This window comes from Elgaria multicarinata, chromosome 10 (genome assembly GCF_023053635.1).
Source record: "Elgaria multicarinata webbii isolate HBS135686 ecotype San Diego chromosome 10, rElgMul1.1.pri, whole genome shotgun sequence".
Taxonomy (NCBI): Eukaryota; Metazoa; Chordata; class Lepidosauria; order Squamata; family Anguidae; genus Elgaria; species Elgaria multicarinata.
Window position 1 is genome coordinate 3,849,797 of NC_086180.1, and position 144,179 is coordinate 3,993,975.

At 45.6% G+C, this 144,179-nt stretch overlaps 1 protein-coding gene across 2 annotated transcripts; it reads left to right on the forward strand.

Annotated features, from left to right (window-relative positions):
- Nucleotides 1-51,201: 51,201 nt before the first annotated feature.
- Nucleotides 51,202-92,917, forward strand: LOC134404860 (C-type lectin domain family 4 member F-like). Of its 2 annotated transcripts, XM_063135810.1 has the most exons (8): nt 51,202-51,240; nt 76,692-76,811; nt 80,147-80,251; nt 80,782-80,895; nt 82,648-82,761; nt 84,457-84,608; nt 86,488-86,600; nt 92,664-92,917. In XM_063135810.1, exons 1-8 carry the CDS (start codon nt 51,228-51,230, stop codon nt 92,815-92,817), a joined length of 885 nt encoding a protein of 294 aa, XP_062991880.1. In that variant the 5' UTR covers nt 51,202-51,227; the 3' UTR covers nt 92,818-92,917. The 2 variants fall into 2 exon arrangements, with proteins under 2 accessions (XP_062991880.1, XP_062991881.1); XM_063135811.1 differs by lacking the exon at nt 86,488-86,600 and having other exon boundaries at nt 92,664-92,760.
- Nucleotides 92,918-144,179: the final 51,262 nt, after the last annotated feature.

Below are 144,179 nucleotides of genomic sequence, written 5' to 3' on the forward strand. Positions count from 1 at the left end.
TATCTTTTCGGCGCCAGGTCAAGACTTTTCTCTTCTCCCAAGCATTTTTAACAGCATTTTAACAGCATTTAACAACGTTAAGTTTGTTTTTAATGGACCCCACAATTGTTGTTTTTAAATGGATACTGTTGTTTTTATACTGTTTTTATGTGTGTGTGTGTGTGTGTGTGTGTGTGTGTGTGTGTGGTTTTAAATTGTATACTTTTAATGTTTACTATTTTTAAATGTTGTAAACCGCCCAGAGAGCTTCGGCTGTGGGGCGGTATATAAATGTAATTAAATAAATAAATAAATAAATTAAAGCCCTAAACAGCTTGGGGCCAGGCTATCTGAAGGAACGCCTCCTCCCATATGTACCTGCACGGACCCTAAGGTTATCCTCAGGGGTTCTTCTCTGCGAGCCCCTGCCAAAGGAAGTGAGGCAGGTGGCTACCAGGAGCAGGGCCTTCTCTGCTATGGCACCCTGGCTGTGGAATGAGCTCCCTAAGAAGGTTCGCTTGGCACCTACATTATATGCTTTTAGATGCCAGGTGAAGACCTTTTTATCCTCCCAGCATTTTAACAATCTATACATAAATTTTAACTTGGTGTTTTAAATTTGTAACTTTGCATTGCTGCTGTTTTTATCTGGTTGAGCTTTTATATTGTGTTTTATATTATGGTTTTATACTGTTGTTTTATACTTTGAATATTTTTAATTTTTGTGAACCGCCCAGAGAGCTCCGGCTCTTGGGCAGTATAGAAATGTAATAAATAAAATAAATAAATAAATAAATACCAACCTGTATTTCTGATAACTATATTTTAGAAAAACTGATGAAACAGTTCTAATATTCTGAAGCTTAGAACACACACACAAACATTACCATTTTACATGGGGAAATCCCCCTCTCCCCAAGGACTTAACAAACAACACATTACTGTGTGTTCTTTAAAATAAAGAGATGTTTTGTTCACATACTCACTGTTTTCCAGGAAATGGTTTACCATCAAAACAATTCCAAGTCCGAGAAGCGTCTTTATAACACAGTCCAGTCCAGTAGTCTTGACCAGCGTCCTTTGTGCTTCTTTCTATGAATTTCTGCAAAAGAACAACAGACAAAACCATAAGCCTTTCCTGGGAATGAGAGGCCAATTTCTCCCCTTGAAAAATTTCTAGACCATGTAACTTGCCTGGGGAAACAGATCCCTTACAGATGTTCTTCCAGAGCAAAAATTAAATGAGACAGAGGACTCACTAGATACAATGGCTACCTCCAGAATGAGGTAAGTATTCAAATTAACTAAAGGCACTAGGCAAAGATGCCCATGATCTGCATTACCTTTGGTATTAGCCTTAGAACATTTAGCAATAAAAATCTGTGAAAATTCCAACAACTTTGTGAAGGAAGTACAGGTTCCATATAGTCCAGCATTCTGTTCACAAAGGTCCAACCAACTGTTGATGGGAAACCCACAAGAAGCACAACAGCGACCCCACTCTCTGCCCATGTTCCCCAACTTCTGGTCCACACAGGCATCCTGCCTCTGATACTGGAGATAGCATCCGGCCCTCAGAACTAGTAGCCACTGATCATGTTCTCCTCTAAGGACTTGTCTAACCCCCTTTTAAAGCCATGCAAATTGGTGGCCATCACTACTGTCTTGCGTTAGTTGAACTATGCACTGCATGGAGAAGTACTTCATTTCATCTGTCCTCAATGTCCCACCAATGAGCTTCATGGGATGAACCTGGGTTCTAGTATTATGAGAGAGAGAAATGTCTCCCTATTCATATTTTCCACTCCATGCATAATTTTGTTCACCTCTGGCATATCTTGACTTGCCTTACTGCCAAGCTAAACAATACCAGCTATTGTAACTAGGGCTATGCACCGCCTCGGATCATAATCCTGAATCTGAAGCGGATCGGGGTTATTTGGACCTCCGAATTGATTTGGATCAATTCAAAGATTCGGACGCTGTTTTAGGTCAAACTGCATTTTTTCCCCATAGGGTTTCATTGTGATGTATAAATGCGTATAACTTTTTTAATTTTAAAGATAAAAACATGAAACTTGGGGAACTTTGTGTATGTCATGTGTAAATTTTCAGACATTTATGTTCAGCAGTTTTGTCATAATTATTTTTTTAATAAATCTTTAAATAGGGAGGGGGGAGAAGGAGTTTGCAGGGCAGGTGGGTGATTGACAGCTTTATCTCCCAATTGTGCTGATTAGTGATCACACCACCACTGTATCCCCCCAATCCTGCTCAAGTTTCCAGCAGCCACCAATTGCAATGGTGGAGGAGGGCTTAAAGAGGGAGAGATCAGAAGAGATCTTTCTCATTCTCTCACTGTGGTGTTGGTGAGACAGAGTGTGGGTTTGCAGCTCTGTGGTGGGTGGTAGATTTTGGTGGAGTTTTGCTTTGGTCTTCCTTTCCCAGTTCTCTGTGTGTGTGTGTGTGTGTGTTTCACCCTTCTCCCTTGTTCCAGCCAGGTGTCCTTTCCTTCCTTTGTAAAACCGTCTCTTTCTTTGTCAGTGTTTTGATTCTTTCTTTCTGTTCATCTCTCCAACACACACACACACACACACAACAACAACAACAGCAACAGGAACAAACAAAAGAGAACTGGGAAAGGAAGACCAAAGTGACCTTGATGACACCTTACTAGAGCCGTCTTATGGGGAAAAACTAGCCTTGCCCACTGGACTCTCCCTTGAAGCTGAGGAAGAATCTTTTGAGGTGCTCTCCTCCCCAAATTCTGTAGTATAGGGACTACATTCACAGAATGCGGCAAGTGTTTGTGTGTTGGCATCTCTTCAGGGTATTTTTGTAAAGCAAACTTTAAAACAGCACAAATGCCCGGTCAGACACATACACACACCCTCGCACATGATGGCCAACATGTACACCCTGTCTTTGTAGATGGCCTCCATCCTGCGTGACAGGCCATCCCTCAGCCTTGTCACCACTTCCCGCACATCTGGCAGGAAGTGCCTGCATCTGCCCCGAGCAAGATGGACTGGTGCTGCCTTGTTAGATGCAGGCACAGGCTGCTGGTGTTGAAGGGCCCTGGCACCAGCCAGCCTGCCTGCCTGCAAGCCCAACTGTCCGGTTTTTCTCCTGAAAGCATCGTTTTCCATCATCATCATATGACTTTCTGACCTTGCTCTGTCAGTTTGCTTTTTTGGCTGCACGACTGAAAATTGAGACAATCTTGGGCTCACTGACTGCTGCTCTCATCATCACTGAATGCTGCTTCTGATTGCATCTCTGGGTGGCTGCCTCACTGCACTGTGCAGTGACCTTGCCCAGTTGTCCAATGTTACATTTGCGCATTGCTTCCTTAGTTAGAGCCACTTTAGTGACTGGTCTACTAGTCCCTAACTTGCATTCCTTCACTGCTAATTGGAGTCTGAATGGAAACACCCTCAGGCTCAGGCTCTGCTAATTGGAGTCTGAATGGGAACACCCTCAGGATCCCCCTCCCCAGATCCCTTTTTAAAAAAGGTGATACATTGGCCATCTTCCAGTCCTCTGGTACGGAGGCTGAGCTTAGGGACATGTTGCATATTTTTGGTTAGAAGATCAGCAATTTCATATTTGGGAACTCTAGAACAGATCACAAAAACTACGCATTCTTTACATGAAATAGAACAATTAATAAAGGAATTTCAACCATTAGTGGGATATAAATTAAAGAAAGGGAAACAGAAATTATTGGGACTATTGTAACATTAGAAAAAAATGGTATGAGATCACTATAATTATAACTAGAACAATAAACCAGTGAGTTGTCATGCAATTACCCTGACAGCGGAATTAAATAATTTATATAAAAATAATTATGGGTGTTTATATAATGACATTTACTTTACAATTTATATAATGAATGTACTTTACTAATAAAACAATGGGGGAAATTATACCTGTCATTTTTGGGAAGGATTGCTACAATAAAGATGATGATATCACCCACAGTTTAATTTCGTGCTTCAATATCTCCCATTTGGAATTTCAGTGGGGAAAAATTACAGAAACAAATTTGTTTCAGTGAAAAATAATTATTATTTTTATTGTACTGAGAAATAAAAATCTAGAGGTGTATTGTCGTCCCCCCAGGTGAGGTACTGTGTGTGTGTGTGTGTGTGTGTGTGTGTGTGTGTATATATTCTGCAAATTATACCTGAATATTTTAAACCGAACCAAGAACGAAGAAGTATGCCAGAATTTCAGTAAATGCTAATGTGACATAAAGAACGTTTAGCGGGGGGCGGAGCTTGGCAGCCATGAAGCTGGTAAGAGTTTCTTAGAGTTCTCACTGGCCATGCCAGAAAAGTCAATTATCTCTTTTAAAAGGGCATAAATATTAAATGAGTATGTTGGAAAAAGACTATGAATACTAACTGTTGGTGTTGTTGACATTTGCGAAGCTGGAAATGAGATAAGAAGTGTTGAAATCGGTCTTGGCTGTGGGACAGCGTCTCACGCACTGGAAAGTGAAAGTAACTGTCTGTGTGCCGGGACTGTGAAAGCTGTTTGTTATAGAGATTACACAGCGAAAGTTGATTTATGGTGAATCTCACTCTTTACTGGAGAAGAATAAGTTTGTTAATAAAAGCACCTGGGCAGGATTGATAGACTGTGTTGATTACTGAGAGATAGGGGGGAGGGGAAGTGGACTGCAGCATTTGGAGCACTTGCAGCATTTGGAGGGGATACGACTGTTTGATACTGTCGGGACTGTGTTTATGGTTGTTTTGATCTCCCCCAGTGAATGCTGTCTTCATATATGGTGAAATTTTCCCCCTCCTAGAGAAGAGAGGAGAGAAGAAAAAGTTATTAAGTATTGAAAAGCACAGAGAGATAAAAATAGCATGGGCAAGAAGGGGAGCCGGGATTTAAGAAGGAGATTTATGCCCTATGTCGAATATAAAAAGAAAGTTTAAAAAGGAAATTACAAAAGTTACGTGGTCAAGGAAACGACCCAGTAACCACAACCTCCCCCATTTGGAAAAATTGGCTTCGGAAGAAGAGCAGGGAGATACAGACACAGCAGTAGAAGCTACTAAGATGGCGGAAGGTGGAAAATCAGCTGGCAGCCAGCCAGCCACCTTAGCTGAAATTAAGAGTGTTATTGCAGAAAACAACGTAATCATTTTTTTAAAAAATGGACCAGCAAACGGAAAAATTGGATAAGCAGATGGTTGTGTTGGCGGATAAGATAGCACAGAACGTTAAGAGTATAAAGGATTTGGAGGCAGGAGCAGACCTGATCGAGAAGAGACAGGAGACTTTTGAAAAATCGTCTAATGTGCAATTCCAGGACCACGAATTAAGGCTGATAGCCTTAGAAGATCAAAATCGTCATTCATCACTTCGTATAAAACATTTAATTCAAGTACAAGGAGAAAAATTGCAAGATATAATTCTGCAGTGGTTTAAAGAGATGATGCCTGATTTGGAATTAGAGGACTATGAATTGGACCGAGTCCACAGAGTGGGGCGGGGCAAAATTACAATGGAGCTACTAGAGATATTTTGGTGAAATTTGGCAATTATTATAAAAAAGAGCAAGTTATGAAGAAACTGAGATCCATGGCCCTGCTACAGTATAAAGGCAAATCAGTGCAAATTTATAATGATCTTTGTCAGCACACATTGAATTGGAGACGCAGTGTCAAGCCAATAACTGAAATATTAGTGGAAAAAAACATTAGATATGCTTGGGGTTATCCTGTTTTTTTAAGATTTACATATGGTAGGGGAGAGCACAGAGTAACTTCTTTGGATCAGGGTAAGGAGTTGCTGAAGAGCTTGGGTCTGTATGAGGAAGCAAGTGTGACTGAAACAGGCGGGGGGAGATGAGGCTGGGGCATCTGGGGTGTAATAGAATTGTTAACTGTATTATGAGATAATTGTAGATTGAAATGTTAAACATAGAGACCTTGCCGGCCAGGCGCAGCACTGCCTCCCCCCATCCCCCTAAAGTAGATGGCTGGAGTGTTAGACTTATGGGGATTGGGGGGGAAGAGGTGGGGAGGGGTGGGGGAAGGGGGGATGGTATGGGTTAGAGTAAGGGGATTGAGGGTTTTGTTATGGTGTTTGTGTTTTTATGTATGTGAATTTGAGTTACAGAGCACAAGGGATTGGAAGAGACATCAAAAGGGTGAATATGGATAAAAAAATAAAAGTATCAGCACTCAATGTTAAAGGTTTGGGGGCAGTCGTGAAAAGGAGGAGAATAGAACAAATGTTTAATAAGGAAGGATCTGACATTATCATGATGCAAGAAACACATCAAGGCTTCGAGAATGCAAATATGATAAAGACAAAGTGGTTAGCTTATTATGAAAAGTCATTGGGGACTTCAAAAAAAATGGAGTGGCCACTTTGATTTCAAAAAAAAGTGTGTTAAGGCTGTCAGTAATCTGAGCATTCCACCATGTTATTTTGCTATTGGTAGGGGGATGGTAAACCTAGGACTCTAAAATGAAAAATATTTCAGGAATCTTTCTGAAACGCTGTACTGTCAGAAAGAAATGCTGGCTTTACATTCCCTGCGCATTTCAGGGAGATTCCTGAAATATTGAGGTCTTGGTGGGAGTTTAAAGGAGAAAAAGGGAGAGAAAGTCTGTCCGTCACAATCTGCTTTGTTTTTTCCGGGGGTGGCGACTTTTTTTTTGCGCACTCGCAGCGCAAAAGGGGAAGCCTCCCGGTGGAATCCATAAACAGGATTAAATTCCCCTATCCATCTGATTGATGGAATGGCCTTTCTTTTTTCGAAAGACCGTTCCATCAATTTTTAATTAATTTTTAAAATCCCCATGTTTCTCAATGGGGAATCTGATAAGCTCACGCATGCGTGTGAGCTTCAGAATCCCCAGAGGGAAACGGAGAGCAGGGAGAGCGCGGCCGGTGCTCATCCCCGACGGGCCAGGTAAGTGGGGTTAGGGGAGCTTGCCTGGGACCAGGCGTAGCGGCGGGGGAAGCCGGGGGGGAAGTCGCCCCCCACCCCCTGGCTTCACCTTGTCCATCGGTGGCTGGCCCGGGTTTCAATCAATTGAGCGCCCGGTTCCACCCGAAAACAAGGCCGCAATTGCGGCCTTGCTTTCGGGTGGAACCGGGGGCTCAATTGATTGAAACCCGGGCCTGTCTCCGAAGGTTTCAATTGAGCCCCGGCTTCGGATGGAGCCGGGCGCTCAATTGAAACCCAGACCTGCCGTGGGGGGAGGGAACGGAGAGGACCGCGCTGGGGTGGGGAGATCCCTAGGCCCCGGCCTGCTGGTGCCGTAGGAACTACGACGATGGCAGGCCGGGGACCAGGGACCAGGACGAGGCGCGCTGGGGGGGGGGGAGTGGGGGTTGCCCTAGTCGGGGGTGGGTGGGGGAGAGAGGAGAGTCTTACCTTCTCCTTCGTCCTACGTCTGGCGGGAAATGGAGGTCTTTGCCGTAAATGGAAGTGACGCAATAGGCCTTTGCAACACTACCACTTAAGACCTCCATTTCCCGCCAAACCTAGGACGAAGGAGAAGATAAGACTCTCCTCTCTCCCCCCCCGTGTGTGTGTGTGTTCCTCCTGGCCTTCGCCGCAGCCGCCGTTCGAGCGGCAGCGACGACAGGTCAGGGTGAACCGGGCCGCGCCGGTGCGGTGCGGCTACCGTGGCCCCGCCGCCGCTGCCGCCGCCTTAGATCCAGCAGGGGTGGCGGCAGGGCCACGGTAGGCCACGCCGCGCCGGTGGGGTGGGGTGGGGTGGGGAGGGGTGGGGATACCCTAGCCCGCCGCTGCCGCCACCTTGGATCCAGCGGCGGCGGCAGGGCCATGGTAGGGTAAAAGAGGCAAGGCTCCTGCGACTTTAAATGTTGTGATGAAGAGAGAATTTCACCAGGTGCTACATGCATACAAATGACAGGCCTCCTGTATCTTTAATAGTTGCATAGAAAAGGGAATTTCAACAGGTGTCATTTGTATGCATGTAGCACCTGGTAAAATTCTCTCTTCATCACAACATTTAAAGTCGCAGGAGCCTTGTATCTGGTCAAGATGGCAGGGTTTCTGCAGCTTTAACTGTTGTGACGAAGAGGGAATTTCACCAGGTGCTGCATGAATACAAGTGACACCTGCTGAAATTCCCTTTTTATGCAATTTTTAAAAATGCAGGAGCCCTGTTTTCCTTTCCATGTGGCTAGGGAGACCATATGCAAAAGAGTACAGGCCTCCTGTATCTTTAATAGTTGCATAGAAAAGGGAATTTCAGCAGGTGTCATTTGTATGCATGTAGCACCTGGTGAAATTCTCTCTTCATCACAACATTTAAAGTCGCAGGAGCCTTGCCTCTTTTGTATCTGGTCAAGATGGCAGGGTTCCTGCAGCTTTAACTGTTGTGACGAAGAGGGAATTTCACCAGGTTCTCCATATATACAAATGACACCTGCTGAAATTCCCTTTTCTAGGCAACTATTAAAAATGCAGGAGCCCTGTCTTCCTTTCCATGTGGCTAGGGAGACCATATGCAAAAGAGTACAGGGCTCCTGTATCTTTAATAGTTGCATAGAAAAGGGAATTTCAGCAGGTGTCATTTGTATATATGGAGAACCTGGTGAAATCTCCTCTTCATCACAACAGTGAAAGCTGCAGGAGCCATACTACAGTGACTGCATTTTAAAGAGGGCAGGGCTTTCGTCATCTTTTACAAAAAGCCATGAAATTCAATGAACAAAAAACCTACGGTTTATAAAACAACGTTAAGGCCCTACACTTTTCCACCAAGCACCAAAAAGCGGGGAAATTGGGAGTTAAGGCTCGCCAGCCTTAACGCCACATCCTCCCTAAGGTGGCAGAAAGTACCAGTGAAATTCTCATTCTGCCAAAGCAGATAAACCATGAGGACAGGATGGAGAATAGGATATGCAGAGGTGACTGTGGGGTTGTGGAAAACTGATGACGAACAACTTAGAGCCACCTACTTCTTTTTTTGTTTAGAGCAGCCCTTCCCCAACCTGGTGCCCTCCAAAGGTGTTGGACTGCGACGACGGAGCAGGTAAGAAACCCCACCCCCTCCTGCCTGGCCCTGCTGCCAGGTAAGCCCCAACCCACTTACATCGTCACTAGGCCTGGGCTTGAACTGAGCACCCTGGTCCATCCGGAAGCTCAATTCAAGCCTGGGCCCGGGGACGACGGGGCAGGTAAGCACCCCCCTCCCGCCTGGGCCCTTACCTGGACCCGCTGCCGCTGCTGTGCAAACTGTGGCACCTGCTCCAGGCAAGCCCCCACCCCTGCCCACCCCACTTACCTGCTCTGTCGTTGCTGGGACCCGGCTTGAATCGAGTGCCCTGGTCCACCCGGAAGCAAGTCCGCACCTGCAGCCTTGCTTCTGGGTGGACTCAGGGGCTCGATTCAAGCACGGGTCAGGCCATGACGGAGAAGGTAAGTAGGGTGGGCTGGGGTGGGGGCTTGCCTGGAGCTGCCACCGCAACAGTTTGTGCAGTGGCAGCTCCAGGTAAGGGGCCAGGCAGGAGGGGGGCTGGCTGGAGCTGCCGTACTTTGTGCAGCGGTGGCAGCAGGTCCAGGTAAGGGGCCAGATATGTGTGGGGGGTGTTCTTACCTGCTACGTCGTCGCCTGGCCCAGGCTTGAATTGAGCCCCTGGGTCTACCCAGAAGCAAGGCTGCAAGTGTGGCTTTGCTTCCAGGTGCACCAGGGCACTCAGTTCAAGCCCGGGCCCAATGACGACAGAGCAGGTAAGCGGGGTGGGGTAGGGGGGGCTTGCCTGGAGGCGCCACTCTACGTTCCCCATCCTGCTGTCCCAGCATTCCTGACCATGGGACATACTGACTTGCAATGATGGATCGTCGCAGTCCAACACCTTTGGAGGGCACCAGGTTGGGGAAGGGCTGCTCTAAACAAAAAAAGAAGTAGGTGGCTCTAAGTTGTTCGTCATCAGTTTTCCATAACCCCACAGTCACCTCTGCATATCCTATTCTCCATCCTGTCCTCATGGTTTATCTGCTTTGGCAGAATGAGAATTTCACTGGTACTTTCTGCCTCCTTAGGGAGGATGTGGCGTTAAGGCTGGCGAGCCTTAACTCCCAATTTCCCCGCTTTTTGGTGCTTGGTGGAAAAGTGTAGGGCCTTAACGTTGTTTTATAAACCGTAGGTTTTTTGTTCATTGAATTTATATTAGAAACCATTAAAAAGGATGATAGTGGTAGATGTCTTATGATAAAAGATAAAATTGAAGGAAAGGTATATACATTAATTAATGTTTATGCTCCAAATGAGAGACATAGAGAGTTTTTTATAAAATTATTTAAAGAAATAGAAGAATTCAAGGAGGGGTATGTTATCTTAGCTGGGGATTTTAATATGGTTATGGATAATAGATGGGACAGGTCAAACCCCACTAATGTTGAAAAGAGGAATGATATTACTATATTGAATAAATTAGTAAAAGAAAATGATTATGTGGATTCTTGCCACCTACTTAATGGGGCTAAGCCTGGGTTTTCATATTATTCCCCAGTTCATCATACATACTCTAGGATAGATTATATATTTGTCTCAAAAGATTTTGCAACTAAGATTTGTAAAATGGAAATGGAGATAATAAAGGTAACAGACCATGCATTGTTAAGTTTAGAATTTGCAATTAAGAAGAATTACAAAGAAGCGTACAGGTGGAAAATGAACACAGAATGGTATAGAGAAGTTTGGGATATAGCTATTAATGATAAATTGACTTGTAATATTAAGTGGAGGAAAGGTATAACTAAAATAAATGAGTTTGAAGGAATTTGGAAACAGTTCCTAATATTTGTGTTTTTTAAGGGAAGTGGGAAACCGCCAGCGGAAGAAAGTATGAGATTTTGGAAGCAGGAATAGATCCCGAGGTGGAGGGTGCACTTATATGTTAAGAATGACTATATTGTATGATAGGATAGGTTATAGTTAATATTTACTCAATATATATGTATTCAACATTTATTCAAAATGTATGTAGTATGTTGTGTTGTTGTTTCTTTTTTGTAAGATGTTTATTTTGTGTTTTAAAATAAAAAAATAAATAAAAAAATAAAGAACATTTAGCGTGCAATCATTTTGATTGTGCCTTTGCCACTCACAAGCCCTGAACTTCTATGCTTCCATGCTTCCTGCGCCCTGCCAGGCTGAAGTCAGAAGGACAAGAGAAGCAGGGGAGGCAAGCTCCAGGTACCCACCCACCATCTTTAGGGAATCTCACTAGCAGGGGCATTGCTAGATTCTTTAAAAATCCAGGGCACAGGCCCAAAATATGAATTTGCATCTGCTCATCAAATCAAAGGGGGGGGGTCTGTGCACACCTTTAATCTGTGTGTGTGTGTGGAGAGTGAGAGAGAGAGAGAGAGAGAGATAGAGAGAGAGAGAGAGAGAGATGGATGGATAGATACATACATTAGATTTGTGTACTGACTCCCTGCCCCCTTCAACTCAGACAGGGCTGTGTACCACTCTGGATCCGAATTCCAAATCTGAAGCAGGTCAGGGTGATTTGAACCTCTCTAAAACAGATCCAAAGTGGATCAAGGGAGCTCCGAATCGATCCGAGGCAGATCAGGGGAGCTCCGAATCGATCCGAGGCAGATCAGGGGAGGTCCGAATCGATTCAGATCGATTTGGAAATTCGTAGGAAGTGAGAGGGAATGCATTGGTAGCATCATAGGGGGGCTGCCCCTTACCCTCCTGATTTGATGTGCCTGAGAAGGGGAACACAATGCAACCTCCAGTGACAGGTGATAGGAGTTTTAGTTCATTAATCAATAGAACTAATTGATTTTTAAATAGAAATTAAACAAATGCTTACATCTGCGTACGTGTTAAAGATAAAGAGATCCAAATCAGCACAGTAATAGCTATTAAGGAGTGCTTTCAGCATACCAAATTTGAATCCAATTGGGCTGTCCATTTTTTATGATTTTTAAAATTTCCTTCCTCAAGCCCTTTGGAGCTTATATTCCACTAGTTCAAAGGAGCGATGGAACTTAGGAGCACAGGAACGCATTTGCGCTCATTCATTCTTTTGATCATGCATTGGTTCCCTTTCCTCTAAAGTAAATCCCATTGATTTCAACATGCAGTTCATACAAGGGGGAGGGAGGTTTTCTGGTAGGATGAATGGGACGCTCCTCCATTCCTTTGAGGAAACAGAACGGCTGGGAAAGACAGGGAAACAGGAGCGACTAAATCTTACTGCTCTTTCGTTTCTTCCCATTTGCGAAGATCATGACCTGCAAGCAGTGGAAAGGGCTTCCGCGGGGTCCTAAAGCCCTGACAGCTTCTTCCTCCCCTCCTCCTGCTTCCTCCACACCAGATGCAAAGTCCCCTGCTCCCCCACCCCCGGCAGGGAAACAGGTGCAGCTAATATCTCCCTTTCAACAGCACCGAGTTGCCAACAATAGACCCGCAAAGCCAGGGGGGATTAGGCAACCAAAGAACCCCACGTCCTGTAAAGAATAGGGCTGTGCACCCCCTACCCGAACCGCTTCGGAACCCGATCCGCACCTTCCAGATCAGAACCAAACTGGTTTGGGTCGATCTGAACCTCCCCCGATCTGCTCCGGAACCAGATGCAGAGTGAGATCCAGAAGTCCAGATCGATATTCGGTCCCCATTTTGCCCCCACTTCCCCACTTACTTGCCTCCACGGTGGATGGCAGACGCAGGTAAGTGGGGAAGGAGGGACAAAATGGGGGCCGAATAAGCCCCCCACAAACCACAGGGGTGGTGGATGGTGGAGCCAGGTAAACCTCTCTCCCCCACCCCCCACTTACCTGGTTCCATCGTCCATTGCAGTCCCGCCGGCAGCTTCAACTGGAGCATGTGGGCTCCTCCTAGACTATAGTTCACTGAGTCAGTCCTGTGTATTTTCAGTCATCCAACTCAGTTTATAAGGATCTTAGGGAAAGTGTTGTGTGTTCCTTTTCTCCCCACGCCCCCACACCCACCCCTGCCCCTGCCCCTGCCCCTAAGTTTTACAGTGCAACAATACTTTGTGGAAACAAGGATAGGTCAGTCCATGGACATGCAAGAGGTTGACTTTCCCCAATCCCTTAATTCCTTAAGTACACCATTGCATCATTACGCCATTTCAGCCTACCAGAATTGCATTCTATTGCATTTGTCAAAATGGGGTTTAATGGGGGTTTACTCAAAGGTAAGCATGCATGGGATTTTATTATGACTTGGATGTAAATGCAGTTAAAATCAATGGGACTTTCTCTTGAGTGAGGGAACCAGCAGATCTCTATTTTTATGAACTGGAGATGCAAAGCTTCACATGATCAAAGTAAAGGAAAATAGATGCTTCACAATTGCAAACAGGTAGACTTTCACATTGGTGGACTTCCGCACTGGTGAATTATCAGGAAAAGGGTTTAAGAGGGGGAAATGTAAAAAATCCTTAAAAAAAAATCAAGGGATGAACCGATCTGATTCAAACTTGGCATACCTAAAGCTCTACATAAGAGCTCTCAAAGTCCCAAGTTTGATCTCTTTATCTTTTAAAATTACACAAATGTAAGCATTTTGGTTATGTTGGAGCAAAGGAGGGGACCTGACCATCTTTACAAAAGAAATTACTTAAAATGATTGCTCATCTGGCCAGTCTTTGAAACGAGCAAAACAAACCTTTGCTCCTCCTCCCCGGTAAAACTTTCCCAAGCCAAGAGGCAGCAACAGTCTTGGCCCAGGCGCTCCCTCTTGCTTCCTGCAAACAGCCCCTTCCCTTGGAGTTTGTTCAATATGATCTTAGGGGAAAGTATAGTATGCAGACTTCTACTGTTACTTTCTACTGTTAGTTTTTCCCTACCCTGTGCCTGCTTACCCTACCCTGTACCTGTTTGCATTCTCTTCCCCTCCTTATTGTTTTACTATGATCTTATTAGATTGTAAGCCTATGCGGCAGGGTCTTGCTATTTACTGTTTTACTCTGTACAGCACCATGTACATTGATGGTGCTATATAAATAAATAAATAATAATAATAATAATAATAATAATAATAATAATAATAATAAGTTGTTTTACTAGGTTCCTTACTAGAGGGGGAGCCTGGCTGCGATCCTGCACATGCTTACTTGGGAGTAAGCCACATCAGAGTCTTGGATTGAGGGTGACTTGCAGCTCCCTTTTCTTTTGTTCAACCCAGCAGCCAGGAAGCAGCAGGAGGAAAGGATTTGAATTTGAATTTAAAAATACCTGCTAGAGAAAAGGCATGCCCCTCTCTTTCGTCATCAATACCGCCCCTTGAACACACTTTTGTCAGCAATACCGCCCCCTGAAAACACGCCCACAGAATATTGGATTGAAAACGATGGATGAAAATACACGTTGAAATTTGAACAATGTATTTTTGCATTACTGGAAGAACTGGACTTTCCATGTGCCAAAAAACATCGCTAAGGGGGTGGGGGGGAGAACAGCGATAACAGCAGGACATGGACGACGTCATCTGAGTCCTTTTCATACAATGCAGGAAGATAGCGGGCTATAACTCTGGTATGATGGAGTCATGAAACAGACCTCTGTGGGAACCCAAAAAGGGGGATTAAAATTATCATAATTCCATGAACAGGTACTCATGCCATTTCTCTATTGCAGTGTTCTGCTTACCTCCTCTTCTGAATTGTCAATACAAGACATTAATGCTCTCTGCTTTTCACAATATTCTTTTGCACCTTCCCAAGTTAATGCGCCCTTCATAAATAAAAAGATGAAGCCGTTAAACTGTACCCAGTCTAGACGGAGCCTTTTAGAAATGTCCCCTATGACAGAAATCAGAATAGTGCAAGAGAGAGAGAAAGAGACAAAGAATAAGACAGGGCAATACAGTAGAAAGCAGCTTGTAGGTGTTTGTGTACGTGTGTGCGTGTGTATGTGTGTGCGTGTGCATGTGTATGCTCCTTTAAGACCAAAGTTATGGTAATCTCATGTTAGCTCAAGCACCACAAAGCCAGGAAATGCAAAACTGAGCTGGTGCCTTCACAGACGTGCCCCAAGATCAGTAATGATGCTGTGCAACCTCACAAATTGTGTGGGGTTGGAACCGGCCTTCCGTGCACCCACACTTTTCCTGGGTCTTTCAGGCCCATATGCAGATGGGGAGGATGCAGCAGCTGAGACCAGCAAGCTGCCCAACGTTGCCCTGGCCCTGTATTGTCTTATGAAGCACCTGAGCCTACTACATTGCTAGTGGGATCCCCCTATGAGTTGACCAACGCCTCTTTGTCACAGAGTCTGTGACATCACACAACCTCTTCATTACTGTACATAGGGCACATCTGTTATGGCATCTATGTAAGCTTAACAGAAAATTATTATTACGGTGTTCTGAAAAAACAAAAGTAAAACAGAAACTGTTTTATGATCCAGTCTAATGATCCACAAACAAGTCAAGAACTGAGTAGATGTTCTTGTTGACTGTATCCCTGTCTGTTTAAAAATGCAGCTCCGAGCAAGGTTGTGGCGGTGCTTGTTCCCAGTGAGGAAGAAGGGAGTAGTGGGAGAAGGTGGCCATGTTGCCCTGGGTGAGCAGAGTGCTCAGCTGTGTGGTAGGCCTGGAAGTCTGGCTCGTGGCAGGAGGGGGAGTTTCACTGCCAGACTGGAATGGAAAACTGCCCCCTCCTGGTCCACCAAGGGCCTGTAAGAGCCAGGCTTCCTAAACCTAGATGATGATGATGATGATGATGATGATGATGATGATGATGATGATGTGACCTACAATGGAGGGATCAGATCGGACAGCAGATAGGCATTTCAGTTGATGGATTCAGGCCCAACCAATTTCTGAGCTGAAATCAATGAAATTTGTGGCCAAATATCCCTGCACATGCCTGGAAACTAGAAGCAAGCCTTAAATGCTGAAACCTACTGACACCTTCCACGTGGGGCTTCACCTGGTGTGGTAGAGGCCTCCAAGAGTGTCTACCGTCCAGCTTTCTTAGCCACAAACTGGCTGTGCTGTTCCCAGAGATTCCGTCCCATGTCAGTGGGCAAGTTGTTGTTGTCCAGTGGGCAAGTTGTGGCAGGTCCTGAGCCAAGCTTCGGATATTGAGCAGGGTAGAAATGTGAGCAACCGACCGACCGACTGCAAGGCAGGGCAGCAGGCGTCTCAGCCCCTCACACAGCACATTCTCCCCCATCTCTCAGACTTAGCTGTTGCTCGAGGTGGAGCCCGTGACACCCTGGGCTTTTTAACACCTATATCTGTAGACATTGGCAGAGCTCCTCCAGAGATATGGAGAGGGCCTTTCATCAATATGCAGCTGATGCCCAGCTCTGCATCTCCACGTTCGGGTCCTCTCACCCAGGGGAGGCTGCTCAGAAGTGGTGGGTCTGGAGTCAGTGATGTGTTTACCCTGGTGGGGTAAACACACCCAGATGAAATCCAGTCGGGACTGAGGTGATACTGGTCAAGAAACCTTCTGGGCTAGGGATAGGATTTTAGCCTGTTCTGTGTGGGGTTGCATGTCTTTTGAAACATCAGGCTCACCATTTGGGGAGGGGTGCTCTTGGGCCTGGCGGTTTGTAGGGTGAGTGAATGCTTAGGTGGTGGGTGCCACATCTGAGAAGCAGCTTGAGCTTCCGCTAGAATCCCAGATGCCCAGGACAGCAGGGACCCGTCAAAAAGTCCTTTTCAGGATTGGTTCCCCCTTCCCTCTGATTCTCAAGCAACACAGTCTCTTAACTTACGAATTGCAAGATTCAGTTCAGAGATTTTTGTGGTCCATGATGCCAATTCATCGGCTGACTTCTGAACTTCCTTTAGTATATCTTCATCTGAAAGATTTGCAACAGATTATTTCAGTGGGATCTTAAACAGCCATCCAAATATATATTTTTAAAATCCACTTACAACATCCTAGCCCACTGTAGAATGAAACCAGAAGAACAACTAAGATATGGTGTCATGCAAAAAGGCACAGTCCTGGTTCTCAATGGCTTGGATCTTTGGAGTGCGGGGGGGGGGGGAAGCAGGCTTAGTTCCCACCTAGAGGGGTTCTCCCTTGATTTCTATCAGGAAATATGATTGCAGTGAAGGGAAACTGTGTCCTTCTCCCCCTGACACTCTATGGCTTTTGCCTCATAGCATCTTGAAAAGATGGTGGGGTATGTATCTCTTTGAAGAGTACACAGGGATACACTGCACACCTACAAAGGGCCCTTGCAATGTACCTGACCAGCGTTCCATATGGTCCTTTGTAATTTATTTGCCTTGCTAGGTCTCCCAAAAGGACCTTTTGTACTTAATGACAATGATTTTTCCACCCTGTTGCTCTTCTGGAACCCTGGAATTCCTTAGTTGACCTGGGCCTAATCCACACCAAGCAAGATATAACCCTATGAAAGCGGTATGAAAGTGGTATATAAAAGGCAGGAGCCACACCAAGTAGGATATAGCACTATGAAAGTGGTATGAATAGGGTGACCATATGACCGGATTTGCCCAGATTTGCCCGGGTTTTTGGTGACAAATCTGGGAGGGGGAGGGGAAATCTGGATTTTTCCCATCTTCCCCAGTCAAAGAGCAGCTCTAATGGGAATTAACAAAAATGGTTATAACACTGTCATTTTTAAAGATAAAGACATGAAACTTAGAACTATGGTAGCTCTTAGGTAGGGCTTTAGTCATACCAAATTTGAAATAGTTCATCCATTGATTTTTTAGGAATTTTTTTTGAATGGAGGTTTCAAAATTGTTTTTTTTTTATTTGTCATTTTTAAAGATAAAGAGATGAAACTTGGCACTGTGATACCTTTTTGGTAGAGCTTCAGCCATACCAAATTTGAAACAGATCCGTTCATCCATTGATTTTTTAGGATTTTTTAAATATTTGAGGTTTTAAAATTTGAGGATATAATTTTTTAAAAAAAATATATTATTTTTAAAGATAAAGAGATGAAACTTGGCACCATGATTGCTCTTAACAAGGACTTTAGCTATGCCAATTTTGAAACAGATCTGTCTATCCATTGAGTTTTAGGATTTTTTAAAGTTTTAGGTTTTAAAATTATTTTTAAAAAATGACATTTTTAAAAGATAAAGGGCTGAAAGTTGGCACCATGATAGCTCTTAAGGAGAGATTTAGCCATGCCAGGTTTGAATCAGATCTGTTCATCCATAGTTTTTAAAGGATTTTTTACTTTGTTCCCACCTAGAGGGGTTCTCCCTTGATTTCTATCAGGAAATATGATTGCAGTGAAGGGAAACTGTGTCCTTCTCCCCCTGACACTCTATGGCTTTTGCCTCATAGCATCTTGAAAAGATGGTGGGGTATGTATCTCTTTGAAGAGTACACAGGGATACACTGCACACCTACAAAGGGCCCTTGCAATGTACCTGGCCAGCGTTCCATATTATTATTATTATTATTATTATTATTATTATTATTATTATTTATTTATTTATTTATTTATTTATATAGCACCATCAATGTACATGGTGCTGTACAGAGTAAAACAGTAAATAGCAAGACCCTGCCGCATAGGCTTACAATCTAATAAAATCATAGTAAAACAATAAGGAGGGGAAGAGAATGCAAACAGGTACAGGGTAGGGTAAGCAGGCACAGGGTAGGGTAAAACTAACAGTTGAAAGTAACAGTAGAAGTCTGCACAACATCAAGTTTTAAAAGCTTTAGGAAAAAGAAAAGTTTTTAGTTGAGCTTTAAAAGCTGCAGTTGAACTTGTAGTTCTCAAATGTTCTGGAAGAGCGTTCCAGGCGTAAGGGACAGCAGACGAAAATGGACGAAGCCGATCAAGGGAAGTAGAGGCCCTTGGGCAGGCGAGAAACATGGCATCAGAGGAGCGAAGAGCACGAGCGGGGCAATAGTGTGAGATGAGAGAGGAGAGATAGGAAGGAGCTAGACCGTGAAAAGCTTTGAAGGTTAACAGGAGAAGTTTATATTGGATTCTGAAGTGAATTGGAAGCCAATGAAGAGATTTCAGAAGCGGAGTAACATGGTCAGAGCGGCGAGCCAAGAAGATGATCTTTGCGGCAGAGTGGTGAACAGAAACCAACGGACTGATGTGAGAAGAAGGAAGGCCAGAGAGAAGAAGGTTGCAGTAGTCCAACCGTGAAATAACCAGTGCATGAACAAGCGTCTTGGCAGAAGAGACAGACAAAAATGATTGAATCCTGGCAATATTATACAGGAAAAATCGACAAGATTTAGCTACTGCCTCAATATGAGGAATAAAGGAGAGCGAGGAGTCGAATATAAAGCCAAGGCTACGAGCTTCCTTGACTGGAGTAAGCGTAACATCATTGACAGTAAGCTACTTGTTCGTTGCTACTTGTTCGTTGCTACTTGTTCGTTATACAGATTCCTCAGGAGGCAGACAAGATGACTTGGTATCCCCATACCACCAAGAACTTGCCACAGTTTGTCATGATCCACACAGTCAATGGCTTTAGAATAGTCAATAAAACAGAAATAGATGTTTTTCTGGAACTCCCTGGCTTTCTCCATTATCCAGCGGATATTGGCAATTTGGTCTCTAGTTCCTCTGTCTTTTCTAAACCCAGCTTGTACATCTGGCAATTCTGGCTCCATGAATTGCTGGAGTCTACCTTGCAGGATCTTGAGCATTACCTTGCTGGCATGTGAAATAAGTGCCACTGTACGATAGTTGGAACATTCTTTAGTGTTTCCCTTTTTTGGTATGGGGATATAAGTTGATTTTTTCCAGTCTGACAGCCATTCTTGTGTTTTCCAAATTTGCTGGCATATGGCATGCATCACCTTGACAGCATCATCTTGCAATATTTTAAACAGTACAGCTGGGATACTGTCGTCTCCTGCTGCCTTGTTATTAGCAATGCTTCTTAAGACCCATTCAACCTCACTCTTCAGGATGTCTGGCTCTAACTCACTGACCACACCGTCTGAGCTATCCCCGATATTATTATCCTTCCTATACAGCTCTTCCGTATATTCTTGCCACCTTTTCTTGATCTCTTCTGTTTCTGTTAGGTCCTTGCCATCTTTGTTTTTGATCATACCCATTTTTGCCTAGAATTTACCTCCGATGTTTCTAATTTTCTGGAAGAGGTCTCTTGTCCTTGTATCATATTGTCTTCTTCCACTTCTGCACATTGCTTGTTTAAAAATAATTCCTTATCTCTTCTGGCTAACCTCTGGAATTTTGCATTTAATTGGGCATATCTCCACCTATCACTGTTGCCTTTTGCTTTCCTTCTTTCTTGGGTTACTTCCAGTGTCTCAGCAGACAGCCATCTTGCCTTCTTGGTTTTCTTTTTCTTTGGGACGTTTTTTGTTGCCACCTCTTGGACAATGTTGCGAACTTCTGTCCATAGTTCTTCCGGGACCCTATTTACTAACTCTAGTCCCTTAAATCTATTCTTCACTTCCACTGCATATTCATTAGGAATATTAGTGAGCTCATATCTAACTGATCTGTGGGTCTTCCCTATTCTCTTTAGTTTGATTCTAAATTGTGCAATAAGAAGTTCGTGATCTGAATTACAGTCAGCTCCAGGTCTTGTTTTTACTGTCTGTATAGATGTCCGCCACCTTTGGCTGCAAAGGATGTAGTCAATCTGATTTCGGTGTCGGCCATCTGGTGAAGTCCATGTATAAAGCCGTCTTTTAGGTTGTTGGAAGAGAGTGTTTGTTACGCACAGTGAGTTGTCCTGGCAGAATTCTATCAGCCTATGTCCCGCTTCATTTTGTTCTCCTAGACCATGCTTACCTGTAATTCCAGATGCCATTTGACTACCTACCTTGGCGTTCCAGTCTCCTGTAACGAAAATAACATCTCTTTTTGGTGTATTATCCAGTAGGTGCTGCAGATCCTCATAGAACTGATCTACTTCTACTTCTTCAGCATCTGTGGTTGGGGCATATATTTGGATCACTGTGATGTTAAATGGCTTACCCTGAATTCGAATTGAGATCATTCTATCATTTTTTGGATTGTATCCAAGCACTGCTTTAGCCACTTTATTATTAGTTATGAAGGCTAATCCATTTCTTCTGTGATCCTCTTGTCCACAGTAGTAGATCTGGTGGTGATCTGATGTGAAGTGGCCCATTCCAGTCCATTTTTGTGAACCGCCCAGAGAGCTCTGGCTATTGGGCGGTACAGAAATGTAATAAATAAATAAATAAATAAATAAATAAATAAATAAATAAATAAATTTCAGTTCACTGACATCCAATATATCTATATTTAATCTTGACATCTCACCAATAACCACATCCAATTTGCCCTGGCTCATAGATCTTACATTCCAGGTTCCTATGGTGTGTTGATCTTTAGAACATCGGATTCGTCGTTCACCACCAGCACCGTCGGCCGCTAGCCATCCTTTTGGCTTTGAGCTAGCTGCGTCATCACATCTGGGGCTAGTTGAACTTATCCTCTGGGGCTAGTTGAACTTATCAAATGGGTTATTTGATAATTATCACCTTTTATTGGTGTTTGGAGTAGTTGTATGCATTTTTGGCACTTTATATAGTGTGTTTTAATTGAGACTCTGGCCTTAGCTAGACCGACCTCTTAGGCCACAGCTAGACCTAAGGTTTATCCTGGGATCATCCAGGGTTCGCCCCTGCCTGAGCACTGGATCCTCTGTGTGTCACCTAGATGAACAGGTTTGACCCCTGGATGATCCAGGGATAAACCTTAGGTCTAGCTATGGCCTTAGTCCACGACGGAGGGGTGAAGATCAGGTGGGAGGAGAGTGGTAGAATTTTTAGAAATGGCAGATGAACTCTTTTTCTTTCCACCCCACCCCTCCAGGGCTATTCCAAAGCAACCCACTTTCTGAGAGTTTTTATTCCAGTTAAGTTCCATGAAACAAGAAATAAGTTCTGCTGCAGTGAAATGTACCTGGACGGGGCGGGAAGAAGTTTTTTCCTGGACATAGTAACTCATTGCTTACCAGTTGCACTTGCTAGCATTGGTTCCTTTTTGACTATAAACGTCCTGATCTTATCAACTGCTCTCTGCAGTACGGTTGTTTTTTGGTGTGCTTCAATATCTAAAAGACAAGTGTGTGTGTGTGAATCAGTGGCATTCTGCTAGACTCATATGATGCCAGGAGTGGGGCGGGGAGGCGTATCTCTATTCCCACCCCCACCAAAGAAGTGCTGGACATGCTTTTGAATCAAGGTTCTGCATGCCTTATTCATGGGGCCTCTTTTAAATGCCATGGCTCACCCCCAGTGCATTAGTCTTATTTATTTAGGGCCCTTCACATCCAGGTGTGGAACTACACATAGACACTTTCTGAGATGATTCCATTTAAAACTGGATTCTCATCACTTCAGATGTGCTCCCGTTAGCATAAGTGCCTCCATTTTCTAAAGGAAGCTGTGAAGTAGCCATTATATAGCAGGCGGAATGTCATGTACCCGAGGGCATTTTCAAGGGTGTCTTCTTGTATCTGTCTTATCTAACAATTGTATTGTTACAATTGTATTGTTATCTAACAATTGTATTGTTACAATTGGAAACAAAAGGATTTACTTCCAAGTAGACCTGCTTATCTGGCATTTTCAGCTCATTCCTCTGACCAGAGCCATGTATGAGATGTATACGTTGTTCACACATCCCCAAGTACAATGCAGGGAATGAGCAGAAGGGTTTGTCTTTGTTGGTTTGCTGTTTTAAAGTTACCCCTTAAGCAATTTCTCAGCCCTCTCTCCCAACTCCAGTGCAATTGAAGACAATGTGATTTACTTCCGAGTAGAGGAGAACAGACTGAACAAGGAAGGGCTTAACTTCTCTCCTCAGAAGGGTCCAGCCTTCATTGGATTCAATTTCCCTCCTTCCAGTTCCACTCTACCAGCTAGCACTGAATTGCAAGTGTAGGACACACTGAGTCCCCAAATGCCATACATTTGGGGATTCAGTAAATTGTGCTAATGTTAGAAGCCAAGATGGGGGAAAATATGGCCTCCAAACTTGGGTGGAAGATCCTGTTTGTCCTATTTGAATTGTGGCTGCACAGGCATCATGGGCAACGATTGGATAATGTCGGTGACTTCCCAACTGACCGGCGATTCAACACCTCCCTTCCAATGATAGTGGGTGAAGGGCACTCCCGGTAGCTGCCATCACCTGAGCAGAAAGGCGCAACGCAGGGCCCCAAACCACTCCTAGACCTGTATGTTCCAGCCCAAACAGAGTCACTGCGCCCCCTTCATCTAAAGTGAGCTATAAAATCATGCTGGATCAGACCGAGGGTCCATCTAGTCCAGCACTCTCTTCACACAGCGGCCAACCAGCTGGCAACCAGGAACCTCCCATCCATATTCCCCAGCAACTGGTGGGTATACAGGCTTACTGCCTCTGATACTGGAGGCAGCACATAGCTATCAGGAATAGTAGCCATTAATAGCCTTCTCCTCCAGGAATTTACCCAACTCCCAAAGCCATCCAAATTGGTGGCCGTCACTACATCTTCTGGTAGTCAATTCCGTAGTGTAACTTTGTGCTGTGTGAAGAACTCTTTCCTTTTGTCTGTCCTGGACCTCCCACCAATGGGCTTCGTGGGGTGACCCCAGGTTCTAGCATTAGGAGACAGGGAGAAAAACCCACAGAGAGATCAAAGTGTGTCTGACACTTCAAGAGAGCAAAGCTCTTGCAGTCCAGAGCTTGGCACAGGCAGGATGATCATGCTCTTATTCATTTCCCCCCATTCTTCACATCGAGGTAAAGCCAGCCAGGATAATTTTGTGTCCTTATCTTTGCTAGATGAGTTGAACTTACAAAATGAAAAGGCCACATATATAGCGACCAACATCAATATGCATATGATTATTGCAATAGCCAGTGCAGCGCCAGTTCGCGTGAAATCTTTTATCTGCTGGAGAAATGAAAGTCCTTGAGGGACAGAAAGAAAGAAAAAGCTGTTTAAGTCTTTGGGAGCTGTCATCACACTCATAAATGTCCATCTACAGAAATATACTTTACAAGAATGAGCAGGTCTATCAACCATGAGGGATTACCTGACTTAAAACAACACCATTAAATAAACAGCTGAGATATGCAAAATATCAGAGAACACATGTTAGCCTTCTGTGAGTAAACTAAAAAGTTAGACTCAAATTTATTCCTACTGACTGTTTTCTGTTCTTTAACCAATTCCTGGTCTGTAAGAGGGCTTCTCCTCTTATTCCATGACTGCTAAGTTGGCTCAGGGCTTTTCTTGGGCTTACAGGAGTTGCTGAGCACAGATCGGGTAGCAGCCGGTCCCCCTCCCTCCCTCCCCCCAACCCCAATCATGGTTCTAGACTCTTCCTGTCTTTCCATCAGCATCTTCTTACTGTGCATTCCTCATCTATGCCGTGAACAACTTAAGCAAGTGCACTATACAGACCCAGCTCTTGGGGCGATAGTTCTTCTGGTTTCGGTTCGGGTTTAGGGGCCATTTTTGATCCAGAGCTGATTTCCTTTCTCACATATTGTTGCCCTGTAAGATCACAACATATATTTGCAACAAACACCACAATCAATATAAAGCCATAATCAATAATACTTGGCCTACATAAAATGAGATATGTACATAGTGAAATACTTTCTAAATATTATTTTTTTAAAAATTCCCAGAGGTTGGTTGTAGGACAATTTGATTATTTATTTTATTTATTTATTTATTTGTTTATTTATTTATTTATTACGTTTTTATACTGCCCAATAGCCGAAGCTCTCTGGGCGGTTCACAAAAATTAAAACCATAATAAAACAACCAACGGGTTAAAAGCACAAATACAAAATACAGTATAAAAAGCACAACCAGGATAAAAACCACACAGCAAAATTGATATAAAATTAAAATACAATGTTAAAACAGTAAAATTTAAATTTAAGTTAAAATTAAGTGTTAAAATACTGAGAGAATAAAAAGGTCTTCAGCTGGCGATGAAAGCAGTACAGTGTAGGCGCCAGGTGGACCTCTCTGGGGAGCTCGTTCCACAGCCAGGGTGCCACAGTGGAGAAGGCCCTCCTCCTAGTAGCCACCTGCCTCACTTCCTTTGGCAGGGGCTCACGGAGAAGGACCCCTGAGGATGATCTTAAGGTCCGGGCAGGTACATATGGGAGGAGGCGTTCCTTCAAACAACCTGTCCCCAAACCGTTTAGGACTTTAAATGTCAATACCAGCACTTTGAATCGGGCCTGGACCTGGACTGGCAGCCAATGAAGTTGTAAAAGGACTGGCGTAATGTGATCTCGCCGATTATTATGAATAGAGAACGTTCAGTTTGAGATGGGTGTTGTTTGTTTATTCATTCCATTCCATCTCTGTACAGCCAAATAGCCAAAGCTCTCCGGAAAGTTCACAACAAGTTGCAAACAACAACAACAATCCACAACAGTATGCAACGTTAGATGATACTACATTATAATAAAACATAGTCTAAAATGTTTTAAAGTACAAAACATGAAATAAATTAAACAGCTTAAAACAACTTCAATAAACAATTTCAATAATATACCTGTTCAAAACAGCTGATATAAGCATCCTGTTAAATGCCTGGAAGTAGCAGGCATATTTAACCTGGCCCTGAAAAGATGATACTATTGGCCCCAGGCAGGCCTCCATGTGGAGCTTATTCTCATTCCATAGATGGGGGGCCACCACTCAGAAGGCCCTCTCCCTTGTTGCCCCCTGGTGAGCCTCCCTCAGAGGAGGCACTCTTAGCAAGGCTTCAGATATTGGTCATAGTGTCCAGTTGGGTTATTTTTGGGAGAAGCATTCCTACACGTATTGCAATCCCAAACTACTTAAGGCTTTATAGGTTAAAACCAGCACCTTGAATTCGGCTCAGAAATATACAGGCAGCCAATGCAAGCAGGATAGAATTGCACTTTTATGCTAAGACCTTCTGCACCCAGGTATTAATTTGACAGCTTCATTTTGCACAAACTTCAGCTTCAAGGGCAGCTCCACATGGAGTGCATTGTAATAAACTAATTTGGAGATTACTTTTATTTATTTATTTATTTATTTATTTATTACATTTCTATACCGCCCAATAGCCGGAGCTCTCTGGGCGGTTCACAAAAATAGAAAACATTCAAAGTATAAAACAACAGTATAAAATCATAATATAAAATACAATATAAAAGCTCAACCAGATAAAAACAGCAGCAATGCAAAATTACAAATTTAAAACCATGTTATTTAAAATTTATAGATTGTTAAAATGTTGGGAGAATAAAAAGGTCTTCACCTGGCATCTAAAAGCATATAATGTAGGTGCCAAGCGAACCTCCTTAGGGAGCTCATTCCACAGCCGGGGAGCCACAGCAGAGAAGGCCCTCCTCCTGGTAGCCACCTGCCTCACTTCCTTTGGATACTAGACGATGGATTAGTGAACCCAGAGTATCCTTGTCCAGATAGGGGCATAGCTGGGCCACCAAGCAAAGCTGGTAGAAGGTACTCCATGCCCACAGAGGTCACCTGAGCCTCAAGTGATAGAGATGACTCCAGGAGATCCCCCAAGCTACGTACCTGATCCTTCAAGGGGAGTGCAACCCCATCCACAACAGACGGAGCACTCTCCATCTGGTTAGAAGAACCACCCACTAACAGCATCTCAGTGTTGTCTGGATGAGCTTCAGTTGATTGGACTGAAGTCCATTGTCATAGCCAGGCACTGATTTAGCTCTTCCCCTGCTTCACCGGATGAGGATGGAAAGGAGCTGTGTGTCATCAGTGTCCTGATGATAGTGCACTCCAAACCTCCACATGGCCCCACTCAGCAGTTTCGTGTAGAATAGATGATAAATAGCATGGGGAACCTCATGCAGGAGAATCCATGGGGCCGAGCAAAATTCCCCAAATACACCTTCTGGAGCCAGAAGGAGGAAACATCGGGGCCTGCTCCAGTTGGAGTCTCCCCACCCCCACCCCCACAGGGAAAACTGTCATCTTGGCCCTGTGGGGAAGAAGAAACAGCAAGGAGACAGGGGCAGGCAGAGGAAACGTTGGGCCTGCTCCAGTTGGACTCCCCTCCTTCGGGTGCAGAACAATCCCATCAGCCCTGTTGCCGGTCCACTTACTTTCTCTCTCTCTCTTTTCCCTCTTCCCTCCTGAACTCCTTTTCCTTGTGTGTCATGTCTTTATTAGACTGTAAACCTGAGGGCAGGGACTGTCTTTTTGCTTACTGATTGTAAGCCACTCTGGATGCAAGAGCCAGAGTAACGCCATTAGCTCTAAGCGAGGAAGACACGTAGCAGGGAAGACACATACATAGAATAGAGCTATTTTTCTTCTGAGGAAGGACAAGTCAGCAGCATAGACTAGAAACAAGGCATGTAGAGAAAAAGAAACATGTTGAGCTAGATAACAGAGGGACAGGCGCAGTGTAAAGGGAGAAAATACTGACCACCAGAGTTTTGTTTACTCCGAGGTATAAAAGGTGACCACACCCTGCACCTATTGTGTGGTCTGCTACATGCTTCTGCATCCTGTCTTGCAAGCAGCTGAATAAATCTATGTTTTGCCTCCACTTTTCCCTGCTGGCTGATTCCTTGGGGCTTCAATCGGCTTTGCCCACAGGAGAAAGAACATGTTTTCTAACATGGAGAGCCTTTTTTGGCTGAGGAGCGGGGTATAAATATGATAAATAAATAATAAATATGAATGAGCAAAACCACTCCTATGTACACACACACACACACACAAACACACACACACACACACACCAATCCCATGTCAGACAGTCTCCAAAGAAGGATACCCTTGTCATTGGTATCAAAAGCTGTCAGTAGATCCAGCAGTACCAAGAGGTTCACATGCCTGTAGAACATTTGGAGGTTATTTAAAACCACCACAACAGAGGCACAACTGGAATGCATGCCTACGAATTAGCAAATTAGGAAAGTTATTATTAGGTCCATGAGGATGCCTGGTAGAGTTAGAAAAAAGAGTCAAGGAAGCCATTACGATATCTCACCCCATGGGAGTGAGAGGTTGATGGCTGATATTACCAGCACACTGCCACTTCTTGAAGAATTTCCTTCCATTACTCCTGTGCCCTCAAGAATAGCAGGTAAGTTGGCTGTGATGCTAAGAAACCTCTCAGCCTTGCAAATAAACACATGGCAATGGAATTTGTCCAAATCATGGGTACATAGCAACATATTTAAATCTTTTTTGAAATAACGGTAAGAATTTTATATCATTCTGCGCAAAGTCAAACAAGCCAGGGAAAGTATCAAAGCAAAACAGGCAAAACATTACCCTCTCATTCACGGTAGGTAAGATCCCTATTTGCCCCTCCCCCTCCCTTAAAGTAAAAGTCACAGACCTTGGAGTCAATTACACTCATACACACACACCATAACTTGCCTCACTTTCCTGGAATGTCCTCCTTTCTCTTCAACACCCGCTTCCAACAGTTCCCCTCCAACTGTTCAACTGCTCTCAGAATGTCACTAGCCAATCCCATTTCAGAATAGAAGCCCAATCATATTGAAGTTCTATCATCTCCATGGCCAATCAGGACAGTATGTGGCTTCCCTTCTTCTTTCCTAATACTCAAGACACAGCTTGCAATACATTTTATCCTGTAGACATGACTATAAGAGACCAGGAGACCGGGCTAGGGGATGCATGGTGTGATATTCCCAGGCCACTTCAAGGTACTGGTTCTAAGCTTTCATGGCTCAGGACCACAACACTTGATGGAACACCTTTCCTGACATGAACCTAGCCATACACCACACTCAACATCCAAGGTCTTCCTCCGGGTGCCTACTCTGAGGGAGGCTCAGAAGATGGCAACAAAGGGGACGGCTTTCTCTGTGGTGGCCCCCCAATTATGGAATGATTTTTCTGACAAGGCCTGCCTGGCACCAACATTGCTATTTTTTCAGCACCGGGTCAAGATTTTTCTCTTTTCCCAGGCATTTACCAATACGTGATATGCTTAACTGATCCCAGATCTGTTTTTAGGTTCAGATGGATTTAAGAGGGGGTAATTTGTGTATTTATTGCGGTTCTACACAGCCTTCCTGGAGACAACGAAGGTGGTTTGCAACCATTCAAAAAGCAAGAATGAGAAGCAAGTAGAAACATAGTAACTTTATTAAAAACAACCTTAAAACCACTGTACTCTTAAACTCTAAATTAAAGAAATGTGTCTTGACCTCCTTCCTGGATATTGCACTATGAATGTGGCATATAAAAGGCATGAGTCACACCAAGCAGGATATAGCGGCATGAAAGCGGACTATGCTAGGTGTCAATGGGCCCCAACCATTGTCAGTGGCAATACCGGACTCCAAAACTAATGTAGTGCTAGGAACGTGCTGTTGTCCGCAGACCAGAATGCCCAGGGTGACTTTGAGATGGAAAAGAAAATCACAGAGGCCTCCAAACAGGGGAGTGTTGTAATGATGGGTGAGCTCAATTATCCCCAGATTGACTGGAGAAAAGCATATTCCAGTCACAACAAAGAGGCTCATTATTTTGATGCCCTAAATGACTGTTCCGTAGAACACTTGGTCATGGAATTGGACAGGGGGAAGGCAACCCTGAACTTAATCCCAAATGGTGTGGCCCAGGACCTAGTATGAGATGTAAATATTGTTGAGCCCAATTAAAAGTGACCACAGTGCTATTGCATTTAATATATATTTAAGTGGCTGTGACTTCAGAAGAAGAAACTTCTCCAAAATGAGGGAACTGGTGAAAGGAAGTTGAAAGGGAGAGTCAAGACGATTAAATCCCTTCAAAATGCTTGGAGGTTACTCAAAACCAACATAATAGAAGCTCAGCTAAAATGTATACCACAGGTTAGGAAAGGTAGCACCAAGTCCAAGAGCTGATTGGCGTGATTAACGAGCAGGGTCAAGGAAGCTATTAGAGAAAAGAGGGCTTCTTTCAAAAAATGGAAGTCTTGCCCAAGTGAGGAAAACAAATGGGAGCACAAGCTTCACGGAATCATAGGCCGTAGCTAGACCTAAGGTTTATCCCAGGATCATCCCGGGTTCATCCCTGCCTGAGCACTGGATGCCCTGTGTGGCACTTAGATGAATAGGTTTGACCCCAGGACAATCCTGGGATAAACCTTAGGTCTAGCTATGGCCCCATAATCACTTCCAGATCCGTGATTTTTGGATCGGGCCGCTTCGCCCCGCCCCCGCTCCGCCCATGTCCGCTCCGCTCGGAGCTCCGGATCCGGATCGGAGCTCCGTTTTTTCCCCCCCATAGGGTTGCATTGAAAGCTAAAAAAAGTAAACAACTTTTTTTTGGTTCAAGTTAGAAACCCCACGTTTGGCACCATGACACCTCATGGGGGTATACACATGCACGCCAAGTTTCAAGGGAATCCCATCATCCCCTGATTTTTGGGGAATTTATGAAAATCGGGCACCCCATTCGCACCCCTTTCCATAGCTCCGTCAATTTGCACGCTAAAAATCTCAAACTCGCCACCATGAGAGCTTATCCAGGGACACACACGCATGCCCAGACTCAAGGCAGTCCCATCATCCCCTGATTTTTGGCGCAGCTCTAACCTCTAACGCACCACCCATAACCCTAATTCACACCCCTTTCGATAGCTCCGTCTATTTGCACGTTAGAAACCTCAAACTTGGCACCATGATAGCTTATCCACGTGTCCACATGGACGCCAAGTTTCAAGGCAATCCCATCATCCCCTGATTTTTGGGGAATTTTTGAAAATCGGGCACCCCATTCAGACCCCTTGGGATAGCTCCATCAATTTGCATGTTAGAAACCTCAAACTCGGCACCATGAAAGCTTATCCATGTGTCCACATGGACGCCCAGACTCAAGGCAATCCCATCATCCCCTGATTTTTGGCGCGGCTTAACTCACCCCAAATTGTCCCATTCTACAACTACATCAATTTGCAGGTTAGAAACCTCAAACTCGGCACCATGATATCTTATCCACGTGTCCACATGGATGCCAAGTTTCAAGGGAATCCCATCATCCCCTGATTTTGGGGGAATTTATGAAAATCGGGCACCCCATTCACACCCCTTTCCATAGCTCTGTCATTTTGCATGTTAGAAACCTCAAACTTGGCACCATGAAAGCTAATCCATGTGTCTAATCCTACTGTATGTAGGGAAATGGGACAAGAAGTGTGTGTATGCTTTGCCCAAACAGGATTTGAAATGCTCAATCAGTGCACTTCACAAACTGCACTGCACACACAGCACGCTCACACAATCACACAGTCACACACACAATCCAAGTAATAGAGAGAAGAAATAGAGAATAATATTTTTTTTTGGTATTTTTTTGTATTTTTTGGTATATAGAAGGAAGGAAGATGAAACACAGTCAGGCTTTAAGAGAGGGGAGGGGGGGCTACAACCAACCAACCCACCAAACAAACACACACTCCAAAGTTTAAAAATAAAGTTTATATTAAATCAAAGTAAGGGAAAAACACAGAGCAAACTAAGCTAAAAGTCAGAAAGAAGCAAACAAACACACACACACGCACCAAGCTAAATCCTAATGTATCTCCAAAGTCCAAACACAGCAGCAGCACCTATAACTAACTCCTCTCTCCACGAACGACAACCCACAAAGACGCTGAAAGCTGAAAGCTCTGAGGGTGACTCTGGCTTAGTCCCCCCCCTCCAACGCTGGGATTGGAGGATGCTTCATGAGGTGATCAATTCTCATCAGGATTGGGAGTTGAATGTGCCTGTCATCGCTTCAAATAAACCCCGCCGCGCCACAGCCGGGTTTACCCTACCATTTGTATTGTAAATGTACCCAATTTTTTAAAAAAACATAGCACACGAACCAAAGGACACAGAAAGTTGAGAGTAGTCTCAAAATGACCCCCATCCATGACTGTCTAAGCACAAGAATTTTCAGAACGATAGCTTAAAAATCAACCCAGTTATCCCCGATTCTTTTCCGCAATGCAATCCTATGGGCGAAAACCGCCGTTTGACCCGCGCTGTCCCTGTTTGTTGACCCGATTTTTTAAAAAATATAGCACGCGACCCGCACGACGCAGAGAGGTGAGAGTAGTCTCAAAATGACCCCCATCCACGACTGTCTAAGCACAAGAATTTTCAGAACGATAGCTTCAAAAACAACCCAGTTATCTATGGGCGAAATGTTTCAAGATGGTGATCGGAGCGGTCCGCCTGAAAGAGGAGCTCCGAAAAATGGGCGCTTCTCTTCGCCTTGCTTCTAGGGGTCCGCGGTCCGCTTCTACTCCGCCTCTGGGCAAGGCGGAGCAGGCCAATTCGCTCCTGCTTCTGCGCTTCTAATAGGAGCGGAGCACATGCCTACTTTTAAGTATTTGAAGAGTGCTATCACGTCTCCCCTAAATCTTCTCTTCTCCAGGCTAAACATGCCCAGTTCTTTCAATCTCTCTTCATAGGGCTTTGTTTCCAGACCCCTGATCATCCTAGCTGCCCTCCTCTGAACACGCTCCAGCATGTCTGCATCCTTATTGAATTGTGGACAAAGGTGCACAAAATTGTACACAAAGGTGACAAAAAAATATGCAAAGGGGTTTGGAAGAGCATATCACTGATAATATAAGAGGCTAACAATAAAGAATTCTTCAAATATATCAGAAGCAGAAAACCAGCTAGGGAGGCAGTTGGATGACAATGGAGTTAAGGCAGTATTTCTTACTACCATTGGGTTGCAAAAACAGGTGCATATCCATCAAGGGGGTGGTGTCTCTACAGGATTCCATGGTTTCACAATGCCTCTGGGGAAGGAGTTCATATAGCCCTGCAGCCCTGGGCATGGTGTCTAGAAAGTCATAGGGTGACTTAGCATCAAAACCATGCACATTGTGATGCAAGGGTGAAATTTGGTCTGATGGTATTTATTACCCTGTAGATTAAGATCAGATATGGAGAATCTTCGGAAATCACCATACGCTGCCATTTTGGAAATAGGCACCCATCTGTCAGGGATGCTTTAAGATGGATTCCTGCATTGAGAAGGGTGTTGGTCTCGATAGCCTTATAGGCCCCTTCCAACTCTACTATTCTATGATTCTGTGGCCCTTTCTACACCTAAGGGTTATACCAGGAAAATGGAGGGATCGTCCCTGCCTGCTTCCAGTATCCCCTGTGTGGCATTTGGATGCACAGGAATAATGTTGGGACAATCCAGGGATGTAGGGCTGGTGCAGACAAGCCCTCTGATTCTATGAAATTCAGTTTTATCAAAATTACTCTGTTATTTTCAATTGCAGGGGGAGTTAATGAAATGGCATTCAAGAGGCAGCTGGACAACCATCTGTCAGGGATGCTTTAGGGTGGATTCCTGCATTGAGTGGGGGGTTGGACTCGATGGCCTTGTAGGCCCCTTCCAACTCTGCTATTCTATGATTCTATGATTCTATGAAAATAATGCAAAATTTCCATAAGAGGCTGCTTTTTACTTGAGATTGATCACAAGTATAATATGATTTATTCTTATTTGTAACTTTTCTTTCTTTTTTTGTTATATCACAATGAAGACGTTTACAATGGAAAAAAGAGCCAACCGTTTACAAAGTATGTCCACATCTGGCCCACAACCCAACAGAAGTGAAATGGATTGGACAAAAAGAGTATTTTGCCAGAAGACAGTTCCAAAGAGCTGCAGTGACTTCTTAATTCCAAAAGAAAAGATAAAAGCACTTGTTACAAAACTGTTGCTGAAAAGCTAATTTCATCTGATGAACTAGGAGCTCAACCACATCTGGATCTGATGAAAAGGAGAGATAGAAGAGCAAGTCTTCAGAGCACATCTATCCTCATAAAAGTGTCAGCTTGCCTGCCTGTGCAATGGTGCCACAACTATAAAAACTAGGGTTGTGCTTCACTTCGCTTCGTTTTATAGAAGCAGTTTGGGCCTGATCCAGAAATTCCATATCGGGCCACAAAGCAGTTCGGGGGTCCGAGCACAGCCCTAGTAAAAACTACACACCTGAAATCTGGCACGCATACCAATGGGACCTGAGTGGTGTGCGCTTCAAGATTATTTGATTTTTAAAACACACTTCTAAAATTAATGAATGGGGAGATCAATACTATGGCCACTGGGGTCCACAGGATAGTTCCAATTCCTTGTATCTGAGGCTGGATCTAACGCCCTGACTTCACCGCCAGGAGACTGAGCTCCCCTCCCCTTCACAACGAGTGCAGAGAGAACCATGCCGGCGCCTCTCCAAGCTTGCCCAAGAGACCTGGGGGAGGAAGGAAAAAGGGTGGTTCTGTAGGCTGGGAGGGGACTGAGAAAGTGTGGACACATGTTACCTTCAGCCATCCCTAGACTTTGACCATTGCCCTCCTCAGGGCCCTTGCTAGTCGGGCAAAAAAGCCAGTCTACCCAAAATGCAGACTGGGGGACCATGAAGGCAAAGATCGCCTCCTTGCTCCTCCAACTCCGCACAAGATGCTTGTCAACCTCCGAGTTTGAAGGATGGTGGGTGTCTGGATGGGATTGCACCCTTTGATGCGTCCATATGTTTGAAGCCTGCATAATGACCCTTACTGGCACAGCGCTTTCCAGGGAACAAAGTGAGCAGCTGGAGGGTTTGAGGAGATGACCTAAGGATGGAGTTATAGGCTTGCAGGTGAAGAAATGAATGAGGTGCAAGGGGTGGTTGAGGGAATGCATGTGTGTGTACGTGCGTGTCTTTGGAGTGAGTGATCCTGAGTGCGTGTGTGCACGTGTGCTGGCAGTGTGTGGGTGTATTGATGTCTGAATGGGATGCCTGGTTGTTTTACTATGAATGGATGCATGTGCATGTTTGCAGTGTGTGTGTGGTGGGGGGAGGGCTGTAATTTTCTGTGTGTGAGTTGGGGGGATGGTTTGGAGGTGACATTCCTATTAAATAATGCATTTAGACCCATAGACTTTCCTCTCCAATTTCTTTGCTATAATTGGCATGACATATATTTTGTAACAATGGCTGATAATTGTTCATCCTTCTTTAAAAACTTTTTAAAAAATTACACGGCAGCCATTATGGTCATCATCATCATCATCATCATCATCATCATCATCATCATTTTTCTCTCTTTTCTTGCTTGTGGTGGTTTTTCTAGTTGAACATGATGGGTTTTGCCAAATCATGCATGCATGCTTTTACTGATTTAGAAATTTCCTGACTATTGAACATGTTTTAAGTATGACTGCTTCTGGATGTTGGCATGTATTTATTTTGGTAGGCCTAATTTCTGAAGGTTTTCTGTAAAAAAAAATTAAAAAAAATTGATGTGATGCTGGTGACTGATGTGACTAACGAATAATTGTAACTTTTTCCTGTTGCCATAGTTCTTTAACTTCCATAGCCAGTGGTGTATATTTTTCTTTCTTGTCCTCTTACTTTTCCGCAACATTTTTATCATTAGATATTGCTTTGTCAATGAGGTAGATGAGTTTTTTTGTTTTTTTGTTTTTTACTGTTATGTTTGGTTGAAGTTGAAACAAGCTAAGAGGTGCTAGCTTTTAGTCCATTTTGTTCCATGGTTAATGTTTGCAGGGTAAGGGTAGTTTATACTCTTTCTGAATGCTTGGTTGCTGGTTTGTTGTACTAGATTTTTCTATACTTGTCAACTGCTTCATTTGTTCAGTGGAAACAGTATTTTGAATGTGTGAGTATGGATATGAGAAAGGTGATGGGGAAAGAGTGTTAAATGTTAGGAAAGGAGAGACTATGGTCATCCATCCAGTAAAGGACTTGCTATCAGAAAAGATATTTGAGGGAAGGGGAGATTGTGGCCACAGCTTGACCTAAGGTTTATCTTGGGATCATCCAGGGTTCGCCCCTGCCTGAGCACTGGATCCCCTGTGTGTCACCTAGATGAACAGGTTTGACCCCAGGATGATCCAGGGATAAACCTTAGGTCTAGCTATGGCCTCAGTCACACAGAGTATAGCAAAAGCTTCAAAGTACAGCAAAAGCTACAAAAGTAAGAATGAGTGGAGTTAATTTCAGATACATTGAATGTCTCACTTGCTCTTTATTCCAGTGATTTTAACACTAAGATGTTATGTAGAACAGGTTTGTCTTAATTGTGTGCTGTGAAATCAGACATGTTACCAAGGCCATGTTTGGGTGGGCTGGGCATGTTGGTGGGAACGCCCCTTTGGGAGCTGGGCATGTTGGTGGGCACATCCCTTAGGGGGCTGGACATGTTGGTGGGCACACCCTTTTGGGGGCTGGACATGTTGGTGGGCACATCCCTTAGGGGGCTGGACATGTTGGTGGGAACGCCCCTTTGGGGGCTGGACATGTTGGTAGGAATGCTCCTTCGGGAGCTGGGCATGTTGGTGGAAATGTTCCTTTGGGCACGGCCATGTTGTCCTCCTTTTTGATTTCCAAAATATGGTCACCCTAGTTATAGGCTTGCAGATGAAGAAATGAAACTGAGAGGAAACAAAGGGATTGCAGAATACTCTTGTCATAGACTTCAGACACTGGATGCTGCAAAAGTGGGTAATGAGCCCAAACTGGGAGTAGAGGACCTCAGGCTTAATTCTCTGCCGTAATCCTCTCTTTCATACTTCCAGGGGAAGAAGGGGAGAGAGGATGTGATGGTAGATGGAGCAGCTATGGCCTAAAAAACCTGCGGGTAGAGACACTGTGTCCCTGTACTACAATGAAGAGAAAATAACAGCAGAAGCAACTTACCACACCAAGATGATGGGCTATCTTGCTTCTTCTCTTCTTAGTCAGATGGGTATCTCTTGGCAACCTTTATTAAGAATCATAGAATAGTTAACAGCGGTTTTACTTAGATACTTTATGCAGTGTTTTTAGACAAACGCAGCATCAGTCAGTTGCTGCTGGGTTCTTCTTATGTTCTTCTGTTTCTTCCTGATGGGGCTCCTTCCTTCAGCAGTTTCCACCAATCCCTTTGCTGTACAGCATTCTAGAACAGCTCCTATTATGCTGCTCACAATTGGCTGGTCCCCATGCCTATTCAGTATTCCATATGTAGCATAAGCCCAGGAAAGTATTTATTTTAGACGCTATCTATCTATCTATCTAACTTTCCAGAAGATAGTCACATAGAGAGATAGATTTTGAGATCAGCAACACTATGGGGCAGAAAGGACAGTGAGAGGTCTGTGAACAAAGACTGAATAACAACTGCACTCCTTTCATACCCCTCTTGCAGACCCATTTGGAGGAGAGGAGTCAAGCTAAATGTTGACTGAAAACTTCCTCTGATTTCAGTAGATCCTTCTCCCCACCACTGTGAAAGAGGGAGTGGATTTTCCCCTGGGATGGGGGGTTCAGGCAAAGTTTCATGAAATTTATGTGTGCATGTCTGCCTCTAGATGAGATGGGAGGGATTTAGTGAGCAGCAGCAGTGTGAAAGGTCTGTGAAGAAGGACAGAATTGCATCCAGAGAGGAGAGGAGCCAGGATAAACACTGAGTTCAGTATTATCCCAGGAAGCTGATTGGTGGGAGATTTCAGGACAGATAAAAGAAAGTTCTTCTTCACACAATGCGTATAGTTGGACTATGGAATTTGCTACCACAAGATGCAGTCAGCAGTCTGATTCAATTCTGACTCAAGTGAGGCCTGTCCCTCTTGTACAGACTTGGCTTGTCTCAAAATGTTCTAGTGCTTAATAAATGTAAACCCCTCATCTGTACAGCACCATCTCAACTGCACATTGAGACTCCTCAGCTTTGCCTGTCTAGCTGACCCTACACATGAAAGAGGTAGCATTTTAGAAGAAGCTTCCTTGATTATCCTGGATATCAAACTCCTACCTTATAATCTAAATTTGGCTTCTGGGACCTCACAACTACATTTCCCCATGTCAGTGGTACCAACATGGACTCGGACTCGGACTCCACCTCAACATTAGCTACAAGCTATCTATATGATATGGGACGATCTCACAACCTTCACATCAGGAAGGTAATTTATCATGTGGTCTACCCTGCTATCAGAAACTGCTATTAAGTCCCCAAACGTCCTGTCCATCAACCTTTCTGCCTGTCTCCATTTCTCCAGGTCAGCAACCCTGGCTTCAAAGGAATGAACTTGTTCCCTGAGAGCCAGGAGCTCATTCTACCAGGTACATACCCACAACTTCAGCTGGCGGATAGTCATCCACATGGCGATCAGTGCAATACGATAGATAAGAGGAGTGTATGAGAAGTGCATTTCAGTTCATTTTATATTGGGATTTACCAAGTTTGCATCTTCTGGACTCAGGGCCAGTGCTATCACTAGGCAAACGAGGCAGCCGCCTAGGGTGCAGACCTGAGAGGAGTGCAGGCAGTGTAGGGTGACCATATGTGGGGAAGTAAAGAAAACGGGGGCGCCTCTGCCCCGGCAGAGAAGTAGGTAGTCTTGCATGACTTCCCAGGCCAGCTCAGTACCGCATGATTCCAGACAGCGCGAAAAAGCCCTGGCTGGCAGCTAGCTGGCTAAACCGCACGAAGAGCAGCAGAAGCAGCAGCAGCAGCACCAGAAAGGTTCAGGGCCAGATGGCAGCGCGGCTATCCTCCGCCCGCGTGGCGGACACGCAAGCGCAGCTTGGTTTTCACTGCCTGGGTGGCTGGGGCCTCAGTGGCATTTGTTTGCTGCTTTAGAGAAATGGGGAGCGAAGTGTTGGACAACGTCCAAATCATGAACCGGATTTGGGGTTTCGCTTCCCAGACTTTGTCAGGGCTGGAAACTTGGGGGCGGAGCCGGACGCCATGACTGGTAAGATCTCTCCTTAAGACCTCCCGATCGGGAAGATCTGGAAAGCTAATTATCTCACTTAAAAAGGCATGGGTCGTTAATGAAAATGAAGGTTGATGATTATGAGTGCTAAGAGAGGGTAAAATCCTGTTTTTGGAAGCAGACTCAGAAAAAGGAGGGAGGAAAACAGTCCGTTCCTTGGCTGTAAACAGACGGAAGGAGGGGGGAGTTAGAAAACGAAACTAACTTTGCTACAGCTCTCCCGTCTCCTAAGTCTGATAAGCGGTGATTTATACTCCTAATCTGAGAGAAAGGTTTATTTGGCAGTAAATTCACCCTTTAAAAAAGCACCGAAGAAGAAGTGTTTATTTGCGTAGGAGGAGAGATGGTGTGGATTGTAAACGGGACATTGACTCAGAGCTAAAAATAGACCCATGCCGTACGTTAGAAAAAAAGAAAAAAAAAACCCCGGGGAAGGCTACTTGGCAAAGAATTCATCCTTCTAATCATAATTTGGCCCGTCTTGAGAAAGTGTCTGCAGAAAAAGACTCACAAAGTTCTGGAAGTGATAGCGACGGATTTGTCAAGATGGCTGAGGGATCTGGCATGGTGCCAATTTCAACTGCATTGGAAGAATTGAAGAAACTGATTCTGGATAGCACTGCCACTTTGAGCAAGAAGATGGATGTTAATGAAAAGAACGCAGCAGCACGAATGGGGGTGCTTGCAGATAAGATCGTGCAAAATGATAGAGAGATAAAGAAGCTGGATGTGGAAGTAAAAGCACTTGTGAAAAAACAGGATGTCTTTGAAAAAAGTTGTGAGGTAAAATTTCAATATCAAGATCTAAAGTTGATCCAACTTCAAGATCAGGATCGTCGTTGTAATGTACGCATTAAACAATTTGCTGAAGAACCAGAAAAGGATTTGAGAAAAATAGCTTTGAAGTGGTTCAACGATATGATGCCAGATATGGATATAAAAGACTGTGATATCAAAAGGATCCATAGAGTGGGAGGAGCAACTTATAGAGGATCAACCAGAGACATTCTTGTGAGATTTGGCAGTTACTACAAAAAAGAGCAAGTGATGAAGAAATTGAGGTCTATGGTCATGATTAAATATAAAGGCAAAGCAGTGCAAGTATTCAACGATCTTTGTCAGCAAACACTCCAATGGAGGCGCAGCGTTAAGCAAATAACTGAAACGCTAACAAAAAATACAGTGAGATATTCTTGGGGTTACCCTGTTTTTTTAAAGTTTTCCTATGCTGGGGGCCAACACAGAGTAACCTCTTTGGAGCAAGGCAAGGAGCTGCTGAAGAGTTTGGGGTTATTTAAGGATGCAAGTCTTGGAGCTGGAGTTGGGAATGGAGCCAAAGCCGGGGCGTCTGGGATGGGGTAAATGGGGAATGGTATTATGAGATAATAATATGATAAGCAGTTAAGTACAGAGATCTTGCCGTTAGGGTGGGGCCCCGCCTCCCCCCTCTCCCCTAAGTTAGATAATGGCCGGAGTAATAGACTCACGGGGATATGGGGAGGGGGAAGGTAGTGGGGGGAAGAGGGGTTTGGGGGGGATTAATAGGGTGGGAGGGAGGGAGATGAAGGGGGGTTCAGGGTTTATTTTTATTTTTGTTGTTGTATATGTTTATGAGTTGCAGAGCACACGGGATCGGAAGGAAAATCAAAAGGGTGATTATGAATAAGAATATTAAAGTATCAACTCTTAATGTTAAAGGTCTGGGGGCAGTCGTGAAAAGGAGGAGAATAGAACAAATGTTAAATAAAGAAAGATCTGATATTATTATGATGCAAGAAACACACCAAAAATTGGATGGCGTAAATGAAATTCGGACAAGGTGGTCTGTTTATTATGAAAAGTCATTAGGGATGTCAAAAAAAAATGGAGTAGCAATTTTGATTTCAAAAAAAAGTGGATTCATACTGAAAACTGTAAAAAAGGATGATAATGGTAGATATCTTATGATAAAGGGGCAAATAGAAAGTGAACAATATACATTAGTAAATGTTTATGCCCCTAATGAGAGACATAGAGAGTTTTTTATGAATTTATTTAATGAAATAGAGGAGTTTAGGGAAGGATATCTTATTTTAGCTGGGGATTTTAATATGGTAATGGATAATAGAGTGGATAGATCAAACCCCACAAATGTGGAAAAAAGAAATAATATTACTATATTGAATAAACTAGTAAAAGAAAAAGATTATGTAGATTGTTGGCGTTTACTGAATGGATCGAATTCGGGATTTTCTTACTACTCCTCAGTTCATCAGACATACTCTAGAATAGATTATATAATGGTTTCAAAAGAGTTTGTAAGTAAGGTATGTAAAATGGAAATGAGGGTAATAAAGGTAACAGACCATGCATTGTTAAGTTTAGAATTTACAGTTAAAAAGAATTATAAGGAAGCGTTTAGGTGGAAACTAAACACAAAACTCTTGAAGTATAATAAGGTGGTAGAAAAAATGCAAAGAGAATTGACAGAGTCTTGGGAAATTAATGAGAAGGGAGGAACATCAAGGGCAGTAGTTTGGGATACCATGAAGGCAGTATCGAGAGGGATATGTATTAGAGAAATGTGTAATTTAAGAAGGCAACAAGTAGCTGAGCAGGAACAATTGGAGGAAGAGATTAAGAAAATGGAGAAAGATTATTGGCAATATAAAAATAAATAGAAATTAATAGAAATACAAGCAAAGAAAAAACAATTAGAAAATTTAAATTTAGAGGAGGTTCAAAAGAATTTAATATATATGAAAAGGGAGTGTTTTGAAAACAGTAATAGGAATTCTAGATTGCTTGCCAGGCTCACACAAAAAGAAAAAGCCAGGAATGGGATAGGGATTTTGAAAGATAAACAAGGGAAGTATTGTCATACAATGAAGGATAAAGTAAAGATTTTTCAGGAGTTTTATCAAGAATTGTATAAAGGAAAGGATATTCAAAAACAAAAGTTGGAAGCTTATATAGAAAAGTATATAAAGAAGAGAATAAAAATAGAGCATAAAGAGTTAATGAAAAAGGTAATAACTCAAGGAGAAGTAGAAGAAGTAATTGAGAACTTGAAGCCGGGTAAATCACCGGGGGTAGATGGTTTAGGACCAGAATATTATAAGGTTTTTAAAGGAATTTTAATACCAAAATTAATAAATTTGTTTAATTCCATATTGGAAGGGGATAGAACGCCAGAATCATGGGAACACTCATTAATAATTTTAATACCAAAACCAGATAAAGATTTGACTGTCCCTGATTCATATAGACCTATTTCATTAATAAACCAAGATGCTAAGATTTTTTCAACTATTTTAGCAAGGCGGTTGAATAAATTTATAGAGGAATACATAGGGGAGGACCAATGTGGATTTGTGGCAGGTAGACAGATGTCTAATTTAGTGGGAAGAGTATTAAATGTAATACAGGTGATAAATAAGTCTAGGGTTAAAGCGGGAATTCTGGCATTGGATATTTTTAAGTCTTTTGATTGTTTGAGCTGGCAAGCTTTAAAGATGGTTTTAAATAAAATGGGGTTTGGAAATAAATTTAAAGCGATAATAGAACAGTTATACTCTCAAAATACAGCCGTAGTGGTAGTGAATGATGGTGTGACAGATAAGATACGACTAGCCAGAGGGACAAGGCAAGGATGTCCGCTCTCACCAGTCCTATTTGTAATGGTAATGGAATTATTGGCGAATGCAATACGAGAAGATGAGGAGATTGAAGGAATAGGTAGTATGAAAGAAATTAGATTGAATATGTTTGCAGACGACACGTTGTTGACGATAAAGAACCAACAGAGAAGATGGGGAGAATTAAACAGCAACTGAGAGAATTTGAGGATATTACGGGGTTAAAAATAAATTGGTCTAAATCAGAATTGATGTTGTTTAATTATACTAAAAAGGAAGAGAAGGATTGGGAAGAAAAGGGAAGAGAAATGAGAGTTAAGAATCAGATTAGATATTTGGGAATAAAAATTACGCAGAAGCTAGAGAGTTTAGAGAAAGAGAATTTAAATGTATTAAAAAAAGAGATTTTAGCAAAATTGGAAAAATATAAAAGGTTAAATTTATCTTGGTTTGGAAGAATAGCATTAATAAAAATGAAGATTTTAGCAAAGATTAATTTTGTGTTCAGGATGCTACCAATAAAAATTTCAGAATTAGAGCTAAAAAGTTGGCAAAGGATTATAAATAATTATTGTAATGGTGATAAGAAAGCGAGGGTAAATAAAAGTAAATGGTATTTGAGCCAAAAAAAGGGAGGATTGGGTCTCCCGAATATTAAATTATATTATGTAGCTAATAGATTAAGATATATAGTGGAGGCAATTACAGGATTAGGGGAATTAGATTGGATGGAAGAAAAAATTACGAGTAATATAGAGACTAATTTGGAAAATGTATTTTTTATGGAAGGGAAAAAAAAATGGGTGGAAAGTATAAATAACCCGCTTTTGAGGTCTCACCGGGAAATTTGGAGTAAATATAAAGGGGAGCTGCTTCCAAGCAGCTCTCCTTTGTCACCGGTAATAATGTTGAAGAATTTCCCGGAGGAATTAAAGAGTAGATTAAGTAAAGTTTTAATAGAAAAAAATAAAATGAAATTAAGGGATTGGTTAAGAGGAATGAGTACAAGAGAGGATATGGAAGAGGTTTTGAAGGATAAAAAATTAACTTGGTTAAATTATAGGCAATTAGAACAGTGGACTAAAAAGTGGGTAAGAGATAATGGAGATTGTAGAGAATTAACAAAGTTTGAGGAACTAATAGTTAAGAAAGATAATGAAAGGGAGAAAAGAACAGTGTTAAAAGGGTTGATGAGTGAAATATACAGAATATTGGTGGAGAAAGGGACGGTGGATAATTCGGGTAAAATGGTTTGGGAGACAGATTTGAAGGTACAAATAGGACAACAGGGTTGGGAGGGATTATGGAAACAAAGAGCGTTGAGAAATATGTCAGTAAGAATAAAAGAGAATTATTTTAAAATTGTATGGAGGTGGTACCTAACTCCGGTTAGATTGAATAAGATAAACAATCAGCAATCAGAAAATTGTTGGAGAGGTTGTGGGGTTAAAGGAACGTATTTGCATATGTGGTGGGAATGTAACTATGTTCAGAAATTGTGGAAGATGGTGTTTTTGGAGATTGAAGAAATTGTGGAAATGAAGATAGAACGAACACCAAAAGTTGCATTGCTGTCACTATTTGAAGAAGATTTTAAATGTAAAAAGGAAATTAAGGAACTGATAACGAATTTGTTGACTGCAGCAAGATTGATTGTAGCTAGGAACTGGAAGATTCAAGGGGAATATTCTATTGAAGAATGGTATAAAGAAGTATGGGATATAGCTATTAATGATAAATTGACAAGTAATATTAAATGGAGAAGAGGTATAGCTAAATCAAATGATTTTGAAGGAATTTGGAAACAGTTCCTAATATTTGTGTTTTCTAAAGGAAGTGGGAAACCACCAGCAGAAGAAAGTATGAGATTCTGGAATCAGGAATGAGATCCCGAGGTGGGGGGTGCACTTGTACGTTAATCTTGATTATGTTATTAAGATAAGATATTATGTATTCAACATTTCAACATTATGTAGTATGTTGTTGTTGTTGTTTTTATGTGAAATGTAAATGTGTATGTTTAAGTATTGTAGAAAAATAAAAATTTATAGGAAAAAAAAAAGGGCTGGAAACTTTACCTACAGAGGGTTAAGCCCTGGAAGAAGAAGAAGAAGAAATGGACATTTGCACAATCTCTGGATCCTCGATTCTCAACAGGTGTTAGACATTATTACTGGACTGTAAAATGTCATGGCCTCATGTCTCAACTGTGAATTGAATAATTGGCTGATGTAACAGAGTGCAATATACCTTGTATGAAAATGTATATAAAGTTGTACAGATTTAATGGTGGTGTGGGTGGATGCTGGATGGTGATGTTTTATATGCTGGAAGATTATGTACAGAAGACGTTATGCCTCAGTTAAACTTTACTGACAAAAGTTATACGTGTCGTGAGTATTATTTCTTCTCTGAGGGACAAGAGTTCAATATCCATCCAGAGGAATCAATCGCTGAAGCTGCTGTGTTATTGCTTAAATCTCCACTAAAGTCATTTCCTGACAGACTTCTCCGCTCATGGCTTGTGTGTTAGTCGCCCTGTTCAAGTTCTCTCTTCCTTTAGCCTTGTGGGCATTGATACAGGCAGGCAGCCAGCCGTCTCGCTCATCGTTAGAATGCCATTGTTTTCATTGGGTTTGATCCAATGAAAACATGTGGTGGTGGTGGCAGAGCCAGGTAAGCCCCCCTCCCCACCCCCAGGCCTGAGGCCTGACCCTCAGTTGAATGCATTTATTGATTTATTTATTACATTTCTATTAGGGGTGTGCACAGACCCCCCAATCCGCTTTGTGGCCTGATCCGGAAAATCCGGATCGGGCCCGATCCTCTTCGCGCCGCTCCGCCCGTCTCCCGCTCCGCTCCGCGGAGCGAGATCCAGCTTCGCCGCCGTCACTATATGGATGGCGGTGGCGGCGGCACAAGATAAACCACCCACCCACCCCGCCCCCTTACCTTCCTCCGTTGCAGGCTTCAATTGAGGGCCCGGTTGAAGCCGGAAGAGGCGGCTTCAACCGGGGCCTCAATTGAAGCCTGTGACGGAGGAAGGTAAGCGTCCCTCCTCCCTGCTCCCTTACCTGGTGCTGCTGCCGCCGCCACCGCATGGATGGCGGCACCAGCAGTGCCAGACTAGTCCCCCTCCCCCCCCACTTACCTGCAGGCGAAGCTCCGGATTGAGGCAATCCTCTTCGCCTAGATCCGCAGCCCCCCTGACTCTCTTTGCCTCCGCCTTTTCCGGAGGCGAATTAGGCCGCCTCGCTCCTGCTTCTCTGAACCGAAGAGAAGCGGAGCACATCCCTAATTTCTATACCACCCAATAACCAGGGCTCTCTGGGTGGTTCACAAAAATTAAAACCATTCGAAGCATAAAACAACACTATAAGCCAGTGCTGGACCACAATGGAGGCAGGTAAGGCCCCCCTCCCCCCAGGCCTGAGGCCTGGCCCTCAGTTGAATTTATTTATGTATTTATGTATTTATTACATTTCTATACTGCCCAATAGCCAGGGCTCTCTGGGCAGTTCACAAAAATTAAAACCATTCAAAGTATAAAACAACAGTATAAGCCAGCGCTGGACCACAACGGAAGCCCCCCTGCCCCCTGCCCCTTTACCTAGCTCCGCCACCGTCACTGCACGGACTGTGGCGCCAGTGCCAGGTAAGTCCCCCCCTACTTACCTGCCTCCGTTGCTTCCAAAATTGTGTAAACTTCCTTTTCTCTGTCCTGAATCTCCCACTAATCAGCTTCATGAGATGACCATGATGTATTATGAGGAAGGGAGAAAAATGTCTCCCTATCCACATTCTCCACACCATGCAGAATTTTGTACAGCTCTCATCTTCCCCCCCCCCAAAGTAAACAATCCCAGCTGTTGTAACTTTCCCTCACAGGACAGATTCTCCAGCCCCATGATCAATTCAGCTGCCATTTTCTGCAGTTTTTCTAACTTTACAATACCATTTTTTAGGTGTGACCAGAACTGTACGCATAGATTTGCATAAAGGCAATGTGAACTTAGCAGTTTTATTCCCAATTTCTTTCCTAGTTATGCCTAACATGAAGTCTGACTTCTTTTTTTTACAGCAGCTGCACAATGGGTTGACATTTTCATTTTCATTTTCATTGAGCTGTCCACCACAACCCCAAAATTTCTTTCTTGGTCTTTCACGAAACAAAATTTAAACCCATAAAGGGAAAGGAAAGGAACCTCTCATGAAAGCACTGAGTCATTTCTGACTCTTGGAGGGGTGCCAGCTTTCTCTGACGTTTTCTTGGAAGGCCTTATAGCGGGGTGGTTTGCCGTTGCCTTCCCCGGCCGTTGTTACCTTTCCCCCAGCTAACTGGGTACTTATTTTACCGACCTCGGGAGGATAGAAGGCTGAGTCGACCCGAGCCGGCTGCCTGAAACCAGCTTCCGCTGGGATCGAACTCAGGGCGTGGGGAGAGTTTCGGTTGCAGAAACTGCTGCTTTAATTCTTTAAAACACCTGGGTGAACAAGAAGGCCATAAGGATGGCACTAGGTGAATCTCTCTGGGAAGGCTGTTCCATAAGCAGGATGCCAGAACCAAAAAGGCCCTTTCCCTAGTGGCCACTTTTCTCAGGTTATCTGTCAGGGGTACTCAGAACATAGCTTCTGCAGAAAAACTTAAGTCATGGGTAGGTACACATTGGAAGAAGTCACATTCCTCATTTAGGGCCATTTAGAGCTTCAAAGGTTAAGCAAAACCACCAGCACCTTAAATTGGGACAAGAAATGGACTGGAAGCCAATGCAGACCTGTCTGACTATATTTAAATAGCTCAGACCTAGTTAGTAATCCTGCAATCCTATTCTGGACCAACTGCAGGTTCTGAGCCATTTTTTAAAGGCAGACCCAACCTATAATGCATTGCAAGAGTCTAAACAGAAGGTTAGAGCCTCGGTAACTGAACCCAAGCAATTTCGCCCAGAGGCAGCCCCATGGAGATCAGAGCACTCGTAGCCACACAGCTGCTACTTAAACATCTATGAGTAAGGATGCTGGGTCCAGAAGCCCTTCCAGGCTGCAGACTTGGGTCCTTGCTAGACCTACCGGATAATCCGGTTGGGAGTCGGGGCGATGGCGCGTTACAGCTAGCGTGCACCGTCGCCCTTTTCCACACGTAAGACGCGACGGGGCAAAGGAAAGCCCCGTCGCGTCCGCCATTTTTGTTTTGAATTAAAGGGCCATGTGCGCAGGAGCGCACCGCCAGAGAAGGTAGGTGTCTTTAAAAATAAATATAGGGTCTCCGCTCCCCCTGCCCCTGATTCCCCCCCACAATGCCTGATGCCCCCCTTGCCCGCTCGCTCCCCCGTCCTCCCCCGTCCACCATGCCTTGTCCCCCGTCCTTCTTTCCCCCCTCCCCGATGCCCTGTCCCCCATCCTTCTTCCCTCGTCCGCCATGCCCATGCCCGTGCCCGTCCTTCTTCCCCCATTCCCTGTCCACCATGCCCGTGCCTGTGCCCATCCTTCTTTCCACCCCTCTCTCCTGCCGGGTCTGGCCTTCCCCCCAGCCCCTATCTCCCCCCCCCGTGATTCCCCCCCCCCGGACCGATGGGCACAGCGCTCCTATGGAGCGCTGTGCCCAGTCCGTGGCTTCTCCCAGCTACTCGCAAGCGAGCAGCCGGGAAAAGCCATGGAAGTCGCTAGACTTTCCGCAGCCCCGGCCTTAGGCCAGGGCTGTAGAGAAGCCGAGCCATAAGGGAATCCGCTTATTCCGGCTTAAGGGAGGCGTTAGCCCAGCCTGACCCCGGGATCCTCAGAGCCCCCTCCCTCCTGCTACCAACTGTCTCTGCAGAGGCCACCAGTGAGGGAGGAAGCAGCAGCCAGGCACCTCTCCACCGTGCCTGGGTCCAGCTCCAGCTGAGAGCCCCTCCCTCCTGCTAAAAACTGTCACTGCAGAGGCCACCAGTGAGGGAGGAAGCAGCAGCCAGGCACCTCTCCACCGTGCCTGGGTCCAGCTCCAGCTGAGAGCCCCCTCCCTCCTGCTAAAAGATTAGATTGTATTGTAAGATTGTATTAGATTAGATTGTATTATTAGATTGTAAACCTATGCGGCAGAGTCTTGCTATTTACTGTTTTACTCTGTACAGCACCATGTACATTGATGATGCTATATAAATTAATAATAATAATAATAATAATAATAATAATAATAATAATAATAATAAAAACTGTCACTGCAGAGGCCACCAGTGAGGGAGGAAGCAGCAGCCAGGCACCTCTCCACCGTGCCTGGGTCCAGCTCCAGCTGAGAGCCCCCTCCCTCCTGCTACCAACTGTCTCTGGAGAGGCCACCAGTGAGGGAGGAAGCAGCAGCCAGGCACTTCTCCACCGTGCCTGGGTCCAGCTCCAGCTGAGAGCCCCCTCCCTCCTGCTGTCATCTGTAACTGCTGAACTTTACAACTAAGATTATAGTGCCTGAATTTGCTTTCCTTTCCCCCCTCCTCCTCCTCCCTCCCAATCCCCTTTCCTTTCGTGTCATGTCTTTTAGATTGTAAGCCTGTGGGCAAGGACTGTCAAGAAATACTTTTGTAAGCCGCCGTGAGAGCCTTTTTTGGCTGAATGGCGGCATAAAAATACTTAAATAAATAAATAAATAAATAAATAAACGCCTCGTCTAGCAACGGCCTTGGTCTTTCAAGTGGAGCACAACCACACAGAGAACAGGATAGACCTCTTTTTCCAGCCCAGTGCTCTTCAACATTTTTATTAATGATTTGAATGAGGAGATTCAGGGAAAACTTATCAAATTTGCAGATGACACAAAATTAGGTTGGATAGCTAATACCCAGGAAGACAGAAAAAAAACTTCAAAGTGATCTTGATAGGCTGGAGCATTGGGGATGAAAACAACAGAATGAAATTTAATAGAGATAAATGCCAAGTTCTACACCTAGGGAAAAGAAACCAAATGCACAGTTACATGATGGGGGATACTTGGCTCAGCAATACTACAAGTGAGAAGGATCTTGGAATTGTTGTAGATCACAAGCTGAATTTGAGCCAACAGTGTGATGTGGCTAGAAAAAAAACCAAATTCTATATAGTTTCTAATTTGTGTGAGGTACTGGTTCCCCTCTATTTGGCACTGCTTAGACTTCATCTTGAGTATTGTGTCCAGTTCTGGGTACCTCACTTGAAGAAGGACGCAGACAAGCAAGAGCGTGTTCAGAGGAGGGCAACCAGGATGATCAGGGGTCTGGAAACAAAGCCCTATGAAGAGAGACTGAAAGAACTGGGCATGTTTAGCCTGGAGAAGAGAAGATGGAGGGGAGACATGAGAGCACTCTTCAACTACTTGAAAGGTTGTCACACAGAGGAGGGCCAGGATCTCTTCTTGATCATCCCGGAGTACAGGACACAGAATAATGGGCTCAAGTTACAGGAAGCCAGATTCCAGCTGGACATCAGGAAAAACGTCCTGACTGTTAGAGCTGTACGACGATAGAACCAGTTACCGAGGGAGGTTGTGCGCTCTCCGACACTAGAAGCATTCAAGAGGCAGCTGGACAACCGTCCGTCAGGGATGCTTTAGGGTGGATTCCTGCATTGAGCAGGCGATTGGACTCAATGGCCTTATAGGCCCCTTTCAACTCTACTATTCTATGATACTATGATTCATATAAATCATTTTTTATATTTTCCATGTATCTGTATACTTCCCCCCCCCGTTTTGAGGTTATTTCCCCCCTTATCCGTCTTTGATCTCCCCCTCCCCATAGATTCCACTTTAAATCCCTGCAATGACTTTCCCTGATTTTGAAATGTGTTTATTTTTGCCAAGATCTTCTGTAAAAAAATTAATTGATTCGTATTCGGGCTATATACTGATTTCAATGTAATTGTTTCTTGATTATTGTATATCACCTCTATAAATATATACATATATATTTAGGTATATAGTATGACAGTGGAACCAATTACCTGGGGAGGTCGTGGGCTCTCCCACACTACAGGCCTTCAAGAGGCAGCTGGTATGCTTTAGGGTGGATTCCTGCATTGAGCGGGGGTTAGACTTGATGGCCTTAGAGGACCCGTTCCAACTGTACTACTCTTTGATTCTACTGGCTTAAAGCACTGCTGTTTTGTCTGGATTAAAAATCAGCTAGTTATCTTATTCACATCTAATCTAATATTACATCCATTCAGACACCCATTTCAAACTTTCACTGGTCCTTCAGATAAAAAGAAGAGAAGAGCTGGGTATTGTCCACATGTTGATGATGTCCAACCACAACTTCCTGGATAATCTCTACCAGCTGTTTTGTGTAGCTGTTAAATTAGGGTGACCTTATGGAAAGGAGGACCGGGCTCCTGTATGTTTAACAGTTGTATAGAAAAGGGAATTTCAGCCGGTATCATTTGCGTGCATGCAGCACCTGGTGAAATTCCCCCTGGAGATCCAGATTTGGTCTCTGGGACTGAAGTTCTGCGCCCTTCTCATTTTGTATGGTGCTGGCGCCTGGGAAGAATAACAGCATAGTTTGTAAGTCAGCAGGGTGTACTTCAGGGTATGGAATTTTCACATGGGCAGAAGAAAGACCCCTGGCTAACAAATTATCGGAACCAGGGCTGAACCCCGAACCGGATGGGTGTGACTTCCAGGCCTGTGCTCAGTCAGCACAGTAGGCAAGAGAAGCAAATGTTGCAACTTCAGGATATTCTTAACCACAAAACCCACATGTTTCTTGCTCTCAGTTTCAGAAAGCCAACATGAGGAATACCTCAGCAGCATGGCTGTAATATAAAAGCAATATTCCTGGTTGTAGAGGGAGCAGCTGATCAAGGAGAACGCAGCTTGAGAGCCATAATGTCCAAGGCTCTGGGCAAAGGCAAAAAGGTGGCCGAAGAGAACATCTATGAGAATTCTGTGAGGATGGAAGATAATGGTAAGGGCACTGTTGATGTTGTCGTTGTTGTTACTAATAAGAAATTTATCAAAACCAAAAAGAGGAAATCATTCAATTCAGGTCCAAAGAAGAGAGAAGCAGGTCCTCAGATTGCCAAAAGGTTTATTTCTACGAAGCCCGATGCGTTTCGGACACAGGAAACTGTTTTGCACCCTGAGGACCTGCTTCTCTCTTCTTTGGATAAGAAATGTATATCACATTTTCCCAAACGAAATAGAAGTTGCTCGACGTGGCTTACAAAATATAACAAGCATAATAACAATAACCAACCAAATATGACATTAACAAAAAGATCTGCTATTGCCAAAGCCAGACCTTGAGAATATCGATTTGAGTTCCTATCATTGTTATGACTCTTCCGTCTTACCCTCCCACTTACCACTTGCAGTTTACAGCTAAGCTAAAACATAAACTAGAACATACGAAACAATATTGTTAACTCTCCTTTTTACTTCCTCCTGCACGTTAGTTGCATATAGAAGCTAAAGCATTGCTCTAAACTAGGGGTGTGCACGGACCCCCTGCTCCGCTTCAATTCCAGATCCACCATTTTCGGATCGGGCCGCTTCGCCCCGCCCCCGCTCCACCCATTTCTGCTCTGCTCCGCTCGGAGCTCCGGATCCGGATCGGAGCTCTGTTTTTTTCCCCCATAGGGTTGCATTGAAAGTTAAAAAAGTAAACAACTTTTTTTCTGTTCAAGTTAGAAACCTCACGTTTGGCACCATGACAGCTCATGGACGTATACACACGCATGCCAAGTTTCAAGGCAATCAGATCATCCCCTGATTTTTGGGGAATTTATGAAAATCGGGCACCCCATTCAGACCCCTTAAGATAGCTCCGCCAATTTGCATGTTAGAAACCTCAAACTTGGCACAATGAAAGCTTATCCATGTGTCCACACGCACGCCAAGTTTCAAGGCAATCCCATCATCCCCTGATTTTTGGGGAATTTTTGAAAATCGGGCACCCCATTCACACCCCTTTCCATAGCTCCGTCAATTTGCATGTTAGAAACCTCAAACTCGGCACCAGGACAGCTTATCCATGTGTCCACATGGACGCCCAGACTCAAAGCAGTCCCATCATCCCCTGATTTTTGGGGAATTTATGAAAATCCAACACCCCTTTCCATAGCTCCGTCAATTTGCACGTTAAAAAAAAATCTCAAACTCACCACCATGAAAGCTTATCCAGGGATACATACGCACGCCGAGACTCAAGGCAGTCCCATCATCCCCTGTTTTTTGGCGGGGCTTAAACCTGCAATATTTGGAATTTCCAAAACTCCAAGTGAGCGCAGGAAGGACTTCTCCCCTGAGTCAAAGCCACACACACACAACATCCCTGCGAGGCGGGCAGGGGAGGAGGGAGGGAAGGCAGGCAGGCATGCAGCTGGCATTTCTGGGGGCATAAGGAAGTGAGCCAAGGATAAGCCAGTAATGCATATAAAATGGAATAAATAAATAAATAAACAAAGGAGGGGTGGAATTAAAAGCAGCAGTGTTGCTGAATAAACAACAAGAAGAACTTTTTTAAAAAGGCTATATCTGTCTTTTACCAGTAATAGGGGGACGTGCCCAGAGGAGAGGGAAGCAGCTGCCAGTTCAGCTCATGAAAGCCATTGCTTCACCAACAGCTCTGAGAAGTAAACGCTCACTTCAACTCATAATAGGCATTGCTCCACCACTAAGAAGTAAACGCTCACTTCAACTCATGATAGGCATTGCTCCACCGGGTTACTCTCTTTGGAAGGCTCTGATGGCCCTCCAAGTACAGGAGAGAGTGGGGGCACGTCCACAATGAGATGCCCTAGGGGAGCTCATCCACTTGCACCACATCTTTTCAGTTGTTCCCCAAAGTTAGGGTGGGTAGCAGTGCTGTGTTTCTATCTCTTATTATTGGCTTAGTATGTGATTTCAGGTTGTGTTTGTGCATTTGCTGGGGCTACTGTGTTAAAAAACACTGGGAAAAGTCCGTTCAGATTAAGAAAGAGAAGTTTCCCAGAATCCCAAGTTACCCATTTTGCCTATCCCCTCCTCCAACTTTGGGATCATGTGATCATGACCGGGAGCTGACTCTGCCCCTCAGCCCTTTGAAAAAGGTATTTTTCCCGCCGATTTTTAAAAAAAATCTAGCGCGCGACCCACACGACGCAGAGAGGTGGGAGTAGTCTCAAAATGACCCCCATCCACGACTCTCTGAGCACAAGAATTTTCAGAACGATAGCTTAAAAAACAACCCAGTTATCCCCAATTCTTTTCCGCAATGCAATCCTATGGGCGAAAACCGCCGTTTGACCCGCGCTGTCCGTTTGTTTACCCGATTTTTAAAAAATTCTAGCACGCGACCTGCACGACGCAGAGAGGTGAGAGTAGTCTTAAAATGACCCCCATCTACGACTCTCTGAGCACAAGAATTTTCAGAACGATAGCTTCAAAAACAACCCAGTTATCCGCGATTATTTCCCGCAATGCAATCCTATGGGCGAAATGTTTTCAAGATGGCGATCAGAGCGCTCCGCGGAAAGAGAAGTGCTCCGAAAATGGGCGCTTCTCTTCGCCTTGCTTCTAGGGGTCCGCGGTCCGCTTCTACTCCGCCTCTGGGTAAGGCGGAGCAGGCCAATTCGCTACTGCTTCTACGCTCCTAATCGGAGCGGAGCACATGCCTACTCTAAACAAGTAATGGATTGCATTCAGTTAAGGAAAGAAACTAGGGTGAAAGGAACAATCAAGGCCATGAAAATAATTCTAAGTTTCATTTTCAAAAATAATTCTAAGTTCAGAAAAGTCCAGTCTCAGACTAATTCTAAGTCCTAAAGTCTATGAGTCTAAGGCCACAGCTAGACCTAAGGTTTATCCTGGGATCATCCAGGGTTCGCCCCTGCCTGAGCACTGGATCTCCTGTGTGTCACCTAGATGAACAGGTTTGACCCCTGGATGATCCAGGGATAAACCTTAGGTCTAGCTATGGCCTTTGGAGGCCTATAGTTGCCCAAATCCCTGGGTCTGGTGGCAGGAAGAGTGAAGTGAGGCAGCAGGCCACATGAGTTCTTACTACCTGAGCTTTTATACACTTGCTCTGGTCAAAGTTGGGCTCCCCAATTATGAACCAATCAAAATGGTGTGTGTGGATGTGTCTGGGTGTGGGTGTGGGTGTGGTTAGACCACCCACTCACCAATCAAACATAAGGTGTTTTTATCTATCCCCCACAATTTCATGTTTTATGCCCATGTGTTTTGAGGAACATCTTTGGTACTACTACTCTGGTACTACTACAAGGTCTTGTACGGCCCTTCCAACTCTGCTATTCTATGATTCTGTGATTCTGCTAATGAGTTAATGCAATGTGTTATACATGGGGCTGCCTTTGAAAACAGTCCAGAAACTTCATCTGGTACAAAACAGGGCAGCATGTTTACTTATAGGGACTGGCCAACGAGACCACATCACGCCAGTCCTTTTCCAACTTCACTAGCTGCCAGTCCAGGTCCAGGCCCGATTCAAAGTGCTGGTACTAACATTCAAAGCCCTAAATGGCTCGGGGCCAGGTTATTTGAAGGAATGCCCCCTCCCATATGTACCTGCCTGAACCCTAAGGTCATCCACAGGGGTCCTTCTCCGTGAGCCCCTGCCAAAGGAAATGAGGCAGGTGGCTACCAGGAGGAGGGCCTTCACCCCGGCTGTAGAATGAGCTCCCTAAGGAGGTTCGCCTAGCACCTACGCTATATTCTTTCAGATGCCAGGTGAAGACCTTTTTATTCTCTGAGCATTTTAACAGTCTATAAATTTAATTTTAACTTTGCTGTTTTAACTTTGTATTTTAAATTTGTATGTCTGCTCTGCTGCTGATTATATCCTGGTTGTGCTTTTATATTGTATTTTATGTCATGTTCTTCTGCTGTTTGTTTTATACATCGAATGGTTTTAATTCTTGTAAACCACCCAGAGAGCTTCGGCTCTTGGGTGGTATAAAAATGCAATCAATCAATCAATCAATGATTTAAACTTTCCTAAAATATGAGTAAAGGTCTGCCATCTGGGCATCTCCTTTGAACTCATGGCTTTCTTACTCTGAAGGCCTCCAGCTATGTGTTCAGCCAGCCACCACTCCTATCACTTTTGGCCAGGGTGCTGATGGTGTGGTGATGGGAGTTGTAATTCCATACATCTGGAGAACAACAGGTTGGGAAGAGCTGGTTTATACTGACTGGAATTGAGTCTTGGACAGGAGTCTTTCTTAGCCCTACCTGGAGATGCCATAGATTGAACCTGGGACCAATGGCTGATTGGAGGGCATTCCCAAAGGAACTCTGAATACTACGGCAGTGCTCTCAAAGGCATGGTGTGCTGATAAAGGAGAAGGGTCCTCTGGGCACATGCATATTGTGACTAGCCATAGCCAGTCACTTCCCATCTAGAATTAGGAATACAAGGATTTACAGTTCAGAAGATGCATCTGCTGGGCAAATCACCGCAGCTATTTTTAGATGTTATTTAAGCACTTGGGCTTTGATGAACTTAAGCCAGAAATCGAAGTGTGAAAGGTTCTCTCTAGCAGAGTCATGGGACCAAAGAACCCCAGAGAGCTCTAAACAAATATGATACACCAATGCACGCAGAGCTGAAGTCTCCAGAAGTTGCCTTCGAATGAATCAGCCCATAGAATCATAGAATCATAGAATCATAGAATCGCAGAGTTGGAAGGGGCCTACAAGGCCATCGAGTCCAACCCCCTGCTCAGTGCAGGAATCCACCCTAAAGCATCCCTGACAGATGCTTGTCCAGCTGCCTCTTGAAGGCCTCTAGTGTGGGAGAGCCCACAACCTCCCTAGGTAACTGATTCCATTGTCGTACTGCTCTAACAGTCAGGAAGTTTTTCCTGATGTCCAGCTGGAATCTGGCTTCCTTTAACTTCAGCCCATTATTTTGTGTCCTGCACTCTGTGATGATTGAGAAGAGATCCTGGCACTCCTCTGTGTGACAACCTTTCAAGTCCTTGAAGAGTGCTCTCATGTCTCCCCTCAATCTTCTTTTTTCCAGGCTAAACATGCCCAGTTCTTTCAGGCCATAGCTAGACCTAAGGTTTATCCCTGGATCGTGCAGGGGTCAAACCTGTTCATCTAGGTGACACACAGGGGATCCAGTGCTCAAGCAGGGGCAAACCCTGGATGATCCCAGGATAAACCTTAGGTCTAGCTGTGGCCTCAGTCTCTCTTCATAGGGCTTTGTTTCCAGACCCCTGATCATCCTGGTTGCCCTCCTCTGAGCACGCTCCAGATTGTCTGCATCCTTCTTGAATTGTGGAGCCCAGAACTGGACGCAATACTCTAGATGAGGCCTAACCAGGGCCAAATAGAGAGGAACCAGTACCTCACGCGATTTGGAAGCTATACTTCTATTAATGCAACCCAAAATAGCATTTGCCTTTCTTGCAGCCATATCGTACTGTTGGCTTATATTCATCTTGTAATCTACAACAATTCCAAAATCCTTCTCTTTGTAGTATTGCTGAGCCAAGTATCCCCCATCTTGTAATTGTGCCTTTGGTTTCTATTTCCTAAATGTAGAACTTGGCATTTATCCCTATTAAATTTCATTCTGTTGTTTTCAGCCCAGTGTTCCAGCCTATCAAGATCACTTTGATGTTTGTTTCTGTTTTCCAGGGTATTAGCTATCTCACCCAATTTTGTGTCATCTGCAAATTTGATAAGTGTTCCCTGCACCTCCTCGTCCAAATCATTAATAAAAATGTTGAAGAGAACTGGGCCCAGGACTGAGCCCTGTGGTACCTCACTCGTTACCTCCCTCCAGTTTGAGAAGGTACCGTTGATAAGCACTCTTTGAGTCCGATTCTGTAGCCAACTGTGAATCCACCTAATAGTTGTTCCATCTAGCCCACTTTTAGCTAGTTTGTTAATCAGGATGTCATGTAGTACTTTGTCAAAAGCTTTGCTGAAGTCAAGATATATGACGTCCACAGCGTTCCCACGGTCCACAAGGGAGGTTACCTGATCAAAAAAATACAGGTAATTTTGCACTTACCTGTAGCTTTTTTAAAAAAAAATGGCCACCTTGACTCACGCCACATCCCTCCTCCCATTCCAGATATCACACTAGACATTTGGGCACATGGGACGATCCCAGAAGGAGGTAAGTCCAGGATCGCCCCCTCCCTCTACACCTGTATGATGTAGAAAGGACCAAACTCTGTAACTAATGCCAGCTTGGACCACCTGACTTCCATGAGTCATGTAGTCCAGAATTCCATTCTGTTCTTTACGTGTGAAATTCTAAATGATTCGATTTCCCATTTTACAAACCAAACTCTTTAAAAGCTGGTCCTCAGATTTAAACATTCTTGTTCCTACCTGCTTGCTTAAACTAGGGTGATCATATTTTGGAAACCAAAAAGGAGGACAACATGGCCTCCCCTAAGGGGGCATGCACACCAACATGCCCAGCCCACCCAAACATGGCCTTCGTCACATGTCTGATTTCACAGCACACAAGACAAGCCTGTTCTACGTAACATCTTAATGTTAAAATCACTGGAATAAAGAAAAAGTGAGACATTCAATGTATCAGAAATAAACTTCATTCATTCCTACTTTTGCAGCTTTTGCTGTACTTTGAAGCTTTTGCTATACACTGATACAGTTTCCCTTTCCCTCAAATATCTTTTCTGACTGCAAGTCCTTTACTGGATGAACATAGGCCTTACCTAGACCTAAGGTTTATCTTGGGATTGTCCCTGGGTCATTCCTGCCTGGTCCCGGGTTATCCTGTGTGTCATTTACATGAACAGGGATGACCCCAGGACGATCCTGGGATAAACCTTAGGTCTAGCTAAGGCCATAGTCTCACCTTTCCTAACATTTAACACTCTTTCCCCATCACCTTTCTCATATCTATACTCACACATTCAGCATATTGCTACCACTGAACAAATGAAGTAATTGACAAGTACAGAAAAATCTAGTACAACAAACCAGCAAGCAATCATTCAGTAAGAGAATAAACTACTGTTCCCCTGAAAACATTAGCCATGGTACAAAATGGATTAAAGGTTAGCACCTTTTAGCTTGTTTCAACTTCAACCAGACATAACAGTCAAAAACAACCAAGAAAAATACACCTACCACACTGACATAGCAATACCTAATGACAAAAATGTTGCAGAAAAGGACAAAAGAGAAAAATATACACCACTGGCTATGGAAGTTAAAGAACTATGGCAACAGGAAAAAGTTACAATTATTCGTTAGTGACATCAGTCACCAGCATCACATCATTTTTTTTCTACAGAAACCCTTCAGAAATTAGGTCTACGAACATCCAGAAAGCAGTTATACTTAAAACATGTTCAATAGTCAAGAAATTTCTGAATCAGTAAAAGACAGCATGCATGACTTGGCAAAACCCATCATGTTCATCAAGAAAAACCACCTCAAGCAAGAAAAGATAGATAGATAGATAGATAGATAGATAGATAGATAGACAGATAGATAGATGATGGCAATCCTGTTAATTATTTTAAAGGTTTTTAAGATGAACAATTATCAGCCATTGTTATAAAATATATGTCATGCCAATTACATCAAATTAATTGGAAAGGAAGGTCTATGGGCCTAAAATGCATGATTTAATAGGAATATCACCTCCAAATCATCCCCCCAACTCACAAAAAACTACACACACACACACACACACACACACACACACTGCAAACATGCATCCATTCATAGTAAAACAACCAGGCATCCCATTCACACATCAATACACTCACACTGCCAGCATACGTGTGCGCGCGCACACACTCATTCAGGATTGCCCACTCCAAAAAATACGCACGCACACCTCCATTCACTCAAACACCACATTCACCCACTCTCTCTCTCTCTCTCTCACACACACACACACACATACACCTCAGTCTTATCTCCTATTTGCTGCTGCTTCTCCTCCTCCTCCCCCTCCTCTTTCTTCTTCTCCTCCTCGGCTGGCAATTGCACCAGCCCAGGAGGAGAGGGCTAGATCAGTGCTGGGGGGGGGGGTGCTGGAGGACCTGTTCCTGGAAGTCCGGGAATGGGTCCTCCAGTCCTCCCAGCGCCGATATTGGCCTTTTGCTGGGCTGGCATGATAGCGCCGACCCATCGGTGCTGGGGCAGGGCTGGAGGACCCATTCCCGGAAGTGTGGGAACAGGTCCTGTAGCTCTCCCAGGGCTGAGATAGGCCTTTTGCTGGGCTGGCACAATGGCACCAGCCCAGCAGAAGGCTAGATCGGCACTGGGGGGCAGGGCTGGAGAACCCATTCCCAGAAGTGCTGGAACAGGTCCTGCTGCCCTCCCAGGGCTGAGATAGGCCTTTTGCTGGGCTGGTGCAATGGTACCAGCCCTGCAGAAGGCTAGTTGGCACTGGGAGCAAAGCTGGAGGACCCATTCCCGGAAGTATGGGAACAGGTACACCAGCCCTCCCAGGGCCAAGATCATCATTTTGCTGGGCTGGTGCAATGGCGCCAGCCCAGCAGAAAGCTAGATTGGCACTGGGGGCAGGGCTGGAGGATGTGTTTCTGGACAATCCAGAAACACATCCTCCAAGCCCTTACCCCATGCCAATCTGGGCATTTTCTTGGCCTGTGCAATGGCATTGGCCAAGACAAAAGGGAGGTAGCTAAGGGAGGTAGCTTCTCTCCATTTGCCCCCTTCAGGAAAAAGGGATTGCAGTCATGAAGATCCTTGGGGAATAAACCCAACGGCCCTTCCCATAAGCAAATTCTAATGTGGTGTAGTGGCTAAAGTGTCAGACTGGGAGTCGGGAGATCCGGGTTCTAGTCCCCACTTGGCCATGGAAACCCACTGGGTGACTTTGAGCCAGTCACAGACGCTCAGCCCAACCCACCTCACAAGGTTGTTGTTGTGAGGATAAAGTGGAGAGGAGAAGGATTATGTATGCCACCTTGGGTTCCTTGGAGGAAAAAAGGTGGGATATAAACGCAATAATAAATAAAATTAAATAAAACGCTGGGGGATGGGAAACTGGTGCGTGGGGCAAAAAAGAATATATGCTTAAGTCAGGAAAATATCTTGAGCCAGTCCTGGTCATTGAAACTGAAGGAATTGCTAGCTAAGAAAAAGATAGATCAACATGATGAGGAGACTGATGCAAGACAGGGTTTTTGGGGTTTTGTTTTTTTATTTTGTTTTTTCTTTCGTTTTTGGTTTTTCACAAGAAATGGTTTGGTCATCTTTCTAGTTCCCCTTTTGTGATTTCTATTTTTTAAAAAACAAACACTGAATACGTGGGGGAAATACTAATAATATAACTTATTTCCCCAAATCTGAAACTTCCCTTTGCTCGTCAGTGAAGCAAAACTTTCCTCAAATTGAAGGTAGAAAGCTGGCAAGCACACATTATATCAGGCACCCTCCAGATGTGTTAGACTACAACCCCCATCATACCCAGCTGGTATGTCAGCTGGGGATAATGACAGTTGTAGTCCAACCCATCTAGAGTGCATCTGACTTGGGAAGACCACCTTTCCCCATCAGTCCCCTGGCTTCTGGGCACAACCGACAGTGCTGCTGTTGTTGTGTTATCTCAGATTGTTTCCAGATGAAGCATAGAATCATAGAATCATAGAATAGCAGAGTTGGAAGGGGCCTACAAGGCCATCGAGTCCAACCCCCTGCTCAATGCAGGAATCCACCCTAAAGCATCCCTGACAGATGCTTGTCCAGCTGCCTCTTGAAGGCCTCTAGTGTGGGGGAGCCCACCACCTCCCCAGGCAACTGATTCCATTGTCATACATTATTTACGCCTTGCCCCCACACCCTAAATCCAGCTCAGCTCACATGTTCCTCCCTCCTTCTCTTCCCCTGACCTCAAAGAAGGCCAAGAGCAGGCCTGTGTTAAGAGCCCTGCCAACAAACTTATACTAACCCTGTTAATTGGTCCATTATCCTAGCAAACTTTTTGTGGAGCCTGAATTGCATCATCCACTTTCGACAGGCAATAGGGGGTGTCCAAATGGGCAGCCATTGCAAAAGTTGTGCCTCCTGGAGAGTATGAAGCTGGAAATATGGCAAAGACTGGGGGGGAAAGGAGATAAGTGGCCTGCTCATGTGCCATTGGGAACACTGCCCGCCTCCAAACTGTTCATTTTTGTAATATAATTGGCCTGAGGGGCAAGAAAACTTCAACTAGTGCAAAATATGGTAGCCAGGTTGGTCACCAGTACACCTAGGGGTAACCATATTACACCAGCCTTAAAATCATTGCACTGGCTCCAAATTAGTTTCCAGGCAAAGTATCAAGTGTTGGTTATTACCTTTAATGCCCTACATGGTTTGGGTTGCGGGATCGTCTTCTCCCGTACAATCTGCCATACATCACTGCCACAGGATGTGGTGATGGCCACCAGTATGGATGGCTTCAAAAGGGGGTTGGATAAATTCCTGGAGGCAAAAGCTATCCATGGCTACTAGCCCTGATGGTTGTGTGCTATCTCCAGTATTCGAGGCATTGAGCCTGTGTGCACCAGTTGCTGGGGAACATGGGTGGGAGGGTGCTGTTGCACCATGTCCTGCTTGTTCATCCCTGGCCAATGGCTGGCTGGCCACTGTGTGAACAGAGTGCTGGACTAGATGGACCCTTGGTCTGATCCAGCATCAGGGCACTTCTTATGTTCTTATGTTCTGAATCTGCCCCGCACACACAGGTCCTCTGGGGAGAACTTACTTCAGTCAGCCAAAGCTAGGCTGACAACTGTTACCCAGAGGACCTTCTCTTCTGCCACTCCCAAAATGTTTGAAGGACCAGCTTCATTTTCAGGGTCAGCATCGAGCTGCCTGTCTATCTGCTGAAAGGACCTCTCAAGAGTGGTTCCCTGCATCAGACAGGCAAGGGATTGAATGGCAGGTCCAGTCAAATGCCCAGGTTGAAGACATGACCTGAAACAGCTTCATCCATGCCACAAGCCTATGATGAAGCCAAAACCAAACAGCCATCCTGGCAAGAGCTAGGTATGGATTTGCGTATACTGGCAAGCACTAACGACTAGGGGTGTGCACAGACCCCCCACTCCGCCCACTTCCGCTCCGCTCCGCTCGGAGCTCCAGATCCGGATCGGAGCTCCGTTTTCCCCCCCCCCCCATAGGCTTGCATTGAAAGCTAAAAATTATACAACTTTTTTTCTGTTCAAGTTAGAAACCTCACATTTGGCACCATGACACCTCATGGGGGTATACACATGCACGCCAAGTTTCAAAGCAATCCCATCATCCCCTGATTTTTGGGGAATTTTTGAAAATCGGGCACCCCATTCACACCCCTTTCCATAGCTCCATCAATTTGCAGGTTAGAAACCTCAAACTCGCCACCATGAAAGCTTATCCAGGGATACATAAGCACGCCGAGACTCAAGGCAGTCCCATCATCCCCTGATTTTTGGGGAATTTATGAAAATCCAACACCCCTTTCCATAGCTCCGTCAATTTTGCACGTTAAAAAAAAACCTCAAACTCACCACCATGACAGCTTATCCAGGGATACATACGCACGCCGAGACTCAAGGCAGTCCCATCATCCCCTGTTTTTTGGCGGGGCTTAAACCTGCAAAATTTGGAACTTCCAAAACTCCAAGTGAGCGCAGGAAGGACTTCTCCCCTGAGTCAAAGCCACACACACACAACATCCCTGCGAGGTGGGCAGGGGAGGAGGGAGGGAAGGCAGGCAGGCATGCAGCTGGCATTTCTGGGGGCATAAGGAAGTGAGCCAAGGATAAGCCAGTAATGCATATAAAATGGAATAAATCAATAAATAAACAAAGGAGGGGTGGAATTAAAAGCAGCAGTGTTGCTCAATAAACAACAAGAAGAATTTTTTTAAAAAGGCTATATCTGTCTTTTACCAGCAATAGGGGGACATGCCCGGGGGAGGGGGAAGCAGCTGCCAGTTCAACTCAAGACAGCCACCAACAGCTCTGAGATTAAGAAGTAAACGCTCACTTCAACTCATAACAGGCATCGCTCCACCACTAAGAAGTAAACGCTCACTTCGACTCATAATAGGCATTGCTCCACCGGGTTACTCTCTTTGGAAGGCTCTAATGGCCTTCCAGTGCAGGAGAGAGTGGGGGCATGTCCACGATGAGATGCCCTAGGGGAGCTCATCCCCTTGCACCACATCTTTTCAGTTGTTCCCCAAAGTTAGGGTGGGTAGCAGTGCTGTGTTTCTATCTCTTATTCTTGGCTTAGTATATGATTTCAGGTTGTGTTTGTGCATTTGGTGGGGCTACTGTTTTAAAAAACACTGGGAAAAGCCCGTTCAGATGAAGAAAGAGAACTTTCCCAGAATCCCAAGTTACCCGTTTTGCCTATGCCCTCCTCTAACTTTGGGATCATGTGATCATGACCGGGAGCTGACTCTGCCCCTCAGCCCTTTGAAAAAGGTATTTTTCCCGCCGATTTTTTAAAAACTTCTAGCGCGCGACCCGCACCACGCAGAAAGTTGAGAGTAGTCTCAAAATGACCCCCATCCACGACTCTCTGTGCACAAGAATTTTCAGAACGATAGCTTAAAAACCAACCCAGTTATGCCCGAGTCTTTCCCTCAATGCAATCCTATGGGCGAAAAGCCGAAAACGCCGTTTGAGCCGTGCGGTTGACCCGATTTTCAAAAAATTATAGCATGCAACCCGCACGATGCAGAGAGGTGAGAGTGGTCTCAAAATGACCCCCATCCACGACTCTCTGAGCACAAGAATTTCCAGAACGATAGCTTCAAAAACAACCTAGTTATGCGCGATTATTTGCCGCAATGCAATCCTATGGCGAAATGCTTTCAAGATGGCGACCGGAGTGCTCCGCCTGAACTAGGAGCTCCGAAAAATGGTCGCTTCTCTTCGCCTTGCTTCTAGGGGTCCGCGGTCCGCTCCTACTACGCCACTGGGTAAGGCGGAGCAGGCCAATCCGCTACTGCTTCTACGCTCCTAATCGGAGCGGATCACACCCCTACTAACGACTTGTACAGAAAGTTGTTAAAGAAGCTTGTTATATTACCAACATCTCCATGGAGATCCTACATGCAATAGTCAAGGCCCATGGCTCCTTTAGAGAGCTGGTTTGGACTGAAACCCAGAGTGAATGCACTGCCCTACTGGCTTTGCAGACACCATCCTCCCCTGGTCAAGGCTTGAGAGGAAACCTAGATCTTGACAGCCCTAAAGAAACTGCAGACACTTCAGCCTTTCAGAGGAGGCAATAGGGAGGCTCTTGTGCAACAATCTATGCATTTCTAATTTACTCTTATTTTTGTGAGCCACCCTGAGAACTTGGTTATAGAGTAGCATAAACATAAAAAAAACAAAAATAGGTTCTGCTGTATTCATGGCATTTCCTGAACTGTCTTTGGAAGGGGATGGGGCGGAGAACTGAAATCAGCCATTTCGTTTTCAGCAGAATGTTTAAAGCTGCAGTTATTCTGGTTGTGCACTGCACAACACAAGCCCTTTCAGCAATATTGGCTATCTATATTTATTTATTTATTACATTTTTATACCGCCCAATAGCCGAAGCTCTCTGGGCGGTTCACAAAAATTAAAACCATAATAAAACAACCAACAGTCTAAAAACACAAATACAAAATATAGTGTAAAAAGTAGGGGTGTGATCCGCTCCGATTAGGAGCGTAGAAGCAGTAGCGGATTGGCCTGCTCCGCCTTACCCAGAGGCGGAGTAGGAGCGGACCGCGGACCCCTAGAAGCAAGGCGAAGAGAAGCGGCCATTTTTCGGAGCTCCTAGTTCAGGCGGAGCGCTCCGGTCGCCATCTTGAAAACATTTCGCCATAGGATTGCATTGCGGCAAATAATCGCGCATAACTAGGTTGTTTTTGAAGCTATCGTTCTGGAAATTCTTGTGCTCAGAGAGTCGTGGATGGGGGTCATTTTGAGACCACTCTCACCTCTCTGCGTTGTGTGGGTCGTGTGCTATATTTTTTTGAAAATCGGGTCAACCGCGCGGCTCAAACGGCGTTTTCGGCTTTTCGCCCATAGGATTGCATTGAGGGAAAGAATCGGGGATAACTGGGGGGGGGTTTAAGCTATCGTTCTGAAAATTCTTGTGCACAGAGAGTCGTGGATGGGGGTCATTTTGAGACTACTCTCAACTTTCTGCGTCCTGTGGTTCTTGTGCAATATTTTTTAAAAAATCGGGGTTTGGGGTTTTTTGGGTTTTTTTGGAAGCGATGACAGGCACATTCAACTCCCAATCCTGATGAGAATTGATCTCCTCAGAAAGCATCATCCTCCAATCCCAGCGTTGGAGGGGGGACTAAGGCAGACCCACCCTGAGAACTTTCTGTTTTGTGTCTCTTTGTGGGTTGGCGTTCGTGGAGGGAACACTTAGTTAGTTAGTGCTCCTGCTTTGGACTTTGGAGATAGAGTAGGATAGATTTAGTTTGGCGCGTGTGTGTGTGTTTGTTTGCTTCTTTCTGACTTATAGCTTAGTTTGCCCTGTGTTTTTCCCTTACTTTGATTTAATATAAACTTTATTTTTAAATTTTGGAGTGTGTGTTTGGTGGGTTGGGTTGGTTGCCCCCCCCCCTGACTGTTCTGCTTTTGTGAAAGCTTTCTTTTGAAAGCATACACACACTTCTTGTCCCATTTCCCTACATTTATTAGTAATATTCTTAAACATATTTTATTATATTCTTTTACATAGTCTTAGTAGTATATTAGTATCTCATACTTATTATTAGTAGTATTCATATTTTATTCTTCTTATACATATTAGTAGTAGTGTTTGGTTGGTTCTTTCCCCCCCTCCCCTCTCTTAAATCCTGATTGTGTTTCCTTCTATCTTCTATATACCAAAAAATACCAAAAAATACCAAAAAAAAATTATTCTCTTTTTCTTCTCTGTGTAACTTGGACTGAGTGGGCTGCTAGTAGTGTATATATTAGTATATTCTTAGTAGTATAATATTTTATTCTTTTTATACAGCATACACACTTCTTGTCCCATTTCCCTACATTTATTAGTAATATTCTTAAACATATTATTAGATATTCTTAGTAGTATATATATTAGTATATTCTTAGTTGACGTGGTAAGTATAGTAATGCACTTTTTAAAGCTAGTGCAGAATGCAACTCACACAAGCAGAGTTTTTCAGGAAGTCCAGTGTCAAAACAAAGAAGCTGATCTCAAGATGAAAGACCACACAGACAAAGATCAGTAGTGCTCAACTAAGTCCTTTACTGTGCAGTATCATTACAGCATGGCAGTGCAGCAGTAGATATTTACATCAATATACACAATGACTTTTACTCTAAACCTAACCCTTCTTCTCCACACTATCCATAGTCCATATTCTTCTTTATAGTCCTTTGAGCCAATCAGTTAGTGGCTTTCTTACCATGTGGTATTATTACATCAGCTTTACCACACTCTTTGTGAGTCAGCAAACCATTCCAGCTGCTCTTAATTAGTCACCTAACTGTAGGTGCAATAATCACTTTGGCCATGAAAATACCACCAGCTAATCTGGATTTCTCCTTATGTGTCATAATGGCAGAAAAACCTCTAGTCACTTTTTGGCTCACTCACCCAGAAACCTGACACCCCTCCTTTTTTCTGTACATTTGCACACTTATGCAACCTGCTCAGCCATGCCAAGCTGTTTGACAAATTTTCTGTGCTTCAATACTGTTAGGGGTTTTGTCATGATGTCTGCAGTGTTATCCTCGCTTGCACAATAAGTTAAATCAATTAACCCCTCTTGTACAGCCTGTCTAACATTGCAGTATCTGATATCTGTATGTTTACTTCTAGTGTTAACTCTTTCAGAGTGTGCCATCTGAATACATGTTTGATTGTCTTCAAAAACTGTCACTGGATATTCTACATCCAATCCAAAATCTTTTAGCAATTGCACAAACCAAATCATTTCAGTGCACAATTCTGAGACTGCAGCAAATTCAGCTTCAGAAGTTGATAATGCTACCACATTTTGTTTTCTAGTTTTCCAACTAATTAATACATTTGCATATTTAATAACAAAACCTGAAGTTGATTTTCTATCCTGAAAATCTCCCGCCCAGTCGCTGTCTGAAAAACATTGAAAAAACAGTTGCTCTGTGGGCTTGATCATCAGAGCTGTGTCAATAGTTCCTTTTAAATATCTTAAGATTCTTTTTACACCTTGCCAGGCACTGTAAGTAGGTTTTGATGAGAACCTACTTAAAATACCCACTGCATTCGCAATATCTGGTCTAGACCACTGTGCCAAATATAACAAACTTCCAATTGCAGATTGATACAAATCTGTTTCCTCAAATTCTGCATCATTACTGTTGCAAACAAAACCTGATATCATTGGTGTCTTTACAGGTTTACTTTTTTCCATGTTGTATTTGGCTAACAGGTTTTTTATCTTTTGCTTTTGGCTTATCACATAAGCCCCTTCTTTCTTTGAAACTTCCACCCCAAGATACTCTTTCATTTTTCCCAAATTCTTTAACTTGAAGTGCTTGCCCAATTGTTTCTCAAATCTTTCCATTTGATCTTTTGTTTTGGCCACTAAACAAATATCATCAACAAATATTAACAACCATATTTGTTCCTCGTTTTCATTTCTAGTATACAAGCATGAATCTGCCCTGCTATTTTTGAACCTCATAGATTCAAGAACCCCATGTAAGCATTTGTTCCAATTTCTGGCAGATTGCTTCAGTCCATAAATTGCCTTGTTGAGTTTGTATACTAAACCTGGTGTTGGGCTTTCATAACCAGGGACCTGCGCCATATAAATGTCTTCTTTCAAATCAGCATTTAGATAAGCTGTTTCTATGTCAAAGTGATATACTTCACATTTTTTAATTGCTGCAACCGTTAAAGCTAGCCTCATCGATTCAGGCCTGGTTGTAGGACTAAACGTTTCATCATAATGAATGTTCTTCCTTTGTGTAAATCCCTGTGCCACGAGTCTGGCTTTATATTTTGTCTCTCCAGACCCTAACACCTTTTTCTTATACACCCACCTACAACCAATGGCTTTTTCTCCCTTTGGTAACATAGTTGGTGTAAAAACATCATATTTTGACATACAGTCCATTTCTACTCTCATGGCCTGAACCCATTTTTCCCTTTCTGCTTCAGGCAGTTTCTTAACTTCTTCAAAATTCTCAGGTTCATAGGAGACTTGACAAATTCTGATTTGGCCAGCAGTGAATCTATCTGGTGGAACACCCTTATTGCTCCTTTCTGAGCGTCTGGGTCCTAATGATGTGCCAGCTTCCTCCTCCTCTTTCTTGGAGCTTGCAGTAGAGTTACTACTGCTACTCCTGCTGGAAACATCTCTTTGTTCCTCTTCTCGTTTTGGAGTTTCTAAGTTCTTTTCTTCAGTTGGCAACAAAACCTCAGTTCCATGAAGCCTCCCCCAGCTGCTGTGCTCTTCAAAGCTTGCAGATCTGGAGATAACAACATTGCTGCCTCCTGCTGAGAATCTGTATGCTTTGGAGCCAGGTGCATAGCCCAGAAACCTCAACCTTCTGGCTTTTGCCAGCCCCTTTCTCCTTGCAGCTTTTGGGATGTTAACCCATGCATAGCTGCCAAAAACTCTCAGGTGTGCTAGAGATGGCTTTTTTCCAAACATGAGGTAATAGGGGGTGTTGTTAATTGAAGAACTCCACAACCTATTAACCACATAATTGGCAGTTAGCATTGCTTCACCCCAGAAGTGGGCCTGAAGCCCCGAGTCTGCCATCATTGAATCTTTCATGGTTTGAAGAACTCCATTTCTACGCTCAGCCACTCCATTTTGCCATGGGGAATGAGGTGCAGTTCGCCTGGCTGAGATCCCTTTTCTTTTTAACCACTTCTGGAAAACATCAGCCATGAACTCACCTCCTCTGTCTGACTGCAATTGCTTAACTTTGGTTGAGAATTTTCTCTCCACCCAACTCAGCCAATTTTGGAACACCTTAAAGGTTTCACTCTTATTGTGTAGCAAATAACAAAACCCATATCTGCTATAATCATCTACCAACACCAGGACATACCTTGCCCCTCCTAGTGTCTTATCCAATGGCCCAATTAAATCTGCGTGAACTAATTCAAAAATTTGTTTTGTGACTCTATCACTCTTCTTTCCAATAGGGGCAACTTTGGATTTCGCCAATTTACAGGTGGTGCAGTCAAGAAATTGGTCACATGCTTTTACCTTCAAACCAAGACACACATCTGGCATCTTGCTTAACACTTTAAAGCTAGCATGCCCCAAGCGTCTATGTAACAGGTGCACACAGTTATCATGCATAGGCTTATTTTCAAAAACAGATTTTACATCTCCAGAAACATTAGAACCTTTTTGAACCATTTCATACAAATTGTTTCTTAATTCTCCTTTAGCTAGCAGATTATTCCCTTCTAGTACTTTGCATTGCTTGTCAGAAAACAAAACAGTATACCCTTCTTTATCCAAACAAGATACACTAATCAAGTTGTACTCTAAAGACGGTACACAAAGCACATTATTTACATTTTTACCAAGACAAGGGATAAATAAAGAACCTTCACCAAGGACATTGGAAGGTTTTCCATCTGCCAGTGTCACTGATTTCTGGTGTGGAGAATGCAAACTTGCAAACAGCTCCTTTCTGTTTGCAATGTGCTGGCTGGAGCCACTGTCCATTAGCCAAACGTCATTGGGCTCTTCTACAGCAATCTTAACCACAGAGATCTTGGGCCTCACTTTCTTCTTTTGTGGTGCAGGCTTTTTCTCCGCTGGTACTGGACAGTCTCTCTGCAGGTGCTTTCTTGATCCACAACGAAAACAACACTTAACAGCAAACGCCTTATTTTCATCCTGGGTTGCTGCCAATTCGGTGGAAGAATACTTCGGTTTGGCAGACTGCCTCACGCTCCCGTTACTGGACTCAAGCCGCTTATCATCTCTCTGACTTTGCTCTTCTATCAAGCGCCCAGTTAAGTAATGGAGTGTGAGCTGAGCCTCTGGCATAGCCTCCAAGGCTAGGACAAAATTGTCCCACGAATCATCTAAGGAACTGAGTACTACATATACTTTATGTGACTCTGCAAAGTTCATGCCTCGCTCCTCCAAGTCCATAAACAGCTTCCGCATCAGGTTGATGTGGTCAGACACACTTGACCCTGACTGCAGACGTGCTCTATACAACTTGCGAGTTAGCAAGACTTTACTTGCAGCAGTATCTTGCACATAGATTGCTCTCAAGGCGTTCCAACATGCTTGTGCTGAAGTTAGCCCTCTCACATGGATCAGCTGGCTGTCTTCCAAGCACAGAATAATATTTGCTAACGCCTTCTCATTGTTCCTTTCCTCCTCTTCATCTGGCTGGGCTGGGGGATTGCTTACAGCATTCCACAGATTCTCCCTCCGGAGATAGTGCTCTATTTTGCAGCTCCAAGCCAGATAATTAGTCTCATTTAGACGATTCAACGGCATGCCTGTAAAAGCCATAGCTGCAACTTTCTCACAAACTGCTCTTGAGATGCCTTGCTCCTCAACCCCTCGGCACAGCAAACGACACTCACCAGACTGCAGTTTCGAGATGCCACCTCTTCTTTGAGATATCACCAACTCTCAGTCTTCGCACTGGAAGCGGTCTGGGCCCATAACCCAACACTGACGTGGTAAGTATAGTAATGCACTTTTTAAAGCTAGTGCAGAATGCAACTCACACAAGCAGAGTTTTTCAGGAAGTCCAGTGTCAAAACAAAGAAGCTGATCTCAAGATGAAAGACCACACAGACAAAGATCAGTAGTGCTCAACTAAGTCCTTTACTGTGCAGTATCATTACAGCATGGCAGTGCAGCAGTAGATATTTACATCAATATACACAATGACTTTTACTCTAAACCTAACCCTTCTTCTCCACACTATCCATAGTCCATATTCTTCTTTATAGTCCTTTGAGCCAATCAGTTAGTGGCTTTCTTACCATGTGGTATTATTACATCAGCTTTACCACACTCTTTGTGAGTCAGCAAACCATTCCAGCTGCTCTTAATTAGTCACCTAACTGTAGGTGCAATAATCACTTTGGCCATGAAAATACCACCAGCTAATCTGGATTTCTCCTTATGTGTCATAATGGCAGAAAAACCTCTAGTCACTTTTTGGCTCACTCACCCAGAAACCTGACATTAGTAGTATAATATTTTATTCTTTTTATACAGCATACACACTTCTTGTCCCATTTCCCTACATTTATTTTATTCTTTTTATACAGCATACACACTTCTTGTCCCATTTCCCTATATTTATTAGTAATATTCTTAAACATATTATTAGATATTCTTAGTAGTATATATATTAGTATATTCTTAGTAGTATAATATTTTATTCTTTTTATACAGCATACACACTTCTTGTCCCATTTCCCTACATTTATTTTATTCTTTTTATACAGCATACACACTTCTTGTCCCATTTCCCTACATTTATTAGTAATATTCTTAAACATATTATTAGATATTCTTAGTAGTATATATATTAGTATATTCACTTGAACTCATGGAAGTCATTGACTTCAGCACAGCCACTACGTAGAGGCTGTGGTCCTCTGGGTGACTCGATCAGTGTGCTGATTTTGAGAAGCAACCTTTCACTGAAACTCATTCACTTCCCCAATTGAGGGTGAGGGAGGTTAAACTCCAGCAGTCCACGGGTCGCCCTTTGGAAAGCTCAGGGATCAAGTGGACTACTCGACCAGTCTGCTGATTTTGAGAGGCAACTTTTCACTTCAACTCATGGACTTCCCCTATGTGCGGGAGGTACTCCAGCAGTCCACCGATCGCCCGTAGCACAGCCACTAGCAAAGCCACTACAGTGGATGCTCTCTTCTCTCTCTCTCCTCAGTCCTCACTTGAGCACAGCCCCTACGGTGGAGGCACAGCTGGCCGTGCCTCTCTCCCCAACCACTGACTGCATAGGGACAGTTTAAGTTTCCTCCTGAGAAGTGAGCTTTCACTTCGACTCATGACAGCCATTGACTTCACCACAGCCACTTTGTGTGGGATGCTGTGGTCCTCCAGGATGTGGGTGAGGATTAGTAGCAGAAGCTGGTCCAGCTTCTCTCCCCGGTCTCGTCCCACCCCTCTTCCGCTGTAACCCTGTCTTTGAGAAGCAAGCTGTCACTTCAACTCATGGACTTCCCCTCAGAGAAAAAGCTAAGCTCCAGCAATCGACCGATCTCCCGTAGCACAGCCACTACGTTTCCTGAGAAGTGAGCTCTCACTTCAACTCGTCTTGTAGTGCGCCCGCCGAGTTGAGCACAGCCACTACAGTGGAGGCGCCTGCCCGCCTGCCTGGGAGCCGTCCTTGTGAGGTAGCTGGATCTGCTGGGACTGACTCCCCCGCAGATCTATGGCTTACTTGTGCAAGGTACCAGCTTTTCTGGGCCCGCCAACCCATGCCTGCCTGCCTGTCTGCCCGCCTGCCCCGGGGTGCTGCTGTGGTGGGGCATCTGCCAGGACTGACTCCTCGCCTACTCTGCCTGCCTCTCTGCCCGCCTGGTGCCTGGTTTGCTCCCAATCGTCCTCCTCTGTGCCCCTCAAGGCGTAACTGCTGGCTTAGAAAGAAAGAACCAGCCATCTTTGCCTCACTTGCTCCTTGCGCCCGCTTACGGGTTGGTTTGCTATGCGTTAGTGCTCAAGCCATCCTTGCGGCACTACAATGCATGCTGCCTGCCTGCCTGCCTGCCTGCCTGCCTTCCCTCCCTTCTCCCCTTCCCGCCTTGCAGGGATGGTGTATGTGTCTTGCTTTGACTCAGGGGAGAAGTCCTTCCTGCGCTCACTTAGACTTTATCAAGTTCAATAATCCCTTTTTCAAATGTGCCAGAAGATTTAGGGTTATCTCGTGGCATGTTGGGATTTCCTTGGAACTGGCCCCATTGAGCTGTCTGCATTGCAACTTTAAATCCCTGACATACTGGAGTGTCCGATTTATTGCGTTCCATCTGTGGCTCCGCAAGCTCCCCGAAATTAGGCATGTGCTCCGCTCCGATTAGAAGCGTAGAAGCAGGAGCATTTTCAAAAGTTCCCCTAACATCAGGGGATGATGGGATTGCCTTGAAACTTGGTGTCCATGGGGACACATGGGTAAGCTGTCATGGGACCAAAGGATAGGTTTCTGATGTGCAAATTGACATAGTTGTAGAATGGGACTTGATTTGGGGTGAGTTAAAAAGTTTAAGCCGCGCCAAAAATCAGGGGATGATGGGATTGCCTTGAATCTGGGCGTCCATGTGGACACATGGATAAGCTATCATGGTGCCGAGTTTGAGGTTTCTAACATGCAAATTGACGGAGCTATCCCAAGGGGTGTGAATGGGGTGCCCGATTTTCATAAATTCCCCAAAAATCAGGGGATGATGGGATTGCCTTGAAACTTGGTGTCCATGTGGACACATGGATAAGCTATCATGGTGCCAAGTTTGAGGTTTCTAACATGCAAATTGACATAGTTGTAGAATGGGACAATTTGGGGTGAGTTAAGCCGCGCCAAAAATCAGGGGATGATGGGATTGCCTTGAGTCTGGGCGTCCATGTGGACACATGGATAAGCTTTCATGGTGCCGAGTTTGAGGTTTCTAACATGCAAATTGACGGAGCTATCCCAAGGGGTCTGAATGGGGTGCCCAATTTTCAAAAATTCCCCAAAAGTCAGGGGATGATGGGATTGCTTTGAAACTTGGCGTGCGTGTGTATACCCCCATGAGGTGTCATGGTGCCAAACATGAGGTTTCTAACTTGAACAGAAAAAAAGTTGTATACTTTTTTAGCTTTCAATGCAACCCTATGGGGGGCAAAAACGGAGCTCCGGATCCGGATCCGGAGCTCCGAGCAGAGCGGAGCGGAAGTGGGTGAAGCGGGGGTGGGGCGGAGCGGCCCGATCCGAAAAATGGCGGATCTGCAAGTGAAGCGGAGCGGGGGGTCCGTGCACACCCCTAGTAAAAAGCACAACCAGGATAAAACCACGCAGCAGAAATTGATATAAGATTAAAATACAGAACTAGAACAGTAAAATTTAAATTTAAGTTAAAATTAAGTGTTAAAATACTGAGAGAATAAAAAGGTCTTCAGCTGGCGACGAAAAGAGTACAGTGTAAGCGCCAGGCGGACCTCTCAGAGGAGCTCGTTCCACAGCCGGGGTGCCACAGCGGAGAAAGCCCTCCTCCTAGTAGCCACCTGCCTCACTTCCTTTGGCAGGGGCTCACGGAGAAGGACCCCTGTGGATGATCTTAAGGTACATATGGGAGGAGGCGTTCCTTCAAATAACCTGGCCCCAAGCCGTTGAGGGCTTTGAATGTTAGTACCAGCACTTTGAATCGGGCCCGGACCTGGACTGGCAACCAATGAAGTTGTAAAAGGACTGGCGTAAAGTGGTCTCACTGGCCAGTCCCTGTTAGTAACTGGGCTGCCCTGTTTTGTACCAGCTGAAGTTTCCAGATGAATTGCAGATGAGTTGGACTGCAACTGACATCATTCCTAGCCAGAGAAGTGTTATGGGTGGGGGAAGCGTTGTGGAACTGAAGCAGTGAATTGGCATTTTGCACCCATTTGCACGCATGTATATAAATAGTGTACCTCAGTTGTGATACAGCTCCCCATAAAACCTCTAAAACAGCCTTCTCCAACCTGGTGCCCTACACATGTGTTGTTCTACAACTCCCAGTATCCCGCAGCCAGGAATGCTTTGAGATGACCTCCCTTTGAGATGACCTCCCTAAGAGGTTACCAGGGTTACCAGGTGCCGGTACCACAACAACAACCCAGGGACAGTTTGGGATAGAAGCAATGGGATTATAGGCATACCTTAGAGACCAGCTTCTCTCTCTTCTTAGTGCCGTGCAGGGATTGGGCCCTCCCATCGCCAGAACTGCCTTCATGGAGTCATCTGGTGCAACATTATTTATTTATTTATTACTTATATCATTTGTATTCCACCCTATATCACAAGGATCTCAGGGCGGCGTACAGATAAAATCATACAATATAAAACAATAAATATACACAGCTAAAAACAAATTAAACCATGAATCAAGTTAGAAACCCGTATATAATTTAAAAGCAGCAAAAACAATTAAAACACTTAAAACAATGTGCAAGCCAGGTGAATTTAACCATTAAAGGCTTTGTTAAAAAGCCATGATTTTACTTGGCGCCGGAATAAAGTCAGAGTTGGAGCCAGTCGGGCCTCCAAGGGGAGGGCCTTCCCCAGTCGGGGTGCCACAACAGAGAAGGCCTCTCCTATGTCCCACCATAGTGTATGTGTTGTGTTGGTAGGATGCGGAGGAGGGCTCCTCCAACAGATCTCAAGTCTCGGGCAGGCAGATGTAGGGAGAGGCACTCCCTCAAGTATCAAGGTCCCATGCCATTAATGGTGCAGTGCCTACCCTGCCTGCTAAGAGTTCTCAGTTCCAAAGGGGAATACGATGTAAAAATTAGAACTTATTATTATTATTATTATTATTATTATTATTATTATTATTATTTATTTATTTATCTAGCACCATCAATGTACAAGGTGCTGTACAGAGTAAAACAGTAAATAGCAAGACCCTGCCGCATAGGCTTACATTCTAATAAAATCATAATAAAACAATAAGGAGGGGAAGAGAATGCAAACAGGCACAGGGTAGGGTAAACAGGCACTGGGTAGGGTAAAACTAACAGTATAAAGAAGACACTGCTTTTCTCATTCCTGCACGAAAAGCTGCACTTTTCCAAATTCTCCCTTCCACGCAGCTCAGGCTACAGATCAAGAAGACAATTAATTACAGAGCAGAATTTGCAAGTGCTGTCCATTCCTGCACAGATCCTGAATGAGGGCAATATCCACCCATTTTGTCACCCTGGGCCATGCTCTTCCTGGGGCACAAGTTGGTGCTTCTAAGAGCCTTTCTAAATGAGGCATTTATTGTGTGCTCATGATTTCTCATTAATGGCAGTTTGCAAGTACTTTACATGACATTGTTATCCTCCAGGTCCTCTCCTGTGCTTTGCAACCATTGTAGCATGTTTTTTTCCTAACAAGGAAAGTCTGGTATTTCCCTGAATTACAGCATGAGACTCTTGTGTATTTGTACAATTCCCCTATACCATAGCACCATCTAGTGGTTATGTAATGGAACATATAGAAAGTCAGAAAAAGAAAATCCAGATGTGAGGGGACATGTGTAAAGAAGACAATCTTAATCCCAGAAAGAATCTGGAAGCAGAAACCTCAGTTAAGTGGGGGGGGATTAAAAGCCTCGTGTAGAAAAGCTCTCCATCTCAGATGGTGACAGTAGTGGCAATCCCTGCTGGAGCCTCACAAGAAGGAGAGAGAGAGAGAGAGAGAGAGAGAGAGAGAGTAAATCTGTTTCACTATCCTCTTCTTCCAGGAATTTCTCCTAAGGGATCAGGTCATCGCACATCCCACAAGAGAACCATCTTCTTCCTGGTCTTCCTGGTTCTCCTGGTTCTCCTGCTGACCATCTTGCTTATTGCAGTGGTCATTCTGAGTAAGTACAGCGGTATAAAGGCATTTCACCTAACCATATTTGAATTTATTTCCAGTCCACCTTATCACCTGGGCTCTGGGCAGGCATGAAGCTCTAGCAACTTCCTCGAGTGCTCTTTTTATTGCGAGTAACTGCCAAACTGGATTGTTCCTGTCCCAAATACTTGCTAGCTGAAGGGGGGACTGCCTCTGGGTATGTGCAGAGCAATGAAACCATTACAGGGTTTCTGAGCCCTCTTGCCGAGTGGACACTGCAGCCAACCTGATGGGAAGCCATTTTTGAATTCCCCACTATGTCCTCAAAGCACCCAACATTTCTACACCTGAGGGCCTTCGGGGAGGGAGGGGGAATGATCCTGGACTTACCTGCTTCCAGTATCATCTCTGGGCATCTAAACAGAAGCGTAATATCCCAGAAGGGAAGAGGGATGTCGCACCCACCTTTTTTTTAAAAAAAAAAATAGGAGTCGGAGTGCACTTGCACTCTAGTGCAAAGTAAGTTATATATATTAAAAAAAAAGCCCTGACCCCGCTCCCCCCACCCTTGATGTCCCTGGACTTCCCCCGGTCTGGCTCCTTTCCACTGCTGACCCCTGCTGGGAGGGGGGAAGAAGCTGGGATGGGTGCCCACACCACCCATGGTCCTTGGGATCATCCCCGGACAATGGGTAAAACTGGGATGACCAAGTTCTCAGTTATCGGCAGGAAAATGGAGGGATCATCCCTGCTTGCTCCCAGGATCTCCTGTGCATCATTTGGATTCACAGGGATGATCCAGGTGGAAAAGGCAGGTATAGAAAGGGCCACAGTGTCACTCTGGGACAGTGGAGGCTGGTGGCTCCATCAATAAGGCAGTAAATCCGCTCCAGATTTCAGTCAGAAGCACTCAGAATTCTAAAAGAGCCCTCCATGCTGCAAAACAATCAGAACTATAAAGGAGCTATCCGAGCGTCAAAGCACCTTGGATAGCTTTGACTGGTTCTTACTGAAACCCAGAGTGGATTCACTGCCCCACTGACATCAGAGCCACCAGCCTCCACTGCTTCTGGGCATTGTGGGGAATTTAAAATGGTGGTCGCTCGCCAGAGCCAGTCACCTGGTGTGGGAGGCCCAGTACAAGTACCATTACTGGTGAGCCCTACTGGGGAACTGGGGAGAGGCACTCTAGCTGCCCGAGGGATGGTTCTAATATTCAACCTGCCTCCAGCCCATGGCTGCCTGGACCAACAGTGTGTCTCAGCCATCGCTCCTTGCAGCTGGTGCCTCTAAAGAGAAAAGATGGACGACAGAGATTAGGAAATTGTACCAGCCCCAAGAAGACCAGGCTTATGCCCAGCAGGTAGATGGGATCCTTTCTCAGATGGCCCGTGGAGAGGTTGGAATGGACTGAGCTTTGCACCCCCTCTAGCCCCTAGTTTTCAATTCTCCATCTCCTTTCGATAGATGAGATTTACATGTAGAAGGTGGGTAGGAACTGGCAAAAGGACTGAGAGCGAAGAGCCGAGAGAAATGCTGCCTCGTGTTTTAAATGGATATTGGGTTTTTTTATACTTTTGGTTGTTTTTAAATTTTGTATATCTGTTTTTAATGTTCATTGTTTTTAAGTTTTGTAAACCGCCCAGAGAGCTTTGCGATGGAGCGGTATATAAATGTAATAATATAATAATAATAATAATAATAATAATAATAATAATAATAATAATAATAATATAAAAATAATAATGCAACTACACAAACAAAACTTTGAGGATGTGAAAGCAGCCTGAGGTCAGAGAGATATGACCTCTAAAGCCCTATATGGCTTGGGACCAGGCTATCTGGTCTTTTCCCATTGTCTGGTCCTTAAGACCATCCGGTGATGCCCTTATTTCAAGACTGCCACCTTCGGAGGTACATTTTGGTGGTGATGTGAGGAAGGGACTTTTTGGTGGCTGCTCCCAAACTGAGGAACTCTGTGCCAAATGAGGCTAGGTTTGCTCCCTTTCTGCTGTCCTTCTGCCAGCAGGGAAAGACCATTTTATTCAAGAAAGAACTTTGGCCCATAAGTGGGTCTGTGGGTTGGGTGCTGTTTTTATTCTGTAATTGATTTTTTAATTGTATTTTATTTTACTTATTTATTTATTTATTTATTGCACTTACATACTGCTCCCATAGCCAGGGCTCTCTGGGAGGTTTACAGAAATTTTATTGTTGTTTGTGTTGTATTGCTTTAATCTATTTTAACTTGTTTTAGGAAGTGCCTTAAATGCCATTTTTTGTGGGAAGGCAAGTTATAAACCAAATAATCAAACAATAGGATATTTTCCAATTTCACCAAACCCCTTTAGGGTACAAGGCACCTGTTGTGCTTAGATCTGTCTCCCCCAACCTGGTGTCCTCTAGCTGTGTTGGATGGCAACTCCCATCATGGGAGCTGAGAATGATGGGGATTGCAGTCTAGCACATCCCGAAGGCATCAAGTTGAGGAAGGCTGCACTGTTCTACCCCTTTTGCTGCTTTTACTTTTGGTTTTATTCTATGCAGCTGCTGGTTTTATCTTGACCTGTTTTACTGCCATTGTTGTATTGCTATTTTGTGTTTTAATTAGTACACCACCCAGGGATCATTCAAAAGGTAGAACCAAAAAAAGGGGGGATTTTCACACTCTGCTTGTAGCACTTGTTTATGTGTGGAGTACCTGTTTCTAAACCCTGAGAGAACAGATTCATGCAGATCTCGCATGACACCTGATCCCGGAAGACTCACGAGACTTGAGACTTCTGGGAGAGGCAGGGAAACTGACTGTTCTCCTCCCTGCTGGCCAGTTGAGGCCTGGAACAGCCTCTTAACGCTTGCATTAAGAGGCCCCTTCAGGCCTCAATTGGCCAAGGGGGGTGGGAGCACAGCAGACATTTTCCAGGCCTCCAGAAAGTGTGCAGATTGGCCACGCCATTAGTGGAGCTTGGAGGATATCTGCGTGTGTGCAGATAATCCTCCAAGGCACGCTAATGGCATGGCCAATGCTCCCACATACACCTTTCCCAGTCATTTTTTAAAAATTAAAAATCCCCCTGGGGCCCCCTGAGGGTTCAAAAACCTGGACATATCCGGGCAAAACCAGAAAGTTGGTCACCCTATAGCTCTAGTGAAAAGTAGGCGCTTTGGCTGTTGGGCGGTATGAAAATGCAATAAATAAATAAAAATAAATAAATAAATAAAGTCCAGGAGGGCCTTGCCAGTGGGCCCCTGCCAAGATGTAGACCCTCAGCAGGTGCCCAACCATGCCTGCCCTTGATGTCAGCCCTGTTCACATGAACTTTTTTTTGGAGGTTAATCCTGCAGTTGTCTGATCTGTAGATCACCAGAAAGAGAGAAAACTCCTGGAACTTGAAGGAATGGCAAAGAAGATTAGAACCTCCTTACGGCACAATGTCTCTTATGCATCAGGGGAAGCTTCTGAGAGTAAGTTGCAAAGCTGACAAATTTGATACTCATGACTGGCAGCAAAGGATGCTGTGTCTATTCTTTTTTTGCCCTGCTTCCTTTTTCGCTTCCAGAAGATGTATTCTATTTTATTTATCATCTGTGTGGCACTCTTCAATTTGCATAGCGAAATAGGAATTCTTATTTTATTTACCCTCCCAGCAAATCTGCAAGGGTGGGGCATTATTATGTCCATTTGACAGATGAGGAACTGGGCTTGAGGGAAATGCCACACCACCACAAGCCAGCAAGGACAGTCAGGATCACATTGACTCTTCTTACTGTTTTACTTCCTCAGGCAGGGCTGCAGAGAGCATCTTTTCTCCTGATAAGAGGTCCTGTGCTTTTGAACACCTGCAGGCCAGTCAGAAATTTCGGTGGTGCTGCTCTTCCCCTTCACTAGATCTAAATTACATTCTTTGGAAGGCAAACAACTTAGACAATGCTAATCCCTTCTGTTCCCCAATTCACTCAGCCCCAAAGCTTGATTTGTTCTGAAATTCTACTAGGCTCAGTGCTTTCAGCTTTCGAGCTTTTGGAAGACCTTGATGAGACTTTGTCCGAGACCCAGGCCCGTTTGAAGAATGTCAGCGCGTCACAAGAAGCGGCCGAAGAGCGTTACAGTGAGTAGGAGCCCACCTGGTAATATTTGGTGACTTGGTTCATGCATGTCCCACCCTTCGTCTAAGGAGAACAGCCAATGGCCATGCTCGCTGTGGATAATAGGAGTTACAGTCCAAGACATTTGGAGGGCAGCAGGTTGGGGAAGACTGAGTTACAGAGAGGCACCAATGCTGTGCCAGCTGGCTGTGGGCATTGTAGTCCCACACATCTAGAAGTTATCAGGTTGGGAAAGGCCTGTGCTAGTATTATGAGTCTCCCTGTCCACCTTCTTTATGCCATGCATATTTTTTTTAAAAAAAATTAATACATCCGAACAATACAACAATACAATATAAAACAATACCACATAATACACAGTAATATAAAGTAAAAAATTTGATAAACATATGTTCTAACTTAATTCTCTTTAACATAATCATAATTAACATAAAAGTGCCCCCTCCAACCATGGGATCTTATTTATATTTCCAAAATCTCATTACTTCTTCTCGAGGTGTTTTCCCTCTCCCCTTTAATAATACAAACTCTAAAAACTGTTTCCATATTCCTTCAAAGTCATTCGTTTTTATCATTCCTCTTCTAACTTTTATATTACATGTTAGTTTATCGTTAATAGCGATGTCCCATATTTCTTTATACCAGTCTTTATATGATAATCCCCTTGAACCTTCCAGTTCCTAGATATCATTAATCTTGCTGCTGTTAACAAATTTGTTATCAGTTCTTTTGTCTCTTGATTACAATTCAATTCTCCATATACTGATAACAATGCCACTATAGGTGTCTCTTCAATCTCCATTCCTAAAATTTATTTTATCTCTTTAAACACCATTTTCCATAATTTTTGTACAAATTCACATTCCCACCACATATGTAAATACGTTCCTTTCTCTTGACAACCTCTCCAGCATGTTGCTGAATTCATCTTATTTATTTAATTTAATTTTACCGGGGTTAGGTACCACCTACAGACAATCTTGTAATAGTTTTCTTTTATCCTCACAGACATATTTCTCAACACTCGTTGTTTCCATATCCCTTTCCAACTCTGTTACCCTATTTTCCTTCAAGTCAGTTTCCCATACCGTCTTGCCTACGCTTTCCGTCTCTCCCTTTTCCACTAATATTCTATATATTTCACTCGTTAGACCTTTTATTAGTTTGTTTTCTCTTTTCTCATTTTCTTTTTTTTAGAATCAGCTCCTCAAACATCGTAATTCCTCTACACTCTCCATTGTCATTTAATCATTTCTTCGTCCACTGTTCTAACTGAATATAATTTAACCACGTTATGTTTCCCTCTCTTAATCTCTCCTTTATTTCTTCCCTAGTTCTCATCCTTTCTAGCCAATCTTTTAACTTCATTACCTTTCTTTCGTTTAAGCTTTTTCCCAACTCATTTTTTAAATTTCCCAGAAAGTTCCTCATCATTATCACTGGTGATATTGGGGAAATACTCGGAAGTAAGTCCCTTTTATATAATCGCCATATTTCCCAGTGATTTTTTAAAAAGGAGTTCTCTATTTCTTCCCCCCATTTCTTTGCATAATCTCTGAAAAATATATTTTCAAATTTCCATTCTATATCCTCTCCCTTTCTCTCCCAGTCAGAAATTTCGGTGGTGCTGCTCTTTCCCCTTCACTAGATCTAAATTACATTCTTTGGAAGGCAAACAACTTAGACAATGCTAATCCCTTCTGTTCCCCAATTCACTCAGCCCCAAAGCTTGATTTGTTCTGAAATTCTACTAGGCTCAGTGCTTTCAGCTTTCGAGCTTTTGGAAGACCTTAATGAGACTTTGTCCAAGACCCAGGCCCGTTTGAAGAATGTCAGCGCATCACAAGAAGCGGCCGAAGAGCGTTACAGTGAGTAGGAGCCCACCTGGTCATATTCGGTGACTTGGTTCATTCCTGTCCCACCCTTCATCTAAGGAGAACAGCCAATGGCCATGCTCGCTGTGGATAATAGGAGTTGCAGTCCAACACATTTGGAGGGCAGCAGGTTGGGGAAGACTGAGGCCATTGCTAGATGAGGTCTTAGCCCGGTGTGAGGCCCGGTCTCCCTCCTGTGCATCCAGATGATGCACAGGGGATCCTGGGGTCAGGCTGGGCTAAGACCTCACTTAACCCTGGATAAGCAGATTCACTTATGGCCCAGCTTTTCCACAGCCCCGGCCTCAGGCCGGGGCTGCAGAAAGTCTAGCAAGGTCCGTGGCTTTTCCCGGCTGCTCACTTACTTGCGAGTAGCTGGGAGAAGCCACGAACTGGGCACAGTGCTCATAGGAACGCTGTGCCCATCGTGCTGGGGGGCGATCATGGGGGGGAGAGATGGGGGCCGGGGGAAAGACCAGATCTGGCAGGAGAGGGGAGAGAAGAACGGGGACGGGCATCGGGGTGGGGACAGGGCCTGGCGAGCAGCGATGGGCATCGGCGACTGGGGGGAAGAAGGATGGGGACAGGGCCTGGCAAGCGGCGACAGGCATCGGGGACCGGGGGGAAGAAGGACGGGGACAGGGCCTGGCGAGCGGTGACAGGCATCGGGGACCAGGGGGAAGAAGGATGGGGACAGGGCCTGGCGAGTGGCGACAGGCATCGGGGACCGGGGGGAAGAAGGACGGGGACAGGGTCTGGCGAGCGGCGACAGGCATCGGGGACCGGGGGGAAGAAGGACGGGGACAGGGCCTGGCAAGTGGTGACAGGCATCGGGGACCAGGGGGAAGAAGGACAGGGACAGGGCCTGGCAAGCGGTGACAGGCATCGGGGACCGGGGGGAGAAGGACAGGGACAGGGCCTGGTGAGTGGCGACAGGCATCAGGGATCGGGGAGGAAGAAGGACAGGGACAGGGCCTAGCGAGCATGGACGGGCATCGAGGATGGGGGGGCTGGTGGATGGGGGGACAGGGCCTGGCGAGCGGGGACCCTTTATTTTTTAAAACAAAACTACCTCCTTCGGCGGTGCGCTCCTGCGCACATGGCCCTTTAAGGGGGGGAAACCGGAGCATGCAACAGGGCTTTCCCTTGCCCATCGCATATTGAAATCTAGAAAAGGGCGACGGCACACACTAGCTGTAGCACGCTGTCGCTCCTACTCCCCACCGGATTATCTGGTAGGTCTAGCAAGGCCCTGTGCTACAGACAGTCACCAATGCTGTGCCAGCTGGTTGTGGGCGTTGTAGTCCCACACATCTAGAAGTTATCAGGTTGGGAAAGGCCCGTGCTAGTACTATGAGTCTCTCTGTCCACCTTCTTTATGCCACGCATAGTTCTATACTAATTTATTTATTTAATTAAAATGCCAACCTGTAACAAAATGTTCCTGGGGCTGCTCACCTAATCCCAATCTTCAAGCACCTCCCCCATCCCTCAGTTACCATTCTCCCTAAACTTGAAAGTCCTGGATGCGCCGACTACTGGCCATGCTGGCTGGGGCTGATGGGAGTTGAAGTCCAGAACATCTGGAGAGCACCAAGTTGGGGAAAGCTGCCCAAACCTCCTAATCATGTCGCCTTTGCCTTTTCTGCAGCGCAGGACACAAACCGTCTCATTCTTTTTTTCTGAAAGGGAACGTTCAGAGAGTGATCTCTGCCAGATGGAAGTTTTATGAGGGGAGCTTCTACTTCTTTTCCCAAGTGGCCAAGTCCTGGCATGCAGCTGAGCAATTCTGTACATCATACGGGGCCCACCTGACCTCTGTCAACTCCCGACAAGAGATGGTGAGCAGACACCTTTCACAGCCTTGTTTGCCATGGGGGTATTTTCTTGTCCCAGTCCGACTGTGCTGCATAATCCAAGAACTATCCTCACGTGTAATTTAGCCCTTAATCTCCTCAAAGTAGCCACCAGGATGGACCTGGGCCAGATCTACACCTTGTGTCAAACCAGTATGAATGTAGAATAAAAAGCGGTAGTAAATAACACTGTGAAAGCAGTATATGCAATGTGGAAGGTGCCCCAACAGTGATCAGTGCACTTCAATGCTGCTAAAAAGCAGTCGTGTAGATCTAGCCCTGGGGACTATTACTGTGGCAGTCAACAAATTAAAGATATTTTAGAAGATTAAGCTGCCTTTGACCCCTGTATCTATTAATCAATTGATCAATCAATCAATTGCTCACAAATAAGCTTACCTTTGGGGCAAAACCACAAAAGAGGGGCCCACCTGAGGCACTGGCCCTCTTCATAAGATGTGGGCGCAAAAGAGGCAAGCTCTGGTGCTTAGAGAATTCATATAAAAATTTTTTTATCTGTAGCTAAAGGTGCTCAACGTTTCAGACTAGGAGTCCTTCATCAGGACGCTGAAAACTAGGGTATTATAAACTGCAGACCGCAATCTGAAAAACTTTGCACTACAGTAACTCCTTGGCAGCTCATTAACTTTTTTCAGCTCCTGATGAAGGACTCCCAGTCTGAAACATTGAGCACTTTTGGATACAAATTTAAAAAAGAAATTATATGAATTCTCTAAGCACCAGAGCTTAAAGACTGATCTCTTCCGGCAGGCCTACCCAGCGGAATTTTAAGATGCCTTTTTTAATGGTGTGCTGCTTTTAATGATGCACTGGTTTTAAACGTTTGAATTAGTTGTATGCATTTTATGGTGTTTTTATTTGTGTTGTATCCCCGCCTCGATCCAGACGGAGAGGCGGGTAACAAAATTATTATTATTATTATTATTATTATTATTATTATTATTATTATTATTTTGCACCCATGCTATTTGGTGCATTTTCCTCTCACAGACACACCTCTTCATAAGACACTTTAAATCATGGCTTAAACCATGGCTTTAACAATGGTGAATAAGAGGGAAAGCCTTATTCACCATGGTTGAAACCGTGGTTGAAGGTATCTTCTGAACAGGGGCATTGACTGAAAGAACTGGGAGAACTTGCAATGTAATAAATGAAAGCTCTTGGCTGCCACAGCTTAGGTAATCATGTTTTGCAAACTTCTCATTCTCCCAATATCACTCTGCTCAACCGTTGACAATACTGGGCTATATAGTCCAATGCCCTGACTCACTACAAGATAACTTGCTATGTTACCCTTGACATAAATAGGCTTTAGGTTACATTCAGAAGAACTTTTCCCTGACATAGGCCATAGCTAGTCCTAAGGTTTATCCCTGGATCGTCCAGGGGTCAAACCTGTTCATCTAGGTGACACACAGGGGATCCAGTGCTCAGGCAGGGGTGAACCCTGGATGATCCCAGGATAAACCTTAGGTCTAGCTGTGGCCATAGCCAGGCATTCAGCCAACTGCAGGAGCATCCTTGTGGAAGTCTTTCTCCTCCTGAATTCAGGAGTTTTTCTCTTTTTCCAAGAATGAACCAATTTCCCACCACCACCACCTGCAGCAATCTTCCTTAATCATCTTGCGCTTAAATCTAGCTCATCATAGCATCACTCCTATATAATGCAATGCATTCTTGACAAATTTACATGTTGAAATGCATATTTCACCCTCAATTTATTCCATGGCTGAACCAAGATTTACAATGAGTTGCCCATTTCCTAGTCTAAATCACCCCACCCACCACCCACCCCTTCTGGTCCACAGCAGCTCTCAAGTGGTTTGACATTGTTTTGCAGGAGTATATTTTCAAGGCGGCTGGAGGGCAGAGTTTTTGGATTGGGCTCTCAGACCAATGGCAAGAAAACACCTGGACCTGGGCAGATGGCACAAAATACAACAAGGCGGTTAGGTAGGCAAAGTTTGAACACCATGGTTGGAAAGCAATGAATGAAGGGACTAGGTCCTACCATTGGACAGACATGACTCTTGTCCTTGTTGCTGGTTTGAAGGAGAACAAGGACAAGAAACAAAGGAGGCAAACAAGACTCTGGCCTTAGCTAGAACTACCGGTCACATGCAGCGTGCGACGACCTCACAGGGAGAGGTGTCACGCCCGCCATTTTGTTTTGTTTTTTTTCTTAAAGAAGAACCTGTGCCCTAGCGCTCATGCGCAAAAGGATATATATATATTAGGGTGACCATATGAAAAGGAGGACAGGGCTCCTGTATCTTTAACAGTTGTATTGAAAAGGGAATTTCTGCAGGTGTCATTTGTATATATGGAGAACCTGGTGAAATTTCCTCTTCATCACAACAGTTAAAGCTGCAGGTGCCCTGCCCACTTTTAAAATGGTCACTCTAGTATAGCTCCTGCAGCTTTAACTGTTGTGATGGAGGGAATTTCACCAGGTTCTCCATACATACAAATGACACCTGCTGAAATTCCCTTTTCAATATAACTGTTAAAGGTACAGGAGCCCTGTCCTCCTTTTCATAAGGTCACCCTAATATATATATTCCCCACTCACCCCACCCCACCTCCAATGGGTGCAGTGCTCCTGAGGAGCTCTGCGCCCCGTGTGTGGGTCCCAGCTCCTCAGGAGGAACCATGAAGAACAGGGACAAACTGCTACGCCCACACACACAAGCCGTGGTCTCGGGCTCAGCCCGAGACTGCAGGAAAAGTGGGCCTAAAGTGTAGGGCAAGATCCTGGGGCAAGGGAGGGAACATCCCTCCCTGATCCCAGGATCCCCTGTGCATCATGCGGACGCACAGGGATGATCCCGTGGATCGCCCCGGGATTTCACCCCAACTAGCTAAGGCCTACGTCACGATGGTTAAACATTTTGAGCTAAACATTATGGCTTAGCATGTCATGTAATCCATGACTTGGCGTGTTGTGTGAACCATTCCTAACCATGGTGGCTACATAACCACAGTTTAAACATGCTGCAAAAAGGTTAGCAGCCTAACCGTGGCTTAAGGTGTCGACTGAACAGGCTCATTCATTTCATTTCATTTCTATGCAGCCCAGTAGCCAAAGCTGTCTGGGCAGTTCACAGACATTACAAACTACAAATACAAGATAGTAAAAACATCATATAATATCTTTAAGATACAACAACTGAGACTGTTACAATAAGATACTAGACCTGATAAAAACAATTGACATGAATGCCGAATACCTTGGAATAGAGAACAGTCTTAACGCTGTACTAAAAGGACAACAATGTTGGTGCCAGGAAGACCTCAGTGCAGGGACTATTCCACAATTGGGGAGCCACCATGCATTCTCCCTTGTTGCCACCTCCTGAACTTTCCTCAGAGAAGGTGCTCGGAGGAAGGTCTCAGATGCTGATTGTAATGTCTGGGTAGGTTCATATCACACTTGTTTAGAAGAGTGAAGCATGACAAGCTAAACCTGCTGAAATTCCCTCTTCTACATAATCATTGAAGGCATAGGAAGAACCTGGTCCTCTTCTGCATCTGGGAATCCTGCTGTGAAACTGTGCCATTCTGAGTCTTGGATCAAGGGACGGTTTTGAGAACAAGGAAACAGTGATGTGTTTGGATACGGAAGGGAAGGAGCCAGAGGATAGAGAAAAGTTAATGAAGTGCTGAAGAGGAAAAATTATGACGATGGAGATGCACAGGCAACCAGAAGTTGGGGGAAGAGGGAGGGTGAACAGGTTAGAAATCATGAGGCCTAGTTTCCCCACCATCGGACAGGATGACAGAGACATAGATTCAGTGGCTTAGCTTTATTCAAAGGTGAATCAGGTGACACAGATCACACTTCAGAAGTCACAGCATTTAAGCTTAGAAGATCAGTTAACTGCCTCCACATGGGGCTTTTATCCTCTGATTGAGATTGGTCTCTACACACAGGAGCCATTTAACTGAGGGCCTTGCTAGACCCACCTTTAAATCCTGACGTGTGGAGCGGCCAGCCCGTGCTAGAAGTAGCGTGGGCTGTCACTCCTATCTACACATGACACGTGACGGGGTAAAGGAAAGCCCCGTCGCATCAGCCATTTTTTTTACATTTAAAGGGGCCTTGTGCACAGGAGCACACCAACGATATGGTAGGCTTTTTTAAAAAGCATTCCCCACTCCCCCCTGCCCCCGATTTCCCCCCCGCGATGTCCCATACCCACCTGCCCACCCGCCATGTCCAATGCCCCCACACCAGCCCGCCCACCCGCTCTCCCCCCACGCCCGCCTGCCATGTCAGATTGCCCGCCTGCCCGCCCCACCATATCCGATCACCCACCTGCCCAATTGCCTCCCCGCCCACTCACCCGCCATGTCCGATCAGCCACCCACCCGATTGCCCCCCCACCCACTCACCCACCATGTCCGATCACATTGCAACACATTGCTGTGTTGCGTAACAGATGCAGCACCACTGCACAGCCACTACATGGCAAAGAAGATATTTAGACATCCCCACTGTCATCTTGTAAGCATTCAGCAAGCAAGACTAGACATTTCTAGCTTTCAGACTTATCATAGGATTGTATGATCTGACGTTATATGGAAATATTGCAAAATATTATAAATCCACGTCCCTACTTTGAGAGAGCCTGCATTGGTTTTGTCCCTTTCCTTCTAGTCTGTGGCTTGGATCACTTGCCTGAGTAATATGGAACCATTTAATCTTCAGGTAACTTTATGGGGGTGAAAGAAAAAGGCATCTTTCAGATCTAATTGTCTAACAGGGGTATCACAGTTCTCTGCTTGTGTGACTTGTGCTGCATAGGTAGTAGGGGTGTGCACGGACCCCCCGATCTGCTTCTCTTCCAGATCCACAGCTTCCGGATTGGGTCCGCTCTGCTCCACTTCACCTATAGTCCACTCCGGTTCACTGCGAAGCTCCAGATCGGAGCTCCGCTTTCCCCCCCCATAGACTTGCATTGAAATCCAAAAAAGCCTACAACTTTTTTTCTGTTAACGTTAGAAACCTCAAACTTGGCACCATGATAGCTTATCCATGTATACATATGCATACCAAGCCTCAAGCAAATCCAAGCATCCTCTGATTTTGGGGGAATTTTTGAAAATTGGACACCCCATTTTCAGACATGGGATTTACTTCGACATTTTGAAAGATAAAAACTTGGAAGCAGGCACCCTCACAGATGCCTTCTAGATCCACATTCATTGCAAGTTTCAAGCAAATCCCATCATCCCCTGATTTTTGGCAGGGCTTTAACCTCTAACGCATCACCCCTAACTCCAATTCACACCCCTTTCGATATCTCTGTCAATTTTCATGTTAGAAATGTCAAATTAGGCACCATGACACCTGATGCATGTATACATATGCATGCTGAGCCTCAAGCAAATCCAAGCCTCCCCTGATTTTTGGAGAATTTTTGAAAATCGGACACCCCATTTTCAGACATGGGATTTGCTCTGACATTTTGACAGATAAAAAACTTTGAAGCAGGGACCCTCACAGATGCCATCTAGATCCACATTCATGGCAAGTTTCAAGCAAATCCCATCATCCCCTGATTTTTGGCAGGGCTTTAACCTTTTAACTCACCCCAAATCAAGTCCCATGCTAGAACTACGTCAATTTTCATGTTAGAAACATCAAATTAGGCACCATGACACCTCATGCACGTATACACATGCATGCCAAGCCTCAAGCAAATCCAAGCCTCCCCTGATTTTTGGGGAAATTTTGAAAATCGGACACCCCAGTATCTCAGGGATTTAAAGCTGCAGACAGCTCAATGGGGCCATTTCAAAGGAAATCCCAACATGCCATGAATTGGGGAGTTGATAACCCTAAATATGAATCTTCTTCCACACTTGAAAAATTTATTTGGAACTTCAAAAAGTCTAAGTGAGCGCAGGAAGGACTTATCCCCTGAGTCAAAGCAAGACACACACAAACCATCCCTGCGAGGCGGGCACAAGGAAGTGTGGCAAGGATTGTTTGTTTCTTTCTAAGCTAGCAGTAATGCATTGCAAACCAACCCTGCGAGGCGGGCACAGAGGAGGAGAACTGGCAGCAAGCATGCCGGAGGCTGGTGGGCACAAACCACAAAGCCCATCATGTAGTCCAGCTCCCAGGCATCAGGCAGGCAGAGAGGCAGGCAGAGATATGCCATAGATCTATGGGGGAGTCAGTCCCAGCAGATACCCCACCACAGCAGCACCCAGGGGGAGGAGGGAAGGCAGGCAGGCAGGCAGCAGACATTTCTGGGGGCACAAGGAAGTGAGCCAAGGATAGTTTCAAAGCCAGTAATGCAAACCATCCCTGTGAGGCGGGAGCAGCACAGAGAGATGCCTTTTCTTTTGCATCCCATAACTAGGAGGCTAGGAGGATAAGAGTAAAGCTTTGTGATCCTTGCTTCAGAGTTGATTGACTGAACTGTGATCACAGCCATTATTAAACAACAACAACAACAATAGTAACGTTAATAATAGCAATACTAATTAATATTAATAGCAATAATAATAAAAACAACAACAAGAAGGAGTTGAACCACAATGAAAGCCTGCCTGACTTCACTGAAGAGGAAAAGCCAGGAGAGCTTGGGCTATGGGGTATAAATATAAAATGGAATAAATAAATAAATAAACAAAGGAGGGGTGGAATTAAAAGCAGCAGTGTTGCTGAATAAACAACAAGAAGAATTTTTTTTAAAAGGCTATGTCTGTCTTTTACCAGTAAGAGTAAAGTGGACGTGCCCAGGGGGAGGGGGATATGCCAATTTGACTGGCCCTAAGTAAGTACCAGTCTTTAAGAAGTTACCTGTCACTTCAACTCATGACAGGCATTAGCTTCTCCACTCCAGTCTCCCTCCACTGGTTACTCTTTGGAGGGCTCTGATGATCCTCCAAGGAGTGCACTGTGCACGTCCAGATGCCCTAGGGGACCTCATCCCCTTGCACCACATCTATTCAGTTGTTCACCAAGGTTAGGGTGGGTAGCAGTGCTGTGTTTCCTATCTGTTATTTATTTGCTTAATATATGATTTCAGGTTGTGTTTGTGCATTTGGTGGGAAGTTTCCCAGTATCCCAAGTTACTCCCGTTTTGCCTATACCCCCCTCCAACTTTGGGATTGGAGGATGCTTCATCAGGTGATCATGACTGGGAGTTGAATCTGCCTCTCAGCACTTCAAAAACGTACCTCTCCCGCTTTTTTTACCCTATTTTTTAGAAAATTATAGCAAGCAAACCGCACCACGCAGAGTGCTGAGAGGAGGCTCAAAATGACCCCCACCCACGGCTCTCTAAGCACAGTGAGTTTCAAATAGATAGCTTTAAAAACATAAAAAGTTATCCGCTAATCTTTTCTGCAATGCAACCCTATGGGCAAAAAAATCCAAAATGGCAGGCGGATCGCTCCGCGAAAAGAGGAGCACTCCACCTATGGTCGCTTCTCTTCACCATGCTCCTCCAGCCCCCCGACTCGCTTCTCCTCCGCCTCAGGGCAAGGCAGATCAATTCGCTATTGCTTCTCCGGTCCGAGGAGAAGCGGATCACACCCCTAATAGGTAGATCTATGAGAGGAAAGGGCTGGTGGAGGAATAACCCTGTCCCACAACATGGGGAGAGACTACATGGCCTCCTGGTAAATTCTGCTCTACAATTCTTCCAACCACAGACACCAGAGAGCCAAAAGCTGCCCATAGTAATGTGGGCACAGTTATGATTCCGTCAGGAGTTTCCGCTTTCCCTTGGAGCGGATTTTTTTGCTTTTCAAGAAGTTCTGTAGGATGAAGTCTGATATAAGAAAATCTTCTGATTTCTTCACCAGAGTACAACCTCTAGTGTGGGCTCTCCCATACTAGAGGCCTTCAAGATGCAGCTGGACAACCCTCTGTCAGGGATGCTTTAGGGTGGATTCCTACACTGAGCAGGGGGTTGGACTTGATGGCCTTATAGGCCCCTTCCAACTCTGCTATTCTATGATTCTTTGATTGTCTGTGTGTGTGTGTCTTCTCAGTTTCTGGAGACCAGGACAACCTGACAACTGGAATCAAGCACCGGAGCAGCAAGAAGATTGTGTCCATTTCGAACACACTGAGTTACAACAGTCATGGAATGATAACAGCTGCCTCCGTGAATATAAATGGATCTGCAAGGCAGTCTTCTCCTGAGCAGAAGAATGTAACTTGCTGGATCATCCCAAGGGACCATCCAGCACAACGTTCTTCCTCCAACAATGGCCAATCAGATGATCCTGGTTGCTCACAAACAGTTCCCAATCCATAAAAGTGCTTCTGTAATTGCTAAATTTTCTTAGAAGCCTTTGGCGTGGGACTTTTGCCAAATGCTGCATCTAATATGAAATGTATACTTGGCTGCTCCCACACTGTCTGTTTGTTAATACCCGGGTGGTGAGGCCAGGCTTTCATTGGCAGAAGCCATGCTGCTGCTTCCAGAGCACAGCTGATCTTTCTCCATGTTTAACTTTCCTAGCCTTAATAACTCTTTCCAGCAACTTACCTGGGACAGACATTCAGTTGATGGAACTTGTCATTTATTGATTCCTTATTAAACAAAACAAGTAACACTGACAACCTTCCTGTCTCCTTGTAAAGGCCATTGGATAGGAGCAAGGACGCAAAGGAGGTCCTTGCTCCAGGCCCTGAGGAGATGCCTCTTTTCTTTGGTGCCATGGCTCTGACTCAGAGAGTCAGATCCACCAGCTAAACGTCCAAACCCACCCACGCACCCCGCTGCCGCCAGAGCTGCTCAGGCTGGCTGAACCGAGAGACAGCAGGAGCGGCTGCAGGAGGAGCGTGTGCACTCGTGCTCTCCCACCCCCGCTTCCCTTTCAGCTTTGCAAGGGGCAGGCTCGTGTGCCACCAAGGCAGAGTGCTCTGCCTTGGAGGGGCCAAGTCGGAGCTTGTCAGTCCTTGCCTCGCGGGGTGGGGGGGGTTATAATCTGAGCCGGAGCTGTCAGTCCTTGTCCATAGGAGCGCTGTGCCCATTGGGCTTGGGGGGGGAGATCACAGACGGGGGCGCAGAGGGGACATGGCAAGCAGGCGAGCGAGGGGGGGTGGACAGGTGAGCGGGGGGTGGACATGGCAAGCGGGGTGTGTGAACATGGCAAGTGGGGGGTGGACGGGAGAGCGGACAGACGGGCGAGCGAGGGGGGCGAGGGGGTGAGCGAGCAAGGGGCAAGTGGGGGTGAGCGGACAGATGGGAGAGCGAGGGGGCAAGTGGATGAGCGAGCGGGGGCAGGGAAAGCGGGGAACCCATTTTTTAAAAAAAAAAGACTTACCTTATCGTTGGTGCGCTCCTGCGCACATGGCCCTTTTAAGGTTTTTTTAAAAAAATGGAGGACACGATGGGGTTTTCCCTTACCCCATCGCATCTCACATGTAGAAAAGGGCGACGGCCTGCGCTAGCTGCAGCGCGGCCTCGCTCCTTCTCCTCTCCGGATTAACAGGTAGGTCCAGCAAGGCCCTCAATGACACCTGTGCTTGTTTTTAGACTAAAGTAAGCATACCTTTTTTGTACTGCAGATATTTGCATTCTGGGTTTTTTTTTTGTATTGAAGTCAGCATTGCATTCTCTTTCAATTGATATATAAACATTTGAATTTCATGGAACACAACATTTTCTATAAGCATGCAAAGTTGCAAAACATGAACATTTCAAAAAGTGCCCACAATTTTGGCCACCACTGTACGTTTAAAACTAACTCACTAACTAGCTAACTATGGCCAGAAGTACACCAAGCAGTATATAACACTTTGAAAACAATATATATAATGTGTCCTGGGTCCAAACCGTTGTCAAAAGCAGTTGTTTTTGATGGTTTTTAAATTTTGTATACTTTTAATGTTTACTATTTTTAATTGTTGTAAACCACCCAGAGAGCTTCGACTGTGGGGCGGTATATAAATGTAATAATAAATATATATATATATAAAGCAGTGGTGTAGATCCTGCCTACGTAAATGGCTTTCAGTCTTCTCTGGATCTTTTCTGGGGCAATAGCTGGTGTCGATCACCAGCCACCACTCCAACAACTTACCCCGGGGCAAAGAATGAATGAATGAAAGAATGAATTCCTTTATTTGCATCAGCCACAGGCCTTAGCATTTGAAATGAAATCAAAGCGCCTGTGTAGACGAGAGCCCCAGGGAAAGCCTGGGCGAACAAGTGTGTTTTCAGGAGGCATTTAAAAGATGCCACAAGTCTTTCTCCAGAACCTTGTCAAAAGCTTTGCTGAAATTGAGGTAGATTGTGTCCACAGCATTCCCCTTGTCTGCTAGAGTTGTTACCCTGCCAAAGAAGGAGAAAAGATTTGTCTCACATGACCTATTTTTGATAAAGCCATACTGACTCTTAGCAACTTCTTTTTCACTAATTCCCTCATTTTAGAGAAGTTTCCTCTTTTGAAGTCAAATGTGACTGTGTTGGGGCCTTGCTAGACCTACCTGATAATCTGGTGGGGAGTCGGGGCGAGGCCACGCTGCAGCTAGCGCGGGCCATCGCCCCTAGCTAGATGTAACATGCGACGGGGTAAGGGAAAGCCCCATCACATCCTCCATTTTTTTTATTATTAAAGGGCCATGTGCGCAGGAGCGCACCAACGGAAAGGTAAGGCTTTTTTTAAAAAAAATAAAGGGTTCCCCGCTCCCCCTGCCCCCGATTTCCCCCAAAACAATGTCTGATGCCCCCCCTGCCCGCTCGCTTGCCCGTCCTCCCCCCGCTCACCATGTCCACCCCCCCGCTCGCTCACCCATCCCCGCTCGCCATGTCCGGCCCCCCGTTCGCTCACCCGTCCCCAATCTCCTTGCCCTGGCCCCGTTCTTCTTCCCCCATCCGCCATGTCTGATGCCCCCCCCTGCCCGCTCACCAGCCCGCTCACCATGCTCACCCGAACACCCACCCACCATGTCCGATGCCCCCTCCGCATGCGCCCTGTCTGTGATCTCCCACCTCTGGCTCCGCTCTTTCCCCCCATCTCTCCTGCAGGGTCCGCTCTTTTTCCCCCCAGCCCCCATCTCCCCCCACATGATTCCCCCCCCCGGCCCGATGGGCACAGTGCTCCTGTGGAGTGCTTCTCCCGGCTATTCGCGAGTAAGCGAGCAGCCGGGAAAAGCCACGTAAGTAGCCCGGGGAAGTAGCCCAGGGCTGCGGAAAAACCAGGCCACAAGCAGATCCGGTTATCCCGGGTCAAGGGAGGATTTAACCCAGCCTGGCCCCAGGATCCCCTGTGCGTTGTCTGCACGCACAGCAGGGAGCCCGGGCCTCGCACCGGGCTAAGTCCTCGTCTAGCAATGGCCTTGGACTTCCTGGACAATTTCCCACTTAAATATACAGTATATTAAATCTGATAGCACTGTAGCCAATGTTTCCAATTGGCTCAACAACATTTACATCTCATAGTAGGTCCTGGGTGACGCCACTTACAATTAAATCCAAGGTTGCCTCCCCTCTGGCTGGTTCCATGACTGTCTGTTCTAGGGCACAGTCATTTGGGGGCATCAAGAAATACACATTCATCCAGTCAATGTGGCGGTAATTGAAGTCACCCATTAGAACATCATTTCCTCATTTGGAGGCCTCCCTGATTTCCTTTTTCCATCTCAAGGTCCTCCTGATAATTTTAGTCTGGGGGGGGGGGTGATAGCACATTCCTAGCACTAAATTAGTTTGGGGGCCCTGTATTGTCACCCACAGCACTTCTGTGGAAGAGTCATCTAGTCTACTAGACACAGTGCCCTCTTTGACGTAGAGCTTCATCCCACGTACCTGTTCGGTGTGCTTAAAGCTCTCCTTAATATCTATTACTGTGCCGATTTTGATGTTTCTATGTTTAAAGCTAACACAGATGTAAGCATTTGTTTAATTTTTTTTTCAAATCCTGCTCCTGCACCCCAGTGGCCGCTTGGAAGATACGCTCAAAAACTAGTGGCTAAATACAGCGAGGCTTTTCCTTTTATAGCACAATTAAAGCAGGATGCATGGGATCTAGCATCTACATAGAAACACCTATACACGGTGTCCCTCTGCCGTGTCCCTTTTCCACTGTTGCACTTCATCTTCTTTGATTGGTCATCATGTTCTATCATATACTCATGGCCTATTTTATCCCCATTCAGCATTTGGACAATCAATTTCACCTTCATCGCCTTCAAGGCCGGATCTACACTACTGCTTTAAAGCGCTTTATAACAGTTATAAAGCGCTTTAACTGCTTTAAAGCGCTATAAAACTGTTATAAAGCGCTTTAAAGCAGTAGTGTAGATCCGGCCCAGGTGATTTAACCCGAACCAGATGCTTCCCAGCTCCTGTCGGCTTTTTCCTAGGGTTTTGTTTAAAAGCTGCTCTTCCACCTTTTTCTATGTTCAGTGCCAGCAGTCTGATTCCATTTTGGTTCCATTTGTGGGGAACTCTGCATAACTCAAATTCTGCATGACTCTGCATGGCAAACATTGGTTGGTCCGGATAAAAGTATTATTTTACTGACTCTATGCAACAACACGATGAACCATTAGATGGTGATATTTCCAAATTTATATACAGGGAAAGAATTCTATTCTGAACCAAGGCATCTTTGCTGGAATGTAGATCCAATTAATTTCCAGGGGTCTTACAGTTATTTCAGTGAGTCTTAAGAAAGTTAATGAAAATGCTCTGGTAACTTCCAAGTTAGAGTACTACAATGCACTCTACGTGGGGCTGCCTTTGAAGACAGTTCAGAATCTGCAGCTTGTGCAAAATACAGCAGCCAGATTAATACCAGGAACCAGAAGGACTACACACATATAATACCGATTCTGGCCCATTTGCCCTTGCTGCCTGTATATTTCTGAACCTGATTCAAGGAGCTGATTTAGACCTTCAAAATCTTAAATAGACTCGGGACCTCAGGACCTGACGGGCTACTGAGTCAGGCTTTATAGGCCAAAACCAGCACCATACATAAAGCCAAGCTCTGACTGACAAGGTCTGAAAGCTCATCAGAGACAAGCAGAGGAAGCCAAACGACATTGTTTTGGAGGCTCAGCAAACAGTTCTCCAGCCTGGAGTGAATTCCAGAAAAGTTTCCATAAGTTTGGTAGAAATTTGCATGATAAAAATCTGAACCACTGAATTATTTCTGGAGCAGAAGCGTCCCTGCCTGCCAGCGTTTTGTCACCAGGCCTTCCTCATCAGCAGTTAGGATGATGATGATGATGATGATGATGATGATGATGATCATAGAATCATAGAATAGCAGTGTTGGAAGGGGCCTACAAGGCCATCAAGTCCAACCCCCCCCGCTCAATGCAGGAATCCACCCTAAAGCATCCCTGACAGAGGGTGGTCCAGCTGCCTCTTGAAGGCCTCTAGGGTGGGAGAGCCCACAACCTCCCTAGGTCACTGGTTCCATTGTCGTACTGCTCTAACAGTCAGGAAGTTTTTCCTGATGTCCAGCTGGAATCTGGCTTCCTTTAACTTGAGCCCGTTATTCCATGTCCTGCACTCTGGGAGGATCGAGAAGAGATCCTGGCCCTCCTCTGTGTGACAGCCTTTTAAGTATTTGAAGAGTGCTGTCATGTCTCCCCTCAATCTTCTCTTCTCCAGGCTAAACATGCCCAGTTCTTTCAGTCTCTCTTCATAGGGCTTTGTTTCCAGACCCCTGATCATCCTGGTTGCCCTCCTCTGAACACGCTCCAGCTTGTCTGCGTCCTTCTTGAATTGTGGAGCAATGAACATCCACAATGAATTGTGGATGATGAACATAAGAAGTGCCGTGCTGGATCAGACCAAGGATCCATCTAGTCCAGCACTCTGTTCACACAGTGGCCAACCAGCTGTCAACCAGGGACCAACAAAGCAGGACATGGTGCAATAGCACCCTCCCACCCATGTTCCTCAGCAACTGGTGCACACAGGCTTACTGCCTCGAATACTGGAGATAGCACACAACCATCCAAGACATTGATAGCCTTTTCCTCCAACCCCCTTTTAAAGCCAACTGGTGGCCATCACCACATCTCATAATAGTGAATTCCATATTTTAACTCTGCGCTATGTGAAGAAGTCCTTCCTTTTATCTGTCCTGAATCTCCTACCAATCAGCTTCATGGGATGACCCCTTGAGTTCTAGTATTTTGAGAGAGGGGAAAAAATGTCTCCCTATCCACATTCTCCACGCCATGCATCATTTTATACACATCTATCATGTCTCCCCTGAGCCTCCTTTTTTCCAAGCTTAACAATTCCAGTTGTTTAGGGGAGATACTCCTGCCCCTTCATCTTTTTAGTTGCCCTTTTCTGCACCTCCAGCTCCATAATATCCAAAATATCCTTTTTTAGATGTGGTGAGGTTAGAGTCTCGTGTGGCGCAGAGCAGTAAAGCAGCAGTTTCTGCAGCTGAAACTCTCCCCATGGCCTGAGTTCGATCCCAGCAGAAGCTGGTTTCAGGCAGCCGGCTCGGGTCGACTCAGCCTTCCATCCTCCTGAGGACGGTAAAATGAGTACCCAGTTAGGTACTCAAGGTAATCACGGCAGGGGAAGGCAACGGCAAACCACCCTGCTATAAGGCCTGCCAAGAAAACATCAACGAAAGCTGGCGTCCCTCCAAGAGTCAGTAATGACTCAGTGCTTGCACGAGAGGTTCCTTTCCTTTCAGGTGTGGTGACCAGACCTGTACACCGTATTCTAAGAGTGGCTGCACCATAGATTTGTATAAGGGTAGTATGATACTGGCCGTTTAATTCTCAATTCCTTTTCTTATAATGCCTAACATGGAGTTTGTCTTCTTTACAGTGACCACTTTCCACTGGGTGGACATTTTCATCAAGCTGTCCACCACAACCCCAAGATCTCTTTCTTGTTCAGTCACCACCAGCTCAGATCTCATCAGGTTATACTTGAAGTTGGGGTTCAAGTATAACCTGATGAGCCAACATGCATCACCGTACACTTGCTTACATTGAACCATATCTGCCATTTGGCTGCCCACTCTCCCAGCTTGGTGCACATGGACAAAAACCAATTTTAGCTAAAAGATGTAAGAGATTAGGAAGATTGCAGGAAAACAGAGTGAGAGAAGCAGCAACTCAAAGCTTGTTTGGCGCAAAATATATGAACCTTCCCCAGGACAAGGGAGTAAGTCAAAAGCATCTAATATGTTGAGCAGTCTAATAACTAGACTGCTCAAGGCAACTAGGTCACAAATATATTTCGGAGAACAGCTCAGAGACACATTAATACAGAGGGACTTTCTTTTTATCTGCATAGCCCAGCTGATCTCCTGCTCATCTTGAAATGTAACACAGACACACTGGGCTTTTGTATAGTTGGTGTTCAATGTCGTTACTACTGTGGGCCTCCAGACGCAACCCACCGAAGCGTTGTCCCCCATGGGGCTCACTCCCTTTCTCCCAGACCTTCTGCTCACACCCTACGGTGACAGACAGACGAAGATCAGGCCACGCGCAAACCACCACTACCCCTCTACAGCTAGTATGGTCAAATCAGCTACCTAGGGAGGTTGTGGGGTCTCCCACACTAGAGGCATTCAAGAGGCAGCTGGACAACCATCTGTCAGGGATGCTTTAGGGTGGATTCCTGCATTGAGCAGGGGGTTGGACTCGATGGCCTTGTAGGCCCCTTCCAACTCTGCTATTCTATGATTCTATGAACTCTCTTGGGTTATTAAGCTCCTCCATCAAATAATTGCAAACTAGAATGACGTATTGCTTCCTCCAAAGAACCCCAGAGCTTAACCGCCTCTCTATCGGGGATAAAAGGTCCATCTGGGATATTAAATGGAGGGGCTCCCAGCCGTTTCTCCCGGGTGGAGCTCACAGAGGGGATGCAAACTGCGGTAACCCTTTCCCAACCTGGTGCCCTCCAGATATGTTGGACTGCAACTCCCATCATCCCCGAGGAGAACGATAGGAGGTTGAAAAAGCCTGGTCTATTCTATTCTGTGTAAGAAAAAAATGAAACACATCTCTCATTCTGCTTGATCCCAGGGCAAGGAGGAGCTGCAGGCAAGAATTCTCAAGATGTAGTCCATGCATGCAAGAATTCCAGCATGTAGCTCCCAGCTTTGGACTCATGCATGGGCCCTTCATAGGGGGCAGGAAGAGGGCCCCCAAGCATCACACCTGCACCAGGCCCCGTAAACCCTCTGGGTGGCCCTGCAAAGCTGACCGTAGTGAGAGGAAGGTACCAAAGGCACTCCTCCCCCAGGGTGCTATCTATCCTCTGGCTGGTCCTGAGTGTGTCTGCTACTTACCATGGGAGGAAGCCTTGGGTAGTCTCAAAAGCCATCAACCCCACAAAGGTCTGCTTTTCTTCCTGCCTCTCCACAGTTAGAGCCAGTGTGGTGTAGTGGCTAAAGTGTTGGACTGGGAGTCGGGAGATCTGGGTTCTAGCTCCCACTCAGCCATGGAAACCCACTGGGTGACTTTGGGACAGTCACAGACTCTCAGCCCAACCTACCTCACAGGGCTGTTGTTGTGAGGATAAAATGGAAAGGAGGAGGAGGATTATGTACGCTGCCTTGGGTTCCTTGGAGGAAAAAAAGGTGGGATGTAAAAGCAATAATAAATAAATAAAAATAAAGCCCGCTCACATTCTCTTTGGTGTCAAGGGATTGTCTTCTGATTAGTTGAAAGGCCACCAGAAGCTTCCTGGATCAATTTAGTCCCCTTGACCACTTCTTTCCAGGAATTCCTTAGCCAAGCGCAGGGTCGGCGCCAAGGGTCAGCATAATTGGGCACAGCCCAGCAGGGCCCCGCTGACAAGAGCTCCTCATCTTCACCGTTGCAACCTGCCTGGTCACCTTCCTGTTTGCTCTGGTCCAGGCAGTGGGGGTGTTGAGAAGGGGGAGCAGCAGACGCCACGGCCGACTTGCTCACTGGTTCTCTGCCTCTTAAGCAAGCAAATGGTAGCCATGGGGGGGGGGGAGCTGGCGACAATGGCCGTGAGAAGGCAGACTCACTGATGGAGGAAGGGTGTATTCCCCCTCTGCCCCCTCTTCCATCATTTGCCCCCTGCTTCTCTCTGAATGCTAGATTCCAGCAGCTACGTAATACTGGTAACTGTCTTGCCCCTGAAATGATGCCAGGATGAATCCTGCCAAGGAACCAGGTGTTAGAGCCTGGATCCTAGCCAGGTAGGTAACCCAGCAATTAGCCAAGTTCTGCCTGGAATTTGAGATCTTGTATCTTCCTCAGAGGGGGAAAGGCAAGGACTGGCATTGTTGGAAGATGTTGCCAGGTGGACCTTCAGGTCGGAAATCCGCTGTTTATTCCTAGGAAAAGTACAAAACTGGTTGAGCTGTATAATTAAGCAGGTGCAGTTTCAAATGTAGCAATTTCTCTAATGGTACCTCCTTCCCACCTCCTCCAGGGAGCAAATTCAAAGGTTGAAACCTCATCTGGACAAGGGTAAAATTAATGCCAAAAATAACCTTAATTTCCCACATCCTCACGATTAACTTGTGCCGGGGTGGACCTATATGCTTTTTCTTCCTTCTATGTCTTCCATCAAAGGTCAGTTTCAACTAAGTCTGGGGGTGGAAATTATCCAGATGCACAAACTTTGCTCTGAAATTCTTGCTAACCTTGGAAACAGCATGAGAAGCACTTTCGTGCATTATCCAGATTTTCATGCAATCGACTTTGGACCATCAGCGGCACATGAAGAAAGAAAAGTGAAGTCTACGCTTCCTTAAAACGTGCTTTAAAGATCACACAGCATTTGAAAACTCCATGCTTCAGGGTTGGGTGGGCGGAGTAGAACTGAACATCATCAGCCCATAGATGCTGCTCAGCAAATGGGAAGACTGCTCAGCCCTCTTCAAATACTTGAAAGGTTGTCACACAGAGCTTTATCACATCAGCGTTATACTGTACAATCACTGCGAATTGCATGCAAAGGGCTCTGAAGTTTTCCACCTTATAATCTGCTTTGATTGTGAAGTACTCCCATGCATCCTGCCTTAATTGTGCAATAAAGCAAAAAGATTCGCCCTGTTTAGCCCCTACTTTTTGAGCGTCTTTTGAGCAGCCGCTGGGGCACAGGAGCAGGATTTTAAAGAAATGCTTACATCTGCGTAAACTTTAAACATAAAGACACCAAAATTGGCACAGTAATAGATATTAGAGAGAGCTTTAAGCATACCAAATTTGAATTGAATTGGGTCATCTGTTGATTTTTTTTAATGATTTTTTACATTTCCCCCCCTTAAACTCACTTCCTGGTATGCAAAGGATCGCTGTCGCCCGGTAGCAAAAAAAAAAAAAACAACCGCAAAAGCTTAGCGCAATGAGGATAATCTGAGGAAAGCAGGTACGTGGGATGAAGTTTACAGAGGAGGGCCAGGATTTCTTCTCGATCATCCCAGAGTGCAGGACACGGAATAACGGGTGGACATCAGGAAACGGCTGGACATCAGGAAAAACTTCCTGACTGTTAGAGCAGTACGACAATGGAACCAGTTCCCTAGGGAGGTTGTGGGCTCTCCCACACTAGAGGCCTTCAAGAGGCAGCTGGACAACCATCTGTCAGGGATGCTTTAGGGTGGATTCCTGCATTGAGCAGGGGGTTGGACTCAATGGCCTTGTAGGCCCCTTCCAACTCTGCTATTCTATGATTCTATGAGGCTTTTTACCCTGCCCCTGTCCACACTCCCATGCTCAGAGAAGTTTAATGCTGAATTAAGTCCTTGCAGTTTACCCCACAACTCTCCCCTCTCATTCACCACTGGGATATTGTGAAAGATTAAATGATACTGGGGTAGTCTGAGTGAGGGGAAGAGGTTCCAGGTTATCAGTGGGAGTAAAGCAGCAAGTGTGCTATTCTGAAAGATTGAAACAGCATGCCGGTGGGGTTTTGAATAGGGAAAAGAGGCTCCAGACTTCAAAGTGGGTAAATGCTTGAAAATGGGAAGTAGTATTTATTTATTTATTTGTTTGTTTATTTATTACATTTATATCCCACCCCATAGCCGAAGCTCTCTGGGCAGTTTACAAAAGTTAAAACAGTAAATATTAAAAAAGCATACAAAATTTAAGAATCATCAGAAACATAAAAACAACAATATAAAAACAACAGTATCCATTTAAAAACAACAGTTCTAGGGTCCGTTAGAAAACAAACTTCGTGTTGTTAAATGCTGTTAAATGCCTGGGAGAAGAAAAAAGTCTTAACCTGGTGCCTGAAAGATAACAATGCTGGTGCCAGGCGAGCCTCATCAGGGAGATCATTCCACAGTCAGAGGGCCACCACTGAGAAGGCCCTCTCCCTTGTTGCCATCCTCCGAGCTTCCCTCGGAGTAGGCACTCAGAGGAGGACTTTAGATGTTGAGCGCAGTATATGGGTAGGTTCATGTCGAGAGAGGCGTTCTGTCAGGTATTGCGGTCCCAAGCCATGTACTATTTCTGTGTTTTAGAGTTTTAAATTTTGTACACTTGTTTTTACCTCAATTTTAGAATTTCTGTAAACCGCCCAGAGAGCCCCGGCTATGGGAGCGGTATATAAGTTTAATAAATAAATAAATAAATACTATGTGACAAGATGCCTGTGTCCAAAAACAGGGAATCGGGAAAGCAGCAGCCCCACCCCTTCACCAGATCATTGCCAGGTCTCAGCCAGGTCACAAAAATAGGCACGTCCAGGATTTGATGCGGGGAGGGGGGTATGGGGCACATGGCAGCAGACCATTCGAGAGCTGCTTTAATGAAAACTAGCACACTGAAACGACTTTCCAGAAAAGCACCTTTTCCAGAGGGAAGGTGCAGGGTTGCTGTGGACTGGTGACAGGGTCATCTCTCATGAACAATCCCTATCTGCTGTCCCTGCACATTAAATTGGCCACGTAGTTTGGGGGCTTGTCAATTTCCCCATCTTTTAATGTGAATATGGGTTCAGTTTTGTTTCAGAGGGAACAGTATTCTCACAAGAGCTTGCCATTGCTGTTGTTGATGCACTGCTGCTGCTGTTTTCACCAGCAATGTGCATGGTGCTCTACAGATTATTTATATTTTGCATTTTTACACCACCCAATAGCCAAAGCTCTCTGGGCGGTTTACAAAAATTAAAACTATAAAAACCATTCAAAATATAAAACAAACAGTATAAAAGCATAATATAAAATACAATATAAAAACACTGCCAGGATAAAATGAAGCAGCAATGCAGAAATTAATACAGATTTAGAATGCAAATTTAAAAGAGCGAAGTTAAAATTAAGTTGCTAGGCTGTTAAATTGCTGAGAAAATAAAAAAAAAGATCTTCATCTGGCATCTAAAAGAGTATAGTGTAGGAGCCAGGTGAACCTCCTTAGGGAGCTCATTCCACAGCCGGGGTGCCACAGCAGAGAAGGCCCTCCTCCTGGTAGCCACCTGCCTCACTTCCTTTGGCAGGGGCTCACGGAGAAGGACCCCTGAGGATGAACTTAGGGTCCAGGCAGGTAATGCTAAACTTGGTGTCAACTAGGGCGACCATATGAAAAGGAGGACAGGGCTCCTGCATCTTTAACAGTACTGTAGAAAAGGGAATTGCAGCAGGAGGGAATCTACACTTGTCTAGATGCAACGTAACAAGTTGGCAGAGATGACGTCAGCGGTCACGTGATGCTGTTGTTGTTACGTTTCTTCTGACTTTTAAAACTGTTCCACTTTCCGTTTTACCCCATTAAAATCGTTTTAATACTAACAATGTGCCCCAACCTTTCGTTGTTTTCAACGCCATCTTTCAAAGTCATGTCAATTGAAGAGGGTGAAATTCCCTCTTCATCCCAACAGTTAAAGCTACACTAGCTATAGTAGAGTGGCCAGATACAAAAGAGGGCAGGGCTTCTGCAGCTTTAACTGCTGTGATGAAGAGGGAATTTCACCCTCTTCAGTTGACACCTGCTGCAATTCCCTTTCCTACATTACAGTTAAAGATACAGGAGCCCTGTCCTCCTTTTCATATGGTCACCCTATGTCAACTGCCTTCCACCCTGGTTTAAAGACTAGCCAAACGGAAGGAGCTGAGACCACCCACCCCCATTTCCCAAGGTTGGCAGCTGTCACCCTCATTAGCTTTAAGCAGCCACCTGCCTCCTGCATAAAGACAGGCCGTGAGGGAAGCCAGGTAGGCAGGCAAGCAAATAATGACATCCCCCAGGCCTCTTTACAATGTCACCTTGGCCCCAATGTAGGGTATTTATACTAATTACAATTTGTATGCCTTACTTGCACTGTGTGGATTCTTTCTCAGTTACTTGTTGTAAATGATAGGAAGTGAGCTAGACATTCTGCACCAGTCTGCACACTGCGCGTGCGGAAACACACACACACACACACACACACACACACACACACACACTACAACCCAAAAACATCCCTGGTCATTTATAAAGCTTTCAAAAGGGTTATATGAAATACAAACTGGATCTCTCAAATTATTACTACAGAGAGTGACCCTATGAAAAGGAGGACCGGGCTCCTGTATCTTTAACACTTGCATAGAAAAGGGAATTTCAGCTGGTGTCATTTGTATATATGGGGAACCTGCTGAAATTCCCTCTTCATCACCACAGTAAAAGGTGCAGGAGCTATCCCAGAGTGACCAGATACAAAAGAAGGCAGGGCTCCTGCAGCTTTAACGGTTGTGATGAAGAGGGAATTTCACCAGGTTCTCCATATATATTATTTATTTATTTATTTATTTATTTATTTATTTATTTATTTATTGCACTTATATACCACTCCCATAGCCAGGGCTCTCTGGGCGGTTTACAGAAATTCTAAAATTGAGATAAAAACGAGTATACAAAATTTAAAACTCTAAAACACAGAACACACACACATAAAGCATTAAAAACCGTTAAAAAAAAAACTAAACATGTGGGTGATTAAGATGTGCCGCCATATGCCTGGGCAAAGAGGAAAGTCTTAACCTGGCACCGGAAACATAGCAGCGTTGGCGCCAGGCAAGCCTCATCAGGGGGATCATTCCATAATCTGGGGACCACCACCGAAAAAGCCCTGTCCCTCGTTGCCACACTCCAAGCCTCTCTCGGAGTAGGCACCCGGGGGAGGACCTTAGATGTTGAACGTAGTGACCAGGTATATTCACGTCGGGAGAGGCATTTTGTCAGGTATTGTGGTCCCAAGCCGTGTAAGGCTTTATAGGTCAAAACCAGCACCTTGAATTGGGCTCAGAAACATACAGGCAGCCAGTGCAAGTGGACCAGAGCAGGTGTTATATGGTTGAACCTTCTGGTTTCCGAAATCAATCCGGCCGCTGCATTTTGCACGAGCTGCAGCTTCCGAACCGTCTTCAAAGGCAGCCCTACGTAGAGCGCATTGCAGTAATCTAACTTGGAGGTTACCAGAGCATGGACAACTGGAGCCAGGTTATCCCTGTCTAGATAGGGGCAACTATACAAATGACACCTGCAGAAATTCCCTTTTCAATACAACTGCTAAAGATACAGGAGCCCGGTCCTCCTTTTCGTATGGTCAGCCTATTACTGCAAGTTTTGCCATCCCTTAAAACAGGCCGCAGAGACAGATCTGGTGGTGAGAAGAGCCAGAGCTACAAATGGGTGGGGCGGTCAGGATTACATAGCACTCTCTTGCGCTCACTCTCTTGTTTGCTCTGTCTGGAGGAATCATCCCCTGAGGAAGAGCTAGAGCAGTGGTTCACAAAGTGGGCGGTACCGCCCCCTTGGGGGCAGTGGGATTGCATAGGGGGGCATTAAGAGGCAAGGGGGCAGCAGAGGGGTGCGTGAAGTGGTCTTTTCCATACCAGGAGTTTTGGTTACAGAAGGAAATTTCTGGTCGCTATCCTGCACTATGGAGAGTGGTTCAGAAGCTCCTGGTTGCATTTCCAACATCATAGTTGGTGGAATGTGGTTTTAGTGTGGTCTGCCTACTTCTCTCCAAGCAAAAAAATTGACTCCAGATTACTAAGCGTGGTGATTTAAGACTCATGTCTAGGGTGACCATATGACCGGATTTGCCCGGATTTGCCCAGGTTTTTGATGGCAAATCCGGGAGGGGGAAAATCGGGATTCCCCCCCCAAAGAGCAGCTCTAATGGGAATTAACAAAAATGTTTATAACTCCGTCATTTTTTATGATAAAGACATGAAATTTGGCACAATGGTAGCTCTTAGGAAGGGCTTTAGTCATACCAAATTTGAAACAGATCCATTCATCCATTGATTTTTTTAGGATTTTTTTAAAAATTGAGGTTTTAACATTATTATTTAAATCATCATTTTTAAAGATAAAGAGATGAAACTTTGCACCATGATAAGATTTAGGTAGAGCTTTAGCCACACCAATCCATTCATCCATTGATTTTTTAGGAATTTTTTAAAAATTGAGGTTTTAAAATTATTATTTTTAAAATCCTTATTTTTAAAGTTAAAGAGATGAAACTTAGTACCATGATAGGATTTAGGTAGAGCTTTAGCCACACCAAATTTGAAAAAGATCCATTCATCCATTGATTTTTTAGGAATTTTTTAAAAATTGAGGTTTTAAAATTATTATTTTTAAAATCGTCATTTTTAAAGATAAAGAGATGAAACTTTGTACCATGATAGGATTTAGGTAGAGCTTTAGCCACACCAAATTTGAAACAGATCTGTTTATCCATTGATTTTTTAGGATTTTTTTAAAAAATGAGGTTTTAAAATTATTATTTTTAAACTGTCATTTTTAAAGACAAAGAGCTGAAAATTGGCACCATGATAGCTTTTAGGTAGAGCTTTAGCCATACCAAATTTGAAACAGATCTGGGGCCAGTAGCAAACCCTGTTAACAACAACAGCAGCTTGCAATGAGTGAAGATACAGTCAGAAAAGATATTTGAGGGAAGGGGAGAATGTAACACACAGAGTATAGCAAAAGCTTCAAAGTACAGCAAAACCTACAAAAGTAGGAGAGAGTGAAGTTAATTTCAGATACATTGAATCTCTCACTTGTTCTTTATTTCAGTGATTTTAACATTAAGATGTTATGTAGAACAGATTTGTCTTAAATGTGTGCTGTAAAATCAGACATGTGACCAAGGCTATGTTCAGGTGGGCACGCCCCCTTGGTACTGGACATGCCCCCTTGGGGGCGACCATGTTGTCCTCCTTTTTGGTTTCCAAAATATGGTCACCCTATTTAAACCAGACATTGGGAAACTGGTATCACTTCATGAAGCCTATCCATCACATTAAGAATTTACAGAATAGTGAGGTACTCTATATTATTTATTTATTTATTTAATTTATATACTGCCCCATAGCTGAAGCTCTCTGGGCAGTTTACAAAAGTTAATTAGATATTGGCTGAGTTCTACCCTAGTTACTAAATGTGATATTTAATATTCTTGATAAATGACTATCAGACTTTGAAAAGAGGATATCACTGGATCAAGTTCATCAATTATGTTTAATTGAATAAACTAAAAAAATGTAATTGGATTTTGAATAAACATTCCATTAATTGTTACTGTTTTGAATTTTATTGTTATTATCTTCCTTAGTGGGTCATTGAACATCGCTGTTCTGAATAATGATTTTTATAGGGTAGGGTAGAGGGCGCTGGGCATGAGTTTGTGGAACCAAGGGGGCGGTTATCTGACTAGAGCTTCCCAAGATGGTCGAGCCACCCATGGCAAGAGGCCTAGGAGAGCCTGGGCCCCTCAGGGGAGATGACCAGGTTCTTTACCCTCTCAAAGTGGGGGGGAGTTCCGCCTCTGAGGCAACCACCTAGCCCCTGAGAGTGCCATTGCCTCAAGAGCCAGGCCAGTAGGGCTCTTTTGAGGAGAAGTGCGCCAATGCAAAGGAGAACTCCTCTAGAGGAAGGGACTCTTCAAGAGCAGGGCCTGTAATGAACTGCAGCTGAGCCCTGAGTGAGGCTCAGGAAGCTCTGTCAATATAAGCCTGTAGTATCAGCCAAGCCACTGCTGGCAACTATGTTTTTTGTTTGTTTTTTCGCTAGTTCATACTGCCTTGTATCCTGTTTTCCTGACCTTGCTTTATGACTGAACCTCTGGGCTACTGACCTTCAACGCCTGCTTGACACTGCCTCTTGGACTGTGTATTGTGTCTGACTGTTTATCTGTGTTTTGACTTTAGTTGCTGTTTAGGCCTCTCTTTTGGAGCTTTCCCTCTTGCCTGGGCCGGATCTACACTACTGCTTTAAAGTGCTTTATAACAGTTATAAAGCGCTTTAACTGCTTTAAAGCACTATAAAACTGTTATAAAGCACTTTAAAGCAGTAGTGTAGATCCAGCCATCGTAAAGCTGTGCCTTTGACCGTTGCCTGCTTATTGCCTTGCTTTTGGATTGCCCCACAGAGCATCATCACATGTGGGGGGGAATCATATTTCCTTACTGTCACTTCTCTACCCCTGCTTTTGCCCCTCATTACTTCCTCTTTCTGCCCGGAGGGTAAAGAGGAACCAAGACCATGTGGCCCATTTAGGGGCCATTTGTATCTTGCCTCTTTTCCTGCACACAGCAGGAGATCACAGCACATTCCATTAAGAGGAGTATATTTTGTGATGGAAAAATGAATGGAAGAAGGGGGGGCAAGCAGGAGGTGGATGACGTCATCTAAAGGCCATGGAGAAAGGGTTAAGGACACACACACTCACACACACACCACTCAAACTTAATGAAAAGGGCCATCATTGAGATTCATCAACTTAATAGAAGTTTACTTCTTGGGAGGAGAGCAATGACAAATCTTGATAAAATAGTTAAGAGCAGAGACACCACACTGACAACAAAGGTCCGCATAGTTAAAGCAATGGTATTCCCCGTAGTAACCTATGGCTGCAAGAGCTGGACCATAAGGAAGGCTGAGCGAAGGAAGATAGATGCTTTTGAACTGTGGTGTTGGAGGAAAATCCTGAGAGTGCCGTGGACTGCAAGAAGATCAAACCAGTCCATACTCCAGGAAATAAAGCCAGACTGCTCACTTGAGGGAATGGTATTAAAGGCAAAACTGAAGTACTTTGGCCACATAATGAGAAGACAGGATACCCTGGAGAAGAGGCTGATGCTAGGAAAAGTGGAAGGCAAAAGGAAGAGGGGCCGACCAAGGGCAAGATGGATGGAGGATATTCTGGAGGTGACAGACTTGACCTTGGGGGAGCTAGGGGTGGCGACAGCCGACAGAAAGCTCTGGCGTGGGCTGGTCCATGAAGTCACGAAGAGTCGGAAACGACTGAACAAATAAACAACAACAAAAAAGCATTTAAGAAAGCCATAAAGGCTGATATGTTCCGGCAGGCCTATCCAGTGGAATTTTAAGATGCTTTTAGGATGTTTTCTAGGATGTTTTAACAATGTATACTATGATTTTAATCAGTATTTTATGTATTTTATACATACTGCTGTTTCCTGCCTCAATCAAAATTCTTCTTCTTCTTCTTCTTCTTCTTCTTCTTCTTCTTCTTCTTCTTCTTCTTCTTCTATGCAGAAGGTCCCAGGTTGAATTCCCAGCATGCCCAGTTGAAAGGATTCCACATATCAGGGCAATGAAAGGCTCCTCTTTGGCGATCTTGAGAGTTAGCTGCTGCTCAACAGAATAACCAGTTCTTGTCTAGATGGACCAATGGTCTCACTCAGCTTCCTATATAAGCCTACTCTAACTGGGCCGACCATGTTGTCCTCCTTTTTGGTTTCCAAACTATGGTCACCCTACTACAAGGCCATCGAGTCCAACCCCCTGCTCCATGCAGGAATCCACCCTAAAGCATCCCTGACAGATGGTTGTCCAGCTGCCTCTTGAAGGCCTCTAGTGTGGGAGAGCCCACAACCTCCTTAGGTAACTGGTTCCATTGTCACACTGCTCTAACAGTCAGGAAGTTTTTCCTGATGTTCAGCTGTAATCAGACTTCCTTTAACTTGAGCCCATTATTCCAGGCTCAGAGAGTCCTCTTCTGTGCCAGTTCATCCTCATTTGGGGATGGGATGGTGTCCATATCCTGGGATGGTCTCCCTCAGCACCAAGCTAAACAGGACGCCCAATGATTTGTTTGTTTTTTAAACTCACCCCCCCCACACACACACACACACATACCTTGGAAGGCTGTGAGCCTAAGTAGTAGATGGTGGAAGGAGAGAGCTTCTCCCATAGCTGTTTTCTGGTCAGCTGTTTTCTATTAGCCTATTAGGAACCGGGCCGTGCAGGTGAGCTGCTTTCACCACCCACCCCCACCCTCACTCCCACCCCAGCGTACCTGGGCATGGGGCGCCATCTCGCCTGCCCAGTCGAAGTGAAGCCAGGACGCTGAAGGGGGGGCTTCCTAAAACCATCCCCTCAACCCTTCCCCCCAGGTCCGTGGAAAAATTGTCCTCCACGAAAACTGTCCCTGGTGCCAAAAAGGTTGGGGACCGCTGGTTTACATAATCCTCCTGTTCTCCATTTTATCCTCACAACAACTTCACTGTGAGGTAGGCTGGGCTGAGAGGCTGTGACTGGTTCAAAGTTACCCAGTGGCCAAGTGGGGACTAGAACCCAGATTTCCCGACTCCCAGTCCAATGCTCTAACCATTACACCACACTGTTTCCCGCCACACTGGATTCCATTCTAGGTTTCAGTCAGAACCAGCCTCGACTCTAAAGAAGCTCCCTGAGGTACTGAAGACTGTTCTGTCAATGGGTTCAGCCCAGTAGAGAGCTCCTTTAGACTTCCGGCTGGTTCTGACTGAAACCCAGAATGGAATCACAGCCTCACCAACACCGAAGCCACCAACTTCCACTGGCTACACCTCCATTACTCCCAGGAATGATGGGAACTGCAGTCCAACAAATCTGGAGAGCACCAGATTGGGTAGGACTGGCATAATCAGGTTACATGGTTAGATGTTGAGCTGAATGAACTCTAGAAAGTGTTTGGCTCTTCAGTTTCTGTACATCCACCAGCAGCACACCAGCAATCGTGCCTGAGCCATCGATCATGCAACAAGTATTTCCTAAGATAGCCAAGACGGTCATTGCCTTGACCTTTTGCAAGGCAGCTATGCTAGGGTAATCACCCATGAATTGGAGAAAGAGGGTCAGACTAGATGAGCTCAGCTTTTCCTTCTGTCTTTCAAAATCCATCCCCCCTCTGCTCTGACAAGCTGCTGCCCCATCTGCCAGGAACAACCGCATCTGCTTTGTCCCTGGCACGCTGGAGTTAAAACTGGAGTTTTGAACAAAGAAGTGGACAACACTCTCCGCTCTCCTTTGAGGTCGCATGCGTCAGGAACGCAGTAATAAAAAGGAGCTCAGCTCTAAGCTCTGTCTTGGCAGCAAACTCCCAGATGAGATTCTCTCCAGAAGAGATGCAGTTAATGAGCATATTAATAAAGGAGGCATTGCAAATTGCTTAGGAACCGAAGCCATTTCAGACCATTCTGGTTTTAAGCAAGGCAGCGGGAAGGTAAAGACAGTTAGGAAACTGGAGAATAAATAGAAGGCATGTAAAAAGAGCCCTGCCAGGCTAGTGCCAGGGTGTGGGCAGCTAGTCCAGCCCAGTATCTCTCTTCCAACGATGGCCAGCCAGATGTTTCTAAAACCTGCAAGAAAGGCATGAAGGCAATAGCCTGCCACAGCTGTTGCTCCACCAGCAACTGGTAACCAGTAGCAGGATTTGCCCCTTGGGACTAGCAGCCATTGTGGCCGTTGCTAGACCAGGGGTTAGCGCGGTGCGAGGCCCGTGCTCGTCCCTGTGCGTCCAGATGACGCACAGGGGATCCCGGCCTCAGCCAGGACTCGAGCCGCCCTGGCACCGCGCTAACTGGAGCCGCTTGTAGCGCGGTTCTTCCCGCGGGCACGGCCTCAGGTCGGGCTGAGGCCGGGACCGCGGGCGTGTGGACCGTTCCGCCGCTTTTTCTGGCTACTGCACTCACGCGCGAGTAGCCAGGAAAAGCAGCGGATGGGCTGCAGCGCTCCTGCCCCCCTTCCCCCGATTCCCCCCATGACCTCCCCTGGCCTCCGATCCCTCCCTGTCCCCAAGTGCATATTTCGCCACCCCCTTTGTCCCCACCTGCTGTGTCCTCTGCTGCTGCCGCCGCTGCCGATGTCCCCAGCTGCCCTGTCCCGCTGCCGCCGCTGCCGCCACTGTCCCCAGCCGGCTTTTCCTGTTGTCACCATGTCCAGCCTGCAGGACATGGCGATCCCTGTTGCCATGTCCGGCCTGTGATACAGGCATCACAGGCCGGACATGGCGACAACAGGAAAAACCGGCTGGGGACAGTGGCGGCAGCAGGACAGGGCGGCTGGGGACATCCGCGGCAGCAGGACACAGCAGGTGGAGACAGGGGAGGATCGGAGGCCAGAGAAAGTCAGGGGGAGGAATCGGGGACAGGGGTCCCTATTTTTTTTAAAAAAAACCCTACCTTGGCCATGGTGCGCTTCTGTGCACGCGGCCGCTTTAACGCAGGGGGGAAATGGTGGGCGCGACGGGGCTTCCCTCGGCCCCGTCGCGTCTCACGTGTGGACGGGGCCTACAGGCCACACTACTTCTAGCGCAGCTTGGCCCCTCCTCCCACACGGATTCTAAGGTAGGTCTAGCAAGGCCCTGAGAGGCAAATTCTCCTCCATGAATTGGGCTAATTTAGAGATAGGAAAGCTAGAGGAAGGTGCTGTTGCACCATGTCCTGCCTTGTGGATCCCTGGTCAACAGCTGTTTGGCCCCTGTGTGAACAGAGTGCTGGACTAGATGGACCCTTGGTCTGATCCAGCCTCAGGGCTCTTCTGATGTTCTTATGTTCTTAAGGCACCACATCCTGGAGCTGTGTTTTACTCAGGGAAGTGGTGGCACCAGCGCCAAAATCTGTCCTCCAATTTCCTGAAAGTTTCCTTCTCCCATGAAAGGGGATTATATTGCTCTGCTTCATCCACAGTGGGCATATTATTGATGTTGTTGTTGCTGTCATCATCATCATCTCTTCTCTCGCTCGTGGTGGTTTTTCTAGACGGACATTCCAGGCTTTGCCAGGTCATACTCTCTTTTACTGATTCAGGAATTTCCTGCCAATTGAGCATGTTTTATGTATGACTGCTTTCTAAATGTTGATGTGGATGATGATGATGTTGATGATTGCTGCTGCTGCTGCTTTTTTTGAGCTAACCTACTCATGGGTAGGGTGACCAACTGTCAGGATTTCCCCGGATTTGTCCTATTTTTTGTTCTTTCCATGGTGTCAGGGGGAATTTTCTATAATTTTCAATAATGTCCTGGAATGATACACCTTCCCCTTTAAGGCTGCCATTAGCATGGCAGGAGGGAGTGACATGCTTTCTTGAGGCACATCATTCCCCCACCCCGAGTGCCAATTGAGGTCTTAAAGGGGAAAGTGCGTCATTCGTGGACATTATAGAAAAGGCCCCAATTGGAGTGGATGGTGGTGGTGCAGAATGAAATCCTTTCCACTCCTCCACCCCAATCGGGTTCTTTAAGGTGGCGGGGGAATAACGTACTTTCTGCAAGACTCAGAAAGCTGCTTCCCCACACACACACTAGGTGTCCTCTTTTTTGGTTTCCCAAATATGGTCACCCTACTCATGGGGATACTCAGCTCAGCAATACTACAAACGAGAAGGATCTTGGAATTGTTGTAGATCACAAGCTGAATAGGAGCCAACAGTGCAATATGGCTGCAAGAAAGGCAAATGCTATTTTGGGCTGCATTAATAGAAGTATAGCTTCCAAATCACATGAGGTACTGGTTCCTCTTTATTCAGCCCTGGTTAGGCCTCATCTAGAGTATAGCGTCCAGTACTGGGCTCCACAATTCAAGAAGGACGCAGACAAGCTGGAACGTGTTCAGAGGAGGGCAACCAGGATGATCAGGGCTCTGGAAACAAAGCCCTATGAAGAGAGATGGAAAGAACTGGGTATGTTTAGCCTGGTGAAAAGAAGATTGAGGGGAGACATGAGAGCACTCTTCAAGGACTTGAAAGGTTGTCACACAGAGGAGGGCCAGGATCTCTTCTCAATCATCACAGAGTGCAGGACACAGAATAACGGGCTCAAGTTAAAGGAAGCCAGTTTCCAGCTGGACATCAGGAAAAACTTCCTGACTGTTAGAGCAGTATGACAATGGAATCAGGTACCTAGGGAGGTTGTAGGCTCTCCCACACTGGAGGCCTTCAAGAGGCAGCTGGACAACCATCTGTCAAGGATGCTTTAGGGTGGATTCCTGCACTGACCAGGGGGTTGGACTCGATGGCCTTCTAGGTCCCTTCCAACTCTGCTATTCTATTATTCTATGGTGAGGCAGTTGAGGATTGCTTCCTGATCTAAAAAAGCCTTATGGGAGGAGTTACCTCATGAAGTCTTCCCCTGGGCTTTACATGAAATTTGGGGATTTGAGGAGGCTACAGGCTGCACACCCACACCCATGCCTTGGCCACCCAGGGCCAAATTTAAACTTGTTGTGGCCCTAAGCTATAACGTCAGTGAAGCCCTTCTCTTTTCAACAAATAAAAAAAAATTAAATGCAAAATATGGTCTGTACAATTAAACGGAATTTAATAGTCATGTAATATAGGTATTAAAAATGCAAGTTATATGTGTGCACATTCTTTATTTGGGTGTTTGTCAAACACATAACACAATTAAACCATGTAATATAAGGTTATAATATATAAATTAGATGAAAATCACAGTAAGTAATTGTTCTTTGCACATTTTCTTTGGTTTTTGTAAATGTTGTAAACATTTTTCTTTCTTTCTTTCTAACATGAGGCTCTAAGCTGTAGCTTGTGCATAAATCCTGTCCTGTGGCCACCTCACAGGTAAAGTAAGCACAAGAGAACCTGAACGCAACCCATGAAAAATTCTCCAAGATTTGCTTCTCCTTTGAATTTCTTTTTTAAAGGAATTTCTTTTTCCATCAAATTGAATGACAATGTTTGAAAGAATCGTGGGAGACATTTTTTGGCACTGCACTACTTATTCGGGCTGTGCAGGGACCCCCTGTTCCGCCTCAGAAGCCAATCCAGAGCCCACAAAGCAGCCCCGGTCCACCTCAGGGCTGCTTCGGGAGTTCTTGATCTGCCTCGGTGCCAAAGCCAAGGCGAAATTCAGGCCCTCCTAGGCGACTCAGGCTGCACAGCCAGCACCCAGAATATTCTCCCTACTTACTTGGTGCCTCTGCCATCCGCTGCTGCAGACGGTGGAGGCACCAAGTAAGCCCCACTCCCCCCTTCCCCACTTACCTGCATCTGCCGTCCAGCAGCTTCCACTCCGACGATGCCGAAGCCCAGAAGTAGGCCCGATCCCAGCTGGATTCCAGGCCAGATTCCAGCTGGACATCAGGAAAAACTTCCTGACTGTTAGAGCAGTACGACAATGGAACCCATGACCTAGGGAGGTCGTGGGCTCACCCACCCTAGAGGCCTTCAAGAGGCAGCTGGATAACCATCTGTCAGAGATGCTTTAAGGTGGATTCCTGCATTGAACAGGGGGTTGGACTTGATGGCCTTAGAGGACCCTTCCATCTCTACTATGATCTCAAAACACATGCATACAGAACTACAGGACGCAATAAATTCTTATCAGTTTTACCCACTACAATGCATATTCCGCCACAGTGGGTTGGGCTGAAGGCAAATGATATTGAGCCCAAAGCACAGAAAATACCAGCATATTGCAACAGGTCTGTAACTGACAGCATTTCAACATTTTAGAATGGGGAAAATGCACGGAAGCTGGGAGACCACGAAACAATCCATGATTGGGGGGAAACGAGGTGGGGCCTGGGACACCCCAAAGGGCCAAATGGGACCCCAGGATGTTCAGATTTGGCCCCCATGCCTCTGGTTCCCCACCCTGCTTTAGGAGCAAAGTGCTTATTGACAGCTGAGCAATTTTGGAGATTCTGGGATGACACTGATAATCTTAGTCCATTTCAATGAATTTTCATAGTGATCAGTTAGCTGGCTCTGGGAATCCTGCAAGCCTGAAGTCAACACCAGCAACTGGTACTCCACAGTATACACTATCTCTTTGTACTCCCAGGGCTGGAGTACAACCTGGACGTTTTCCTTGCATCTCAAATCTGCCTGCCTTGTTGATAGTTAAAACTGACCTTCCATTTGGGCTCAGCTTTTGGCAATGCCATTGGCTCACCTCTTACCACTGGGACCTGCTTCCATTTCAATGCTAGGGATGTGGATAAAATATAGGGCAGGTGAGCAGGAACTGATACAGCCAGTCAATGGCGAAGTGCTTTAACAAATGCAGCTTTCAAATCAGGCAGTATTTTTATGTGCACTCAGATTCAAACTGTGCTGGAGAGAAAGGAGCAGCAGACAGTCATGATTCAATAGCTCAAAAACCTCTCTCTCTCTCTCTCTTTAAAAAAGCCCCGTTTGATAGAAAAAACACAAAGTGATTGAAAATCAGATGGCAGCTGCTGCTGAGGCTGGCTCAGGCTTTGAGAGGGGAGAGGCTGCCAAAGGAGGAATATTTCCATGAAGAGCAAATATCCTGAAAGATGAAAGCTGACTGGTCTGGCCTGGGGCCAATATTCTCATGATGAAGGCCTGTGTCTGAGGCAGCCTGTGATGTGTTGATAAAAAAAAAGGCTGAAATTGAGGGGAGACATGATAGCACTCTTCAAATTGCCACACAGAGGAGGGCCAGGATCTCTTCTCGATCCTCCCAGAGTTCAGGACACGGAATAACGGGCTCAAGTTGCAGGAAGCCAGATTCCAGCTGGACATCAGGAAAAACTTCCTGACTGTTAGAGCAGTACGACAATGGAATCAGTTACCTAGGGAGGTTGTGGGCTCTCCCACACTAGAGGCCTTCAAGAGGCAGCTGGACAACCACCTGTCAGGGATGCTTTAAGGGTGGATTCCTACATTGACCAGGGGGTTAGACTACATGGCCTTAGAGGCCCCTTCCAACTCTACAATTCTATGATTCTAACTCATTCTAACTGACTAAAACAGGAACATTCTGCACTGCAAAATTTTGTTGCAGCTGAAACCATGTCACAAGACAGGTGGTGTCCACTCCAGCAGTTGGAGGGTGGAGTAAGATGTCTGCAAGGCAAGATAACCAAAAAAAAAAAGAAACAGATGGAGATGTATTTCCTGTAGCTGTTGCAATACCCATATATGTAGTGCATTCTAGTCAGAGAAGTACTTAAACTCTGTACATGCCTAAATGCTTTGCTTCTCATTGGTTCTTGTATTACAGAGCTGTATTATGATTAGTGGGAAAGGTCTGCCATTGTATCTAAGGGGAACTGACCCTATAAATATGTTACCCTTTCCTGAAATTCTTGGGCAGTTCCTCAGGTCTTCTGAGACTGTCACCCGGCAGCGCTGCTTGTAATAAACCTTCTAAAGAGAGAAAAATTGTGTCTTGAGAGTCTGTGACCACCACTCAGCGAACCTTTCAGGTCCCACCACACACATGTATATTTATATTTAGTCTATTTATACCCTCCAAATATATTGGACTACAACTCCCATAATTTCCAAATCCAGACCACCAGATTTGCACAGAGATTTCACAAAATCCAGGCCACGACCAAACGGTCAGCAGTCAGCAAGGGGCGGGGAAGCGGAAAGGGAGGCAGTGGAGATGGGCTTGGCAATTAGGAAACTCTGGATTGGGACTCCAGGAAAGCTGGATTTGCTCCATGATGTGGTGACCATATGAAGAGGAGGACCGGGCTCCTGTATCTTTAACAGTTGTATTGAAAGGGAATTTCAGCATTTGTCATTCATATGCATGCAGCACCTGGTGAATTTCCCTCTTCATCACAACAGTTAAAGCTGCAGGAGCCCTGCCCTCTTTTGTATCTGGTCACTCTAGGCAGGGCTGTTGCAGCTTTAACCATTGTGATGAAGAGGGAATTTCACTAGGTGCTGCATGCACCTGCTGAAATTCCCTTTTCTATGCCATTGTTAAAGCTACAGGAGCTCACTCCTCCCTTTCCAAATGGTCACCCCAGGCCATGAGCACAAGGGTTCCCATCTCTGCCATAGAGAGACTTCTTGATTAAGTTCAGGCTGGCCTCAAGAAAAGACTTCGGCCTCAGCTAGACCTATGGGTCTAGTGTGACAGAGGGGTGAGGACCTCGCGATATCTCCCCCCTCTGTTTACACGTGGCGCACAATGACCTCGGAGGGAGAGAACGTCGCGCCCGCCATTTTGTGTTTTTTGTTTTTAAAGGAGACGAGCACAGGAGCGCTCATACACAAATGGTAAGTGTCTTTTTTTTTATTTAGAACTATTTCTTCTGCTCACCCCACCCCATCCCCGATGGTGCAGAGCTCCTGAAGAGCTCTGCGCCCTGTGCGCAGTTCCCAGCTCCTCACGAGTAACACATTCTGTGGTCTAGGGATCATCCCAAGACCATGGAAAAAGTGGGCTGAAAGGGTAGGGCGATATCCCAGAGAAAGGAAGGGATCATAGAATCATAGAATAGCAGAGTTGGAAGGGGCCTACAAGGCCATCAAGTCCAACCCCATGCTCAATGCAGGAATCCACCCTAAAGCATCTCTGACAGATGGCTGTCCAGCTGCCTCTTGAAGGCCTCTAGTGTGGGAGAGCCCACAACCTCCCTAGGTAACTGGTTCCATTGTCGTACTGCTCTAAAAGTCAGGAAGTTTTTCCTGATGTCCCGCTGGAAACTGGCTTCCTTTAACTTGAGCCCGTAATTCAATTGAACCCTCTTCAAATACTTGAAAGGTTGTCACACAGAGGAGGGCCAGGATCTCTTCTCGATCCTCCCAGAGTGCAGGACACGGAATAACGGGCTCAAGTTAAAGGAAGCCAGAGTCCAGCTGGACATCAGGAAAAACTTCCTGACTGTTTGAGCAGTACGACAATGGAATCAGTTACCTAGGGAGGTTGTGGGCTCTCCCACACTAGAGGCCTTCAAGAGGCAGCTGGACAACCATCTGTCAGGGATGCTTTAGGGTGCATTCCTGCATTGAGCAGGGGGTTGGACTCGATGGCCTTGTAGGCCCGTTCCAACTCTGCTATTCTATGATTCTATGATTCTATGAATTGTTCACAGCTGTATTTTCCTCTGTCCCCAGACACACACACACACACACACACACACACCAGCTGTATTGACATTTTCGTCAAGGCGTGTTGGATTTCACAGTGCTGTGCATTTTTCATTTGTGTTCTTCGATTTAGCATTCGCTGCCACCTTTCAAAAGAGGTCCAGGTGTTAGCTGAACGCTGGAGGAGAGCCATTTCTGTGCAGCTAGTATGGGAAACCTGTCAGATGAAAAGGTGCTGGCCCCACCCACGCAGAGGCCTTGAGAGATCAGACAAGCCAGACAATGTTAGCCCAGGCCCAACGGTCACCAGCTTCTGGGTTTTGATTTTGTTCCAGTTCTTTTTTGCACCATCCATCCTCTCTGCTTCCAGCTCCCCTGTCATCATCCTTCCTGCCTCACAAGAGAGGCTGGCCCTACCATTAGGTAGAGTGCAGCAGCCACTTGAGGCAGCAGATGCTGAGGGCGTGGGACGGAGAAAGCTGTGTGTGCCAGGTAACTGGCCCTGCACTCCCTAAGCTCAGGTGCACTGGAGGACACTGACTTCTTGCCATTGTGGAAATAAGATTCAGCAGCTGGGATGGCTTCTGAATCTTATCGGATGGGGTGAGGTGCCATCTTGTCCTTTGCCTCAGGCAGCAAAATGTTTTGGGCCAACCCTGCACACCTGGGTCGTTAAACCCAAGGCATGTAGTAGTGACATCTGTTGACAAGGAAATCTGAAAATGTGAAGGGCAGGGGTGCAAACCTGTGCCTCTGAGCTGTTGCTATGTGATTGTGAAATCTGCCTTCTATGCATGCTCTATGTTTCAAAACTGCTGTGCCAGGCTCAGGCGGCTGGGCCTCGCCCCTGTGGGAAGGGGTAGGCAGAAGCCCAGGAAGGGTGCTGGTTGGTTAACAAGAGTCATGGGGCTGGTGGTCCAACGAAGAGATGAAAAGCCCCATGAAGAAGACCCTCCATCTTCCTTGGGGGTGCGTGCGTATGTCAAGTGGGAAGATCAGGTCCGAGGCAACCAGGAGGGGGTTGCTCAGAGTTAGAAAGGTTTTTTAATGTTTTAAAGTGTGTAGGTATCCTGGAGAAGGCCAGCCGCCATTTTGGCTGGGTGTGGGGATGTATGATTGTTTATTGGGGTAATGGCTAAGTGCTAGAGCTTTTCCTCGCCTTCCTTCCTCACTCCCTTTTCCTTTTTCCTTTTTAAGAGGCCCTTTACTGACCAAGGCCTTATGTGTTAGTTTTAGTGATTGCAATAAATTTGCTTTGGTCCCTAAATGTGTGTTTGTGTGTTATTCCCTGAACATCTGGCTCGTCCCAGTTGTGGACAAGGCTAGGGAGGTGGGTTGCCTGGGAGTTCAGGACATTTAGTCTAGGAGCCTACCTTGCAGGGTTGTCAGGTGGACCCTGACATCCATTACATAATGTACCCCATTAAAACTAGGGCTGTGCTCCACTTCGCATTGGAGCATAGAAGCAATAGCGAGGTGGCCTGATTCGCCTCTCACAAAGGCAGAGACGAAGCGGGTCGGGGGGGCTGCGGATTGAAGTGAAGAGGATCGAGACCTAGTGAATCCTTCGCCTCGATCCAGAGCTCTGAAAAAAAGGTAAGTAGGGACTTAGCTGGCGCTGCCGCCGTCTGTGCAGTGATGGTGGTAGAGCCAGATAAGGGGGCAGAGGGAGGGGGCTTACCTGCCTCTGTCGTGGTCCGGTGGTGGCTTCAACTAAGGCTGAGATTCAAACCGGAAGACCAGGCCACAACCGCAGCCTGCCCTTCCACTTTGAGCCTCGGCCTCAGGTGAAGCCGCTGCTGGAACGCGACGGACTCAGATAAGGGGGAAAGAGGGAGGGGACCTTACCTGGTGGCGGCGCCACCGTAGTCCGTGCGGTGACGGTGGCAGAGCCAGGTAAGGGGGCAGGGGGAAAGGGTCTTACCTGAGTCCGTTGCATTCCAGCAGCGGCTTTAACTGACCCAAAGGACTCAAACCGGAAGACCAGGCCATGACTTTAGCCTGGTCTTCCTGTTTGAGTCCTCGGGCTCAGTTGAAGGAGCTGCCAGACTGCGACAGACACAGGTAAGGGGGGGAGGAGGGAGGGAAGCCTTACCTGGCACCGCCCCCACTGCTGGGGAGCTCTGATTCTGAGCCGGAGCTCTGCAGTGAAGCGGAGCGGACCATAGGCAGATCGACACGGGGCGGAGCGGGCCTGATCCGGAATTTGCGGATCAGGTGCGGAGCAGATCGGGGGGGTTATGCACAGCCCTAATTAAAACTCTCTGTCTGATGTGGGAAAGTGCCCAAGCACCCAGAAACACTGATCCCTTTCCGCTCCCTCCCCTCTTTGCTTTTGAATTTGGAGACACAGAAAGCCTCTTGGCCGGCTGCTCAAGGCTGTCCTGATCTCTTGGTTCCTCATCTGCCATGGTCTCATGCTGCTTTTTCCTTAAGCATGTCTGCTTTGTGTTTAGGAACCAGGACAGACATGAAGGCGCATTGTTTCATTGTTTATCACCTAAGTCCCCTGACTGGGCATTTTGGAAGGGTCAGAGCATACTCTGGAATTTCTATTTCTCCTTGGGGTGCTTATCAAAGAACAGAATGCAACATTTTGTACCGGTCATAGGCTGCCAAAATATGGCATTGTTTATGTAAGAATGGTTTTCATTTATGGAACATGTATGGGACTTGTGACCAGTCACAGGTGGGAGGAGGGAAAAGTATGACTTCATCAGAGCAACTTTGATGAGTATAAAAGTATGCTGGTGTGGATGGTGGGCAGAGAGTTCAGCCTTCGGCTTGCTGGAGGTGGGTTTCTCTCCTACACGTGTAGTTCTAATAAAGCCTCTGAATCAGGACCAGTCTGGACTCGCTCCTTCCCTACTGGATACGGGGAAATTTCCCTGACACTGTCATAGGCATGCGCAGCACATGTCGTTGCGGTGTGCACCCAGGGATTTATTTATTGAATACTCAATCGTAAACGACATTATTTTTTATTTATTTATTGAACGCTGTAGACACCTACGCCCTACTCTGCGTTCGGCTTGCCTGACCATGGGAGGGCCATTGCAGCTGGGGGATGTGGGATGAGGAGACGCACCTCAAGCCCCAGCATTGGTGGGGCTTTGTATTGACACTGGCTGGAGGAGGAGCTTACGAGGCGGTATTAGCCTTTGGAGGGCCCTCCTCCTGGCCTCCTTGAAGCATGGCTCATGGCAGAGAGGCTCCCAGCAGAGTGATTGCTTTTCACTCCTGCTGCCGGGCGCAATGGTGTGCTGTAGGGGGTGGCAGCAGTGGAGCAGCTGGAGGGCAGCTGGAGGACCATTCCCTCTGGGTCCCTACTCAATGCCCCCTCAATTCGGTGCTTATTGCTTGAGACATTAGGGTGTGCGGGAGTGCCTCGGCACAACCAGCACACCCCTTGCACACGCCTATGATTTCTGTAATGTGTGAAGCTGCTCACAGAAGCAGCTAGGATTTTGGGGGTGGGGGGCTTTCTTTTCCTTTCCCTTCTCTCTAGGACTCCTCTAAACCAGGTCTCTTCTAGGAAGGGAGGTGGCTCTATTTGATCCACATGGGCATGTCTCATCTCTTTGGCCCCTCCTCTTCCCATCTCTAGCTGTGCCTGTATCCCATGCTAAAGAGGAGGGGGTTGTTAATTTGAATTCGCCTCCACAGCTTTCTTCCCTGCGGTGGCTTCTCCTGCTAAGCATCTCACAAAAGGTTTTGCCACCGGCAGCGATTAGATAAGTCTGGAGCTCACAATTAAAAAAATCCTTTCAGAGTGCTAATGGAAATCCACCATTGCCAACAGCTCTATTGTTCTTCCAGTGCAGTCAAAGGCATGAAAGGCCAGCTTGGGGGATCGAAAGCTGGCACATTTGTTCCCGAGGCCTGGGGGCTCCCTTCAGGCAGAAGGATTTGAGGGGCAGGAAGGTGGGGGAGGAGAGGGGGAGGACGGACCCATGGCAGAGAATGCCGTCAAGTTTTTACAGTGTGCAGGGTTGATTATCATAGAATCATAGAATCATAGAATAGCAGAGTTGGAAGGGGCCTAGAGGAAATCTACATGTCGTACTGAAGGCGCCTGCATGCGCCTCCAGTCCGCCCTCAAAACGATGGTGTATACGGAGAAAGAAGAGGCGGAGGAAGAGGAGGAGGAGGAGGCGGATGGGGAACCGGCTGCGTCCTTGCCGCCACCGCCGCCTCCCCGCCGGCCTCCTGCTGCCGGGGAAAGAGCCACCCGGGTCGGAGAGCTCAGCTTACGCTTCCGCCGAGCTCTCCGACCTGGGTGGCTCTTACCCCGGTAGCAGGAGGCCGGCGGGGAGGCGGCGGCGGCGGCAAGGATGCAGCCGGTTCCCCAGCCGCCGCCTCCTCCGCCTCTTCCTCCGTCTCTTCTTTCTCCGTCTTCACCATCGTTTTGAGGGCGGACTGGAGGCGCATGCAGGCGCCTTCAGTATGACGTGTAGATTCCCTCCTACAAGGCCATTGAGTCCAACCCCCTGCTCAATGCAGGAATCCACCCTAAAGCATCCCTGACAGAGGGTTGTCCAGCTGCCTCTTGAAGGCCTCTAGTGTGGGAGAGCCCACAACCTCCCTAGGTAACTTATCTGAGTGTATAACCCCACACACCCGATCCAAAGACTTAGGATAGGTAAAGGCTAGAGTGTCTGGGAGTGATAGTGATAGTAGTCCAACAGTGCGAGATGGCTGCAAGAAAGGCAAATGCTATTTTGGGCTGCATTAATAGAAGTATAGCTTCCAAATCATGTGAGGTAATCGTTCCTTTCTATTCGGCCCTGGTTAGGCCTCATCTAGAGCATTGCATCCAGTTCTGGGCTCCACAATTCAAGAAGGAAGACAAGCTGGAGCGTGTTCAGAGGAGGGCAGCAGGGATGATCAGGGGTCTGGAAACAAAGCCCTATGAAGAGAGACTGAAAGAACTGGGCATGTTTAGCCTGGAAAAGAGAAGATTGAGGGGAAACATGATAGCACTCTTCAAATACTTGAAAGGTTGTCACACAGAGGAGGGCCAGGATCTCTTCTCGATCCTCCCAGAGTGCAGGACACGGAATAACGGGCTCAAGTTAAAGGAAGCCAGATTCCAGCTGGACATCAGGAAATACTTCCTGACTGTTAGAGCAGTACGACAATGGAGTCAGTTCCCTAGGGAGGTTGTGGGCTCTCCCACACTAGAGGCCTTCAAGAGGCAGCTGGACAACCATCTGTCAGGGATGCTTTAGGGTGAATTCCTGCATTGAGCAGGGGGTTGGACTCAATGGCCTTGTAGGCCCCTTCCAACTCTGCTATTCTATGATTCTAGGATTTGGCAGGCAATAGGTTGAAGGAGGTTGTTCTAGATCAAGGGGGTGGGCCTCTTTCAGTGTGGTGTCTGAATTTAGTACGGTGACCATATGAAAAGGAGGACAGGGCTCCTGTATCTTTAACAGTTGCACAGAAAAGGAAATTTCAGCTGGTGTCATTTGTATATATGGAGAACCTGGTTTAAGTCCCTCTTCATCACAACAGTTAAAGCTGCAGCAGCTATACTAGAGTGGCCAGGTTTAAATGAGGGCAGGGCACCTGCAGCTTTAACTGGTGTGATGACGAGGAAATTTCACCAGGTTCTCCATTTATACAAATGACACGTGCAGAAATTCCCTTTTCAATACAACTGTTAAAGATACAGGAGCCCTGTCCTCTTTTTCATACGGTCAGCCTAAATTCAGTTCTGAAGATGCTGTTGAGGGCTGCCTTCCAGTGGTGAGGAGGGCCAAAGGCCAATGCTGCAGAGACAAATGCAGAAGGGTTGGGCCCCAACACACACACAGACACACAGACACACACACACACACACACACACACACACACACACACACACACACACAACTAGCGTATTGTAGCTCAACACCTTCACTGTAAGGCTGTTGTGGATCAGCAACAATGTTGCCATCTCAAATTTTGCACGATATGGGCACGGAAGGCAATTTGTTCCTGACCATTCCAGGCTACAGAAATGCATTTGCCCCATCACTGCTGGATGGCTTTCGATGGTATGTTTTGAGGAGCCCAATCCTCATTAGTTGGGTCCTGGCCTTGGCTTTTATGGAGATCTGCATTTCCCTCCAGACGTCCACTGGACCACACGTCTCTTTTGCATCTGTCAATCTGCCATGCTTGTCATCCAAGCCACGTGCTTTCAGCCTCAGAGGAGACAGTTAATTAAATTACTGCTTTGGTTTTTGGGCTGATTCTCTCAGGAATGAATTGTCCGGGTTGGCAAGGAACTCATTTTCGAGGAAATAATCACAGAACAATGGAGAAAGGAATTCATTTTCAAATGAAACTCTATGCATACCTGCTGCCTTCTAAAAATCCAAACAATTGAGATCAGGTTTCCTTGCCGTAATCTGGAAGGTCCCCTCTTGCTGTCCTTATCATCCCTGTAAAAGCCAGGCTCAATGTTTCAAATTATATTGCCAAAATCCCATTAAATTTGAAAAGATATTTCATGCATGCTGCCATAGTTGAAGGATGCGTAGGAGACTGAAGGATTTATCAGTCTGCTCTCTTTCCAAATGTTGAGCTGATCACCTCCTGCAAAGATCTGAACTGCAGAGCAGCACAGATTTAGCAGAGTTAACCTTCATTAATTTGCAAGATGGCTACAATCTAATAGGTTAGGTGCTGCAAACTTTGCTGCAGTCAAACAAGAACTGAGTTTTCTTGATCAAAGCAAATAATTTTGCACCATAGTTTGGGAAAGTGTATGGGAATTTGCAAAGGTCCTAAGCTGTGTTACTCATAGAATCATAGAATCATAGAATAGCAAGTTGGAAGGGGCCTACAAGGCCATCGAGTCCAACCCCCTGCTCAATGCAGGAATCCACCCTAAAGCATCCCTGACAGATGGTGGTCCAGCTGCCTCCTGAAGGCCTCTAGTGTGGGAGAGCCCACAACCTCCCTAGGTAACTGATTCCATTGTCCTACTGCTCTAACAGTCAGGAAGTTTTTCCTGATGTCCAGCCGGAATCTGGCTTCCTTTAATTTGAGCCCGTTATTCTGTGTCCTGCACTCTGGGAGGATCGAGAAGAGATCCTGGCCCTCCTCTGTGTGACAACTTTTTAAGTCTTTGAAGAGTGCTGTCATGTCTCCCCTCAATCTTCTCTTCTCTAGGATAAACATGCCCAGTTCTTTCAGTCTCTCTTCATAGGGCTTTGTTTCCAGACGTCTGATCATCCTGGTTGCCCTCCTCTGAACACGCTCCAGCTTGTCTGCGTCCTTCTTGAATTGTGGAGCCCACTAAAATTATTATTATTATTATTATTATTATTATTATTATTATTATGCTTTAGTCCTTAGATATCTTTAATCACTTAAACGTTTATTAAGGAGAGCTATGAGCTTTTATAGCATAGTGGCTAAGGGTTTGAACTTTAATGCCTAATGTTCAAACCTTGCTTTAGCCACTATCACTCATTCTCATTTGCATAATGGAGATAATAATTAATTAAATTGATTAATTTGTTTATCAGATGTATAACTTCTACATCTGATGAACATCTGTTTTAAGGGTGTTCATATCCACCCAGGCATTTTTTTTAATGCATGATGGGATATAAACAGGAATGAATGAATTAAAGAATGAATAATACTGAGCCACCTCTGGATAGTTGCAAGGATAATGACAAGCTAATGCATACAAAACTCTTTGAACAGTCTAAACTTTCGAATCTAAATCTTTATACAGAAGATGGTAATGATTGTTGCTCATAAAGCAGCTAAAACATTCTAAATATTGATGCTGAGAAAATTATAATGAATCAGTGATGATTGTGTAGATGTAAAATTCTTTCTCCCCATTCAATTAAATATTTTTTTTTTACAGGTTTTTCAGGTATATGGATGTAAATTGAACCTCTATATTTTCAGAATAGGGCAGAATTAGAAGGGGGGGAAAGAACCTCTATAAATGGGTGAGCTTCGGTGTTTGGAAATTAACTATAGAGGATATCAGATCCTTCAGATTAGTATGGCAAGAAGGAAGGGTGTAAGGTTGCTACAGTTTGTGCAGCTGTGAAAGGAAACTGGACAGGAGCAAATTGACTTCCTCAACAGGAGAGGAAGTTCTCTGGGGACAGCTGATCTCAGCTGGAGCCTCCACTCTGGAGCTAATTTCTGTCTGCAAGATGGAAAGGGGACAAAATTGAATGATGACCTGTATTGCATGTGACCTCGGAGAATGGAAGGAACAGGGATGAGGCTGACAGCCCACAGTGAAATCCACAATGCTACCACAGGGTAGCATAGAGGGGTTCCTGTGTAGACCAGTTGCTGGGGAACATGGGCGGGAGTGTGCTGTTGCACTCATGTCTTCCTTGGGGGTCTCTCATTGACAGCTGGTTGGCCAATGTGTGAATAGAATGGTGGGCTAGATGGCCCCTTGGTTTGATCCAGCAGGGATCCCCTTATGTTCTTAGGAGGGTTGTTTAGAGAAGAAAGAGACTTCTCTGAAGCAGAACAGAGATGGTCTTTCTTTAAGAGCAGGAGTAGATTAAGGCAATCCTGGGGACCCCATATCCCTTGACAATTTTAGAGGTCCTCACCAAAGTTCCTTTCCTATCCCCTTAGCTGGCATCAGAGTTAATTAGATCAGTGATGCCAGCTTACAATGCACTCCAATGCACTTTAGCACTGTTTATTTAGCTCCAGTGCACAGTAAGAACATTTTACTCCTCGCTCTCCTTTATTCCTCATATTGAGGCAGTAGCTAAATCCTGTCATTTTTTCCTGTATAATATTGCCAGGATTCGATCGTTTTTGTCTGTCTCTTCTGGTTATTGGTTATTTCTCGGTTGGACTACTGCAACCTTCTTCTCACTGGCCTTCCTTCTTCTCACATCAGTTCGTTGGTTTCTGCTCACCACTCTGCTGCTAAGATCATCTTCTTGGCTCGCTACTCTGACCATGTTACTCCACTTCTGAAATCTCTTCATTGGCTTCCAATTCACCTCAGATTCGAATATAAGCTTCTCCTGTTGACCTACAAAGCTTTTCACAGTCTAGCTCCTTCCTTTCTCTCCTCTCTCACCTCACACTATTGCCCCGCTCGTGCTCTTTGCTCCTCTGATGCCATGTTTCTCACCTGCCCAAGGGTCTCTACTTCCCTTGCTCGGCTTCATCCATTTTCTTCAGCTGCCCCTTACGCCTGGAACGCTCTTCCAGAACATTTGAGAACTACAAGTTCAACCGCAGTTTTTAAAGCTCAGCAAAAAACTTTTCTTTTTTCTAAAGCTTTTAAAACTTGATTTTGATCTGACTTTTATGCTGTTAGTTTTACTCTCCCCTGTGCCTGTTTGGTGCATTCTCTTCCCCTTCTTATGGTTTTATTATGATTCTATTAGAATGTAAGCCTATGCGGCAGGGTCTTGCTATTCTATTCTTTTACTCTGTACAGCACCATGTACACTGATGGTGATAAATAAATAAATAAATAAATAAATAAAAGAAGAAGAAGAAGAAGAAGAAGAAGAAGAAGAAGAAGAAGAAGAAGAAGAAGAAGAAGAAGAGCCATGCTAGATCAGACCAAAGGTTCATCTGGTCGAGCACTCTGCTTACACAGTGGCCACTCAGCTGTTGACCGGAGACCCACAATCAGGACATGTTGCAACTCAGCACTCTCCCACCCATGTTCCCCAGCAACTCATGTACATAGGCTTACTGGAGGAAACACATAGCCATCAACACTAGTAGGTATTGATAGCCTTCCCCTCCAGGAATTTATCTAACCCCCTTTTAAAGCCATCTAAATTGGTGGTCATCTTGTGGTAGCAAATCCCATAGTTTAACTACGCACTGTGTGAAGAAGCTCTTTCTTTTATCTGTCCTGAATCTCCCACCAATCAGCTTAATGGGATGACCCTGGGTTCTAGCATTTTGAGAAAGGAAGAATGATACCCCACCCTAGCCATATTCTCTATACCATGCACAATTTTACACACCTCTATCAGGTCTCTCCTTAATCTCTTTTCCAAGCTAAACAATCCCAACTGTCGTAACCTTCCCTCGTAGGAGAGATGCTCCAGCCCCTCCATCATTTTAGTTGCCTCTTTCTGCACTTTTTCCAGCTCTATATTATCTTTTTTTTAGGTGTGGTGACCAGAACTGTACACAGTATTCCAAGTGTGGTTGCACCATGGATTTGTATGTATTTAGTATGATAGTCCCAGTTTTATTCTCAATTCCTTTTCTAATAATGCCTATCATGGTGTTTGCCTTCTTTACAGCAGCCGCACACTGGATGGACATTGTCATCGAGCTGTCAACCACAACCCCAAGATCTTTCTTGTTCGGTCACTACCAGCTCAGATCCCATCAGGTTATACTTGAAGTTGGGTCCTGACCACTTCCAACATGCATCACTTATCACTTGCTTACATTGAACTGTGTTTGCCATTTGGATGCCCGTTCTCTGAATTTGGAGACATCCTTTTTCTTTTGACCACCCTAAACCAGTGGTTCCCAATTGGTGGTCCGTGGACCCCAGGGGGCCCGTGTAACCCACTCAGGGGGTCCGTGGCACCATTCATATATTCACCATTCATTTCTGGAGTCCACTGATGACGAATTCCTACCAGAAGTAAAATATAACATCACTGAGCACCTGCGTGATTTAGCGACTGGCTTCAGAGATGACTTCCCTACACCTAATCCTGAAAACTCATGGAGAAGGAATCCTTTTGAATGTGGTGATGTACAACTAACAACTCTAACTGCGGAAGAGCAAGATGCACTTGTTGACGTGATTTGTGATAGTTCATTGAAATCCTTTTTCAAAGAATATAGACAGGACCAATTCTGGGTGAAGGTTTTTCCTGATTATAAGAAGTTAGGTGAAAAAGCTTTGAAACATCTAGTTCCCTTTTATTCCACATATCTTTGTGAACAAACATTTTTGACATTTTGTTATATGAAGAACAAGCATAGTAATCATAGAATCATAGAATAGCAGAGTTGGAAAGGGCCTACAAGACCATGGAGTCCAACCCCCTGCTCAAGGCAGGAATCCACCCTAAAGCATCCCTGACAGAGGGTGGTCCAGCTGCCTCTTGAAGGCCTCTAGTGTGGGAGAGCCCACAACCTCCCTAGGTAACTGGTTCCATTGTCGTATCGGCTCAATGTTGATTCAGATTTGAGATTAAAAGTAGGAAATATTCAACTGGATGTGGAAGGGATTGTTCAGGACAAAAAGAGGCATGATTTCTCCCTATCACATTTAGGTTTAGTAGCTGCTAGACATGTCATAATTTGTTCAATTGTAAACTAGATGTTAGCAAAATTAAATTCGTCTTTATATTCCTAACTAAATCATTGCCATTGTTAGGTGGTAATATCACAAATATCAGAAATTTTATGGTCTGTTTTTTAGTATACTTAAAATCCTTTGCTTATTAGGGGCTACCCCTTATTTTCTCCCAAAAATTGCTTCGCACAGGTAACTACCATAGAGATAACAAAATTTCAAAAGTAGGGGGTCCATGGCTTGGCATTTGAAAAACAAGGGGTCCGCAGTACTTAGCTAATTGGGAACCACTGCCCTAAACCATTAATAGAAGGGTGTGACTCTGAAGGATGTGCAAATGGTGACATAAAGGGCTGCCAGAGATTGTAGGCTGTGGAGAAGGAGTATGGAAAGTTATTTTGGTTGGTTGTTTTCCTGAGTAGAAGTATATGTCACTTTCCAACTGCTGTTAAACAGCATGTAAAAGCCAGTGTGACTTCCCTTCCCTGTTGGGTAACTTCAGGGGACTGGGGTGTGGCTTCTCTGCCGGCGTCCGGCTTGGCACTTCTTCAGATCCTGCTGGGTCTCACAAATAGCTCCAGGTTTCACGGGCACTTGCTGCTTCTAGTTCTTGTTGCCATGGTGATATTGGAAGGTCTTTTTAAACCAGAGGTGGAAGGTTCTTTGCCTCTCTCCTGGCGCTCCAAGCTGATGCGCTGGACAAAGGAGGGGAGGAAGCTACAACAACCCACTGCTTGTGGAAGGGAAGTCTGAGCTGGGGGTCCGTTTCTACTACAGAGTTCGTGGTACAATAACTGCCATTGCAGCTCTCATTATTTGTTAGTGGTCGAATGACAAACGGGAGTAAAAAAAAAAAGGAGGGGTCTGTATTGTCAACCACGAGCATCTCTACATTAAGGGGAAATTGCGTTGCTTACCTGAGGCTTTGTGCTTCCTGGTTCTTTGGAGTGATTGTTATGGGCTGCATTACATGGTTGGAGAGGGGCAACCACTGCTTTGAATTGAATATTTCCCCTCCCTTCACTTCTATTGTGACAGCTCCACTATCCAAGGTGCAAAGCAAGAGTTCTGACTGGAACCCAGAGCCACCAGCCTCCACTGGATAGAGCAGTTCTTAAAGTCTCATTTCCTATAGTGTGTGTGTCTGTGTGTGGACAATACAAACACACACACACACACACACACTGCAGTCCCATCAAGAACTGAAGATTGATATACCCTAACCCTAATAACAATTCAGCAAAACTGCAGAGGGAGGCTGTGGGGAATCGCCTTCCTTTGAGTTTTTCAAGGAAAACCTGGAAATGTGTCCCCACATAGCAGCAACCACAAAGCTCCTTCTTGCCAGCCAGCTATAAAAATTCAAACATATTTTTTTCTTTCTCCAGCCAGATTCAAATCATTTCCCCCAGCACTCAACCAGGCAAGTGGGGATGTGATGCATATTCTAATAACATGGTGTGTCTAGCATGTAGCTCTCAGCCATCAAAGCTGGAGGGCCGGGATCTCTTCTTGATCATCCCAGAGCGCAGGACACGGAATAACGGGCTCAAGTTACAGGAAGCCAGATTCTGGCTGGACATCAGGAAAAACTTCAAGACTGTTAGAGCAGTACAGCAATGAAGCCATTGACCTAGGGAGGTTGTGGGCTCTCCCACCGTAGAGGCCTTCAAGATGCAGCTGGACAACCATCTGTTTAAGGTGGATTCCTGCATTGGACTTGGTGACCATATAGGCCCCTTCCAACTCTACTATTCTATGATTCTATTAAATCATGCTCCTCCTCCTTCTCTCCTCCTCCTTCTTTGTAAGCTCCTTGGGGCAGGGACTTGTCCTTTATCTAATTTTTACTTGCTTTATTCTGTAAATCAAGAGAAGGCAGAAAGTAGTTCTGGATCTCTTGGTAGATCTGTCGGCGATCTGCAAGAGACCAACATAGAAATTGGCCTCCCAATTGTTTAACAATAGCAGCAACAAAATAACCCCCACCTACTACCCAGCCAAATTAAATTATACTGCTGAAATGAAGACGGCTTACGATAACCGGGGGTGGATTTGTGTAGGGAGAAACTGAGCTCTGGGCACTCCAAACAGACCCCCAAAATGCTTTAATTCTAAGTATGTGTCTTTTGCACCAGGGTCCAATTGGTGGATTTTGGGGTTCTGGTAAAGCCTGAAGTCTGCCCCTCGGCGCTGGAAATAAGGAGGAGGACCAGTGCAGCATCCCTGCCACGCACCCAGTAGAAGGGGCCAAGTAACCTTTCAGTGCCCCACCCTCAACACGAGGACAACAGTATTGCCCCACCATTATCTACCTTACAGCAGGGGTGAGCAGCTTGTGGCCCTCCAGATGTTTTGGTCTGCAACTCCCATGATCTTTCACCACTGGCTATGCTAGAGAGAGCTGATGTAGGCCAGAACATCTGGAGGGCTACAAGTTGGCCAACCCTGCTTTACTGGATCATTCCATACCTCACCAATACAGTATAGGAAATTGTTTGACCAGTATATTTGTGTGTGTGTGTGTGTATGAAAGGAGGGGCCACCCCACGCTAGAACTAGCGCAGACTTTCGCCCCAGTCTAAATGTCAGATGAAACGGGCTGCAGGAAAGCCCCGTTGCATCTGCAATTTTTTTTTTTAAAGGGCCGGGTGCGCAGGAGCACACACATCAATGGGGGATACTTGGCTCAGCAATACTACAAACGAGAAGGTTCTTGGAATTGTTGTAGATCACAAGCTGAATATGAGCCAACAGTGTGATGTGGCTGCAAGAAAGGCAAATGCTATTTTGGGTTGCATTAATAGAAGTATAGCTTCCAAATCACGTGAAGTACTGGTTCCTCTCTATTTGGCCTTGGTTAGGCCTCATCTAGAGTATTGCGTCCAGTTCTGGGCTCCACAATTCAAGAAAGACGTAGACAAGCTGGAGCGTGTTCAGAGGAGGGCAACCAGGATGATCAGGGGTCTGGAAACAAAGCCCTGTGAAGAGAGACTGAAAGAACTGGGCATGTTTAGCCTGGAGAAGATTGAGGGGAGACATGAGAGCACTCTTCAAATACTTAAAAGGTTGTCACACAGAGGAGGGCCAGGATCTCTTCTCGATCCTCCCAGAGTGCAGGACACAGAATAACGGGCTCGTTAAAGGAAGCCAGATTCCAGCTGGACATCAGGAAAAACTTCCTGACTGTTACAGCAGTACGACAATGGAACCAGTTACCTAGGAGGTTGTGGACTCTCCCACACTAGAGGCCTTCAAGAGGCAGCTGGACAACCATCTGTCAGGGATGCTTTAGGGTGGATTCCTGCATTGAGCAGGGGGTTGGACTCGATGGCCTTGTAGGCCCCTTCCAACTCTGCTATTCTATGATTCTATGATTAAGGCAGGCTTTAAAAAAGGCGGGGAAAGGCCCCCGATTTCCCTCCCTGGCCGCGATCCGCCCCCGTCCACAATCCCCCCCAATCTCCAATCCCCACCTGTGATCTTCGATACCCCCCACCGCGATCTCTGATCCTGCCCCCCACCCGCTATCTCCAACCTCCCCATCCCCACCGGCTCCGTTTCCCCCCATCCCCCCTGGCTCCGTTCCCCCACACACACACATCTCCCCACCCTGCCCTGATGGCCATAGCACCCCTGCGAGTAAATGCAGTAGCCAGGAAAAGCAGCAGAACCGGCTACACGCCCGCAGCCTCGCGCTCAGCCGTAGACCGCGGGAAATACTTGGCCACAATCAGTGCCGGTTATCCTGGGCCAAGGGAGGGGTTACCCCTGCCTGAGCCCGGGATCCCCTGTGCGTCATCTGGATGCACAGGGGCCAGGCAGGGGCTCACACCAGGCTACCCCGTGGTCTAGCAAGGTCCTCAGTGCTTTTATGAGCCCCCTTCTGCAAACAAACAGCTTTATGCTGCTCAAGAAAGCGTTCAGAAATGAAGAAAATCTATGGCTAGGTTAATGAAATTCTTCTCAATCAACTCTGCATCTCCTGGGAATCTTCACCAGATGTTCTCACTGTGAGCAGGGGGCCCGGACGCCCATCACTCTCTGCCTCCAAGCATGACCTGAATTTCTCTCTTGGGGTTTCTCTTACTTTCAAGTTAAATCAACCCGCATATTAAGATGTCAAATTTTCTACCAGTTAATAAAATGATTTCTGATGTTTTAAAGGCTTCCCCGCCTCCTTTCTCTTTGCAAATTACTGTTTTCAAGGCATCTGTCTCGAGCGCTTCTCAGTACTATCAAAGGGCTTGATTGAGTCTCGAAATTTGCCTGTCAAAGCCAGACATCCTGAAATGAGGTGTGTGTTGCAATGTGAAAGCAATGCAAGGCAGGCATGAATTTGTCTTTTCTCAGAGATGCCAACTCAATCTAGGATATGTGGGTGGAATTACACGGATTTTTGATGAAGTTATCAGACTGCCAACAGCAAATTTTGTAATTGGTCTGGGTTTTTCAGCAAACAACCAACTTGTGTTCTTCTGTTTTAATCTACAGATAACTTCTGCACAGACTGTTTTCACTGGATGATTTTATTAATCTTATGGTTGGTGTCACTGTTATAGCTGCCTGCTGTTAAGTGGCTTAGAATCATAGAGTAGCAGAGTTGGAAGGGATCTACAAGGCCATCAAGTCCAACCCCCTGCTCAATGCAGGAATCCACCCTAAAGCATCCCTGACAGATGGCTGTCCAGTTGCCTCTTGAAGGCCTCTAGTGTGGGAGAGCCCACAACCTCCCTAGGTAACTGATTCCATTGTCGTACTGCTTGATTTGATGTATTTCATACTTTAGTTGTGACTCTGTTTTCAGTGTCACCGGCGGTTAGCTGCTTTGACAATTTGTTTCTGAATTTCAAAGTCTTATACATTTCCCAAAAAAATAATGATCAATTATGCAATCAGTCATTGGGTGCTGGATATAGAAGGCTCCAAGATACATGTCTGTGTGTATCTATATATATATTACCGTATTTCTTCGATTCTAAGACACACTTCCCCCCCCCCATATAAACAGCTCTAAAAACTAGGGGTGTGCACGGACCCCCCCCACTCCGCTTCACTTTCAGATCCGCCATTTTCAGATCGGGCCGCTCCGCCCCGCCCCCACTCCGCCTGTGCCCACTCCGCTCCGCTCAGAGCTCCGGATCCGAGCTCCGTTCCCCCCCCATAGGGGGGGTTACCGGGCCCTGCTGCCATCGCCGCCCATGCAGCGACGGCGGCAGAACCCGGTAAGGGACCAAGGGAGAGGGGGACCTTACCTGCCTCCGTCCGCGGTCTGTCGCCATCTTCAATTGAGCCCGCGGTTCCACCAGGAAGTCTGGGCCGCAAGCGGCCCAGACTTCCTGGTGGAACCGCGGGCTCAATTGAAGACGCTGACGGACTGTGGACGGAGACAGGTAAGGGAGAGGAGGGCGGGGGGGTTACTGGGCCCTGCCGCTGTCACCGCATGGGCGACAGCGACAGCGGCAGGGCCCGATAAACCCCACTTACCTTTCCGGCGGAGCTCTGGATCGAGGCGAAGGATCCGCCTTCACCTCGATCCTCTCCGCCACGCTCCACCGGCCCCCCAATCCTCTTCGCCTCCGCCTTAAGGGCAGGCGAAGCCCCCCGCTCCGCTCCTGCTTCTCCGGTCCGATTAGAAGCGGAGCACATCCCTACTAAAAATGGGGTGTGTCTTAGAATCGCAGGTGCAATTATTATTCTTAGAATCAAAGCTTTTTTCTGTTGGTGGTACTGAAATTAGTGTGCGTCTTACAATCGATGGCGTTTTCCAATTGAAGAAATACGGCATTTTATTTTTAGTAACCCACTGTGTCCCAAGGGCTCAAGGAAGGTAACTCTGCCTGTCTACTAGAGCTGCTTTGTATTATTTTTGGACGGCCAGTGTGATATGGTGGTTAGCGTGATGGGCTAGAACTTGGGAGACTCAGGTTTGAATCTCTACTTACCTTACTGGATGATCTTGGGAAATTCGCTGTTACACAGCCTGTGAAGTTGTTGTGGGGATGAGGTGTGGGGTGGGTGGGTGAAGGAAGGAGAACCATTTATCCCATTCTGTTCTTTTTGGAGGAAGTCCAGAAAGTTATCTGTATTTATTTATTTATTTATTTATTTATAAAAACTGTCCATATTTTTGACAGCAAAGAACATCAACCTACAGCCTGAAATGGAACACACCTCTACCTGGAAGACTAACTGATTGAGTGGAGCAGGCCTTGTTGAATCAAGGGACTGCATCTTCAGAGATGCAATCAGGTGTTGCCTCTTTCTCAACCTGGTCATTTCCTTCAGCGGGCAGCCTAATCCCACACCCACACCCTCCTCTCAATATGTCCCCCTCCCCCAGCATGAGTTCGTAATGATCACCGTGTCCTCTGCTGCTTGTTCATTTTCATTCCACTTGCTGAGTGAAGTGAAGGGGCTTAATTGGAAATAGGATGGGGTGAGTCACTCCTCTCGGGAGTGTTACAAATTCACTGGGCAGTGGGGGAGGTGGGGGGAGGGTGAAGCACTTGACATTTCCATTTTCAGACTCCTCTCCTTCCTACCGACCCGCCCAGCCACCCCCTTCCCTCGCAGTCTTCAGCTCTGAAGTTTTCAGCGTAGGGCTTTGATTAAGAAGGATGACAGGCAATTATGATAAGGTTCATCGGGGCAGTTTAACATTGAACACAGGCTTAATTAACAAAGACGGGGAGGGAGAAGAGGGAGAGCAGGGGGCAAAACTGAACACTGAATTGCTCCTCATTTAAACCCCATGCCTTGTGATTCTCTCTGCCTCAGTTAGCTTGCTGCATGGAAGATGTTGCCTGCATTTACTGCCCTGCCTGATTGGAATTACCTCCAAGTTGATTCTCACTGCAGATCTAGCGCATGGCGATATTCCGGGGATCGCCCCAGGATCATCCCTGTGCATGATTGTCCTGACAGCTGGACAACCATCTGTCAGGGATGCTTTAGGGTGGATTCCTGCATTGAGCAGGGGGTTGGACTCGATGGCCTTGTAGGCCCCTTCCAACTCTACTTTCTAGGAGTCTATGATCCACACGATGCACAGGGGGATCCCGGGAGCAGGGACGGACGATCCCTCCCTTTTCTCAGGATATCACCCTACCCTTCTATACCAACTTTTCCCACGGTCCTGGGATGATCCCGAGACCACTGGACGTGTGGCCAGGCATCCCGTTTTCATCCAGCTTTTCATGAGTAAACGCAAGGAGCTGGGAACAGGGCATGGAGCAATGCAAGTGCTCCATGCCCATTGGGAGTGGGGAGAGTGGAGTCGGCGTTTTTTTTAAAAAAAGAATAAAAGACTTACCTTTGCGCTGGCGCACACACTCCAGCTCATTTCTTTTTAAAAAAATGGCAGGCACAACGTCCTCTTCCTCCTGGGACATTGCACGCCGCGTGTAGACAAGGGGGACGATCTCACCATCATCATATTGTGAGATCATCCCCCTCGTCTAGCCATGCCCCTACAGTCAAAGGTTTGCCTGGGTGGCTCAGATCACTGTAGGAGGATCTGAGATTGCCCACTTGAGCTTCCCTGCCTGGGCTTTCTTTGATAGAATCATAGAATCGTAGAGTTGGAAGGGGCCTCTAAGGCCATCAAGTCCAACCCCCTGCTCAATGCAGGAATCCACCCTAAAGCATCCCTGACAGAGGGTTGTCCAGCTGCCTCTTGAAGGCCTCTAGTGTGGGAGAGCCCACAACCTCACCAGGCAACTGATTCCATTGTCGTACTGCTCTAACAGTCAGGAAGTTTTTCCTGATGTCCAGCCGGAATCTGGCTTCCTTTAACTTGAGCTGGTTATTCCGTGTCCTGCACTCTGGGAGGATCGAGAAGAGATCCTGGCCCTCCTCTGTGTGACAACCTTTTAAGTCTTTGAAGAGTGCTATCATGTCTCCCCTCAATCTTCTCTTCTCCAGGCTAAACATGCCCAGTTCTTTCAGTCTCTCTTCATAAGGCTTTGTTCAATGGAAGAGTCATAGAATCATAGAATAGCAGAGTTGGAAGGGGCCTACAAGGCCATCGAGTCCAATCTCCTGCTCAATGCAGGAATCCCCCTTAAATCACCCCTGACAGATGTCTGCCCAGCTGCCTCTTGAAGGCCTTTCCATTTGGCCAATGGTAAAGAGCTTCTCCTAACCTTCAGCCATGTGCAAGGATTTTCCCACCCTGCTTTTCTCCTGCTTGGCCCTTCCTTTCCTTAACTTCCTGCCACTTCTACCATCTCTTTCTCCTGGTGCCTTCACAAATTTATTCATTTATTTATTACATTTTTACACCGCCCAATAGCCGAACCTCTCTGGGCGGTTCACAAAAATTAAAACCATGAAGAGCATAAAAAACAACCAACAATCTAAAAATACAAATACAAAATACAATACAAAAAGCACAACCAGGATTAAAACCACGCAGCAAAAATTGATATAGGTTAAAATACGGAATTAAAACAAGGTTTAAACTTAAGTTAAATTACGTGTTAAAATACTGAGAGAATAAAAAGGTCTTCAGCTGGCGATGGAAGGAGTACAGTGTAGGCGCCAGGTGAACCTCTTTGGGGGTTCGTTCCACAGCCAGGGTGCCACAGCAGAGAAAGCCTTCCTCCTGGTAGCCACAAACCACCCTTCACCCAAAACCCAGGGCACTGTTCCCCTTTTGGGGCCTTCTTTCACTAGCCTCTGTCCTAGTCAGCTGCCCAGAACTCAGTTCTGTGCCTCTCCTCATTTAAGTCTCCTGCCCCTAAGCTCTGGGGGGGGGGGGTCATGGTCATCCCCACCCCAAACAAGACAAAAAGTCCCTTTTATGAAGCTTCTTTAGACCTTCAGATGAATTTTACATACACGTGTGATTGATCACTGCATTTGGATCCAAAAGGAATTATATCTTGCTAGGCATTGACCCTGTGCTCTCTCTCTCTCTCTCTCTCTGTCTCATGTCCTCCTCCTGGGATTGTTTAGCTTGGAAAACAGGAGGCTAAGGGGAGACATGATAGAGGTGTGCAAAATTATGCCTGGTGTAGAGAATGTGGATACGGGGACATTTTTCTCCCTCTCCCAGAATACTAGAACCTGGGGTCATCCCATGAAGCTGATGGGTGGGAGATTCTGGACAAATAAAAGGAAGTACTAAACTGTGGAATTCACTACCACAGGATGTGGTGATGGCCACCAATTTGGATGGCTTTAAAAGGAGGCTGGATAAATTCCTGGCAGAGAAGGCTATCAATGGCTACTAGCCCTGATGGTTGTGTGCTTCCTCCAGTATCCAAGGCACCTCTCCACCGTGCCTGGGTCCAGCTCCAGCTGAGAGCCCCCTCCCTCCTGCTACCAACTGTCACTGCAGAGGCCACCAGTGAGGGAGGAAGCAGCAGCCAGGCACCTCTCCACCGTGCCTGGGTCCAGCTCCAGCTGAGAGCCCCCTCCCTCCTGCTACCAACTGTCTCTGGAGAGGCCACCAGTGAGGGAGGAAGCATCAGCCAGGCACCTCTCCACCGTGCCTGGGTCCAGCTCCAGCTGAGAGCCCCCTCCCTCCTGCTGTCAACTGTAACTGCTGAACTTTGCAACTAAGATTGTAGTGCCTGAGTTTGCTTTCCTTTTCCCCCTCCTCCTCCTCCCTCCCAATCCCCTTTCCTTTTGTGTCATGTCTTTTAGATTGTAAGCCTGTGGGCAGGGACTGTCAAGAAATACTTTTGTAAGCTGCCGTGAGAGCCTTTTTTGGCTGAATGGCAGCATAAAAATCCTTAAATAAAAAAATAAAAAAAAAGTCTGTGTGCATCAGTTGCTGGGGAACATGGAGAGGGGGGAAGGATGCTGTTGCACTCCTGTCCTGCTTGTGGGTCCCTGATTGACAGCTGGTTGGCCATTGTGTGAACAGAGTGCTGGACTAGATGGACCCTGGGTCTGATACAGGATGGCTGTTTTTTTATGTTCCTGTTCCTCCTCCTCCTCCTCTTCTTCATTTTGTTTTGTGTGTTTGTTTTTGTTCCCTGACTCGATCCAATCAGAGAGGCGGGTAAGAAATAAATTATTATTATTATTATTATTATTATTATTATTATTATTATTATTATTATTATTATTATTATTATTATTTGGTACAGTGCAGCTTGGCTCATTGGCTTGAGTCATCCGGTGCTGTTTTTCAGTGTGCCAGTAGGTATTGTGTGGAAGGACTGGGCGCAATCAGGATCATTTATGCCATTGATCACACAGCGTCACATTGAGGGTTTTCTTATGGCTCCCCAATGACAACCCGGGCCTTCGGAGAAATCTTGGGGGGGATTCCACACGTCGTACTGAGGGCGCTTCCATGCGCAAAGCGATTGTGTAGCTTGCCTGGCGAAGAGACGAGGAAGAGGCGTCCTTGCCGCCGCCGCCGCCCACCTCCCTCCTCGCCGGCCGGGTCCCGGCCGGCGAGGAGGGAGGTGGGTGGCGGGTGGCGGCAAGGACGCCTCTTCCTCGTCTCTTCGCCAGGCAAGCTACACGATCGCTTTGGGGTCGCACTGGGGGCGCAAGGAAGCGCCCTCAGCACGACGTGTGGAATCCCCCTTGGTGTGTTTGTGTCCTCTTTTTGCGAATCACCCTAGAAAGCAAACACCAACACACAGCTTGTTGACTTCGCACCCTCTCTTTAGAAAGCCTTCCGGGAGCCAATTCTGTGTCCCTGGTTCCCCCACAAGCATCCTGTTACTGGCTTCTGCCAATTTGTTTTTAGGTCCAGAAGCCAGGATTTCCTGAGAAATAAACAAGAACCTCATGGTGCCTGCAGAGGTTGTTACCAAAGGAAGACTGCAGGGGGAGTGTGTGGGGGGGAGAAAAATCCCAAATGGTTCTTTTCACTACTTAGGATATTGATCATCAGAAGAGCCCTGACGCTGGATCAGACCATGGGTCCACCTGGCCCTGCATTCTGTTCACACACAACCAGGACATGAGTGCATCAGCACCCCCCACCCCTGTTCCCCAGCAACAGGTGTACATACAGCTTGCATTCGATTGGTACAGGTATGTTTCTGGTTGACGCTAGAATCCCAAATCTGAAGACGACACAAGTGTGCAAGACACCCCTGCCTGCAGACACCTCTGCCTGCTGTTTGGCAAGGTGCTTGGCCTTCCTTGGGGAGGAGCCGTAGCTCAGTGCTAGAGCCCCTGATTTAGAATCATAGAATAGTAGAGTTGGAAGGAGCCTAAAAGGCCAACAAGTCCAACCCCCTGCTCAATGCAGGAATCCACCCTACAGCATACTTGACAGACAGTTGTCCAGCCGCCTCTTGAAGGCCTCTAGGGTGGGAGAGCCCACAACCTCCCTAGGTAACTGGTTCCATTGTCGTACTGCTCTAACAGTCAGGAAGTTTTTCCTGATGTCCAGCCGGAATCTGGCCTCCTTTAACTTGAGCCCGTTATTCCGTGTCCTGCACTCTGGGAGGATCGAGAAGAGAACCTGTCCCTCCTCTGTGTGACAACCTTTGAAGTATTTGAAAAGTGCTAGCATGTCTCCCCTCAATCTTCTCTTGTACAGGCTAAACATGCCCAGTTCTTTCAGTCTCTCTTCATAGGGCTTTGTTTCCAGACCCCTGATCATCCTGGTTCATAGAACAGTAGAGTTGGAAGGGGCCTATAAGGCCATCGAGTCCAACCCCCCTGTTCAAGGCAGAAATCCACCCTAAAGCATACCTGACAGATGGTTTTTATTTTATTTATTTATTACATTTTTATACCACCCAATAGCCGAAGCTCTCTGGTCAGTTGTCCAGCTGCTTCTTGAATGTAGGGAATGTTAGAACTGAGTGGGTGTGGTTTATGATGAAATAGGTAAGGGAAAAGAGGGGTATATAAGGAGTGTGTTGGGGGGTTGGGGGGAGTGTATTTTAGGTTTTGTTTTCTTGTGGTTTTTATTTGTAAAGTAAGAAGAGTTTAGATTCTGGGGACTTAGGATTGGTGTGAAGAGAGTGAGGTGGTTGGTGTGTGGAGAGTTTAGATTAGGCAGGATTGAAAGTACTGTATTTTTATTTAAAGTTTTTAAATAACAATAAACTTATTATTATTTTGTAAGCTACCGAATAACGCGTGTCAGCTTGGCATTATTTACCTGCCTTTACAGTTATTAAACACCCACCCCATATTATACCCACAGTACATTTAGAGCAGATCCTGTATAAAACCTGTTTCCTTCATAGCTAGGGGAAAGGTTTTAATTAACCTTCCCCCAGATTTTCAA

Bases quoted from the DNA above. Each gene is read 5' to 3' on its own strand.
- LOC134404860 (XM_063135810.1), top strand. The intron at 80,896-82,647 runs GTGAGTAGGAGC...AAATTCTACTAG, and splicing joins AGCGGCCGAAGAGCGTTACA to GCTCAGTGCTTTCAGCTTTC. The intron at 86,601-92,663 runs GTAGGCAAAGTT...GTGTCTTCTCAG, and splicing joins AAATACAACAAGGCGGTTAG to TTTCTGGAGACCAGGACAAC.